General features: G+C 43.7%; 1 long non-coding RNA gene across 2 annotated transcripts; it reads right to left on the bottom strand.

The window, feature by feature from the left end:
- Window positions 1–12,100: 12,100 nt before the first annotated feature.
- Window positions 12,101–60,505, bottom strand: LOC146856990 (uncharacterized). Of its 2 annotated transcripts, none has more exons than XR_014979523.1 (3): window positions 60,384–60,505; window positions 13,343–13,433; window positions 12,101–12,944 (listed from the first exon to the last, which is right to left on the bottom strand). It is a non-coding gene; the product is annotated as an uncharacterized LOC146856990 (long non-coding RNA). The 2 variants fall into 2 exon arrangements; XR_014979522.1 differs by having other exon boundaries at window positions 12,110–12,944; window positions 13,343–13,430; window positions 60,384–60,502.
- Window positions 60,506–144,179: the final 83,674 nt, after the last annotated feature.

The raw sequence follows: 144,179 nt of genomic DNA on the forward strand, positions 1-144,179 counted from the left end.
CAAATAACTCTCGGGCCTTATAACTGGCTCTGCTGTATATAATGTTTCGTAGTATTTTTTAAAGGATTCTTGTACCAGAAACGGAGTTTCTACCAATATCCCCTCCATATTTTTGATCTTGCTTATCCTAGAGTGAACCTCCTTTTGACGTAGTCTATTGGCCAGTACTCTCCCAACCCTCTCTCCATATTCATAACATTCATTCCTAAATACTTGGTATTTGGCGGCTGCCTCATCTGCGTACCCCTGATATATTTTTGCTCGACAGACAGCGACTTCCGCCTGTACCTCCTTAACCCTACCGCCTATGTTTATTAGTTAAAGTAGTCTAGACCAGCTTCAAATGTAAATGTATCACCCAAAACAGCATCCCCTTTCTCTAAAACATCAAACTATGGAGCAAGACGACTGACTCATTGTCAGTGAAATTGCTCTCCCTCCCTCGCAGCTCCACCATTAAGTGAGGCCTTCCCCCGAGCCCCTGCACTCTCGAGTGTTGGCATTCGAGGCCCTCCTCTACCTGCAGGTTCTACCTGCGCCTCATTCAGTGTACCTCTATCTCCTTTCTCTTGCTCCACTTTTCTCTCCGTTTTCACTAGTTTTTCCCTCATTTCAATCTCTCCCTTTCACTCTCCTTCTGTGTCTTTCCTCCACTTTTCTTGCACTTTTTCTGCCCTATTCCACTCTTTCCTCTTTTTTCTGCCCTTTTCCGGCTGTTTTTCCCTGCCGCCCCCGCTGACCCTCCCCCTTGGCCGACTGGCCCATTCCAATTCACCTCCCCGCCTCCCAGCTGTCCAGCCCTCCCTGACCCCTACTTAATGGCGGCTGCTGTGTGGCCGCGCCACTGGCGCGCAAAAGGTAAGCCCATCTGCGCCCGTCCACTACCCGACCGCGACCAGCGCCAGAAACCCTGGACCTCCGCACCGCCATCACAATAACCCAGCGGCACTCAACCCAGGCCGCAACAACAGCTGCAAGCTAGCGTCACCGGTCGACACCCGCGGACCCTTCAGCTGTCACCGCTGCTGGCACATCTACAGCACCGCCAGAAACATGGATACAGTACAACCCACCCATAAGAACACAACCAAACCGAAGACCCTGCAATGTGTCCTCCTCAATGCCCGATCCCTCCACAAACACGCCACCGAAATCTGGGACCTCCTGAACAGCACCAGCCTGGACGTCGCATACTTCACTGAAACCTGGACCAACACCACCTCGGGATCGGACATCGTCATCGCCATTCCCCAAGGATACAAGATCTCCAGGAAGGACCGCCCCACCCGCCCCGGAGGAGGAATCGCCATCGTCCACAAATCCACCTTCCGCCTGAGCACACTCCCCGACGAGCCCACAGACCTGATGGAACACCTTCACTTCAAGATACTGGCCAGCCCTACCACCACCCTCCGAGGAACCCTCATCTACTGACCCCCTGGACCCTGCGGACCTTTCGCCACCTCCATCATGGACATTATCCTGACCAAACAAATGAAAGGTACCTCCATGATAGTCAGTCTTACACTCAACCAGGCTCCTTTCTGCGGAACCGTGAGTACTGAATGCAACATTTGCTGCCCCCGATCTGGTGGGCGACGATGCCTGATGCGTGGCACGCTTGGTGGTTTACACGATCGCTCTAGGCAGCAGCGCTTCCGTTTGGTCCACTCTGGATATCGGATGGGGTATGCCTTAACCTGAAACCATGGGCGATCCACTGAGGTTGTTTCAGGGTTTGGGACGCCCCGTTTGGCACGCTCCATTCGATGTTCCACTAAGTGAGATTGCGGATGCAAGCCTCATTTAAGTGTATTTAGAGAACGACCTGGCTAGTTTGGACAGGTGATTTGGTTATGGGGGACGGATTCTCGCTACACTTGCTGACATGGACAGCATCACTATATTCAGTGGGCGGCTGGCTGCAAGAACGGTGGTGCGGAGGAAATTCCCCCCGCTGGCTTCACACAGTGTACCTAGCTATCTGCCCGCACACCCATCCTCTGCCCGCCACAGTTGAGGATAGTCAGCCACTGACCCTTTGGGCGTAATACGGCCTTGTGATCCAGCGACTGTTGGATCTTGTTCTACAATGTTTCATTTTCTCCTAAATCTTCTAGGACACTAAAATTTAGTGCTCTCCCACACTCGTATCCAATGCTACCCACCACAAGCCTAATAAGGGTGAGTTACCTCGTGTTGCCTCTTACTTGTGATCTTTCCCTACATTGGGTTCATCTATGTTTTTCTCACTGCTGGTTGTTAAGCGTGCTTCCTTGATACCACACACAGTTGGCGCATGTCACGGCTTACTTATGCCCAAGCACATTATCAATATGCTATGACTGTGTAAGGAACTCCTGGTACTTCGCATTGTCCTAGTTATTTTGTTTTTAATATTCTCACTTCTTTTTATTTCGCAGGTTGTGATGAAATTACTGGTACCACACATTTTTTTAGGGTGCTGTACGTGTGGTCAACACTGACACGTCCATGAGGTCGTGAACACCACCAAAAAAAGTGTAGGCAGTAACGATACTGGTCCTGAAGAATTGCCATTTAATAGAAAAACAGGCAAGAAACATGTTGACCTTTTTAGCACATACCCTCACACACCTAAGAGTGAGAATGTGCATTTCACTTTGGTTTTAATCAGGGTAGTGACCACAATTCATAAAAATAGTCCTGAGTGGATCACTATCTCCTGTTTTAATTTCACCCACCCTACACATCACCATCACGTACACTATTTATTATAAGGGCCCTCACAAGCACTACACCCATTGGCATTGGAAAAAAAGATCTCCGCAAAGAAGGACCTGTCCGAGTGCCTGATCGGGTATTGCACCGCCGACCCTATAAGGAGCTAGACCCGATGATGAAGCAAGATACCCGCTTGTTGAGTGTGTGAGGGTCTCCTTTCCATAAGGAGTGATTTCTTTTCCTGCCTGCCCCTTGACTTTTACCTTGGCACCTCCTGTTTACTGACCACAACATGCTACATTGTAGGAACTGCATACCAATCCTGTTTCACTAAAGTAGTCAAGACCAGCTTCAAATTTAAATATATCACCCAAAACAGCATCCCCTTTCTCTAAAACATCAAACGATGGAGCAAGACCACTGACTCATTGTCAGTGAAATTTCTCTCCCTCCCTCGCAGCTCCACCATTAAGTAAGGCCTTCCCCCAGCCCCTGCACTCTCGAGTGTTGGCGTTCGAGGCCCTACTCCACCCACAGGTTCTACCTGCGCCTCATTCCTGGTGGTCCAGTGGACCTCTGTCTCCTTTCTCTCGCTCCACTTTTTCTCTCTGTTTTCACTTGTTTTTCCCTCATTTCAATCTCCCCCTTTCACTCTCCATTGTGTCTTTCCACCACTTTTCTTGCACTTTTTCGGCCCTATTCCACTCTTTACTCTTTTTTCTGCCCTTTTCCACCTGCTTTTCCCCGCCGCTGTTGCCCCCGTGGCCTCTCCCCCCCTGCACGACCAGCCCATTCCAGTTCCCCTCCCCGCTCCTGCCTCCCAGCTTTCCAGCCCTCCCCGACCCCTACTTAATGCCAGCCGCTGCATGGCCGCGCCGCTGGTGCGCCAAAGGCAAGCCCATCTGCACCCATCCGTGACCTGACCGTGACCAGCGCCAGGAACCCTGGACCTCCGCTCTGCCAACACTATGACCCAGCGGCAATCCATGCGCTCAACCCAGGTCGCAACAACAACTGTAAGCTAGTGTCACCGGCCGACACCCACGGACCCTTCAGCTGTCACTGCTGCTGGCACACCTACAGCACCACCAGGAACATGGACCCAGCACAACCCGCCCACAAGAACACAACCGAACCGAAGACCCTACAATGCATCCTCCTCAACGTCCGATCCCTCCACAAACACGCCACCAAAATCTGGGACCTCCTTGACAGCACCACCCCGGACGTCGCATTCTTCACTGAAACCTGGACCAACACCACCTCGGGACCAGACATCGCCATCGCCATTCCCCAAGGATACAAGATCTCCAGGAAGCACCGCCCCACCTGCCCCGGAGGAGAAATCGCCATTGTCCACAAATCCACTCTCCGCTTGAGCACACTCCCTGACGAGCCCACAGACCTGATTGAACACCTTCACTTCAAGAGACTGGCCAGCCATACCACCACCCTCTGTGGAACCCTCATCTACCAACACCCTGAAACCTGTGGACCTTTCGCCAACTCCATCACAGACATCATCTCCCTGCATGCCATCACATTCACCTACTACACCCTGCTGGGAGACCTCAACTTCCACCTCCACAACCAACTGGACCCCAACACCACATCCCTCCTGGACAACCTCCACAACATTGAACTCTGATAGATCATGACAGAACCCACACCCTCAGCTGGACACACCCTTGACCCACTCTTCACAACAGGAAACTCCATCACCTTCAGCCACACCACCGAACTCCCATGAACTGACCATCGATGCGTCCACTTCACCTTCAGAACACCCACCATCCATAGACACCAGCACCTGCTCCCACAAATAAACTGGACCAGAATCAACGATGACCGGCTCACCTCCTTATTCAGCAACTCCATCCCAATCATCGTGGAAAACGACGACCTCAACACCGCAGCCCGAACCCTGCACACATGGATTTCCGACAGCGCCAACACCTTAGCCCCCTCAAGAAAAACAACAACACCCAGCCAAGAAAGCCCGATGGTGTACCACCGAACTACGACAGTCCAGATGCACTTGCCACCGCCTCGTAAAGACCTTGAGGAACACCAAATACACAGAAGCCCACACCAACTTCAGAGCCGCCACCAATGCTCACCACCAACTCATCAGAAAAACAAGGAAAAAAGCCATTAAAGACAGAATCTCCACACACGTGCACAACAGCAAAGAACTCTTCAACATCATCAAGGAGTTTGCCCAATCCACCAGCGAGTCTACTGACATCCCGCCCTCACAAGACCTCTGCGACAAACTCAGCACCTTTTTCCACCACAAAATCAAGAGCATCTACGTCAACTTCGACGAAGACAACCAACACGCTGAATCCTCACCAACCACCCCGTCACCCTGAAGCCAGCGATTGACAACTGGATAGCCATCACCACCGAAGACACACTCAAGACAATGAAGTCAATCCACTCTAGGGCCCCCACGAACCCCTGCCCCCACCACATCTTCAACAGAGCTGCTGACACCATCGCACCCATGCTCTGCCACACCATCAACTGCTCACTGGCGACCGCCTCATTCCCCGATGACTGGAAACACACCGAGGTCAACCCCCTGCTGAAGAAACCCAGGGCAGACCCCACCTGCCTCAAAAACTACAGACCCATCACCCTGCACCTGTTCCCAGCGAAAGTCATCGAGAAAGCCATCAACAGCCAACTCGCCACATTCATTGAAGAGCACTACATCCTCGACTCCTCTCAGAAAAAAGCACAGTACAGAAACCGTCCTCCTCGCCGCAACAGATGACATTCATACCCTACTGGACAAAGGAGAAACAGTAGCTCTCATCCTCCTCGACCTCTCAGTGGCATTCGACACAGTCTCTCACCGCACCCTAATACGCAGACTCCATGATGCAGGGATCAAGGACAAGGCTCTAGACTGAATCCATTCCTTCCTCTCCGTCAAAACGCAGCAGGTCAGACTCCCCCCTTTCCTCTTGGACCCTACACCAACCAGCTGCGGAGTCCTCCCCCCGCCCTATGCTCTTCAACATCTATATGGCCCCGTTCGCCCCCATCATCAGAACCTACGGACTCAACATTGTGTCATACGCAGACGATACCCAACTCAGCCTCTCCCTATCCAACGAACCCAACACCGCCAGACACAACTTTTGAGAAGGCATGGAAGCCATCGCCAAACGGATGAAAAACAGCTGCCTACAACTAAACACCAACAAAACAGAAGTACTCATCATGGGCCCAAACCCTGACCCCTGGGACGACACCTGGTGGCACCCCACCCTCGGAAGCCCACCCACCCCCACGGACGCAACCTGGGAATCATCCTGGACTCCATGCTCAAAATGGACCGCCAGATCAACTCCATCTCGTCCTCCTGCTTCCACACCCTCCGCCTCCTATGTAAGACTTTCAAATGGATCCCCCTCGAACACAGAAAGACCGTCACTCATGCCCTTGTCACCAGCAGACTCGACTATGGCAACGCACTCTCCGCCGGAATAAACAAAATCCTCACCCGCAAGCTACAGAACATCCGCCGCAAGACTGGCCCTTAACCTGCCATGACACTGCCACATCTCCAATCACCTGCCCACACTCCACTGGCTCCCCATCGAGACTAGAGTCACCTTCAAGATGCTCACCCACGCACACAAGGCCCTCCACCACACCGGACCAGCATACCTGAACAGCTGACTCAAATTCCACGCACCCCAAAGATCACTACGATCAGCCCAGCTCTCCTACACCGTGGTCTCCCGCACCAGAAAGACCAGATCGGGAGGCTGCTCCTTCTCCTGCCTCGCGGCCACAGCCTGGCGCACCCTTCCGCCCCACCTCAGACAGACACCATCGATCCCCATCTTCGCAAGAAACCTCAAAACCTGGCTCTTCGACAGACCTCTCCTTCATTTGTCTGAGTCCCTCAATTTTTCCGAACTCGTTTTCGCTGGTTTTAGGACTCTGCACACTTTACCAATGCTAACCAGTGCTAAAGTGCTTGTGCTCCCTCCCCTAAACATGGTAATGTTAGCTTAACCCCAGTTGCCGTATTTAATTTACTTATGTTGGACTTGGCCCTTTTTTGCAGGGTCATCCCTAAACTTTTTGCCTTCCTCCTGCATTTTTTCTGACCTGTTGTTGGCTGTTTTATGACTCTGGGCACTTTACCACTGCTGATCAGTGCTAAAGTGCATATGCTCTCCCCATTGTAAATTGCTATGTTGGTTGGATTCCATAATTGGCTTATTTGGTTTACTGTCAGACCCCAGAAAAGTGCACCAGGAGTGCCAGGGCGTGTAAATACAAATGCCGCTGGTGGGCTCGCTGCACTGGTTGTGCCACCCACAGAAGCGGCCTGGTAAAATGTGTCTAGGGTCTGCCATCGCAGAACCTGCGTGCAGTCTGGTACTGTCATGCTGACTGGGCAAGTGCACCCACTTGCCAGTCCCTAAACCTTCCCTTTACTTCATATGAGTCACCCCAACGGTAGGCCCAAGGGCAGGGTGCATTGTAAGCATAAGGTAGAACAAGCCCTGATGTGTGTGGCATGTCCTAATAGTGAATTACAGCCATTTTCGTGTTTCACTATTGCAAGGCTACCTGTTCTCATAGGCCAGAATGGGCTGTTAAGATTGTTACATCCTATGATCCTAACAGACCCAGGGAACATGGTAGAAAATCGAGTTTAGTATGCCTGAACTCAGAATAATAAGGTACATCTTTTAGTAAGGTTTATTTTAATATTCTGCATTTGCAAATGCCACTTTTAGAAAGTTGGCCTTTGCTTGCCTAACCATTTCAGCCCGCCTCTGTGTGATGTGTATCTGCTGTCTGGCTTGTGTGAGTGACAGGGCTGGGGAAACCCAGATGGGCAGGGCTAGGTAGCCTGGGGGTGAATAGGAAGATTGGCAGGTAGATGGGTGGGAGGAGTACCCCTGGACTCTGAATAGGGCTGTGCTCTGCCACCACAATGCTGGCTCCATTACCTGTGGAGCGGCTGATGTCTCTGCCCTGCACCCTGAACGGAGAAGCCAGAGTCCGGTCAACAAAGTGCTCCAAACCCGGACTGAACCAGGCGCAGGCCCCCTGGCCTGGCAGAACAATAGAAATGGTGTATAAAAGAAGGAGCCCTGCTCCTAAGAAATCAGATCTGCTTTGAACCAAGAAGAATCTCTGCCTGAGGAGGGGGCACCAGGAAAGCTGTACGGAGGAAGACTGTCCCTATCCTGGGGGACTGGCCTGCAGTGGTGACCTTGCTGCCAAAGGAGAGAAGAAGAACCCTTTACTAAGACTTGCTCCATTTTTTACTTCAAAAACCTTGTGCTTTCAAAACACTCTCCAAGGTCCTGGATGCGAGCTTACCCCCTGAACTGAGCCCCAGGACCATTGGGCTCATCCTGACCTTCGCCCGCCTACGGCTGGACTGTGGTGTTCCTTCCCTCGCCGGAGCCGTGACTCTGGTGCTCTTCAGCCCCTCCTTGGGCCGTGACTGGGCTGCTTGGCCGCCCCTGCCTTGAAAAGAGCCTCGCTCGACCCGAGCCGCTCTCTCTACGCCGTGCTGGGCTGCCCCCGTCACCTCGCCTGCTGGAGGCCCGCTGTGCACCTTCACCCCTCCCGCCGGAATCTGCGCTGTGAGCACTCCAAAAGCCTCGGACGGCCCAGACGTGGAAAACGTACCCGTCTGCCCCGCTCTGCTCACCTGCCCATCTGGACACACCACTCTCCCTGTAAGCCTGAAGCACCAGATCTCCCCATAAAGCTTGGGAGTCCCGGATGCCGCCTCGCCCTTCTGAAGAGCCGCTGGACGCCCGCACCCGCCTTTACAAAGAAACAAGGTACTGTGACACACGAACTCAACCGCGAGCTCGCATCGGATCCAGGGTCCGCAATGTTTGATTTCCCTGTCGTCCTACACGTTCCACCAGGTCGCCTCACCAGCGCGAAGCGTGCCAAGACCCACAGTTCACCTTGTTGCCCCGCACTAAAGAACTTTCCGCAGTATTAGATATCGTGGCCCAACCTTTCAAACGTTACTGGGTCGTGTAATAAGTCTGCATAAAAGATATATATATATAAAAGCCTTATTTTTATATAAAACCTGCCTGGTGTCCGTTTGTGGTGCATGCAATGTATTTGCTGTGTGTATGATTGCAAATGCTTAACTGTGTACGCCCTGAAGTTTAGCCTTGATTGCTCGAGCCACGCACCTAGAGGGTGAGCAGGGGTTCTTCTAAAGAGTCATCCTTCGCCTTGACTAGAAGTAAAGGGTCCCTGCATGTTGCTGGTACTTACCTGCGCACACCAGAGCCCCCTCATTTCTAACAACTTATAAATCCCTAGTAAAGTGCACTACATTTGCCTAGGGCCTGTAAATTAACTACTACTAGTGGGCTTGAAGCACTCGTTGTGCCACCCACTTAAGGAGCCTTCAAACCATAGCTCAGGCCTGCCATTGTAGAGCCTGTATGTGCAGTTTTAAATTGCCACTTTGACCTGAAAAGATAACCCTCATGCCAGGCCTAAACCTTTCCTTTTCATACATATGTCACCCTTAAAGCAGGATGCCATGTATTTGGAAGGAAGGGCATGTACTTTTAAGTTTACATGTCTTGGTAGTGAAAAACTCCCAATTTCGTTTTTCACTACTGCACGGCCTACCTCTCCTATAGGATAACATTAGGGATTATCTTATTACATCTTTTAAGTGTAATTCACAATTGTGAAGAGATGGACTTTTCAAATTTAGTGTCACTAAACTCGCAAATTAATTTTTAGAAAGTTGTCATTTACTTACTTTAGACATTTGGTGCCTTCTGCCTGTCTCTGGAATATAATAAGTCTGAGGTGGGTGACAGCTGGCTTCTTGCATTCCCTCTAGAAAGTCACACACTTAGGAAGGGTAGGTGTGCCTGAGTGGTCATCTGCATTCAGATAGGCTATCCTGAGCAGGATGGGAGGTACGATCTGACACTTACACCTGAAAGGGCAGTGCCCTGTCCCCACACAAAGGATTGATTACCCCCCTGTAGTGTGTCTGTTGCTCGAATATGGATGTACCTTGTAAAAACAAAAGGCAAGGGGCGTTTGGCAATAAAGGAACAGTTGGTTTAATTAAGCACTTCGGCCGGGAGCACAGTTACAGAAGCGGGTCTGAGGAATGTCTCAAAATACAATCAACCTGAGCTAGTGTTTATACAGGTTTAGAGTATCATAAAAATACTTCTGGCGATCCTTGTTTAATTAAAGAATGCAGTCCTTGTCTGTGGAGTCGTAAAAAAGGCCCCTGATAACAAATGCAGATGGGCCTTGACCTTGCGTGGACACAATGTGGGCCAGTGGGTAATGTGTCCAGATGTCTGGCATGAGGGGCGCTTGTACTGCGTGTGCTGTGTTCATATTGGCCATGTGTTCCCAAGTTCGTGTGGCATCTGACTTTATGACATTTTGGGAATACGAGCACTCCTCCGGCCATGTGTGCTTTATTGGGGCCAATCTCCCTGCACAATTGTGATGTTGCTGCGCTTATCTGTGGGATGGAACTGAGTTTCCTGTTCGTACATTTGTCTGCCAGCTACGTGCCACCCCACCTATGACCTGTCTATCAGTTACTTCGGGTCTAGGTTGCAGAGCCTGCCTGGACCTCTATTTCCGACTCAGGGTTAATGGAGAGTTCATGACATGCACATTTGTTAATAGTGATGCGATTTTACTTGTATATATGAGTGAAATATTTTAAACATTGGCATAGACATTTATCAATATTAACTGGTCTGGAGCTAGGACAGGAAGAGAGAACCTCTGTTCACTTCAAAGCTTTTCTTTAAAGTATTCCCCCTTCAAAGGCACCACTGGGTATAAGTACTGGACCTCTGACACCATTACTTCAGTACACTTCAGGACCTGAAACTACTCTGTCAGGAAGAAGAGCTGCAGTGCTGCTGGAAGGATTGCTACTCCACTGGACTGCTGCTTTGCTGAACTTTGCCTTGTTGTGCTCCTACCTTGCTGAGCTGCCCTGCTGCCTGCTGTTCTCTTGCCTGGGGAGAAGAACTGGACCTGCATCACTTGAACTAGAGTGACTCCAAGGAATTGCTGGATTGCCTCCTGTTCCCAAGTCTCATGGATACCAAAGACTTGATCCACCTGCATCTGCACCTTGACTCTGCAAGATGTGCGTCTGCCCAGCCAAGGGGCTCCACACCAGTCCTGGTCCTTTGGAAGTGAGGCCTAAGGTGCTCTACATTCAGACCCCTCGCATCCTCATCAGAACCGGCGCATCTTCAACTTTGCATGGGTCAGAGCCAGTGCATTCTTGTCTTTCTGTGGAGCGGACCCAGTCCATCGCCCCCGGTGCTAGCACTTCGTCTTTGGAATCTTAATTTTACTTCACAAAGAATTGTTTTTAAAGTTTACACAAGAAAATGCTGGTTGTTTCCACTTAGAGAGAAAAGTCCACAATTACAGTTCCTTGTGTTAAAAAAACACAAAGTTCATGATATTCCTGAATCAAAATCTGAAACAGTTCTTTTCAAGGTTCATTGCGATTTCCCAAAACAAGCCTATATAACCAAAGACAAATCTCTACTGAGGGGAAACTAGGTGATAGTACCAATTGTTGGTTAAGCTCCTTTCACCAACCACTAAGGCAGACCCAATTTGCCACATTACTAAAGTGCTGCTTTTTCCCAATTAGTCGGGAGAGTTTCAGAATGTGGTACCTCATCCGAACGTCTGAAGAAGGTGAACAGGGATTAAAAGAATGCAGTTAGAGAATGTGGTGTCAGAAAACACATGCAGCTTTGATCTGTAGGAAGACCGGAACAGCACTCTAAAATTGCGAAAACCTCTTGGGTGTTTGGCTCTTCGATGTGGCAGCTCCTTTCAAAACCAAACATGGATAGCAAGCACTGCTGTAAGGACACAACCTCTTTATATAGAGATGTCATCTCAAAATGGGGTGCCCTAAAGCATGTTCCAGAACTTGCATCTGTTGCTAAAGGAAAACAATGATGTTGATCCAGCGCGAGGCCAGAGGAAATAGGAAAGGGACAAATATATATATATATATATATATATACAGCTATCCTCCCTGCGTCGCAGACCCAACGTCATACTAGCTCATGCACACACGTAGTCATTGGTGGGGCCCATAACACCAACACTCACACGTCTCTTACTCACGAGTCTGAACACAGGAGGGATGATGAATTTGTGCTGGACATGTGGGGGGTACCTTATTACCTATAGGAAAGAAAAGTTATTTTACAGAATATACATTAGCATTCACCACCTATAGATTCCTAATCCCAAACATCAAGGCACTCCACCCACTTGGTCGACGGACCAATTAGTTGGATTAGTTGATGGTGATCTAGAACCAGCTAAAACACATTTTAAGATTCAGAATTCTTTATTCTCTTTATCGAAAAACCACAAACTCATAATTTATGTTAATCAAATCATTGTTGATCTCATATTGTTTGCAAATTATTTCGACATTTATGATTAATCAAAGTTTAGAAGTTTAGAAAATGTTGTCAAGTAGTACAGATCGCAGGACATTTATATTGACCTATTCTTGCTATCTGGATTTTTTCTAATTCATTTGGCTCTGCATAACCGAATTATAGCCGTAAATTGTCCAAATAAAGCAGGCCAAAGCTCAAAGTCCAAAGTTCTTTGCTCAGCACGGTATAGTCCCAAAGATCTCCAAGGGACCAGAAATCGTGCCAGCATCTGTCATCGCCTGTGGGGTCAAAGAGGGTTTGCAGTAATCGAAAACCGCCGAATGCATACATAGATGTCAGGAAAATGGGAAATGGGAGAAGAAGAAGAATGCCCCTCCTATTCTACTGCTCTTTTTATAATAAATTTTGGGATAACATGAAACATTTTTTTAGGCCACATAAGTCTGTGATTGGCTGATTGGAAAACGTCCGATTTTTATTCTATGAGATTCCCATGGATTTTGCAGGTTCATTTCCGTAGCTGTAGTTGCCCTCATGCAACAATGTTTAAGGTTTGCTTGCATGTCCCAATTGTTCATTTAGACCAGTTTTTACTGACTGAAGTTTGGCAGTCCACCAAGATCCTATCCTTGACTGGGGACATGGTGCACAGGGGTTGTCAGGAAGTTCACAGAGCCATCCGTGTCTGCGCAGTAGGCATCGCGCTCACGAGATGGTGGCCACTTCTGAACTCTATTTCAAACGCCATTTTAGGGTAGGCCCAAATGTCAACTTAAGCGAAACAAACACAAAAGGATCATTAATACAAAGAAATGATGATTCTAATGTTAAACCCTCACTAATCCCTTTATATATTAGTATTTTCCTAGCATATAGCGACATTTAAAGCGATAATACTCACCATTAGGATCCAAACAGGAACGCAAACATCACATAAGCAACATAAATCATGCGATATCTATGAACACATGTACTACTATTAATATGCGTGCATATTTTAGTTATTAGAGTTATTTTGCCATGCAAATAGCAATTTCCCACGTGTAATTGGTGTATGTAATTGTTCGATTTAGTTTCACACAGCAATCCGTTAGTAAAATTATAATCAGTAGGTTATATAGCTAGTCTTTTCATGCAAAATAGAGGAGGTATACAAAATGTTGTTCTACCTGCTCCATCACTGTCATCAGAGTCAGAACAAGCAGATGAGTCATCAGGGTCAACTGGTCATTTGAGCATGCTCCAGAGGTACACCTGCTGCTAAAGAGAAACAACAATTGAGTCATCAGAGTCAGCATAAACAAATGAGGCACATAGTGAAGCTCCTTACTGGCGTGAGTATTAACCCCTTCTGTGCCCATGACGAGCTGGACTCGTCATGGGCCGCGGTTGCGCTGTGCCCATGACGAGTCCAGCTCGTCATGAACCCCGCCCGCTAATGTAACTGCCGGCACAGGGCGGGGAAAGGGCGTGGCACTGAAGGGGTTAAAGCACACAAAACAACAACAAAAAAGGCATTACAATAATACAACATATTTTGTTGTAGAAGCATTTGAAAATTATTGGTACAAACATGCTGATGAGATGGACTTTTAATACTTGTTTTAATACTTGTGGCAAGGAGTTTGTGACAACAGGAGAAAATGGAAATGGAAACAAGGTCAAACCACATCTAACCATTAACATGTGCCCTACCTGCTTTATGACTGATGATTGTACTCAAAGATAGATCAATGTAAAAAAATTCTGGAAAAACTGCTGAGGGCCAAAATGTTGATATTACACACTTGAAAAATAAAGTACAAGACCATCAACCAAAAAATATCATAGACCAAAATAACTACATTGCATAGGTAAATATAAATATTCCTACTTTGAAAGGGTCAGATTTACTATTCACATTTTAGTCCAACAAACAGAGAAAGTGCATACATTATTGGGATAATCAGATTAACTATTCTAACTTCAGTATAACATGCATTGGAGAAATTCCATTCATTGGCGAGTCAGATTTACTATTCTAATGCCAATCTAACAAACACTGGGGGAAAGGATTGATGTGGGAAGTCACATTCATTAGACCATAATAATGTAATTTACTCCTAAAATAATACAAAAATAATAGAATTGTGTAAAGTAATCTTTCTTTAATAAATGTTTAGATTATATACATTATTAAAAATATTTAACTATAGGGAGCAGCAGGGCAGGTTGTATGACGCCGGAGACAAGGCGGGTAGGCTGATTGCCTGGTTGGATAAGAAGGAGAGAGTGAATCGTGTGGTCCCGGAGCTTCGGGTGTCGGATGGAGTGTGTGTGACTGAGCCTGGTGAGATTGTTGAGTGTTTTGCTGACCACCTCCGTGCAGTGTACTCCCCGGTGTCCGAGAGAGATGAGGACGACTCTCGTCTTCTGCTTCGGGATATTGCCCTGCCCGGCTTATCCGTCGATGACCGCGAGCTGATGGATGCCCCTTTGTCTGTCGAAGAGATTGCTACTGCGATTCGCTCCCTCCGCTCGGGCAAGGCTATGGGCCCCAACGGCCTGCCGATTGAACTATATAAGTTGCGCCCGGATAAAATCGCGCCTTTCCTCCGTCATATGTTTCAGGAATCGCTCGAGAGGGGTTCCCTTCCTGACGACCAGCGTCTGGCTACTATAGTAGTGATTCCCAAGGAGGGTAAGCCACGTGACCGCTGTGCCTCCTATAGGCCTATTTCCCTGCTGAATGCCGAACCCAAAATCCTTGCTAAGGTCCTCGCTAATCGCTTGCTGAGCGTTATATGTGATTTGATACATCCGGATCAATGTGGCTTCATCCCACATCGTAATACCGCTCTTAACTTACGGCGTCTGCACGGTGTCCTTGCTAGGGCTGAGTACTTGGCTGAACCGGCCATATTGGTTTCCCTAGACGCCACGATGGCCTTTGATACCATTGAATGGCCATTTCTTTGGGCCGTCTTGGCGAAGTTTGGGTTTGGGGAGGGGTTCCTTGGCTGGGTGAAGCTCCTTTATGCTGGACCAATGGCTCAGGTGGTTGTCAATGGGCGGGTTTCTCGGCCTTTCGCTCTCGGGAGGGGAACTAGGCAGGGGTGCCCGTTGTCCCCGCTGCTCTTTGCTCTCGCCCTGGAGCCGCTCGCTGCCTGGCTCCGTTGGGAGCCCTCGATTAGAGGGCTCCGGTGGGCCCCGGGCTTCGAGGATCGGGTTTCGTTGTATGCGGATGATATTCTCTTGCATCTCACCTCACCGCGGAAGTCGCTCAATGTTCTCTTTGATGTCCTTACTTCCTTCGGGAACAACTCGGGTCTGATAATCAACTGGTCCAAATCTTGTGTGTATCCTATCTCTGGTGGTTCTCCTCTCTTGCCGCCTCGGCTTCCGCTCCAAATATCTCAGTCCGGCTTTAAATACCTGGGGGTGTACGTTTCGTTGGATCCGGCGGTCCGCTATGAGCAGAATCTCCTGTCTCCACTTCGGCGTTTGAGGGCAGATACGGCTCGGTGGTGTAAGCTGCCCTTGTCTCCGCTTGGTCGCGCGGCGCTGTTTAAAATGATGTCCCTTCCCAGATTCCTTTATGCACTCCAGAACTTCTTCGATGTCATTCCTGCGGCCTACTTTAGGGAGGTGGAGAGTTTGCAGAGGAGACTGGTTTGGGACGGGCGATCGCGTATCGCGTTGGCCAAGCTGACTCTTTCCTGGTATGACGGGGGCATCGCGCTTCCTGATATTAGACAGTACTATTGGGCCTCCCAGCTGTCTGCCATTAACCATGCTACGTACGCTCCTGGTTCGAACCCGGCATATGAGATGGATAAATTCCTGCTCCCCGGCGGTAACTATAACAGAGCGCTTTACTCGCGGTCTGCTGGTAGGGCCCTTACGGGCCCTACCAGGATTGCGGTCCGTGTATGGAAGGTGGCTAACGTGGCGATGGGCTAGAGTGAGCGTTTAACGTGCGCCACTCCTCTATTCGACTCAGACCGCTTGGGAAACCTCTGGACAACGAAAGGCTTCGAGCGCTGGGATACAATCGGCATCAGCAGAGTGGGGGGCCTGTGGGTTAAAGGTGCGGTTAAATCCTTCGCGGCGCTTCAGCGCGAGTATGAGCTTAGTGACAGAGAGTTCTTCCGTTATGCACAGGTTCGGCACGCCCTGCTTTCGGTCTTTGGGGAGGGGACCACGGTCCCTTCTTCTTCGCCTCTCGAGGACCGCATACTCGACGGTCACGTCCCCGACAGTACTATTTCCCTGATTTACAAAAAACTGATAAACAATCGGGCTGACCTCTTGGTGCGTCTTCGGGAGGCATGGACGGGAGATGGGGTGGAGCTGGACGATGAGGACTGGCAGACTGCACTGTCATCCCCTAAGGAGGTGGCCATCCCGGCCCGTCTCCGCCTGGTCCAGCTTAAGATTCTCCATCGTGTATATGTGACGGGCCCCCGCCTGGTCTCGATGGGGTTCTCAGACGACGGACTCTGTAAGCGTGGCTGCGGGCTCAGTGCTACTTTTCTCCATATCCTATGGGAATGCCGCGAGGTGGCGGAATACTGGCGCCGGGTGCATGATATTATGAGACGAGTCACCGGGGTCGCTCTGCTGCCTGAGGTGCGTCATTGTGTGCTGAATGTATGGGAGCCCAATGACTGCAATGCGGCTCAGGCTCGATGGGCGGCCTTGGGGAACATGATTGCAAAGAGAGATATTGCGCAGCTTTGGGGTTCCCAGCGGCCTCCCACCGTGTCCGTCTGGAAGGAAAACATGGACTGGTGCATGTTCAGGGAAAAAACGGTGTATGTGGCCCGTGGTAAACCGGGGGCTTGGGGTAAAATCTGGGGGCAGTGGAACGCGTATCGTGGGTCTATCTGTGCTCCCCCTTTGGTAGATACGTCCGGGGTCGCCTCGTCCCCCTGATCCTTGAGGGTTCCTTGTGCATCTCGTACTTCGGAGTACAGATTTGGTTCTCTCGTTGCCCCCCCCCCCTCTCAGGTCTTCTTTTCTTGACCGCCCTCGGGTGGTTGGGTGTTGACTCCCCCGGCTGGTGTTCGCCACCCTTCATAAGTCGTTTCGCCTTGTTTGTTGTATTTTTCTTTTTTGTTGTTATTTATACTAAAAGTGTGTATTCTGATTTCCTTTATGTGCAGTCTGATTTACTGTGATAGTGCGGAGCCCCTGTGGGCTAGCCATTGTTTTCTGATATGCTGGAACACTTTGACTACTAGCGGCCGGCCCTGGTGGTTGTAGGCCCGTGTTTGTAACCCTTTTATGCACAATAAAATCTTTAAAAAAAAAAAAAAAAAAAAAAAAAACATTTAACTGAAGAATAAAATATCTTATATGAAACATTATACCCATCACCCATCCATAAAACACAAACACATAAAACATTTCTTCATTCTGAGATAATTATTTACAAAACAATCCTTTTAAAACGTAACACGTGTGAATATTAAGTTAATTACAAAATAAATTGAAACAAAAACACAATCAAAACCACAGACTACCACAAAGTCAATTAAAAATAATTACATTTGTTTTTAAAATTAAATAAAATAATATTTTTTAAGAATCTTTCAAATTCATTACTTCCCAATTTAAAAATTAACCTGATTAATAGATTAATCAATTTAGTTCAGTTTTTATACATTTGATTTTACAAAGTTCCCAACTAACATTAGTTAATATATAATTATTTTTAAAAACTCTATCCACCCAATTCTCAATAAAATACAAATGTAATACATAATTAGAAATGTGTTAAACCTTTACATATAAAAGTAACCATTAAAAGGTGAAACATAATTAACAAACTAATTAGCACATATTATTGCATAAATCATAAGACACTATTCACCCAATAAAAAACAAACAACCAAAAATATATATATATATTTTTTGTCCTCATCGTGTAGCTGATTGGAGTTTCCTAGGAGAGGGGTCGTAGAAGCTGTTTACCCTGTACTTAAATACACCTCATCCTGAGCAAAATCTTTCCAGCATCAGGTTTCATAACCGTTGCGGGCACTGGTGAATCCCAAGATTGGAACATTGGTCTTAAATCATTGAACTCCTTCTGAGTAATTAAACCTCCCCTTCTAGTTTCCTCTTAAGAAGATGTCTTCCAACAGCGTAACTAGTATCAGGATTATCTCCTCCACCAGGGCAATGTGCACATTGCTTAATTTGTAAATAAAGAGGTAACGGTGCCGAAAATTTTGCCAAGGAGGCCACAGCCCACTTCACTGTTATCCATGTTCTGCTCTCTCTACCCTCGATCTTTTCTTCTGTCCTGTCCTCTACATCCTTTCATTCTATCTTTTCTCTTCTTATTGCTCTCTTCTTCACAGCATGTCTGCTTTCTCTTTGTCTCTGATTTGCTCTCCTCCTTTTCTTCTACTTTTTGTTTCTTTCTCCTCTTTACACTTGCTCTCTCTCATCTACAACACTGCTGCTGGCACCCCTGTCTCCAGCCTGTACATTCCCCTGCTATTGTTAACTCCACGTTTTCTTGTTGTCATTCCTAAAGAGCAGGAAGATGACATGGATTTGACTTTCCTACCTATACCCAGTGCAAGAACAAAATGTGCATCAAATGAAAATACTTTTTTCGCGTATGTGTGCGGTAGGACTGGGTTTATTGCGGAACAGGTGGCTGCCAAGCACAGCAACTCATGTCACTGCTAGTGCTGCCTCTAATTTGTAGGTCCAGGGTTGACAAGGACATCGGTATCCACTGCTCAGCTTGCTGTGACCCTGCCTGCTACTGTGCTACAGCACAAGCATTGCCCCCAGCCCTAATGCTGCCAATGCCAGTGAGTATGGCTGTGGCTCCTAGGACTCTCGCACGCTCAGCAATTAGCATGCTGGGAGGCAGCAGCACCGATACTACAGGTGACTCTGTGGTGCAAAAAAGTTGTGGTGGGCCGCATCGAGCACGGTGAAGATTTAGCAGCAATGCAGGGCTGCAGCCAGTTTTACAGTCCTTTAGGGGCTGGCATCAGGAAGCTCTGCTCTAACCCCTTCTGGCACTACAGCTTGCTACGCTCTTGTCTTTGTAGTCCCTATGGGTGGTAGTGGCCTGTCCATTCATGTAATCTAAAGCATCGGTAGCCCCTGTGCCCAGCCCAAGTCTGTGTGAAGTGCCACAGATCCAGAGTCACACCCCAGTACAGGAGCAGCGCGATCCTGCCTGGATTTGCATCGCCACGGGTCGAGCCTGGATGTTTCAATAAATTAGTGTTTCTTTTAATGGCCCGCAGTCATCATACTTCGACCTGTAGTTCTAGCCCATTAGTCCCTTTGGGTCCCAAAAAATGTTCTTTCTATGTCAGTGAGTGAGCTTTTGAATCACGTTTTAAGCCCGGTGCGTTTCAATTCACTTCCTAATCCGTTAAACAGCGCTGCTTTCAATCTGGAATGAAAAGAAACGCGAGGCGCGCGCCTCTTCCGGGCCCCAGGTTATGCTACTCTGCCTGCAGTGCGCAGCAAGAGGAAAGTCCACACTTACTTTTATTTATTCTTCCTCACGATGAGCCCTCACTCTCAAGTTCCAAATGCGCTCTCGCAGATTCCTTGCCTCAACTCCGTCATGAGTCAGCCCCCAGCTGCAATTATCCAATGGGAGGCTTAGGCTCAGGCAGTGGCGTGGTGCAGCAGACTCGGGGAATAAAAAGAAAGCTATTGTTTGAAGATGATACGTGACTGCCAGGCGTGAGGACATCGTCACTAACGTAGGGATACACGATCATGCCTGCCTGGAGAGGCATATGCCGGCCTGCCTATGAATACATACCAGCCTGCCACCATGCAAGGAATGTTATTTTTTTTATTTTATAATTGACCAATTTATATTAAAACCACCATCTGCAGGGTCAGAAATTGTAGCCCCGGCCCTGTGAAATAAGTGCCGGTGCTGAGCACCGGAAAACTCCAGCTCAAATTAAGCACTGAATGTGCAGCTCATTAGGGAGACCATTGGTGCCTGTGGCCTTCCTTTTTTCAGGTCTGGGATTGCCACCCCCAACTCTTCTTGTGTGGTTGCCTGATTTATAGCTCTTTTTGCGGTTGGTTCAAGCTTACGATCGGCATCTCCATAAGCCAATTTTCTAGTTGTTCACTCCACACCTCTAACTCCTCAGTGTATAAACTCTGATAAAAATTTACGGAAGCCTGTCCTATATCAGTTTCTTCATTGCACCATTTCCCTTTGTCTCCATCCTTAAACCCCCTGATGACATTCCTTGAGTTATCCACCTTCATTTTCCAAGCTAGCAGTTTAACATACCCTTCACCATACTCATAGTGGGCTGGCTTGCTGGCCACCCATTTTCTGCACCAAATGCTGTCCAAATAGCCGGCGAGCTCTACTCTTGCCTCCCTAATCTTGATGTTAAGTGTAACTGGATCTTGCGTTACAACCTGGATATTCCATGCCTTCTGTGCTTCAGCAGTTTTCTCCTCCAGATCAGCAATTTTATGTTTGGGCTCTCTGCGCTTCCTAGCCACTAAACTTATAATCTTCCCTCTAATAAATGCTTGAAGGAGTACCAAATTACGTGCAGAGGGGCCGAACCCTTGTTCATTTCAAAGTAGGTCTTAGTATTCTGTACCAACTGGCTGTTTATCCTTGGGTGAAGCAATAATGGCCTATCCAAGGTCCATCTCTGAGGCTCACACCTCTTGTCCAGCTTCAAGTCTAGCCTAACTGCTGAGTTATCGGACAAGTGTGCAGGGAGGTGATTTACCGTCTTCACTCTATTGTCTATTCTAGTGTCTAAAAGGGAGAAGTCAATTTCAGAGAAATGTCCATATTTTTGTTATGGAAAGTGATGCTCTTGTTACTGTCCGCCCTCTGCCTCCACATATCACATATCACATAATCCTATATCCTTTATCAGTAGCCATAGGATCGATTATTACATTGAAGTTCCCCCTAACACTATTGGCATTGAGAGCGTCAAAAATTGGCGATATAAAGCCTGAAGAGGTTCAGCATGTTCGGGCCACAAAAGGTCACTACTGCATACCAGATGTTATAAATCTGGATTTTTGCAATCAGCCACTACCCAGAGTTGCCTCCTATATACTCTCTCAGGGTAGCCTGGACTGTTTTTTAATCAAGACAGCCACTCCCTTAACCTTTGCTGAGGAGAAGAACCAGGAAGCTGAACGAGGAGACTACCCCTGTGCTGTGTGTTTTGGGGTTGGCCTGCAGTGATTGCTTCGTTGTCAAAGAAAGGAGAAGAGGACTGATTGTGCTTTTCATCAACTTGAAGAAGAATCTCCAAGGGCTTGAACTTGAGTTGCCTCCTGCCTGAAGTCTCACGGATACAAGACTTCACCAACCACCTTCCCCATGAATTCCCTTGCTGGGAATTGAAGTGCCTGCTGTTGTGCTGGGCCTGCTGAGAGACTGCGTGTCGCTGGGAGCTGGAAGCGCAACTCAACGACAAGAAGCGTGTTGCTGCCGCAGCAGTTGCCGTCGCATCACCAAGGAAGCGTGCCACTGCTGCCGCTGCATCACCTGCATCACCTCCCCACACAGTGAGGAAGCGAGCATCTACTCCCCTGCACAGCAGTAAGGAACAGACGCATCCACTCCTCTGAGTGTAAGGAACCGACGCATCACCTTCCCTGTGACCCTTTTGTTTGCTTTGCATTACGCATCCAAGGCACTTTGAGAGTGAAGTGTCGCATTTACAATCTTAAGAGAACTGAGCTATTTCCTACCATTTTACAGTCTATTTTTGAGTACAATATTGTGGACTTTTGTGATAAGTCTATATAAAAATACTTATTTTTATAATACAACCTGTGTGGTGTCCATCTGTAGTGTTGTCACTGTATTACTGTATGTGCTCACAAATGCTTTACACACTGCCTCTGAGATAAGCCTCCCTTGGCCCAGGCTTTGCCCAGGTGCGGCCTGGGCACGTCCCCTTGCGCGTCCCGCACCTCGGGACTCCTGTCGCACTTTTAAGCGCATTGGCGGCTGGCAAAGGCTGCTGGGACTCAGAGTCCCAGAGACAAAGCGTCACTCTGGGAGTGTATCAGGTGAGAACAGGCTGTGGCTACGTTAATCCTTTTCTAAACAAAACACTCATGCACAGCTGGCTGTTGGCCATGGATGGAAAAAAGTGGTGACCCTTATACAGAATAAATCTGCTGTGCCTGAGGACATGTTTATGTATGTCAGGTACAGGGATTAAAATAGGATGCTGTTATTGAAAAGTCAGAAGGAAGCTACTAGGTAAAAGGTAACCTATGTAGAACCGTTATGTCATATGGAAGGGACAAAATGTATGTAATTGGTATGTACATGATGAGACTATCCTAAAGGACATGACACTATTATAAAAATAAACAATGTAGCACCAAATATACTCGTCAAGAGGCAGAATAATAGAACAAATTGTAAAACTATGATGGTATCATGAAGTTTCTTTAAATCATTACTCCGAGCCCCTCCTTTTTCCTGGCTAACTAAACTAAACGTGGCAGCACCAAACTAAGCCTGCTTCAAGGCTTGTATGAAGTTCTTTTCTATCTCATAACACTCTGTTATAGTTTATATGTTCTGTCTGACAATTGTTGAACAATATCAAAATATAAAATTAGTAGTAAAGTCCTTTTTGAAATCTTGTTCATTATTTAAATCAGTCCCTGGAAACGTAATTCAAAACCACACGGAAAAAACATGAAAATATATTTAAGCAAGTTGCATCATCACATTACAATGAATAACAACATTAATAAATGTGCATTTACATTTGAAATATACACTTAAACAAAGTGAGGTTCAGAATTTGAAAGGTGGATACCTAGAAGAGAAATGATATGATGATTATAACAACATGCACTAACCATTACAGTGAAGAGTATTACTAAATGTTACTTGAATTTCTAAGCTAGAGAGGTCCAAAAATTCTTAAGTTAGTAGCCCGATTAATTTAATTATGTTTTTATGACAGTTTTCCACCTAAATATTTGTCCAAAAATGTCATCTGACCACAATATTCTAATGTAGTATAGTTCATATTTCTATTGCTATATCGCATGAAAGTTCTTTTTAGCTACCCATTAAAGAAATAATTAGAAAAGATGTCCGCAAAACCCAAAAGGTCCAATCCCGCTGTACCTGGTTCAATTCCAGTCACAGGAACTCTGGAGGTAACCCTATACAAAGTCTGAAAAATGGAAATAGGCAAAAAATAATTTTATTCTAGGAACGAATATAAAGCGTACTCAACCAGGTCAAAATTATTTGGGATCAAGAGAAGGACCTAGTAGCTGCAGTTAAGAAAGGGGATGTTAAAGCTTTCTGAGGAATGGTGGCTCACGGCAGGTGGAATGCCACTACCAGTGTTGATTACAATTTACAGCCTCAGACCTGAGTGGACCATTTCCCAAAAATGTACGTAGCCAAGCCATGTATTAAGACCACATTGTATGAGACAGGCTTGCCTCTGCTTTGGGATACCCCAGACATGGCAAAACAAGTCCCTTGCTCCCTGGTCAAAGAACAACTGAAAGAGTTTCTGTGGTTGAGGGATCTGAAAGGTGTAAAACAGGTAGCCTCACTGACTCTTTTTTAGACATCAAGCTCTCTCCCACATATGAATATTTTTGGGATATTATCCCAGGTTGCATTACCCGGCAACTCTACTTAAAATGGAGGTACGGGGTTCTGTTGTTAAACAGCTTCTGCATAAACTGGGGTGCACAGTGCTGTAGCTCTAATGTGTGCTCCGTATGCAAGTCAGCGGAAGAAACTCTGCATCACTTTTGCCTTTTTTTGCCCAGCCTATGATAGACTGCGGAAACAATGGCTGAGGCCATTGTATAAGCTTTAGGGCTTTCGCCATTATTCCCACACACTTTACGCATTGTTGTTGGGGGGACAAAATATCTACACGCTTCCTGGATTACCTGCATACGTATTGTCAAGTCCCCAAGCAATGATGCCTAATAGCGAACCCTCTGACATTACTTATACTCTAGATGCAGCTCCCTCTCCTTTGAAATCACCCCTTTACACACTATTGCACTTCCTATTTATTTTTTCTCTTCCCTGATCTTATTGTGGGATGAGGTTTTACAAGATCGGTGTTATATGAAATGTTGAATATACTGATGTTATTGATTTGTTTATCTAGTTACTTGCTGTACTGTGTTTTATGGATCATTGCATCCGAAATAAACATTTTAAACATTTAATCACAATATTATAATCAAAATATTATGACTACAAAATATTGGTGACAAAAATATTAAAGGTAAATATGTTAATTTCTAACTGTTTACTCTTCTATCAGAGTTTAGAATATTATTTACATTTGCATTCTTATTATTACAGTGTTCTATTGAATTGTTTTATGTTTTTATTTTATTATCTTTGTTATTGTAAAATTTGTCTTTTCTAAAAATATTATTGTTATAAAAATCTTTTGGGTTAGAGACACACATTCTCCGTACCGCCAATCCTGTAGCCTGACCGGCCATCGGGGGAACATGCTGGCTATCTGAGCATGCTGGCCAGGAGCTTTCGCTCGGCTCTAATGCATGTGGTGGAGTGGCGTAGATGTAGGGAAAAATGCACCTGGGTTCAGTGGGGATGAACGCACAATTGCAGACATGCATATGGTAGTTGGGGGCATTGCGGAGGTTCAGCGGAGTCCCTCTGGGGAATTTAGCAGTGGCAATGTCGTGCTCTGGAGGGAAGTGGCACAAGGGCTCTGCAAGGATTGGAGGGCCTCAGTATGAAGTCCCTTCTGGGGAGGGAGTGCCACCATCAGCACAAGCATGTGTCAGCAACAGAGAGGCTGGAGGCAACACCACTGAAGCAAGTGTGGACGAGCAACGGAAAATCTGGGGAACTATACATGAGTGGGGCATGGGAGCCGCAGTAGTCAGGTGCAGTGGTGCTTAGGGAGTGGGGGAAGTGCCTCTAAAACCATTGGAGAAAAACAATTCGAAAGGCTAAAGGCCAGTGAATACTGAGGCAGGCAAGGATGACCAAGGGTCAAATATTTGCTACGAAATCCCAAAACAAGTCTGAGTCTTTAGCAAACTTGGAAAGAAGGCTATTGGTTACTCTCCCTGACTCTTTAGCAACCGAAGCAGTGGCTGATCCTGAATCTGGTATCACTAGTATCCCCAATAAATAAATCCAGAGATCACCTTGCTGACTTTCCCCCCAACCAGAGGCAGAAATAGAGCAGGTAAAACAATTGGAGGGTGCACTGATTAAAATGCTGCATAGAGCAAAGATCATCACTTTCCAAAGGTCTTTATTTAAAGTCCAGTCCACAAAGGAGCCAAGCTACCTAGCTTAAAATCCGCAAAATCTCTCTGACGAGAAGCATAAGAGTATACCCACTATGGAGATAGAAGGCTGGCGAGTGCAAGAGTCTGTTTATAGAGAGGAGGCTTTAGTCAGGTTACTCACAGAAAACAGATTTCAGAGTTTAGCAGAGATGGGCCTCAACTTGGACGGGACAGTGTAACGCGACCCCAGAGGGAGACCTCACCAAACCCTACAGGACAGGCAGGAATTGAGAGGTTGCTATCAGGTCTAATGAAGAGCTAAAATCTAAATTCCCTATCTCTGACAAGAATCAAGCATGTATACAAGGCACATGTGAGACACTGGAGGGGGAAATTGATAAGTTAATACACAGGATTGACACGTTAGAGCTTTGTCTAGAGGCCCTTAAGGGAGAAGTGAAGGTAAGCTGAGAAGAAATCAGAATACTGAAAAAGGCAAAAAAGAACTTTGTAATAAACGGGAAACTTCAGAGAACAATGCAAGGTTCAATAACGTGAGATTGCTGATCATTCCAGAGGGAGCAGAAGGGGACAAACCTAATCTTAAAGTTTACTGCACCATTCGACTCCTTTGAATTACCTGCGAACATTCAAAGAGTACATAGAGACTCTTTCAGGAAGAATCCAAATAGGGAAAATGCTAGGAAGATTCTGGTCAATTGTAGGATCTACTACCTAAAAGAACAGATTCTTGCAGCAGCTCTAAAAGGAGGTAGCTTTAAGTCAGAAAATTGATCCTTCCATATCAGGTCTGACATTTCAAGAGCCACACAGGATCGATAATGAGAGTTGAGGAAACATATACAAGAACTTAGGGAGCTGGGAGCTAAAGCCGAGATTAGGATCCTGTAACTCTTAAAATCATGTGAGAAAATCGCATGCTGACCGCAGAGAACCAGGGGAGGTGGAAAATCAAAAAAAAACAAATTAAAATGCAAAAGCAGGAAGAATGGCATTAGAGGGAGAACTCAAATGGGTATAAGAGTTCCCAAGAAATTAGAAGAGAGCGTTCCCCAGGAGCTGTGGGTGGAGGGAGGGGTCATAATCAAGTGGTGTGAGGGAGGTGCAATACTGGGTGATGAGCATTGAGAGGACAAATACAAACAAAAGATTCTCATATGCAGCTAATGATGACAAAAAGTATAAGAGAAGATGGCAGTGGGCAGACACTCAAGAAAGGCACCTCAGTCACCAAGACTTACGGGAGAAAAGGCACTTTGAAGCACCTCTCATGGAATGTGAATGGGCTGAACGTAAAAAGTGGAAGAAGAAAAATCTTTGAGTATTTCAGGCTTTCTGAAGCCAATATAATATTCCTACCAGAGACTTACTTACTGGGAAAAGAGTGTGAAGTAACACTAAAGAGGCAAAAATGGATCAGAGAGTTTGCATGGATGGATCAGTTGTGTTGCATTAAGGGAGTTGCTGTCTTGATTAAAAAAATAGTCCAGGCTACCCTGAGAGAGTATGTAGGAGGCAACGCTGGGAAGTGGCTGATTGCAAAAATCCAGATTTATAACATCTGGTATGCAGTAGGGCCTTTTGTGGCCCGAACACTGATGATGCTGAACCTCTTCAGGCTTTATATTGCCAATTGTTGGGGTCCTCCTTTTTATACACCAACATCCTTTGTCTCTGAAGGCAGAGAGGGTCTGTACCTATCCCAAACCAGTTCTGGGTGCATTCTGCCAGTGTACACCTTCTTCCTTTGTCAGTGTGGGCCAGGGTCCTCAGACACACCACAGGAGGTGGAGCCAGCATTGTGGATGGCAGGCACAGCCCTATTCAGGCCCAGGTGCTACTCCTCCCACCACTCTTCATGCAGATAGGTATATTCAGCCTTGTGCAGACTCACCATGTCTCCTGGTGCCCCCATCCCCTGTCACTCAGAAACCAGTCATGGAATACACAATCTAGCAGAGGCAGGCTTGGATAGTTAGGCAAGAAAATACCTACTTTCTAAAAGTAGTATTCTCAAACACAGAATGATAAAACCAACTTCACTAAAAGATGTATTTTAACAATCTGAGTTCAGGGTTACTAAATTCGTTTTCCTACCAGGTTCCCTGGGTCAGTTATGGTTGTAAGGTGTCATAATCAAATTGTCCAAACTGGCCTATGGGAGCAGGTAGCCTTGCAATAGTGAAAAACAAAAATGGCTGTAATTCACTATTAGGACATGCCACACACATCAGGGGCATGTCCTATCTTTTACCTTCGATGCACCCTGCCCTTGGGCCTACCTTAGGGGTGTCTGATATGTAGAAAAGGGAAGGTTTGGGGACTGGCAAGTGGGTGCACTTGCCAAGTCAACAGGGCCAGACTGCCCGCAGGCTCTGCAATGGCAGGCCTGAGACACACTTTACAAGCTGCTCCGGTGGGTGGCACAATCAGTGCTGCAAGCCCACCAGCAGCATATGATTTACAAGCCCTGGGCACACGCAGTGCACTGTACTGGGGTCTGATAAGTAAACCACACAAGCCAAAAATTGAGTCACTAATCCATACATCAATTTAACATAGGGAGCACTTGCACTGTGGCACTGAAAAGCAGCGGCACAGTGCCCAAAGCATCTAAAACCAGCAAAAACATAAGAGGCATCAGTAAAAAATGGAATGGAGACCCACGCCAATGGTGCCCGGTCTTACAGCGATTATCTCTAGACCCCCTCCCTCTTCCATCGAGGCCACTTACAGAGAGCCCCCAGGGGGAGGACGCTGCCCATATGCAGTCTTTACATTTAATGACTTCTCCCAACGCACTGGGGCGGAAATTGGGATATCTCCACTGGCAACTAACAGGGGGCCTGCACATTCCCCCCATACCGACCTCCCCAATGATCCACCAGCTAAACGTCGAAGGGGCGGTGGAACCCGGAAGCCTAGGTCCAAGCCACTAAATGTAAACCGAGTCCAGAAACCCAAGCGAGGAGATCCTAAGATGCCCACAGAGATCCCGACATCACTATCCTGCGCAAATACCGCACCTCAATCCGTAATTTTGGACAAATCGTTTTGGGCTGGAGTAAGTGACCTATTGTCTGCCTTGCTGGAGCCCATCTTATCCAAAATGTCAGCTATCAGAGAGCGCTTATCCGGTTTGGAGGTTAAAAATGCTTTGCTTTATCGTCCCCCTAACCCCCAACCGCCGGAGCGGGCACCTGTTATTGTGGATATGTCCTCATGTCAGGCCCGCAGCAATTTGGGAGCGCTAAGTCCGAATCTGCCGTGCCCTTTACCAATTACAGCTAGAGCTACACTGACAGGTGGGACACCTGCTACGGGCACAGTTCGTCATAATACTCTAAGGGAAAGCCACATTTTACCATCACCGGATAGAACGAGCCTCGCACACCAGGCCTCCAGATTTTCGGGGACCACAGGGAGTGATCCACAGACAATCCAACCACTACTTAGACCATGGGCGAGTACTAACAACCAAGTACACCAAGCTCTACATCTTCCGCCCGCAGCTTCAACTTTAGTCCTAGTTTTGGAAAATGTACCACCACTCCACGAAAATCAGCACAAATCGACTCTACAGCTAAGGCATAAATGCTTGCATTGGCTCGCAAACCATCTAATGGACACCGGAATGAGAAATTACTCCCTGTCCCGTGAGATTATTATGGCCCAGAGAGTGCCAGGGGGGAAGCTACAGCAGCACAGTGGGGGTGGGGCTTCATAAATGATTTGCTGCCCTGTCAGATTTGGAGACCAGTGGCAGACTAACCTCACCTACTTGTTCTCTTGCTGAAAGAACCGACCCCTCAGGTAATCAAGCCTTCATGACCTAGGGAAGCCTACCAAGCCTTCACATACCTAGTTTTGTTAACATTAGTAAGACCCAACTAGCCTCTTGGAACGTGGCAGGAATTATCTCTAAACTGGGAGATGAGCAATGGCATAGAATCTGGCAACCCTTGGAGGTTATCTGCTTCCAAGAAACATGGGCCACGGAACTCGTCTTTGTCTCGGGATACCTGTCCCTTTACACAGCTGCCATCGACTCAGTGTCAGGCAGAGCGAAGGGTGGACTATTAACTTTAATATCTAACACTTTCCCCCACCAAATAAGGATGGTTGGATCGCAGAATAAACATTTCCATCTGCTCCTAATAGAAGGTACAGGTGATAGTCCATGGCTTTTAATGAACTTCTACAACAATGAAATGGTGGGTTGCAGAAAGCCAATGGTAGAGGAACCTAATAAGGAATTGGACAAAGTCAACTCCTATATGAAAAAGGCCCCCCTAAATACTATCTGGGTGGGGGATTTTAACGCTCACCTTTGTAAGTATAAAGAAGTTACGATGTGCGGGCTTACAGACCACTTGGGAAATTCCCTTTTTCACTCCTCCCACAATAACTATGGGGATAGTCTTAACAAACTCCTTTATATAAGAAACAACTTGGGGATAATAAACAACACAAATGATGGATATATAGGGAAAACATTCAGGAGGAACGATTATGAGTCCTCCATTGACTTTATTTTGGTAAGCTCTGTAATTAACGGGAAAGTCACCCACACACACACTATCTTTACCAGACAGCCCCCATAGGTCGACCAAACAGCACGAGGTAACAGGAAATACTTTTTTACCTCAGAAAAATGGATATCAACTGAAGTGGACGCAGGTGGTTAAACAAAACTTGGCCCATGTACCTATAGCACCATCAAGGGATGACATTTTACTATGCTTGTCTGTGGGGTTCCCTCCAGCATTCCTGGTTTCCCAGTTTAGAGCCCTGATAGAGAAGCTTAAGGATGCACTGATGGGCCGATGGCTAGAGGCTGGTTTGATCCAGCATGCTCATCAGCAAAAAGAGCTCTTGTTGTTGCCCTAAAGACCCAGCGGAGAGTTGCAGAGCAGATAAGAATGTTACGCCGAGACTATAAGACCTCTAGAAAGGATAGTGAGAAGGACATCAGGGAGAAAGCTTGGGATGACCTCCAGCAGACTGCTAACATGGGTAGCTGCAGCGAGTTCTGGAAAGTAAGAAATTCACCCTATTTTAGAGAGCCTAAAGAACCGTCATTAGATGTTCATGTAAGCGAGGACGCATAATGAGATACTTTGAAGGTATAGTTGGCTCCGATACCCCTCCCTCCCTCTGGCTGCCTAATGCAAGTCATCTACCGCAAGGTATTTTAAAATTTACACTTAGCGAAGTCATAAAAGGGCTAGATGGGGTCCCAATCGATCTTTTTCAAGACAACTATGACCTATAGGCCCCGTTATTAACTAATGATTTAAAAGCATAGCGATAGAGGCCCCCCCATCCTAGAAGCATAGCATAATAGTCCCAATCTACAAGAAAGGGGATAGAAGCAGCCCTAAGAATTACAGGCCCATCTCCCTACTGGATACCACGGCCAAGCTCATAGGCCAGATCCTATTAGCTAGATTGGAGGATTGGGCCCAGAAACATAACATCTTGATGCATGCCCAATATGGTTTCCAGAGGGGGAAGGGGACTGTGGATCAATGTTTTAACCTCTCACTCTGCATCGGCAAACACACCAAAGTCAAAGGCGGAAAGATCTACATGGCCTTTATGGACCTGTCAACGGCCTTTGACTGTGTATCCCATCATAGGCTGTGGCCGATGATGGTGGGGATGGGGATTGATGCAACAATAATTCACTTCATCCGACAGCTTTATGCCAATGCAACTGCCTGTGTCTGGTATGGCATCAATGGGGAATGCACACATTCATCTAAGATCGAGAGAGGAGTCAAACAGGGCTGTGTCCTTGCCCCGTTCCTTTTTTTCCATCTATACAAACGGGTTGGGGTCCGCCCTGACTGACTCTCCTCCGGACGTGCTGATTTTTTAAAGAACTCCCCTTCCAGTTTTGACATATGCCGATGACGCTGTCTTAATTGCTAGGACGGAGGTAGCTCTGCAAGGCTTCATAAAAACGTACACCTCATGCATGGCAGCATTAGACCTTAGGGTGAATGAATCAAAATCCTTCCAGCAGGAGCAGGCACAAGCTCAAAATCCCCTTATTTCCATCTGGGACCAAAGAAAATAGAGGTGGTAGAATCCTTTCCATACCTGGGAGTACTATTTGATAAAAAACATTTCTGGGTAGACCTGATCTTTGGGAATGGAAAGAAGCCTCCAAGCCATTAAAGGCTTTGCTAAGAAGTTGGGCGCCAGTCCTTTGGACCCTATTAAAAAGATATACCTTGCAAAAACAAAGTCAGCAGTAACATCTGAGGCGGGAGTATGGGGCAAGCTCAGATTGGAAAACTCCAAACAATAGAAGATATATTTTTTAAAAATAGGGTGTCGCTTCCTCAGTTCTTCTCCAATTATATCTTACATTGCGTACTGGATCTGCCCTACATGGTTGACACAATTAGACTGGCTCCAATTCTGTTATGGATCTCAATCTGACGCAGGACGACTGTTGACCTAACGCAGCATATAATTATTGATTGCATGAAACTGGAGCATTAAAACAGAAGCAGCTGGCTCAGATATGTAGGGGCCGGCCTGAGCGCAATTGGGATGGGTGATTTATTCAGGGAACCTGCATCCTGCAGAAGGGTCTCTAGACAGAAAATAATCGAGTTGTTCATGCAAAGGGCGAATTTCGCCCGTGGAGAAAAAAATATGCACCAGAAAGCGTCACTTGCATATGACCTAATTCCACAAAGAGTAGAGAAAGGATTTTCATATCTATCCTGTATCACGTCCAGACAGCATAGATTTATTTTGCTTCGTTTTCGCATGAACCTCATTCCCTTGATGCTAGGTTTCCCAGAGAATCAATACAAGCATGCAGATCTGATACCATGTCCATGTGATAATCAGTCGCCCCAGTCAGATCTCCACCTTATACTGTTTGGTACATTTTATCAAATAGAAAGAGAGGCTTTTATTCTTCCAATTTTAAGGCACTATAATTTTGCTTGTCTGCTTTTCTGTAGCCACATTCCTGTGGGCCTTCTTGAGAAATAGAAAGATCCATGGTAGATTGAGAAGGTCATTAATTAACTAATGTACTCATGATTTTATTATGTGTAAATGAGGCATCCTGGGTACATCAAATATTACAGTTATATTATGACCTGAATGTCTTATCGGATGTATAATAGAGTTTGTATTTTATTTTATATATAATGTGTGGATAATGAATTTGTGCTTGTATGATCTCTAATAAGTGATCGAATAAAGATTTAAAAGATTAATGAGGGATTAGTGAATGTTTTCAAAACATATCGATTCTGAAAGAAAATCTGGGGGCAGATTAACAAGCCCTTTGCTCCACTTTTGTGTCACATTTAACATGGGAAAAGTGACGCAAAAGTGGCACAAGGGGCGTGTAAATCTGCCCCCTGGAGTGTACACTTTAGTATAAAAGATCCTCACTCCCCCATACAAAAGCAGAGAATTCCTTCCAGGCTGGACCGAGACTGCAGGCTGATCCTTCGATAAGCAGAGACCTGTCATCCCTTGCGGGGTGCCTTCCCTGACGCAGAGACGGGGTCCTTCATTCTAAACCATCAAGTGAGGGGTTAGTACTTCCCTGGCAGATTCTTGGCTCCATTAGGATCAATCCTGACATTTACATACACAGACTTCACCTACATATCTAGGCTAGGTAGGCTACACATTGTAGGAATACGCCAATGCTATTGTTTTATATAATCTGCTTTTATTCATCTTATTAGCAATATGATAGAAATGTAACTGCTATTTACGATATTGGTACTAGCAATCACTTTTGTCTGCTTCTGTCTTTTGATTATCGCAGCTAATATGTTTCACACTAGGCTGACGCTTGACCAATAAATACTTATTAAAACCTTTCCAATCGTTATTCTATGTGTATTCTGAGCAAAGCAAGCACAAGCAACTGAGCGAAAGATACCGTATTGTTTCCATGATACCTGAGGAATCAGGGTTACCATGTTCGGTGGTTGCCAGTAACTACACACACCACTGTAGAATACAGGGGGGTGGTAGTGGCACGGTAGAGCTAGCTGACTCATCCTGTGGGGGTATCCAGAGTGTGTCTGCACACCAAGCCCTCAGTTTAGGTCATCCAAAACGTGCAGGTCCTGGAGGGTCCTAGGAACTACACGACATGGTGCCCAACGTTGGTTTGGTTCTTATATGAACAGTAAAATTTGAGTAGTTCAGGCATGCTTTCTCAGACAGCCCTACTCACACTTTTCAGAGACGTCTGAAGTGGGAAGGATAATCTGCCTCAGCTGAGCAGGAACACCCTGTGTATTGGCTGAAGGTTTTAGACAAGCTTGTAAGGATTAAAAGTTCCGATACTGTGCAAAACCCTACCTCTTAAAACCTATACTTACTTCTCCTTTTAAAATGACTGATTCTGCAAATTGCGGTGAAACCGAGGAAGGAGACGAATTTGCTAATGCTCTTAAAATTACAGAAAACTGCAGACAGGCAGTAACTCTGAAATTATTAGAACATAGATTACCTGCAACAGGTGGCCATGTTACTTTCGTGATTGAGACACACGAGGTGTTCGGATCAGGGGTATTCTGTTCCTGGGTACAATTCCCACCTGCAGATCCACAGACACATTTAATCCATTAATACATTGAAGTGGATCCACTGGAAGAATACATCCCATACGAGGACAATGAAGTTTTGTTAACATACAAACAACATAAAAACTGGTTTAACTTCAGACATAAGACTTGGTCCACCCGGCATAGGAGGAGCGACATGGCCAGTCTTAGCGGCTTACACTCCATATCCTGACATAAACACACTACCAGTAGGGGAAGTGCGTACACTTTACAAAGAAGTAGTCAGGCTATACAGACACATTGTCCAGTTCGGTATGCGAACATTCACATTACAACCTGTGAGATCCGCTCCACCTGGTACATTCCAGTTGCATCACACATCAATAATTAGTCTACAGACACTAAAAGCAATAAAGGGTGCGTTCCCTTCAAAAAGGGATCAAGTACAATACTTGATTGCCCAAAAAATAGCAGAGTTGGAAGCAGTATTTCCCCATACGGGTCCGCAGGAGAAACACAGAATGTTAGCAATTTGGGGAACAATCTTTGCTGCAGTCTACATTAAAATACACGGTACCCCAACCATATCAGTTATTCCTGTAGAATTAAAACAAATACAGAACGAGTACGAGGCAGGACCTGCCCTGGACTTGAGGATGAAAATGATTGGGTAATTTTGACCAAGTCTTGGTTATTATGCTCAGCAACATCAAGGGGTAAGCAGCAGCGGTGGTCATATGCCAACACTTAAGAGAAGCAACTCCTGCAAATCAGGAGCGTGCATTACCAAAATGTATCAAAGAAACCTATGCTTCACTAGGTACAGATAGTTTGGGAGCCAAACCAGTCAAACCACAAATGGTGATTAATTCTGACAAGGATAACTCGAAGCAAGCACCCATGTCTTCAAAAAAGAAATGGGATAGTAATAAATCTAAAAATAATAATAACAGAAACACTTCACGATCAAGGGGTGGGTCTCCCCAACAGGAGTCCTCTGAAAAGTGGTACAATCTTAGGAATTGTGATACATTAGGAAACCTGACAGGTATCAGGATACTGATAAACGTTCCTCTCATTCCTTTCAGGGTTCATCAAAAAGCTTGGAGCGGCAAGGACGGTCAGAACAAAAAAATGAAGATCGACCAAAGGGAAAAAGGGAAACACATCGCACTTCAGATTTCATTATCAAACAGTAAGAGCAACCTAAAGCAAAGACTCAATTCAAAAAGAAGAAAGTAGTTGGCTTAAAAATTAGAAATGCCCAGGTTACTGAGGACTTCTGAACGGGGAATGGGCTATGACTATGCTAGACAGCGCAGCAGAAGTAACAATAGCTTGCCAGAAACTGAAAGAATTCCTGGTGACAGCAGTATTGAATGAATACATCACGATGGAAACACAGGATACAAGAGTGAGTGTCCCACACCATCTACACAAAATTAATCTCCAAATAGAGGGGGACATCTCAAGGAATATTAAAGGTCTCTTTTGGGAAAATTTGACATATTGATATGACATATTGTTAGCAGAAAATGATTGACCACCTAAATTTATAATGGATTGCCCAAAAGGTGAAAGCGTCATTTTGCCTGCTTTTTCCGACCTTGTTCCAGTTTCCTTAAAACACTCATACGCGCAGGAGTGGGCACAAGCGCTAGCTCCGGCATTATACCGCAACCATGTAGGGTGGGACGTGAAGTCCAAACACCCCAAGATCCCATTAAAAACTACTCCAACTCCACAAAGACAGTAACCTATGAAAAATGAGGCGAAGAAACAGGTCAAAGAAATCTTAGACCAACTTGAATACCAAGGTGTGATTGAAACTTGCACCTCGCCAATGAACAACCCTTTGTTTCCCGTAATGAAACCTGACAACACATATCTTTTGGTTTTAGATTACAGACACTTGAACACATGCACAAAAACCTTTGCAGTTCAGAATGCACACAGTTCCGCATTAATGAATAGCATTGCGCGGAAGAAATAGAAAACAACACTAGATATCTCGAATGGATTCTTCTGCCAAAACATAGCTCTTGAGAGCAGATATTTGACCAGATTTTCTGCCCTCTGCACTCAGCGTCAATTTTGTCGTCTGCCCCAAGGCTATAAGAACAGCCCTAGGTTATTCTCTGCAAGAGTGTCAGAGCTACTTCAAACTTGCGATGAAGAGGCAGTGTCCTACATAGATGATATTTATCTGACGGACAATGAATAACTTGAACACTTGAGCAGGGTGAACAACATAATAGTTGGTTTCGCCAACTTGGGCTACAAATTTAACTTAAAAAAATCAAAAATTGCCCATCTCTGCATCCTATTTTTGGGATATGAGCTGTCAAGTGAAGGCAAAAGCCTTGCCGCAAACTTTTTAGAAATGTGCATGCTAATCCAGCATCCAAAGGCTCTGAAGGGTTTACTATCCATTTGAGGACTTCTAAATTTTGGCATAACATACATTCAAGACTACGTAGAAAGAGTAAAACCTTTCTACGACCTAATCAGACCAGATTTCATACCAAATAAGTGGACTCAAAAACATACAGACACTCTACGTTCAGTTCAGGCTGACATGATAGCTTCAAAACACTTGCAGACATGGGTACAAGTCCGCAACCTGGTAATACGGGTTGTCCCTGGGTTATCAGGCCATACTTACCTCACGTTCAATGAAGGTGAGACAGTTCCAATTGCGTACAAATCTCTTTTATGCACAAATGCTGAAAATCGATTTTCAGCAACAGAAAAAATACTGACGGCAGTACAGACTGCTGAAGGGAGAGAAAGAGCACTAGCACAGGGGAAATGCATATTTGTTGTAACCACTATGGCGACCTTAGAAGCGGTAACAAAAGCCATCATTCCAAATGCAATGGCATTGCATCCACGATGGATACATTGGGCTAATTCTCTCACTGCAACAGATGTAGAGTATAGATATAATCCTACACTGAGAACACAAGCATTTCTGCAGTACAACCAATAATATCCTCTCCCGAATTAAATCTTGCCTCTAGATCAGTATGAACACATTATTTACACTGACGGATCTGCTCAGCCTGCCATAGGTAGTAAACAGCAATATAGTGCTGCATGTTCTATAGTGAAAGGTCACATGCGGGATGGTAAGTTCCATCCCAGCAATACGACTACACAATCTCTAGGAGATTGTACAAAGCAGCTGGCAGAACTAAAAGTCCTGATACTAGCACTACAGCATACGGATCGGGAATTCCCCACACTGATTGTGTGCGATTCATTTTACTGTGTACAATCTTATAATGAATATCTTCACTACTGGAGGCAGAATGGGTTCAGAGACACCAAGGGTTGCACTATAAAACATAAATTGTTATGGGTACAAGTGGCGAAGGTGAAATAATGCCTGCCACGGGCTCAAGTTATTCACACCTTAAGTCATCAGCATGTTGGCATACAAGTTGAAGGGAATTCACTGGCTGATGAAGCTACCAAGGCAACAGTGTGAACTGCTGTCGTTGCTGCACTCACTCATTCATTACCATGTTGGCATACACGTTGAAGGGAATTCACTGGCTGATAAAGCCACCAAGGCGACAGTGGGAACTACTGCCGTTGCCACAATCACTCGTTCACACATGAGAATAGACGGAGATATAAAAATAGCTATCAATGCCAACAAAGAATGGCTCTGCCGTCCTGCCAAAAGGCTTTCCACTCAAGTGATCCTACAAGTCAGATGCGCACAACACACTGTATGCTCAAATTCCAGGTGTGGGGATAGAGTAATACCAAACAAAAATCTCAGACTCAGGTTTAATACTTGCTGCAAACTAGGGTCTGGGCTCAGCACACGCAGGAGTCGCTTCAACAATTTCATTATTGAAGCAGCGTTACTGTTGGTCGTGCTGACAAAACAAATGAAGGACTATGTCCTGACGTGCGATATTTGCCAGCAGATGAAGGGTTCCACCATTCACAGGCCACCACAAACACCAGTACTGATTTCAGACAGACCCCTCGCATGTGTTTATTTGGACCACTGCGGCCCCGTAAATTCAGATGGGGCTTACAGGTATATCTTGGTGGCAGTGGATTCATGCTCTAGAGTCCTATGGGTTTGGCCCCAGCGCTCGGCTGATGCTCAAACTGTTAGAAAGGATTTACAAGTCTTCATTGCAACATACGCAATTGCCATGTTACATTCCGACTGTGGTCCTGAGTTTAGCTCTAGGGCTTACAAGGAAGCCATGGAAAGTATGGGCGTGGCCTTGTAGGACTCCTCACCCTACCATCCCGAGGGAAATGCGGTGGTGGAGAGGAAAAACCAGGACCTAAAGCAATCCTTAACAGCTAGAATATTAGGCGCGGGTGGAAGTTGGGTCAATCACCTATATGGGGTTCAGAGGGCACTAAATAATATGCCAAGAAACTCCTTGGGCTGTCGTACACCTTATGAAATACTGTTTGGGACAAGGATGTTGGTACCTGATCTCGATTGTGCCAGGACAGTGGCAGATGCAAAACCATTTGGCTGTTTTTCAGGGACTCAGTGAATTCTGAGCGTTACAGACCAACATGCAAGTCAAACTCACCGACACTGGGGAAATTAAACCAGTTCTGGCAAGACCTGCCTGGGTCCCAAAGATTGGGGACCTAGTCAGGGATCAGATTGTGGACAGAAGAGAGTTTCAGCCATCATACAGAACATGTGTACCTGTCCTAGTGGTAGTGGAAACAAGAACAGTACTACTTCCACCACTAGCAGGCAATAAAGAAAAAAAGATTGTCTCCATTGATCTGATCAAACTGCATCATGTGGCCGATTCTCAACAGTAGGCTGCGTGGGGTCCTGATTAGCCACAGAACTCCTCTAGCTACTATACAGGATGTTCAGATGAAAAGACTAATAACCTTTCAAGACTCCACTACACAAAGGGAAGGAGTACCAAATAATGGAGCACAAATCATGCCAGTTGAAATTGAAAAGCATCAAGATGAAACAACAATGCAAGTTGCAATTCGGCCCAACAATGATGTATATATTAATATGCCTTCAAATGACACATCTGCCAGTTCTACAAAACCTGCGGAGCTACCAAAGATAGATCGAAGGGCATCTGGCTACTTCATCAACTTTGATGATTTCTCTTCAGATCCAAGTGATCTTGATCAAACGCCACCCTTTTCAAAGAGAGAGAAATTTCTACAATTCTATCTTTTGCTCAAAAAGACTTACTTAGTGCCACTTTGGGTGAACATTTGGTTTGCAATAGGGGTAGTATATCCGTTAATATGGATTGGCACAGTGACTGTCTTTTTTCTGCTCTGAACAGACATTATCTCCCAGAACGCTCTGCAGTACAATCAGTGAACCTGGTCCTGAAACCACATACATCATCACACCGTGAACAAAGAGACTTGTCCCTGGTAAACATTACAGCAATTCCAATACTGGATGGTATAGTTTGGGATAAAGTTTCTTATGATGTATATGGCCCCACTGAACATTTGAAAATTCCATATTAGTTTAAAATGTCTTTAAATGACTTCATTACCCCCAGTACACTCTTTGATGATTGGGACATTGAGACTGTGAATACTATGCTCACAGATTTAGAACAGTCTGCTGCATTTTCTTACAGGGAATTGTATGAGGATACAACTGATTATGTTACAATGTTTTGTTATCAGCATAATGGTCATCATTTTTTGCATAGGGCAAGTGTATAACGCACTGCTAACATTTACCATCAATGGGAACATTGCCCAACACCACCAAAAGGTAGTTCTGTCATATTCACACAGAAATTTGCATATTTTTCCGGGTTCAATACATCAGATCCAAAATTATTATATTACAAACTTGCAGATACTAATGCAGCAGCGAAGAAAATTATGCTGCCCAATACTAAGCTGGTATTTTCAGCACCTTTTATCTCCCAACTGTCTATACAGGGTTTCGACTACTGGAGAGACACCATAGACACAAAATCTATCTGGGGGACAAGAGTGTCAGGGTCAGGGAACTGAGGCTTTATTCAGAGCTTGCCTCATACCATTACAGATGATTTTCCTGAACAGAACAGTGCAACAGACTACCTGTTATGGGTTTGTAAAAATCAAAGACCTGAAAACACCAGGCATCCCTTCACCAACACCTATTCAGGTTTTTACGAATAACACACTAGCAAGTGAAGGGACACATGGTATATACAATTCATCATCTCCCGATTGGAAGGGTTGGTTGGTTTGGCCTGTAGACGCAAAAATGTGTAATGCAATATAAAAGGGTACCACCAAAGGGTTTAGTATCCATAGGCCCGACCCACGCTATGTACACACAGACGACCCAGGGGTAGTGACTTCCTATAGTGTCGGGAAGTTGTGCCTAGATTGGCTTAAGACCTCAACACTATCACAGGTGAAACAACACTTGTCTCTTCTGTCAAACAACATGGATCTTAGGGATTTCTTGTTAGGTCCCAAGAAACCACGTAGGAAAAGCTTCTTGTATGCCATCAATAATGAGGTTTGGAAAGTCTCCCAACAGGAAGCTGCTGAAAGACTTCGTGAAATCGATAGAATTAACCTAGAAAAGGCTTTAGCTGTGGTTGACAACGGCATGACCTCGCCCTCGTCTCGTATGTTTTTTACTGGGCAACATTGCTTCCTCAGCTATCGGCATAATGGAACAAGATTTGCCTATTCTACAACATGGGCAATCACAGCTACATGATATTCTGCTTTTAAGCTGGACGCTTCAATCATTGCGTTCTGGCCATGTTCCATGCGATATATTAAGGACACAAATCTGTTTTCGGCTTACAATCTGCCCGACAGACAAATGATCATGGCACACAGAGATGCGAAGTACACCATGCTCCTCACTGAAAAACTTGAGAAATTACCTTTTACTGTAGCAGACTCACTGTATATAGAATGGTTAATCCATAGCTATATCACATTGCCAATCACAACATTCTAATTCCAGTACTGCCTGAAATATTACCCAGTAGGCAGGTATGAAGCGTTGGGCGAAGGGTACATACGAGAAAGCTGGGCATTGCCATACACATATAAGTGCAGGAATAAGGACAGGGGAAGTTTTTTTGAGTGATTCAAACAGTGAAAATGCCTTGAGTGGGTCTTTAGTGCATAAAGAAGTATTTTTGCATGGAGCATGTAATGCCTCACTCGCGAACTTGTCCTGCTTCCTGAAGGCGTCCCCAGCTGCGGTAATTCATCCAGTTTTTCAGTTACTTTCGAATGGGATTTACTTGATGCTGAATGACCAAAGTTGCTGTGGTATGACGCCCAGCATTGCTTATCTAGTGGCCGTCAACTCCAGGGATGTTTGGTTGTTGTAAGCAAGTATTGTTTCCCCCGGCTCGCAATGTTAGGGAGGCACCACTGTGGCCTTCACTGAATGTATCCAACATAGGGTTTGATTCTCTGAGCAGACTGAAAGCCATGCTATTTCAGCAAAATGTGGCCTTACCGTCAGCCCTAGAGATCTTTGATGTCCAGGCTGCAAGGTCCTGCAAGGTCCTTGGGAGAGATACAGGCGCTGGTCCGTACAAACCTCCCGCTCCAGTTCGGAGAAATGGTCCATCATATCTTTAACATGTCCGATACACGGAGGATAGTACACTTATTTAAGAGCATTGGATCAGGCCTATTTACCACCTTTCAAACCTTTTTTGGAGTACTTCCATCATTTATACCCTCCGTACTTGGAAGCATTTTTGGAGGGCTTCCTTTGGTCCTGCTTTTAAATAGCGGGCATCCTGATTTTAATCCTATTGCTTCCCAATGGATGATAACATCACTCAAGACATGGAGAGAGCACTGCTGGAGCGACGTTGTTGTGAGCGTTGAGTGTTCTCCGTAGGTATACCTCAGCTTTGAGAGTTAAGTGAACATTGGTTCCTGGCTTGACTGCATTCTACCAGTCTTCTACTGCCTCTTTTGTGGATTTGAACGCTTGTTGGACCTCTGTCTGACACTTCCATCAGTTATGCCGCCGGACTTAGACATGCTCCTTTGCGGGCCCACGTGCACAGTTGTCCACAGCAAATTACCATGTTGATGATGGCGTTTCTAGAGCCTCCACTGGAATCAGGGTCAGGCACGCAGGCATCTAATTCTTCCCCGACGGCTGCCGTGGGAACCAGAGATGACCACCTCTGTTCACTTGATATCATACTGGAGGTGCTGGAAGGACTGCCTCTTGTGGATGACATGTTGATTGATGTTGAGTCTCCAGCGCAGGATTCTTAAACAATCTGACCTCTCCTGTGCTGGAAACCTTTGGGGGGGGGGGGGGTTTAAAAACATCCACCAAATTGAAGGTCGAATTGACTTTGTTTTTATCATTCCTTTTTCCTTTGCTCTGTCTGAGCGTAGTGACTTTCAAGATGCTCAGAGAAACTAGGCAATAACATATATAAAGGACTTTTTTAGAACTCTTTTAGGGAAAGATTGCTTATGCTTTTGTGAACAATATATTTAAGACTTTTTTTAAGTGCTTCTAGTATGTTTTATATATACATAATTTTTAGTGTCTTTTTATAGCATTTATTTTAGCATTACCTAGCTGACCTTGTTGACCTTTTCATGAGGAGTGGGTGTCATGTCCTTAGGTTAGTCCCATCATGTACATGCCAATTACATACATTTTGTCCCATCCCTATGACATAACAGTTTTATACGTGACCTTTTACCTAGTAGCTTCTTTCTGTCTTTTTGACAATGGGCTCTCTGCATCCTATCCTTATCCCTGTACCTGACGTACATACACATGTCCTTAGGCACAGAAGATTTATTCTGTATAAGGGTCACCACTTTTCTCCATCCATGGCAAACAGCCAGCTGTGCATGAGGGTTTTGTTTAGAAAAGGTTTAACTAGGGATTAGTGAATGTTTACAAAACATATTGATTCGGGAATAAAACCTAGAGTGTCCACTTTAGTATAAATACCCTCACTCTCCCATACAACAGCAGAGGAGAATTCCTTCCAGGCTGGACCGAGACTCTGCAGACTCTAAAGTCTAGTCAATTGAATTGTGTTATATTCATCTTATTGAATAACATTGAGGGTTCATTGTTAAACTATGAGGGTTGTTATCAATTAAGAAATATTAAAGTTAAACTTAGTGATGTGGCTTTTTTACCACAAAAAGTGTGAGATAGGAATAGAAAATTAATGATTCTGTTAAAGATGGAAAGTTAAAATGTTCCATATTAATACTTGCAAACAGCCAACAGCCTATATAATGTTTGTTAGAGGCCTACCCTAGTAGTTTAGAGACTCACGGCAAGTGCCTCAACCGGAATTTGGCAGGCTTTCAAACTAAAATGGTAGTGAATATAGCAAGACCTTTGTAGGAAATTAAGTCTTTTAAGAATGAGCATTGTGTTGAAAGTGAATCAATCTAAATATTTAAGTTAAATTGACATTCTCAAAGCCTTATAAAATGGCCACGAGTATTGTTTCCGCGATACCTGAGGAATCAGGATTGTCATGTTCGGTGGTTGCCAGAAACTGCACACACCACTGTAGAATACAGGGGGGGTGGTAGTGGTACCGTAGAGCTAGCTGGTCTAATAGCTGACTCATCATGTGGGGTTGTGCAGTGTCAGTCTGCACACCAAGCCCTCAGTTTAGGTCATCCAAAATGTGCAGGTCCTGCGGGGTCCTAGGAACCACACGAGAATAGTTACTATTGATATCTTATGATTTAAATAGGTCAATGAAAGAGGTGAACTGGCCTTCCCAAATTTAACAACGAGACGGTACTCCTAATTCCCAAATATGAAACTGAATCCTGGGTTCAGAGTAAGATGGTAAAATGTTGACAGGGAGAGTTTATACAAACACGTCCCTTCCAAATCAACTGTATATTTTGTTTTCAATGTGAGACATGATATCAAAGGACATCTTCATGTTCTGGTCGCACTTTGTTTAGTTTAAAATACTTGCAGTTTTGTGAGGCTGTGGTCTACAGCATGCCAACTGTTGAATGCTAAGTGCAAAGAGAAGTGAAGTCACAAACGTCCATGGTTTCAGTTGAAGAATGATATTGCTTACTGATAGAGCAGATATGATCGTTCTAAAATGAAATCAAATTCTATAATACTACAGGAAAGAAACTATGTACTATATGATGGTCCTTGAAATGTTCTTTTCTCTACTCCATTTTTCTTAAAAGAGCTTTTTTTCTAATTCTAACAACAGGTCCGTCCCTTTTTGGTAGGGCTACAGTGTTTTCGATAGAAAGCATGGTGAATTTTCAGCCGAGCCTGTCAGTGCTGGCACTTCATAGCGACAGTAGAGTCCATTACATGGGAGATGTTGTACTTTTTTGCTCAGCTATTGTAGTTTTGTGTGTGTCAGTGACACCCCCCCCCCCCTGGAACACCTATGATAAGTTTGGTGGGATGAGATTTTTACGTTTAGGCAAGATTTCTGTGCTTCGGAAAGAAGATATTCGTACTCCCCCTTCTTAGCAAATTTTCAGTACTTGTTTTGAAATAGTTTTTGTCTCCCATGCCAATGCAGTGCCCAGAACTAACCGAATCTGCTCCCTGGGTTTATTCACATGCTCACACCTCTTTCATCCATGACTTCTATTTTACTTGCCACAGTATCTGTGGTCCTGGAGATCCTTAGGGGGTTCTGTAAGTCCCATAAATTAATCTTTTCAGCACCTAAAGTTGTCTTCATGCCTATGGACTCTTATAAATCACCTTTGTCTCTCTTTTCTTATGACCTCTATTGTAGACATTGAGGTCTCTCATTATGTATGGCCTATGATTGAAGTTTTAGTGGACCAGTTTCTACTGAACTCGACCATCCAGAATTCTCTTGGTCACAAATTCCTGCAGTCATCTGGGATTATTGCTAGAAATTATGTTTATTTCTGTTATTCATCAAAATCATGACAATTTCCTAAAGGTTTATGGTTTCTGCGCAATGGTGGTATACATCACAAGTTAAGGCATTCCTGGAAGCGTTTCCCCCAGCCAGGGTGGAATGTCTGGCACTGCCAACCTACTGCTATTTTTGGCACATACAAAAGTGCCTCTACTTCTGTCTCAGGTTGAAAGAATGGTGTAATCTTGCTTTAGTTTATAAACTCACTCACTCACTCATGCATGCAGTCACCATCCATGCATTCACGCATACAATCATTCATCAATGCACTGAAACATTCCTCTCTCCAGGCGTACAACCATTTAGTGATCAATCCATGCACTCATTTACTGATCCATGCACTCATTTACTGATCCATCCAACCATTTAGACATTCACTCTCCAACCCACAAAGAATCACTTTCACTAATTAAATAGCCAGCCTATTGGCTTCGGAGAACTTGTGTTTTCTTTGACTCTAGTGTCTCTCCCAACTGTTCCTCTCCCCCTCATCTTCCCCTCATTGTGCCCTCTATTTTCTCCACATCCCTCACTCCCTGATGCTCCTTGTCCACTTCTAGTTCCTTTTTTCCTTTTAATTTACCCTTCTAAAATAGGCATACGTTATGTTAGAACAATAAATTAAAAATGCCAAAATGTCTGTTGGTTCATCAGGATGCATGCGTCATGACATCCATACAAGTATTTGTAACGATGCATGCATACACATCTTCAGCCAACTGAGAATGGCTTTTCTTTGATAAAAAAACCATTCCATAATGGCCAGCTATGCATGCACATCTGTGCACATGTGTAATGGCTTATGCGTTGTGGTACACTAGCAATCAATTTGGCATGGCACTGCCAAGGAGAGAAGCATTTGCAAGGACAATAGTTGGGCCTTTTCAAGCCGAGAATTGTTCGCTTTGCCAATGCATGATATTTTTATTTTTCCGACAAGTATATCATATAGAGAGACACAAGACTTTGGGCCTTCTTTAGAGTGTGGTGATGGTATACTCTATCACAAATATGGTGAAAGTCCAATCCACAGGATTACAAGTGCTTTGCAGCCTATGAAATTGTAATCTGGCAGATGGGATATCTGCCATGTTCTGAAAGAGTATTCCATCTGGCAATCTCTATCTAATGCCCTTTATGTCTATTTGATAGCGATGATTATAGAAATATATTTGTAAGCCCTCTAAATTGTGGTTTTCATATGAAAGGCTTTGGAATAGAACTTCTAGAAGAAGGTTTGATATCAAGTTCGATACAATCATACTTTGCATGGCTTCTGTAAAGAAAAATGGGGGAATTAGTGCGTTTATCAGGGAAAGCGCCTACATTATGGTGGAGGAGCTTCAACCCACTGCTGATAACCAGCAGAGGCCATCCTGAACACTAAAATGATAATAAAACCATTTTATTATCATTCTATCTTTCCCTGAGTAGGAGCCAGCTGAGTCATAGGGCCAGGCCATCCTCAGATTCAGGGACGAGCGGTGCGCACTGTAAATGCACATGTCGGTTTGGACGGCAGTCTTAGGATGACCTAACCAATATGCATACTTAGAATTTCTCCAACCTGAGCTGTGTAGCACAGCTGGGTGGAGAACAAACACAGGCTTCCAGGCCCTTTCTGAGCACCAAACCAGGCAGCGCAGACCATTCCCAGTACTTCTCTCATGCTGGGCAATAGTACTCCCAGCATGAGATCAATGTCTGGATTGGCATCTGAGAACCTGCGCAGTGTGCACCACTTTGTAAACTGCTGGGATTCGAGGCTCAGGAGAGGAGCAAGGTGGTGGCTGCAGCGGCAGGTGATTACTATTTTATATTGTTTATTTATTTATTTTGGCTGTGCTTTTTTTATATTTCCATCGCGCTGCCCCACCACTAGGCATTGCGAGCAGCAGCCACTGGCATTTATTAATATCCTGTGGAAATTGTTTAATATTATCTTTTTGCAGGGATAATATTGCTCAACACGGACAGTATGCTGCAGATAAAATGAATGAATGAAGTGTGTTTGTGGTATGGATCATATATGAAAACGTCTAAATGAACATTTAAACTTCTAAAGTCTAGTCAATTGAATTGTGTTATATTCATCTTATTGAATAACATTGAGGGTTCATTGTTAAACTATGAGGGTTGTTATCAATTAAGAAATATTAAAGTTAAACTTAGTGATGTGGCTTTTTTACCACAAAAAGTGTGACTCTTTGTAAAAAACAATAAACGCTGAATAAATAAAAGCTCAAGAAAAGAGATAGGAATAGAAAATTAATGATTCTGTTAAAGATGGAAAGTTAAAATGTTCCATATTAATACTTGCAAACAGCCAACAGCCTATATAATGTTTGTTAGAGGCCTACCCTAGTAGTTTAGAGACTCACGGCAAGTGCCTCAACCGGAATTTGGCAGGCTTTCAAACTAAAATGGTAGTGAATATAGCAAGACCTTTGTAGGAAATTAAGTCTTTTAAGAATGAGCATTGTGTTGAAAGTGAATCAATCTAAATATTTAAGTTAAATTGACATTCTCAAAGCCTTATAAAATGGCCACGAGAAATGTCTAAGTCTGCAAGGGTTAAAAAAGCATGTAAAATTAGAGAGAGATATATTAAACCTGAAAGAAACAGTATGTTATCTAACTGTGTGGCATTTTTATTTAGTGAGAGGTAACATGTTAACTTAACATTGCTGCACCATCAATGAGAATACATAATCTTCAAAGCACCAAACGGAAGATCATTCAGTTGTGGTCATGGAACTAGACAAGAGATCCAGTTCAGGTGCAGGGCACTTAGGCAGAGGCACTCAACGTAGGACAGTTTGACCCATACAACATTTAACCCCTAACTGTGCAAATGATGTCTATGCTGAGTAATTGTATGCATAAGTGGGTATGTTAATCAGATCTGGCCTTCTTAGACCTTTGTAATCTTGTTTTGATATAATACGATATTCAATCTTTTTGTCCTTTTTCTACCACTGAAGCCAGTAAGGCATAGGCTTAATTGTAGAACTGTTGTCAATGGGGAAAAAAAATCTTTCAATACAATCTTTACTTGCAAGTATTCATGGGGAGAATACTGACCCATGCATTTCCTATTGCCTGTAGATAGAGTTCTAGACATACAATGGATTTATGGTATAAGTACCTAAGCATAGAAGATTTAAATGTGAATCTTCTAGAAGTTTCAGATTAGTTGATCTAAAGTATTTTGATTGTTGATATTCTGGTCACGATGTTGTAACCACTCAATCTTCCTTTTGCAATATTCTGGACCCACACCCCACTGAAGCTAGTTTTCCATAGAGAATCATGTATTACAACTCATGCCCATATCTGAGTGGTTTTGTCATACGGATTGTAAAAAGTGTGGTAAAACTGTACGTTTGTCGGACAACATAAACATTGGGATATGCGAGTCTGATTCCCCGCACCCCCTCAGAACATGTTGACCTACAGTCCTGCTAGGGCACAGTGCACCATCTGAATCCTCTATCCTTATAGGGTAACAAATGTGTGTGCAACCTCAGAACATGACAACCCTGATCCCCAAGGAAATCATGATAACAGATCTAGAACCTTTTCATTTGGATTCTCGTGCATACCCAAAGAAGTACAAAGGAAATTCTCAGGAAGGCTTAACAATATTTGTTGTAGCATTGTGATTCTTGCATAAAATACGTGTGCTGCGATTATGAGTAGAATGAAACAGATGAGCGCAATTAGTATTACAAGAACAGTGAAAAGAATAAACATGTCCACCATTGTGTTTATATGCAGGCATATAAGTATTGTGTATATGTGTACTCCTAAGAAGCACACCCTAACCTAGTCTTGCCTAGGGTGGGTCATCTGCCACCTCCCTGCTAGGTGGACTAACTACCCGTTACCTGTCATAAGGCTGTCCGTCTTGGTGTAGAGCTGGACTTCCCTCGTGTTGGTACGCATTGATCAGCGGAGCTGGAATTCCGACATGTGGTAACCCTCACAGTATCAGATGAGTGCTCCTGTATGTATAGCAATAGAAGCCATTTGGCCATGTTTCAGCCCCTGTTTAGGCCGCAGTTGTTTATTCTAGTTGGATAGTGGTGTCTCCAACTGAAAAAATAACAAATGTGACATTTGTATCCCTCACACTAAATGTTCAAGGTGTTTTATAATGTCCCCTTTACGTAGAAATGGAAGCAACGCAGATTCAGAGAATGTTGTCCTGCATTGACACGCATGCAAATGTATGTCAAAAGTCAAACAGTGTGAAAGAGAAGGCAACTTAAGAAACGTGAGCATGTAAATGGCGGTGTTTCTGCTGGGCCTATCCTGACCATTTCATCTCTAAAAAGTCACATAGTTTCAAGCATCTGCAGAGAATCAGAAATTGCTCGTCATTAACTGTATCATATATCATATTAGAAATAATGAGCTGGAATCAAGACAGAGAAACACTAAAGCGTAATTTCTCATTTTAGATATCAATACTTTAAAGTGCAGGGGTAGTACAGCTGTAAGAAAAGCTAGAGTGGTGATATCAAGTGTCTCTGTTCTCGCTCTCTTGTCCCATTCCTCTTTTACCCAGTCTACTGTAGACCAGCCTAAAATACTTTGCAGGGTTTGCAGTGGATTCAGGGCAGCATTAAGATAAGCATTGCTCCGGTTGGATATAGATTGCCAATTTACAGCAAACTTGTCATAAGCACTTGTGGCCCTATGCACGAAGAGTTTACAAATTGGTAATCAGTTGCAAAATGGTTACCGATTGCAAAAACGCTATTTTCGCCAATTCTTTTATGATTCTATATTTTTGTGACTCATGATAGTGAGTGACTTTTAACTATTCTATGTTGGAGATTTGCTATCCTTATGTTCAAGCAATTGGCATATTTTGAACAGTCACACAATTTCCATTCTGCACATGCAATTTACCACGAACTTTGAACAGATGGTAACCACGTGCAAACTATAAAAACAGCACCAGAATGCATTTGTGGCTTCAATAATGGCAGCTGTATATATGATGACAAGAAAAATGCATACTGGCTCATTTGCAGAGGGGAAGGAGGAAACAGGAGAGGAGTTTTAGACCCAGAATAACAATTTTTTAACACCTAGAGTAAGAAATCTATACAAAGTACAGGCAGGTAGGTCTGTCATTTTGGAGCTCATAGCTAATTTAAACCCACAGATTGAGAGAAATACTCTGCAAAGTAATTCAATCCCTCCACCCCCATGTTTAGGTTTTATGTTTTTTGCACGTCGTCACCTCTAGTAGTCACCAAGGTGTAATAGCTGCAGCTGGTGGGCTTTCATAAAGAGTCCTATCTAGATTTTTTCATGCATTCCTGGATGCAATGTAAATGTGAATAAATACTCATATTTAATTTCCTTATAATGCACAGGAATCACAAAATACACAATTAGAATTTTATAGGATTGTCAATTTTCCACACTTGACTGACTGTATAGATAGTACATGTGCCTATCTGCCAACCATCTGAAATTGAGAATTTATTTTACAACCTTAAAAATACTAATTCGCTAAACATACAAGAAGTATGTGATGCAAAAAATGTGATTACCAATATTGTATCACAATTTTCAGGGAGCACCCACAATGCTTTCATTTTTACACATAGTGGCTTATACAAAAGGCCACAAAGAGGCAATTTTGAGGCTGGAAATTTACGGGGTAATTTTTGTTTAAGTAATTGTAACCATTTCAAACAAAGTATTTTAGTATTGTTTCTTAATATGCTATTTGATGCAGATGACAGTGATTATGCCCTATGTTTCTTAATAATGACTTCATATGTGTCTCCTTCGACACAAAGGGGCTCAGAACGATGTTGGTCGGAAAGCCTCCGCCCGACAGTCGGAATCTTCGCAACCGCATCGGAGCCCTTCCGACCAACTCGGTCAGTTTATAGTCCAACCACCCAATTACGATGTTCACGGTCCGAACGTTAACCGGCCGGTCATTCTGACTCAGTTCCAACCGACTCGCGGAGTATTACTGTCGGTCGAAACCGCACCGTAACCCCCTATGGATGGCGTTTCCACTGTTGTGATTGCGATGTTGCTTTCCAACAGCCTTGTCGTGTTGGCATGTCTGACACGGAAAGGCTGTTAGGAAGTGACTTTTGGGGCCCCTGGCAGGGTTTCCCTGGCCCCACGGCCTACAGTTGGTGGCCGAGGGGGTTCCTAAGGTACCCCCGGTAAAACTCTGTACTGTGTGGCACACACACCTCATTTCCCCATAGAAGCCAGTTCTCTGGCGTAACACAGTGAAAAATGTGAATCCGACCGAACAGTGTTCAGTCGTATCATAATCTGACGGTCGGAACCACCAACCACAAGTCGGTCGTTCCCGAATCTGAGAAGGTGTCGGGCAGAGGCTCTCCGCCCGACAACCTAATGAGCCCCAAAGTGATTATGATTACAATTTTGCCCAAACAAGAACAAGAGGCGTAATTGAACGTACCTTTGTACTTCTAAAAATTAGATTCAGATCACCAACATAAGGGTGGTGGTGCCCAGCAATTTTCCACAGAAATTGTTGCAAAATTATATCAACATATGCAGTTCTGCACAATATAGCGACTATAAGAGGATTAGAATTAAGGATGTCAGAGTCAGAGTGTAATTAGGAGGATGAAGAGCTGCCAGCACCTCAAATACAAGATGAGTCAAGAGCAGCATAAGGGCAAGTCAGAAGTGGCAACATAACAAATCAATTTTCAGGGTAAGTTGTAAAGTTCCATATTTAATATGAACAAAATAGGACAATGCTGTGCAGTTTGTGAATGAAGTATTTCTTTATTTTCAGCTATAGTAATGTGTGAAAAGAAAGTAATAGTTCACATTTATTAATGCTTCAAAGGTAAAACATAAGTGATATCAACTGTGTTGCAAAAAAAATATTTTTCAACTCTAACAAAACTGTTTAAGGTTTGCGTTTGCCACAGCCAGATATTGTAGGTCCTACTTTCCCCTCAACTCCACTGCAACTCCTGCTTCTATGCAGACTCATACTTTCTGTTGCAGAAATACTGCTGACACTGGACTGACCCTCCCTTTTGCCTGCTTCTATTTGTGTGCCACTTGCAATTTGTGATGTTATTAATGTTTCTGCATCATTAATAACTTAAATGAGGCCTTGAGCTACATGTCCGCTGTTGTGCCCCATTTAAACTTGTATGCTCCCAATACAGCGTGACAATGCGAATATGGCATTTGCAAGGGAATTTATTGACCTACTTAAGTCATTATTATGTGCTTAGTAATGAGGTTTCCTAAATCTTTGACGTATGTTATCCTGATGTAACTCTAAGAATAAACTCTTCATTTCATCAGTCAAATTATCAAATTTTGCATCCATGGAATTCTGGTTTTCAGCAAGAGTATTGGCTACGTTTTGTAAACCAGATGTAATGCTTTTCTCCATGGTTATCGATTTCTGAATTACACGTTTTTGGGGTTTTTTTTTGCAGGGACTAAACATTCAGCATTGATACCTCCAATCCACCCAAAATTTGCACATTTTCTTTTTGTCATTTTCAACAAGAAAATTTGTTGACTCACACATGCCAGAGGTCCACACCTTGGAAACAAATCTTGCAGCTTCAGATGAAAGGCTGGAAAATCTTTGGCTCTAAGAACCAGACAGGCCAGTGCTGCAGGTCGCCCTGAAGGACTAGAGGATCAAGATTCCACATGGAATACGGAAGAATATTGGCATGGTAGAGAAGATCATACAGGAAGTCTATTGCACATTTTTCGATGGCTGGGAGGGCCAAAGGCCATGACAAGGGCTGGGCAACACAAGTATCAGTGAAGGTCAGCCAAGTATCAGGGAATCATGATGAATGGGAGAAGTATATAAGCACATAAGAAGCTCCAATCCCAGAGAAACCCATTTGCAGGTGTGGCTTCCAGGTCTGAATGCCCGCTCGTGGAGCTGGGAATCTGGTGATTCAGATGAGAGGTGAAGTGGTCTCTCTCCAAGAGACCCAAAGATGAAAGGATAAACCAATACCTAAAATGCAGAAAGTAGAAACAACCTGAAAAACTAAAAAATCTGACTCCTTGTAACTCCCGGGTACTATTGTCTCTCATCTGGAAAGTGTCCCAAATTCTGACCCAGGAAAATCCTTCATCTTACACTTTACTAAAACTTTTCTCCCCTTGAAATCTTTGTTTTTGTCTCTTACTTTGTTATGTTTGGCTAAAGGATACATGCAACATTCTACTGCAAAAAAATGGCTCAGAAGCAGCTGAGGACCACCACTGACACTCAGTACAATGTCGCAGTATGAGAATGGTGAAGCTACAACTGGAGTGCTGACCAGGAAAGAAGTAAATTGAAACTACTTCTTCAATAGAGGCTACAGGCAAGTATCATGGAGCGTCAAAGGGATTCAATCAATGCTCGAATTGGCCAGAAGTATAGAGGAGTATGGCTCATTACTGCTCCATTGTATGACGGACTAGTAGCACATCTGCAACAGTCTCATACATTGTGTTTGAGTTGGGACAGTGGACCAAATGAAGCAGATGTTGTTTCCGCTAAACGATTGCAGCAGGGGTTCAGCCCTGGATAGGGATACCATAGGAGATGAGAAAGTGGTGCAAGGTGCCAAAGAGGAGAGAATGGAGGCGGTGTTAATATGTGGATGCGAGTTGCCAAAGCAGGTCAGGAAAAGGGTGTAAATTAACAGTGGAAAATGCTAGCAATAAGACAAAATGTGATCACAGAGCATAAAGGGAGGGGGCTGCACGGGTGGCTTCTCCGCAATGGCGGGGAGCATCGGCCCACTGGCTCAGAGCCAGCTGCTAAAAAATAAAATGATATTACATTATTGTTTTCTTTTTCAGTTGCTGGCTGAGCCAGTGTGCAATAGGGAGGGGCGGGGCTGGGCCAGGGAAAGAGGGAGGAGGAGTGCTATGTGTACTCCCTTAGTATGCATGTGTGTTTGGCCAGCTGTCTCACACGCACGCGCACTTAGCTTTTTCCAACCCAGCCATATTATACAGCCTGGTTAGAGAAACAGCACAGACTCCCTGTGTCTGAGCCTGAGGGAGTCTGATGCAGCCCTGGTGCCTGCTGGGACAAGGAAGAAGAACGGGACCATGAGTGACGCGGAAGACTGCCAGCATCTTAAGGTAGGATTTCCTTTTATTTTTTTATTATTAAATTACCACCATGCTTTCCCTCCAGTGTGCTCCCCAACCTTACCCCCCACACCCACCACTTTTTGTTTGTGGCATCTGCCACTGGAGGGGCTATGTATTTTAAAGGTCCCCCCAGGGTTGGCCAGGACCCCTGGGAGGTGCATACCTTTTTAATGGTAGTGAGGGTGTGCAGCACCCTCCCTTGGCCATTTCTAGGCTCTGGGGTCCCCATCTCCTGGGTAGTGGTCTCCCATGCCAGTTACAGGGCGAAGGGTACCCCATCACCCATGGCTGCATTGGTTTTTATGGAGAAGGTGCACCTTTTACAGGCCCCGTAAACCCCATCCCCAAGGGCCACTGTACATTCAAATGTTGCTGTGGGGAGTCCTGGTGCCCACCTGGGACACCCACAGCAATTCTGGGCCATGGGACTGCGGCAGGAGCCCCGAGACCCCAGCAGGCCCTGCTGATTCCAGAGTCTGCATCGTTTGTAGTTGGAGCAGGCGGTAGTGGTTTGCTCCCTCCCAGATGGAGCAGCTTTTTTCTGCTCCCACCAGGCAAGAACAAACTTGTATTCCATGACTGCAAGAGCACGGGCAGGGAGTTTAAGTTCTTCCTGCCCACTCTCTGGCAGGCAGGAAAATGCAGTGTACCTGGGTTGGGGTCCCTGTGACACTACTACCAATCAGCCCCAGGGACGGGGTCCCTGTGGCCAGCGACTGGCAACGGGAGGTGGTTCTCTCACCCCTCCCCCAAAAATGATTTAAATGCTTGGCCCCAGGGAGTTGGTGTCCTCAGGGGTCCATAGGAAGGTGAGGTAGCGGGTCACTATGCTCCTCTCCCAAAAACAAAAATCTTTCCCAGGGGATAGGGTCCCTGGGCTCTAGAGAGGCTGGGGAAGGGGGACACAAAACATTGAAAATTGGGGCCCAGAGGGATACGGTCCCTCTGCCCTTAAGAGGCTTGAGTAGGTGGGCCCTACCGCACCCTCCCCTTTTTGTTTATAAAAATAAGAAACAGGCCCCAGAAGCTGGGGTCCTCAGGGCCCTTGAGAGGCTCAGGGAGGGGGCCTGCACACATGCTACCCCCAACCATAAACATCAGTCCCAGGGGATGTGGTCCCCAATGCCCATAGAAGACACTGGGAGGGGAGCCACATGCCTACCTCCCCTTATAAAAAAAAAGAAATCAAAGTGAACGTGAAATGAGTGGAGTAGCCTCTCATTTCACATGCACTGTTCTAGCTAAGGAGCCCCCCATAATGTCCTAGAGCTTTTTAAATAATTTTTGTGATTACTAGCAGTGCACCTAGAAGGGGCAGGAGCACCACAAACATTTTATGTAATGTTATGAGGGTCTGGGGAGTGCAGTCAGCTCCTCAGCAACATTAAAAAACACAGTAAATTCTTTCAATCCATTACCCCAGAAGCGATTACCATATTTTTAAGCATGCTGAGCTAGAGCTCTATGCCCTTCAGCTGGAGTGCATGGCCCCCGTTGTGGTTGTTTTAATAGCTGCACTTTGCAGCCTGAAAACTGTTAAAAAAGAGTCAAAGACATGTTCATGATTTTTTAAATGTTGTATTGCATTTTGTGTATTAGAACTACTTTTATTAAACATTATAAACTGTGATTTAATAAAATATATATTTTATTATAATTATCGGGGATTTTATGGCAAAGACAATTGGTCTGTTTTATTTATGTTGATATGCTGACCCCTTGATAAAGCCAATAGGCCTACTTTTTATATTTTGCTGATCTGACAAAGTCAGTAAGTCTGGCTTACTTAAAATAGCAGCCTTTATATTGTGACATCAAATAGTCAGCCTGTGGAGGTTGGGGCAACCCCACACTGCACATGGTGATCGGCATCTTATTTAACGTTACAAAAACATAGCAAGTCACTGAAAAAAACAAAGATTAAAGTGATGCTATAGTAAGGAGTTGTAATAAAATGTTACTTCACATTTTTACAAAAACCTTCGAAATTCACTGAAAAAACAATGATCAAATGGACGTTATCATTAGCTGAAACTGTCAGTTAAGTCAAATATTTTAAATTAACAAAACCACTGAAATCCACCACATACATTTTTTTCAAGTAACTATATTGCATGCCCCAAAGTAACTATAACTCAAGCCCTTGCCATGCACTGTTAATTGTCTGGCATATTACATCAGTCATGACCTGTTCTATGAAATCATTGATAACATTACTGCAACATCTGAAAATACATCATTGAGGACAAGACTGTGCATGGCAGGGGTGCGACTTATACTGGGAAGATGTAAGTTTGATGGCGAGGTGTCTATGATTCCTAGGACAATCATTAGAGTCATCCATAGGACTGCTCTCCCCGCTGTGAAGGAGGCACTGTCGATTTTGACTTATGTTAATTTCTCTATGAAATTTCTTAAGAACCTTTTCACTTTCAGTGTTCCTGGAACACTCCTGCGGGGAAAGAAGGGTCTTCCTTTACACTAACCGCTCTTACCAGACAGTGGATAAGTTGAGCAATGCTTTTGACAGCAGGGTTATTGCATCATCCCAACCTTCTATTTTCATTTGCTTTTAAAAATGACACATCAGACAAAACAATTGGAGCTGTCATTTTACAGAAGCAAACGAAGGACAATCTTGGGTATCTTGTTTCTTTCACTATCTCAAACAGTGAAATGATCAGGGATTACTCCATCTGGAAAAATAATCACCTTTGAACACATTTCCCAAAGTGCAACAAAAAACAACTTGATTGAAGGAATGCTTGAACTAATCTCAGCGACCGGTTATTGTTTTAGGCTGCATCCCAGTCCATTTTTCCACCCACTATGCCATTCTGCACAGAGATCAGCTGCATGCAAATCAGCCTTGGCCCTGCTCCAATAGGAACAGTCAAGTTCAAACTACCAGGCTAAAATGATCAACTGGAATCTGGCCCGGAGTAATTACCAATGCATAAGAGTACTAGGTCAAGCACTCCACCCATTACCTTTTTGCTGACCTCAATGTGACACCCTAATTGCGATGGGTATGCCCAGACATGGGTCTCTTGCTCATTATGCCGAAGAAATCAAGCTAAACCTCAATCATGAGGACAAAGTAGACCAAATTCAGTCTCAAATTGCTTGATTTCCAGTATGGCAATTCAGGTGGGAATGTACCTATTGGACCAGGACCAGGGCTGATTTTCATATGGTTGTTCTCTGTCAAGAGTGGCATAGTGAGCATATACATGATGGACAGGAATGTGTCCTTGAGTAATTACTAGTGGCTGATATTAATTCAAGCATTCTACCCATCACCTTTTTTGTTTCCAAGTTTCCCAATGCGGCTTGTAGTTCTCATTCATTAATTGTCTTCTGCTTCTTAGAGATATTTACAAGAAATTTACATTTAATATAAGTAATAAAGCTTACTTAAAAATACTGGGGCATATTTATCAAGGGTTTGCGTCATGTTTGCACCACGCAACATGGAGCATGTGTAAGGCAAACCCAAAAATGCGATTTATCAAGCCACGCAAGACAACTTTAAGTGTCCTGAATGGCTTGATAAAACAGGAGTAAAGCAATGCAGCGCAAATAGCTGTGTTGCGTTCATCTGCCCTGGAAAGGCATGCCATGGGTTTTGTGTGGGTGTTCCCCCATGGAGAAGTGTGGCTCAATGGTTAGAGCGGCAGATCCTGATGCAGAGGTCTGGCCCGGGATCAGGGTTCAATTCCCCGCCTTGGCAGGGCTTGGGCTCAAAATTCCATGGACCTGACAATTCTTGCCTCGGTGCCTATTCCAATCATGGAGTCCCACTCTGCAACTCTGGGCAATAGCTTGCTTAATCTCCACAACGGCTGCCCCAACGCTAAGGATGCCTGGCCTCCACCTTGGGGGTGCCCAGGAGTGGACACCTCACAGGGAAAGCCATGATGGGTTCCACAGTGGTATTCGTACAAGTGCCTTGAGACCCTTGTGGGTGAGTAGTGCGCTATACAAGTATCAATTTACATTTTACAACTCCCATGGATTTTTAAGTTCTCAGATTTACCATTCTTGGTAGACCTTGGAATGCGCCGAAATTCTATGTCTTCCCAGGTGAGGCTTAACGAGGAGAAATATCTTTATTTCTCCTCGTTGCTGCCTCTTTCCATGTGTGCTGCATTCTGCAGCACACATAGATGGAGGAATATGCCTCAGAGGATTGTTTTTGTGAAGGGAGGTGCCCCTTCTTGCACAAAAACAATCCTTGCTGCAACGCAGGCGCCCTTGCACCATGGTGCACGGGTGCCTTCATTGGCGCTAGGCAGCACATTGCGCGCGAGCACTGGGGAAAGGACAGGAATGCGCCATGTTGAAATAAATATGGCGCATTCCTGCCGTTTCCTTTATGCAGTGCAGTGCAGCGCAGCAAGTTAACTTGCTGTGCTTCATTGTGTTACTTTCTCATAAATCTGGCCCGCAGTCTCTGACAAAGTACCATAAAACACATCTTTGTTCTGGAAGACTCTTTGAAAAGATCTGGGAATCGAAGTGTTCCCTAACTTAGAATTCATCCACAGACCAAAGTGCAGAACGCGAGGGCAATCAAGTTCTTCAGTAGGATTTGAAAAATTCGCTAACCTGCTCAAAACAACTGGACAGCTTCCTTTTCTGCCAAATGTGGTTCTTTCTTCCTGAGTTTTCACTTTTTTGTTCTTTTTGTATTTGATCCACATGCCCTCTGGATTCCTTAGCGTAGCTACTTTCAGCTTTGAGCCTTCAAAGCAATTTGACATAGTTTTCTTTATCATGCTGTGGAACACTTTCTATGGTTTAGAGTTTTATGTATCACGAACTAGACCCGAAGATGTCAGGTATCAGAGCGCTTTACATGAGCACCAATTGCGTTACACAAGGACACATTAATTGTTTTTTATTCTTTTGTTAGGCATCGGGAGTTTAAGTGATTTGCTCAAAATCATAGGATTTTTGATCGTTTTTGCCGAGACTCAACGAGGTTCCCCAGCTTTGAGGTCGACGCTCTAGCATTAAAGCTACATCCTCTCCTTTGTGCTAGCGGCTTTCGAAAGGCCTTTTCAAGTTGTGCCCTTTTACTCTGTTATCTGCGTTTTCTTCTTTTCGAGGTCTTCATTTCTCTTACAGAATCAGGCTGTGGTTTTTTTCTCCATATTTTTCTATCCTGCTGTATCTTTTTTGGAGTGAGGGATAGGAAGGGAGGCACCGGTGATGGACGCTCTTATCAGGCGGGCAACTAGACCCAAATTACGGAGGGGGGGGGGGGGGGGCATGGCTGAAAAAGATTTCGGTGGGGCTAACTCTTCCAGCCATAGGCAGAGTGGCTGTAAGAAGGGGTGAAAACACAACAAAAGCCTCATTAACGAGTAAAGGGTCTTAGACCTGTGAAGTACTCGGGTCCGGCTGCAATTAGATGGACGTCAGCCCGCGAGGCTGTCTCAGCCGGGCTGACACACATGACGGAGGGGGGGGAGGGGCTGAAGCCCGGTGAGCCCAATGGGTGTTGCACACCTGGCTCTTATCATCATACCTGCATATCCCTGTTAAGGAGCATCATTTAAAAATAGCCCTGTCGCTGAAGGTGAAATGGTTTTATTGCATTTGCCTAGCTCCGGTATCAATGTATCCGTTTTTCACAAATTGTAGGATATTTACTGCGCAGCAGCAACTTTGTTCTCATAATTAATGCAAAATTAATTCAGACCAACGTTTGCAAAGCAAGGCTTTGGATTCTGGAAAAGACTAAAACAACATAAAACATGAAAAGAAGACCTAATAAGAGGAGATTTCCTTAAGAAAACTTATAGAAAAAAAAATATGTTTAATATTTAGTGTGTGTGCCTGTGCAATGAATGCAGTGTGTGAGATTACTGGCCCCGAAGGTGGCTGCCTGTCTGGGAGAGGCAATGAGCTGTGCAGAGCTTTGCCCAATGCATTCTCCAGCCCTAAATCCATACAACGAACTGGAATGAATAACAAACACCGTGTTCAGATACCGGGAGATTTAGTGAAAACAGACCTTACTTTGTGACGTAATAATCAAAACCTGTTTACACGTTTTAGATGTCAATAGTCAGCGTTCGAAGTGTTTTGTTTAATATTTAATATTTAAGACAGTAATGCTACATTTTAATTGTCAAAACTTGATATTTTTAGCGATTTATATTTTATAACTCATGGGTAATTTTCATAAATAAGAAGCAATTTTACCTTGAAGGCCACGAGTAACTTAGGTGGCTTCAAAATGTCATTACCTGTGCAGGGGCAGCGGGGCTCAAACAGCGGGACTTCGATCTTTTGGTGTGAGGAGGCCCCTTAACAAACTGACCTGCTCCAGCGGGATTCATCTGCTAGCGCTGTAAAATGCACCACCGTCTCGCGCATTGTGAGACATGCCCAGGCCGTGCCCGGGCAAAGCCCGGGCCAAGGTTGGGTGTTTCATGCACCCATCATTGCCAGGAAGAGGTAGGGCAGGGCCACCTCGCTTGTCTATGCATTTTCACCGTGCAGCTACAACATCTGCTCCCTCATAAGAACTTTATTTCACCTGGTAGCTTGAGGCAGGTATGAGAATTGCCCTCAAACAAGCATGTAACCATTCCTAACCGTGCTGGCCTGTTGATAGGACCGGAAATATCGCTCCAATCTTTTTGAACTCTGAATATCGATTGGTGGAGGTCTCTACATCTCAATCTTCAGATATCTCCCAGCCTGTAGTTGTTAAGAAGTGCGATGTGAGGAGGATTATCACTTGTGTCATTTGTGTCTCTCTAAAGTGCACACCAGCAGTGCTTAATTTGCACCGGTTTTTGCCGGTGCTCAGTACCGACACCTTTTTCTAAACATAGCACATATTTATCGACCACATGGTGGTGCTGTGGGCCTTTTTTTAGCAGAATTCTCAATGGTGATGTAATATATTTTTTAAAAACTAGCACAGAGGTATGACTGTTACTAGCATTTGGCAGCAATTGTTGGAGCTGAGATAGCTCCAGGTGCATTAAACTCACGAAAAAATACTCTGGGCTTGCACTTCATTTTTTACAATATTAAGCACTGCACACCAGGGGCTGGTTTTGGGGGATCATAACTTCTATCTTTTCTTGAGCCTGCACAATACATAACCCATACGTACGGCAGATGGAGAAACAAAAGGTTGAAGGGGACTCTTCCCTACTGAAGGAGCTTATTCCTCCTAAGTGTCGACAGGACAAAACTAGCATTTTATCCCTATTATCCTCTGCTGTGGGGGTTTTAGAAGAGGAAATTATGAATATGGAGGATGAATTGGCTCAACATGGGAGGGTTGCTGAAGTCCCCCCACCACAATAGGTGAACCAATGGACAGTGCATGTTTACCCAACACAGGTTCTTCAGCTCTTGTAATGAGTCCTGGTATCCTCACCATTACTCATGTGCAGATTCACCATCTAGATCCATTGACATGCGAGGGAACCTCAACTGTGATCAACAGTGGGGCTGAGGAAGTGGCTGATCCCCTCCCGCCATCACATAAATGGAAAAAAGGGGATGGGCCGCTCCAAAAGGGAGCAAAGGCCCGCTGGTCCAAACAAAGTCAACCAAGCCTATTGAGGAATTCATCAGTAACGAAATTGAAGCTTGCATGGATTACATTTTTTACAAAGCTAGTACTATTAATCAAGGGGCTACTTCACCCACTTGAGCTGCTTAGTGGGAACATTGAGCAAGCTATTGCGGGAATCTAGGGTGTTTTGTCCCCGTCTGCTATATCTCCCTCTTGTTAAATGGTTTGGAACAGGCGCTAATAACCACCAATGTAGACTGCCCCACATTGGTTCATGTCTCTTTCTGGTACTTTTATATGCACATGATGCTGTATTTATAGCCAGGATAACCAAAGGTCTGTAAAGTCTTTTGAATTCCTTTGATATGTTTTAGAGTGAGTTGGATCTGTCCGTTAATTTGATCAAATCTTTAATCACGGTGATGGGTCCTCACGAAACAAGATCTAAAACATTTTGTATGACTAATTACATCTTGCCAAAGGTTAGAGCATTCTCCTCCAATATGAGCTGGAAACCTCTAGTTACTGCAGCGAGACTGGGGAGTAGACTTTAGTCAAGGTTTATCAGGTCAAGTGCATTTCAAAGGCATTGTATGGGAGCGAGATCTGAGGTTATGCAGCCTCAAATGAACTTCAGATCTGGGAAGAAAATTCCTTAGGTGTATGTTGTGTGACTCCCAAAGTGCATCGACTTTTTGTGTGCATGAGCAGCTGGGAGTCAAGTATCTTAACAACCAGATAGCCCTTTATTAATTGTTTAGTTGGATCATGATATAGACCGAAGAGAAGCTTAGCCTGAACTACTTAATATTCAGGGACTCTTTGATGCTTAATAGTTCCCGGGCTCAAGTTCATAAGGGACTCACTCGTCAAGTTGGGAAGGGGGGAGCTATTTTCTAATTCTGAAGGTATTTATAGATAGATTATAAATGGTTGAAGGAACACTTCCTTGAAAGGAAGACACTGTTAAGAGAGGAGGCTGAATTGCTGAAACCCTCTGTTCAAAAGTATGTAACGCTAATACCACCCAGGATATGGAGCCCTACTTAGCTATGATGAAAAACAGTAGGGACAGATTTTCACCTGTAAGGTTTAGATTTAACCTATTGCACCTGCCTTTAGCTCACCCTAGAGGTTGTTATGATTTTAAATCCCTGGGCCCCTGCAGCGGTGGCAATAGTTCTCCGCAGGATACAATGCATTTTATCATATTTGGTAATTTTGAAACTGTGCCCAGGAGAACCTTTATTGTCCTCTAACTTAAAGATAGAGGCTTCAAACAAGTTCGCAATGCCCTTTTGTTTTCTACAGATGCTACCGGATGAGTCCACTCTTTTAAATGTTGCATGCTTTTTAAGAGCCATAATTACCCTCAGGAGTTCACAAGAAAATTAATTGTGATGTAAATCTTTTAAGCATTTTCCTCGCCGAATGTATTGCTTTCATGTATCGTATTTATGATCTTATGTGTGCTTTTATGGGACCACCAGTACCTGAGTGACTGCAAAATGCCATTTTTTGTACTGTTCCCATATGCCCTGATTTGTTAAAATGTATACACATGCGTATGTGTGTGGTTCTAAAAAAGGATTGAGCTCTGTGTGGAGGCTTCCTCGTATCCGTGGTGAAACACACAGCCAGAGAACAAATTACCTAAAGAGTACTGAATGCTAATGAACTACCGGCCAAGGTACTGTGAGCTTGAATAGCGTACAAGAATACAGTTAAGACTAATGTGGACAGTGGTGAGCACATCCGCAGCCTCTCAGTGGTTTATACATAAAGGGTAATGCAAAGTGCACACTGTCGGAGTGAGAGTGTGGCATATGTTACCTTACTGCTTAGTCCTTCGAGGCGTAGTGCCTTGCAAGTTAGCAATGACGGAGCCCTTTTGGCTCCTGATGGTCTCCTTTAAAGGCGCGTGTTGTTCTTATCCAAGGCGTGCTTTACAGAGTCACCTTTTAGGTTAAGACCTTGAGAAGTCTTATCTCCGTCATCTTGTAGTAACCGGTTCCTATGAGCGCCACCAGCTGTGCCTTTAAAGCGGTTCAAACTCATGAACAATCGAAGTGATAAATCAACCTGTACATTTGTACAGACAACCTGATTACGGAAGTGATGCAACTACAATTTGAAGCCTAGGAATAATCGGCATCCATTCGTTCAAAGCCTTGAGAAAGCCCAGAGGGGGCGAAACGTACGTCGGCTGCTGCTGTTCACTATTGATTGTGAAATGGAATAAAGCTATTAAGAAGAATCTGATTCAAGAGCCTTACACCAAAAAAAGGGGAAACACTGAAGGAATAATTATTAATTATATTTAAAGATTGTTCTCTTATGCTCTGGATAACAGTTACGATAAGGTGTGCTTTGGTGTATTTGTTGAATACATTGTTCTAGGCTGTTGGTCAGCTCTAGTGTAAACACACCCTGGTGGGTGGGTAGTGTAACACCATGGGAGCACCCACAAAAAAAATATATATATATATGTCTTTATCAATTTTGAAAATATGACTATGAATGGATGTGCTGATCATAGAGCAGACCCACAAAATGTTTGTAATTGTGTAACAGGATGTATATGTGTATGAGTACATATGATGAGTGAGTACATGTATGAGTGACTGTATAGGACTGTTGGTGAATGAGTGGATGTGTATGTGGATCTTAGAATTACTGAATAGGTTGTTGTAACTGGTATTGGTATGTGCATTGTTTTGAAAATTTTAGTGTCTATTTTTGAATGTGTGTATCAAAGGTTATATTAGGGTGAGAGGAGGTCTGCCACTCTATCACAAGGATGATGTCATCAGTAATGTCATAAGTGATGTCGCTGACCATGTCATGAGTGATGTAATATGTGACATCATCAGCAGTGCACTGCGGGCGCGCGAGTTATAGTTAGCTGAACTAACTATAACGGGGGAATTTCAATGGTTTTGTACGCGTGAAAAGTCCAGCTAACTATAACGCCCCTGAAACCTATGGTTTTTTCAGTGAATTTCTAAGGTTTTTTAAATGCTAATTCCTAACTATAACGTGCCTGAAACCTATGGTTTTGTTTCAGTGAATTTTAAAGGTTGTTTAAATGCTAATTTCTAACTATGCCTACAGAGATAGGACGTGAGGAAAGAAGAAAAAATGCACAGAAAGAAAAAAAAAAGAAATACAGAAAGAAGCAACAGAAGTCCTCAAAGACGAAGAAAAGTGCAGGAAGAAGGATAACGTGCAGAAAGAACCAACAGAAGAGCAGAAAGAAGCCTTGTTGCAAAATCATCCTGTACCCTCAACTTTTTCAGGCAGATACTGGTGGTAACTGAGTCTGACTAACCAGTTCTAGAGCCAGTGCCATGTTAAAAGACTACAGTGAAAACACCTACATACACTAGGGAACACTATGCGTTGGGGTCCCCCTGTGATTAGCATGAACTCCTCTGTAAGCCCCTAGTATATAATAGGGCAGGGGGATTAAAACTACCTCTTAAAACGCGCCACAGGGCGTGTTTGCAAACGTTAACTCAGGCCCTGTCCCCTCCCTTCACCACTGTGTAAACACGCCCTGTGGCCGTTTTTAGTTGGGAGATTAAGTTCATTTGAATCCTGAGGGTCCCTAGGGTCCAACTAGCCCACTAGGTACCTCCAGTAACCTCCACAGAGCTACGTTGCAAGGAGGTGTAAAAAGTGGCATGGCCTGGACCACTATGCGTTGGGGTCCCCCTGTGATTAGCATGAACTCCTCTGTAAGCCCCTAGTATATAATAGGGCAGGGGGATTAAAACTACCTCTTAAAACGCGCCACAGGGCGTGTTTGCACACGTTAACTCAGGCCCTGTCCCCTCCCTTCCCCTTGTGTAAACACACCCTGTGGCCGTTTTAAGTTGGGAGATTAAGTCCCCTTGAATCCTGAGTGTCCCTAGGGGCAAAATAGCCCACTAGGTACGTCCAGTAAGCGCCACTGCAGAGAGGTGTAAAAAGGGGCACGGTCTGCACCACCTCTCTGCAACGCAGAGCAGTGGCGCTTACTGGAAGCACCTGGTGGGCTAGTTGGCCCCCAGGGTCCCTCAGGATTGAAAGGGAATTATTTCCCCAACTTAAAATGCACCACAGTTTGTGTTTGCACACGTCACCTCAGGCCCCGTCCCCTCCCTTCACCACTGTGTAAACGCGCCCTGTGGCCGTTCTAAGTTGAGAGATTTTTCCCCTAGAATCCTAAGGGTCCCTAGGGTCAAACTAGCCCACTAGGTACCTCCATTAAGCACCACAGAGCTGCGTTGCAGAGAGGTGTAAAAAGGAGTGTGGCCTTAGAACACCTGTCTACAACACAGCTCCCTGGCGCATACTGGAGATACCTGTTGGGCTAGTTGCCCTCAGGGACCCTCAGTATTGAAGAGGAATTAATTCCCCAACTTACAATTCGCCAGGGGGCGTGTTTGCAGAGTGCTGCAAGAAGGGGGCGTGGTCTCTGGTGCGATGCCGGTCTTTTATTTATTCCATTTTTTTAAGAAGGAGGGCTGTGTGGCCCCCTTTCTTTTTCTAATTTATTGGCCCTAGGAACCCCATCCCCCAGTGCCTGCCCCCTAATTTTTTTGGGGTAAAAAAAAATATTTGGCCTTTATCGGCCCGGGGGACCCCAACCCCCAGGGCATAGCCTTTTTTTGTTTTTAAATTCTTTAGGAGAGGGGCTGCGTTGCCCCCCTCCTCAGGCCACTTATGGCCCCAGGCATCCCATCCCCCCGGGCCGGCCTTTGTTTTTTAATATTTTCAAAAAATATATATTTATAGAAACACCTAGGACATGCTGGACAAACCGTATGTACCTATCACCAAGATGATTTGCGTGATATTCATTAAAAGGCGACTATGCATACATTGAATCCACGTGGAATGTATTTACACTGCTAGTGAAGCTCTGACGTGTCTGACACCCTACCGTGCCTAATCCCGGCGCCCCCGCCGGTGGGTACTCTCCAAGTAGACACCCTTGTCGTTTATTTATACAAACATGGGTATCTATTGACGGGCACATTTAATACAAACGCACACCAAGCCATTCAAAGGGGATTCGACAAAAATTCGACAAAACTATGCAAGAAACCCCCCTCACGTTTAATAAAACACACATCCACCGCCGGATGTGTAATACTTTTTATTTTAGTCTCTGGAAAGGAGACGAACACCTCTTGAGAGTCACAGCACGCTCCTGGCTGAGCCCAATGCTGTGTTACACCCACCAGTGCCCACCGAGTGCCACACACCTCTGTGTTGTATTCCACCAGCTAGTGCGTATGCTATGACACTCTCTAGCCCATGTGCACTGTAACACTACCCCGTGAATATGTCATGACACGCTTGCCTTCACACGGGTCATATTGCCCCATCTAACTACCTTCCTCGATGCCTATGTTATAACGCACAGCACTATGCCATACATATTACAATCTGGGATCCATATCTTTGTCACAGTGCATATGCAACATTACACTCCCCAGCACATATTTTATATTACAACTTTAGAGACTAGTTAGGTTACACAACACTGCCCTGTGCATATTACACACCAAGGCGCATATCGCATAGCATGTGCTAGTGCCTGTGCTATCTCGCGCTCTCCAGTGAATCTGTCATGGCGCACAATGTATTGTATATTATATTTCATGCCCCAGTTCATCTTATATCACACTTTTTGGTGCATAGTTTATACCATACACAATATCTAGTTTTCATTTTCAATCGTGCTCTCAGGACTATGTTCTATATAACACTGCGTTCACCTACCCTTTTCACGGGCATTACATTTTGCGATGGGGGTGGAGGGTCAGGGGGTGTTTCTGCCAAGACAGCCCGGAGTCACAGTCACAAACGTCCTCTTCTTCCAGTATAAAAGTGAGAATATGCTGCATACTTGTTCATATTTTAAGTAGTTCGCACAGACGCACATTTTAAAAACAATAACGTTCCTAATACCCACCTTCTCTGAAACAGTTAGCTTGCTGCTCCATCCACCTCCTCCCTATCCTCTGTTGTCTGAATCCATGGACTAGCTTCCCTTCTATCCTCCATGGTCCTTTGTGCAGGCCCCTGCACCCTCCTTCTTGCCCATCATAGCCATTGTGCTGCCGCTAACCCTCCCGCTTGCCATGCATGGTCTTCTGTACTGCCATGGCCTCTCCCACCTTCCCTGTGTGGTCAGCTAGCTGCCTCTGACCCCCTCCCACCTTCCCTCCATGGTATATATATATATATATATATATATATATATATATATATATATATATATATATATATATTCATTGAAAAAACCATAGGTTTCAGGGGTGTTATAGTTAGCTGGACTTTTCACTTGTACAAAACCATTGAAATTCCCCCGTTATAGTTAGTTCAGCTAACTATAACTCGCGCGCCCGCAATGCACTGCTGATGACGTCACATATTACATCACTCATGACATGGTCAGTGACATCACTCATGACATCACTGATGACATCTCAAATGACATCACTGATGACATCACTGATGACATCATCCAGTGAATGTGTGTTTTTCTGAAAATTAAATATGTTTTATATATGTATATCTCAAGGTCGATGGAAGAATAAATGGGTATATAAGTGTCTAAATGGATGATTTGTTTTTGAAAAATGGATTGTGTAACTGACTGATTAAGTGTATCATAGTGAATACATGGCTTAGTGAGTAATGTTTAAATATGTAAATATCTGTATCAGTCTCTCACTTTGTGTATAAGTGGCTGCATGGGTTGGTGAGTAGCTACATGGGTGTCTATATAGGTTATTAGTTGGTTTTTTGAGTATCAGTCTGAGTGTCTGCATGGTTCGGTGGGGGGTATTACGTAGTGCATAGGTGCATGAATGAGTGACTCACTGTTTGTATGTGTTGAACACAGCATGTGTGCAGGACTGTATGGGTGGATGAGTGTGTGTATGGGTGTGTTAGTGAGTGAATGACTGTCTCAATAGTGTCTTTATGAGTAACTACATATGTTTTAAACTAGTATATGTGACTATTGGTGTATATATGTGAGTATATGTGAGAGTGAGAGATTGAAAGAGTTCCTGTATGAATAAGTATGTGTTTCTATAAGTGATTGTTTAAAAGACTAAGTATGTGTAGGTTTCCGTAGAAGTAAGTGTGGTGGTGTGTGTATAACTGTATATGCAAGTAAATGTATGTTTGATTCTTTATTAGCATGAGTGACTATGTGTGTGAGTAACTCTATGGATGAGTGGCATTGTGTAACAGGATGTATAGGTGTATGAGTACATATGATGAGTGAGTACATGTATGAGTGACTGTATAGGACTGTTGGTGAATGAGTGGATGTGTATGTGGATCTTAGAATTACTGAAGAGGTTGTTGTAACTGGTACTGGTATGTCCATTGTTTTGAAAATTTTAGTCTCTATTTTTGAATGTGTGTATCAAAGGTTATATTAGGGTGAGAGGAGGTCTGCCACTCTATCACAAGGATGATGTCATCAGTGATGTCATCAGTGATGTCATTTGAGATGTCATCAGTGATGTCATGAGTGATGTCACTGACCATGTCATGAGTGATGTAATATGTGACGTCGTCAGCAGTGCATTGCGGGCGCGCGAGTTATAGTTAGCTGAACTAACTATAACGGGGGAATTTCAATGGTTTTGTACAAGTGAAAAGTCCAGCTAACTATAACACCCCTGAAACCTATGGTTTTTTCAATGAATTTCTGAGGTTTTTTAAATGCTAATTCCTAACTATAACGAGCCTGAAACCTATGGTTTTTTCTGTGAATTTCAAAGGTTTTTTAAATGCTAATTTCTAACTATGCCTACAGAGATAGGACATGTGAAGAAAGAAGAAAAAATGCACAGAAAGAAACAAAAGAAGTGCAGAAAGAAGCAACAGAAGTCCTCAAATACGAAGATAAGTGCAGGAAGAAGGATAACGTGCAGAAAGAACAAAAAGAAGAGCAGAAAGAAGCCTTGTTGCAAAATCATCCTGTACCCTCAACTTTTTCAGACGGATACTGGTGGTAACTGAGTCTGACTAACCAGTCCTAGAGCCAGTACTATGTTAAAAGACACTTAGAATACAGTGAAAACACCTACATACACTAGGGAACATTATGCGTTGGGGTCCCCCTGTGATTAGCATGACCTCCTCTGTAAGCCCCTAGTATATAATAGGGCATGGGGATTAAAACTACCTCTTAAAACAGGCCACAGGGCGTTTTTGTACACGTTAACTCAGGCCCCGTCCCCTCCCTTCACCACTCTGTAAACACGCCCTGTGTCCAATTTTAGTTGGGAGATTAAGTTCATTTGAATCCTGAGGGTCCCTAGGGTCCAACTAGCCCACTAGGTACCTCCAGTAAGTGCCACAGAGCTGCGTTGCAGAGAGGTGTAAAAAGTGGCACGGCCTGGACCACCTCTCTGCAATGCAGCTCAGTGGCGCTTACTGGAAGCACTTGGTGGGCTAGTTAGCCCCCAGGGGCCCTCAGTATTGAAGGGAAATTATATCCCCAATTTAAAACGTGCCATAGTGCGTGTTTGCACACGTCACCTCAGGCCCCGTCCCCTCCCTTCACCACTGTGTAAACGCGCCCTGTGGCTGTTCTAAGTTGAAAGATTAAGTCCCCTTGAATCCTAAGGGTCCCTAGGGTCAAACTAGACCACTAGGTACCTCCAGTAAGCGCCACAGAGCTGCGTTGCAGAGAGGTGTAAATAGGGGCTTGGCCTCAGAACACCTGTCTGCAGCGCAGCTCCCTGGCGCATACTGGAGATGCCTATTGGGGGCGCGTTTGCAGAGTGCTGCACGGAGGGGGTATGGCCTCCGGCACAACGCCAGTCTTTTATTTATTTTAATTTTTTAAGAAGGGGGCTGTGTGGTTCCCCTTCTTATTCTAATTTATAGGCCCTGATGACCCCATCCCCCAGGGCCTGTCTCCTAATTATATTTTTTTGACCCCAATCCCCAGGGCCGGCCACTGTTTTTTATTATTTTTAAAAAATATATATTGATAGACACACCTAGGACATGCTGGACAAACCGTACGTACCTATCACCATGACGATTTGCGTGATATTCATTAAAAGGCGACTATGCATGCAATGAATCCACGTGGAATGTATTTACACCACTAGTAAAGCTCTGACATGTCTGATGCCCTACCGTGCCTAATGCCGGTAGACACCCTTGTCGTTTATTTATACAAACATGGGTAGCTATTGACGGGCACATTTAATACACATGCACACCAAGCCATTCAAAGAGGATTCGACAAACATTCGACCAAAACTATGTAAGAAACCCCCCTCACGGTTAATAAAACACACATCCACTGCCGGATGTGTAATACTTTTTATTTTACTCTCTGGAAAGGGGATGAACATCACTTGAGAGTCACAGCGCGCTCCTGACAGAGCCCAATGCTGTGTTACACCCACCATTGCCTGCCGAGTGCCACACACCTCTGTGTTGTATTCCACTAGCTAGTGCATATGCTATGACACTCTCTAGCCCATGTGCACTGTAACACCACCCCGTGAATATGTCATGCCACACTTGTCTTCGCACGGGTTATATTGCCCCATCTAACGTGCCTTCCTCGATGCCTATGTTATAACGCACAGTGCTATGTCATACATATTACAATCTGGGATCCATATCTTTGTCACAGTGCATATGCAACGTTACACTCCCCAGCACATATTTTATATTACAACTTTAGAGACTAGTTAGGTTACACAACACTGCCCTGTGCATATTACACTCCAAGGCGCATATCGCATAGCACGCGCTAGTGCCTGTGCTATCTCGCGCTCTCCAATGAATCTGTCATTGCGCACAATGTATTGCATATTATATTTCACGCCCGGTTCATCTTATATCACACTTTTTGGTGCATAGTTTATACCATACACTATATCTAGTTTTAATTTTCAATCGTGCTCTCAGGACTATGTTCTATATAACACTGTGTTCACCTACCCTTTTCACGGGCATTACATTTTGCGATAGGGGGTGGAGGGTCAGGGGGTGTTTCTGCCAAGTGAGCCCGGAGTCACAGTCACAAACGTCCTCTTCTTCCTGAATAAAAGTGAGATTATGCTGCATACTTGTTCATATTTTAAGTAGTTCGCACAGACACAATGTTTTAAAACCAATAAAGTTCCTAATACCCGCCTTCTCTGAACAGTTAGCTTGCTGCCCCATCCCCCTCCTCCCTATCCTCTATTGTGTGAATCCATGAACTAGCCTCCTCCCTCCTGCCATGCATGGTCTAATGTGCTGCCACTGCCCTCAATTTAGTATGATGTACCAGTCCACTCCTCCTGCCCTCCATTGCCCAATTCTATGCCCCATCATTGACCTCCTGCTTAAACTCTGTGCTTAGCTTGCTGCCCCTATTCTCCTTCCCCCTGCCCTCCGATTTCTTTGTGCATGCCCCTGCTCCATCCTTTTTGCCCACCATGTTCCATGGACCTGCCACTCCTATCTACTCTGAGTGTTCTGTTGAGCTGCCACTCCCCTCCCACCTGCCTAGCATTGTCAGATGACTGTAACCTGTCCCTGCCACCTCCACCCTGCCTGTCCACATGCCATGCCCCTATCCTCTTCCTCCTGTCCTACATGGTCCATTGCACTGCCACACCCTTCTGCCCTCCCTGGTCTGTTGTGCTGCAACTGCTCCTCCTGCCTGCCCCGTGTGGTCTGTTGTGAGGTCCCTTCCCCTGAACTTTCTTGTCTGTGCACAGGTCCTGACCCTCCCTTCTATCCTCCATCGTCCTTTGTGCATGCCCCTGCACCCTCCTTCTTGCCCATCATAGCCATGGTGCTGCCACTAACCCTCCCACTTGCCATGCATGGTCTTCTGTGCTGCCATGGCCCCTCCCACCTTCCCTGTGTGGTCAGTTAGCTGCCCCTGACCCCCTCCCACCTTCCCTCCATGGTCTGTGTGAATGCCATCACAGTCTCACTGTTGCTCTTCATGGTGTGTCTTGCTTCTAGTGCCCATCCTGCCTGACCTCCATGGCTATCTTGCTGCTCCTGCCCTGCCCCCTTGCCCCCAGCCCTCTGTTTACATGTGCAGACCCCTACTCCCTCCCTCCTGGCTTGTCTGTTCCATTGTAATGCCCCTGATCCGTCCTTCCTGCCCTTTATGTTCTGTTATGCTGCAGCTTTCTCTCCTGTCTGTCCATTATGGTCAGCTAGCTACCATTGCCTCTTGCCCCTCTGTTCTCTGTTGTCCATGTGCATGGTCCTGTCCCCTCCCTCTTGCTTTCTATGGATTGTTGTGCTGCACTCCCGTCCTGCATGCCCTGTGTGGTGTATTGTGCTGCTGCAAACCCTGATGCCTGCCCTGCAGGATCAGTTTGGTGCACCTCTCCATGTCCCTCCTGTCCTCTGTTATCCAAGTCCATGTCCCTATCCCATTTCCTTCCATGATCCAATGTACCATACTTGCAAACATTTTGAACCTGGTAAGAGGGAGATTTTGAAAAAAAACTGGGGTATTGATTTTCCCCTTTGAGTTACATTGAAAAAGAGGATATTGTAGACAGGAGACAGTCAAATAAAGCCCATTTGAGCTTAAAAACATTGGACGTTTCCTGGCTGAATCGGGTCTGTTGGCATGTATGGTTGTACTACCATTGCCTCTTCCTTCTGCCCACAATGGTCTATTACATTGCCACAGCCTTGAAGGAGGGTAGATTTTGTATCACAGGGGGCCCCTGGCCCGTTCTGTCCACACCTGAAGTATGAGACCCTTGTCCTTGCCCTGCCAGCCGCATTTGTAGGCCGTATTAAATTGACCAGCGGGTCCTGTGTTGCTATATAATTATCCTGAGACATCCTTACCACTCAGCCAGCATAAAACCCCTGTGTAGGCCCTTTTGTTCAATATGTAGGCCTCTTTGTTAAATTGACCATAGCTCTGCAATTTTAGTGTATAGCAGTCTGAAGGCAGGTCTGCGAGGCCTCCTGCTCCAAACTAGTAGCCCCCACCCTACCCGAGTGCTCCGTGCTCGGTATCAAAGTTCAACATCCCCCTGAAGCTGTCGATATACAGTAGGCTGCATCCTGGACTGGTACTTGCTTCCTGGGCAGGTTTCCCGCTTTTAAGGAAGTGGCAACCGCAGAGCGTCAAGTTAGGAGAACTGAGAAGATTTTATACATGAATATATTGAATTCCCGTACAATACCCATTATTTTCTGCTTGCTCTATGGAACTTACGATAAGCGATTGGCCTGAGAGACTGACCTTTTCACCCAGTCCATTGTCAGCATTAAGTGGGTAAATGACGAAATGTCTGGTAAAATCTGCAGACGAAGCTTTTGGGTAGCATACGTAGGTAGATGTAGCGTGCAAAGGAGCCCACAAAATGATATAAAAAGGGAGCACCCACAGATATCGAGGGACTACCTCGCCGTCTGTATGTAGGTTAACAGGCTGTGCAGGTTTTCCCCAAGAGCTGGGAGCTCTTGTCTTCCTCTGCTTAAAATGTCTTGCTCTGCTTTGCTTGAAGTATCTTATTCTATTTTACCTATATGAAATGTCATGTTATGTTTAACCATTGTTCTCTTTACTTTTGCATTTAAAAGATTTTGTATTGTAATTGCAGGAATGCTTGCTCTAAGAGTAAACGTGAGTGTTCCAAGGTAACATTTTCCTTGGTGTAACTTGTTTCTCATGATGCATTTATAGATGTGTTTTCTCTCTCTCTCTGTCAGTACATTAATTGAGATACAGAGAATATCATGACAGCTGTATGATTATCTGGATTCTGTATTTTGTACTTTATGTCTCTATTCTGCGGTTTCTTTGAAGTTGCATCTTCTCATTAAACTGCCATTGTATTCTGCCTCCAATTCCATGTCTCATATGTCTGTTTTCTTCATTTTTGGAGCAAGCGTTCCTAGGCACCCCGGCTCAAATTAAGGTGCCCCTTTTGTCCCTGACTCACTCTCCTGCTCAGTTCTGTGGTGGCTCCCGGGGCTCTGGGGACCGCCCCTAGCTTCCTTGACCCGTAATAGATCTTCCCTCCAACAGCCTCTCTTGCAAGTCCTGTATTGTTGGTTTGTTGCCCCTGCCCCCCTTTCCACTGCCCTCCATAGTCTGTTGTGCTTCCACGGCCCTTCCTGCCTGCTCAGTGTGGTTAAATTGTTGCCTTTGCACCCTCCTACCTGCCTTCAATTTTCAGAGTCCGTGCCCCTGGCCTCTGCCTCTCAACAGTATCCTAATGCACAACTGGATTGCTAACATTCTATATTTATTACAAAAGTGTGGAACGCCTGACATCATCTTGATGTAATCAAAACTGTAATACCTAGAGCATTTCCTTTAGAAATTACATATATGAGAAGGTCTTATTGGCATCAAAATTATGGTTAGTGCTCTAAAAGACTAAAATAAGGACATATTTTCTGAGTTTTCAAATAGCGACAAAGCACTTTTAAATTATTTGTTATCTTTATGTTTTTTTATCCAGTTGACCACTTGATTAAATGTTGCACTTAGGGGAGAGGATGTGGTGTTACTTCCAGAACTGCAGACTTTGCAACTGGGGAACCAGGTTGATGTTTCTGCTTCAGCTCGACATTCTGTGATTCTGGTCAAATCACTTAGTTTCCCCATGTCTACAACCAAAATGAATTTGTTCTTGTGTGATGTAACCAATGCTCATGTAAAGCACTCCAATACCTGACAAGTCTGCACTATATAACACTGCAAAAACACAAAATAATAAGTGTTTTGCACACTTCTGTCATTGGGCTATATTTGGGCTACATCTGGGTGATTTTGAGCTACATTTGGGCTCTTTTGTCTCCGGTGGCCATCTTGGGAGATTTATTTGTTATGAAGTTTCCTAATTTCCTCATGTACTGCAGTCTCCTCAGTAGGAAATGCTTTCAGTTTTTTACTTTGATTCCATCATGAAGGTATTCAGATATGTCACACATTTGCCATACATTCTGAATGTTAGCACTCTAGTTGCTCATTATATCACTGTAGTAAAACTACTGTTCACCATGGAAGACTGCTCCTGGTATTAAATGTGCATGTTTCAGTCTGCATGTCAGAATTTTTTAATGAAATAGAAGAGGATTTGAGAAGTCACTCAAAATGTGCCCTCATTTTCTTTCTTCAGCATTAATCATAATTTCTATGGCAAAATGAACCCCCTCATTGTGTTCCTTTTTAAATTAAATGTTTTAAGTGTTACCAGTTTATTCCAATCAAGATGGCTTCAGGTGTGCCATACTTTTGTCATAATGAAGACAGTAAGCGCTCTAGTTGTTTTTAAGAACATTCTGGGACATTCTGTCATTGGGCTATACTTGGGCTACATCTGGGTGATATTTGGGCTACATTTGGGCTCTTTTGTCTCTGGTGGCCATCTTGGGAGACTTCTTTGTTATGAAGTTTCCTAATTTCCTCATTTACTGCAGTCTCCTCAGTAGGAAATACTTTCAGTTTTTTACTTTGATTCCATCAAGAAGGCATTCAGATGTGTCACACATTTGCCATAAATTCAGAATGTTAGCACTCTTTTTGCTCATTAGATCACTGTAGTAAAGCTACTGCTCACCAGGGAAAACTGCTGCTGGTATTGAAAATGCATGTTTTAGTCTGCATGTCAGAATTTTTTAATGAAATAGAAGAGGATTTGAGAAGTCACTCAAAATGTGCCCTAATTTTTCTTTCTGCAGCACTAATCATACTTTTTATGGAAAAATGAACCCCCTCATTTTGTTCCTTTTTAAATTAAATGTTTTAAGAGTTACCACTTTAATCCAAGCAAGATGGCTTCAGGTGTGCCATACGTTTATCATAAGTAGGGCTGTTAGCGCTCTAGTAGTTCTTTGGAACACTCTGGGAAGCTGCAGTAGAACACAAAGGAATCAACTGACAGTCTCTGCCCTTGTTGGATGTACATGTTTTACTGAGAATGTCAGACTTCATTCTCACATGACTGAGAAAGATAATGTGAATTTACAGAAAATAAGCTCTCAGTTTAGCTTATAGATCACCTTCCAAACCTCTGTGGTAAAAGCATGAGTAAATATTTTTCTCTCAATCATGATATCCCAGCAGAAGGCTTTTTCACATGGTGAAATCACCTTAGAACATACCACAATTCCTAAAATGAGTATGGTACCATCAACAAATGATTTATAATGTAACTAAAGTCTTAAAACCTTCTATTAACTGCAATGCTTTTTAATGAGGTGCTATCATGTATATTGGTCCCAAGATGGCTGCCAACACTTCTTGGATGAAGTGCTGACAGCCAATCAGATCTCAGGACGAGATGTGTGGTTAGGCTCCGCCCACATATATATATGCTTTTAAATGCTATTTTCTCAGGAAATACTGAACAGATTTACACCAGACCTGCAAAAGGCACTTCCTTGACCTTATGGCTACCTCTCTGCCAAATTTCAAGGAATTCTGTTCAGCCGTTCGGGCTGTAGCTGTGTCTAAAGGTCCTATGGAAAAATGCATGGGAAAAACGCGTTTTGGGACCCCCCTATTATCTCAGCCCCCGCTTGACGAATCACCCCGAGACTTTCAGGGTAGGAGCGGAGCGCAGCGCCCCACCTATTTTGAAAATTTCGCGAGGATTCGTCGACCGGCGCCAAAGTTATTCAAAATAGAATGTTGCGGTTTTCCTATGGAAACAGGGTCCTAACTATAACTACCTACTGGCGACCGCCAGTAGGTAATATATATATATATATATATCACCGAGTCTTTCTCACACACAGAGAAGTTGAGCCGCACACATTACAGTGGAATTTAGCATTTAATTAAAAAAATACAGCGCTCCCTTTCCTGATGCATTTCGACCACCTTGGCTTTTCTCAAAGGAAGGAACAACGGCATCTGAAGATTTTAAAAATGGCACACATCCCAGCTGTTTGCTCCTTTATCCGTTTTTGTCCCCTAGTGGGTTCCACGGTAGGCCAAATTTCACCGAGCATGCTAGTATTTGTAGTGTGCTGTATAGTCACTTGATTATTCCCTTCTGGTGGACGATGCTTTTTAAGTTTTAGAAACTCGCTGAGTTTCACCGTAATCCCTTGCACGCCAATTTTGAGGTCTGCTGGGGTCCAAACCAAGGTCCAATCCCTGGAGGCTGCCGCTGCCCTTAAGGGTTTTCACCGTCAGAGCAAAAGGTCCGTGTCGGGCTGTTATGGAGCTCTTTTCTTGGTGGTGCGTCGCTCACGGCAGGACCAAGCAGTGTATTATCTCACCGAGTCTTTCTCACACAGAGGAAAGTTGAGCCGCAAACATTAAAGTGAAATTTAGCGTTTAATTTAAAAAATACAGCGTTCCCTTTCCTGATGCATTTCGGCCACCTTGACCTTTCTCCAAGGAAGGAACAACGGCATCTGAAGATTTTAAAAACGGCACACAGACCAGCTGATTGCTCCTTTATCTGTTTTTGCCCCCTAGTGGGTGCCACGGTAGGCCAAATTTCACTGAGCATGCTGGTATTTGTAGTGTGCTGTATAGTCACTTGATTATTCCCCTCTGGTGGTCGCCAGTAGGTATTTATAGTTAGGACCTAGTTTCCATGGGAAAAATGTTTTTGTATTCTTAATATCTTTGGCGCCGGTTGACGAATCTTCGCGAAATTTTCAAAACTAGTGGCCTGCTCCGGTCAGCTCCTGTTTTGAAAGTTTCGGGGTGATTTGACAAGTGGGGGCCAAGAAAAAAGGGGGGTCCCAAAACGTGTTTTCCCCATGTAGTTTTCCATAGGAAACTTTAGACACAGCTACAGCCCAAACTGCTGAACGGAATAACACCAAATTTGGCAAAAAGGTAGGTCTTGTTTCAGAAAGAGCCCTTTTTAGGTCTCGCCTGAGCTAGTGCATGTGCCGGTCTGGCGAGACTTTTTGTGAGGGCTCAAAAAATGCTATCATGGCCAGCCTAGAGCTACAGTGCATGTGCGCGGGCGCGCGCTTAGGAGCAGAGGCACCATATGGCAAACCTCGTCATGCTCATTAAGCGCCCGCGATCACTTTCGCTGCGCCCCTTTGATGTTCTCGTTCAAAGAACATCAAACATCAAAGAACATGTTGTGTGGAGAAGTGTGGCTCAATGGTTAGAGCGGCAGACCCTGATGCAGAGGTCTGTCCTGGGACAAGGGTTCAATTCCCACCTCGGCGGGTCTTGGGCTCAATTTCCTCGGACCTGCTAATTCTCGCCTCAGTGCCTATTCTAATCATGGGTCCCACTCTGCAACTCTGGGCAATAGCTTGCTTAATCTCCACAATGGCCCCAACAGCGCTGGGATGCCTGGCTTCACCTTGGGGGTACCCAGGAGTGGACATTTCACAGGGAAAAGCCAGGAAGGGTTCCACAGCGGTATCAGTACAGCGCCAGGACAACCTAGGGTAACAGTGCGCTATACAAGTACAACACATTTACAATGCTTTGCTGCGCCCGTTTGACTTACAATGCCCTTTCTCTTTCTACAAACTCGATGTATATGTTCCTTTATTTTAAGATGCTTTTAGTATTACTGTTTTGTGACTTAAAGAACATTAAGCAAATGTTACTGTGAAACTGGACAACGTTCACAGTGTTTATTTCTGATAGCAGCGGCTGCTTCACGTCCGTTGCACCATTCAGGGAGTCCTTTCGTTGGTGCTTTCATGAGGACATGATGAGGAAGCTGGAAACTTTTGGCACATTCTCTTTAAAAGCACAGCATGTTGGCGACTGGTTAATCGATTAGACCTATGTAATGCTTTAGATCTCAAAGCGCTATGGTGGGTGCAGCAGTTACAACTCATGAAATATGGGGTGCAACTCACAAGGAGGGGGTAGGTTTGAGTGCACATTGGCTGCAATCGAACTCTTAAGATGATGGGCTGTGTGTATCCATTATCAGCACTTAGTCTTCGCTAAGTGATCTTGTTTGTTTTGTTGTGTTAATGCGTTGCAGCACCCGTTTGATTTACAACGTGCTTTCTCTTTCCACAAACTCGATGTTTGTGTTCCTTTATTTTGAGATGCTTTTAGTATTACTGTTTTGTGACTTGACTTAAGGAACATTAAGGAAATGTTACCGTGAAACTGGACAACAAGTTCACAGTGTTTATTTCTGATTGCAGCGGCTGCTTCATGACCGTTGCACCATTCAGGGAGTCCTTTTGTTGGTGCTTTCATGAGGACATGATGAGGAAGCTGGAAATTTTTGGCACATTCTCTTTAAAAGCACAACATGTTGGCACTTGGTTAGTCGATTATACCTATGTAGCGCTTTAGATCTCAAAGTGCTATGGTGGGTGCAGCAGTTATAACTCATGAAATATGGGGTGTAACTCACAAGGAGGGGGCAGGTTTGAGTGCACATTGGCTGCAATCGAACTCTTAAGATGATGGGCTGTGTGTATCCATTATCAGCACTCAGTTTTCGGTAAGTGATCTTGTTTTGTTGTTGTGTCAATGCTTTGCTGCCGTTTGACTTACAACGTGCTTTCTCTTTCCACAAACCCGATGTTTGTGTTCCTTTATTTTGAAATGCTTTTAGTATTACTGTCACACACAACCACAATCACACACACAACCACACACACAACCACAACCACACACACAACTACAACCACACACACACAACCACACACACAATCACACATACAACCAGACACACACATACAACCATACACACACACACAACCACACATACACAACCTCACACAACCACACACACACAACCACACCCACAACCACACACACAACAACCACACAACCACACACACACAACCACACACAAACAACCACACCCACGACCACATGCACAACCACACACACAACCACAACCACACACAAAACCACACACAAAACCACACACAACCACACACACAATCACACACACAACCACACACACCCACAACCACACACACCCACAACCACACACACACATAACCACACACACAACCACACACACAACCACACACATCCACAACCATACACACAACCACACACAACCGCACACACACAACCTCACACACACACAACCACACACACACAAACACAATCACACACACCCAACCACGCACACAACCACACACACACAATCACACACACACAACCACACACATCCACACACACAACCACACACACACACACAAACACACACACACATTTGAATCACCCTGGTGAGCCCTTTAACTTCAATGCCCATGTGTAGCACTGGTACCATTTACCAGGGCCTTATAAGGGTGTTAAAGTCCTTGCCAATTGGGGTTACTAATTCACATGTTTCACTTTTAGGAAAGAGCACTGGCACTGTGGCCTTGTTAGCAGGCTCCAGGACACTTCCAGAGTCGAAAGCCAGCATCTAGTAATCCAAATGGGGGCAAAAAGAGGGGGGGATACCTGCAAAAAGCCTGTTTTCTTACTGCAACTATTCTCTCTTCACAGACTTTAAAAGATTTTCAGGAAGGAACTTAGTACATTAAATGGAGTATGAAAAAATAATTTGTTTTCAGCTGAGCATGTTTAACTAATTTAGCCATCATATTCATACATACTTGTTTTTTATCTATGTGTTTCAATGTTGGCAAGCATCAACCCAACAGTTGCTTCACAGGAATGATAATTTCCATCAATGTCTTAGAAAGTAAGTTGTATAATTTTGTCACTACTTTCTGCATGTGGCACCCAGATCTAAATTGAGCCTCTAAGATTTCAGCCTTCTCTGTTATGGCCAAAATTATTCAAGAAGAGACCCAAAATCTGATTTGTGTATATTTAAGCTTTGAGATGGCACCACTGCTTTCTTATTGGAGTGCCCATAATTAAGCTGATCTTCTATCATCCAATCTCCCCAATATGTAAATCCTAATGTATGTAGTGGAAGAGCTAAAGAATATTTTTATACTCATGTGGTACACAATGAATCCCAGATTGACTGTCATGTCCTGTAATATTCAATTCTAATTGTTGTCATAGATACCTGTCAGATTATTGCTCACTTATAAACCTTCTATCCGATAGAGACGTCTAGCTGCAGATTCCTTACCTTAGAATTATCCCCAGGTTCCAGACTGAATCCGGAAATTTTTCTGCAGTAGCACCTCTGTGTGTCGGTAGAGGGCATTGAGTGACTCCTTATTGGCGTTGTTCACCAGATGTGACGTTGTTAGTGTCCATATTAGCCATCCCCTGATGCGCTGACATCAGTTTCTTCCTTTCTGCGCTTCCACGCGAATCTGGAGAGCGTTACCTCTGGCCATTTTGGCCTACCACTATGTAACAGTTTGCTTTTTCTAGAGATCTTTGTGGTCTATGATGTGGACCCCACACCCTTGTTCTATTTGCACTTGTTGTCTAGGCGTACACCCTAATTCCGAACAGTGCGGCTCGTGACTTCAGCTTCAGTCGTCAATATGGCAGGAGCACCACATGCCTTTGTTGGCAACGCAGTGGTTGACGATCTCATCTTCCGCCAACCGCTCGAGGGCCATCTACCAAAGCTCTCCATCCACTACGTCACCTGGTAAGTCACGCCATTGGCAGTCGGTGCCGCAGCCATCCCTAACTTTACCACATACACACAGTGTCCCTGACTCACCTTCTATTCCTCCAATTACTGAGTCAGAGTGAGAATCTGGGCTGCACCTTCCAATGTTTCCCGGTGCTCTGGTGACTCTGGCTCAGATGAGGAAATACTCTCCCACCTTCCATGCCACATATGACTCTCAATTGAATATAATGGGAAACCCAATCTACCCTTGAGGGCTTGGGCACATCAAATGAACGGGTAAAAGGTGCCTTCAAGGGATTTATTTGAAATACTCTGTTCTATTGCTTTTGATATATATTTTTAACTGCAAGAATTATTGATAAGCTCGCCAGAGAGATAATATTCAAATGTATTTTGACTAAGAAATATTTTTGTTCCTCGTGAGGACATAAGAACCAATGAACCAATCACAAAACAATAAATATTCAAAACACGAGTATATGTAGACAAGCATTTACAATGCAATGGTCTCGGCATTGTTAAAGTTAGAGCTATTGGCACTGCTCATGACATTATTTTTGTTTATGTTTTTATTTTTAAAACATTTAAAGAAACGCCATTGTTATTTACAATGGCAATAGCTTAATCTATCTCAAATGCGAGACCTATTGCATTTGCACCCACACACAGAGCCACACACACAAAGCCACCCACAAACACAGAGCCACCCACACAGAGCCACCTACACAGAGCTATTCACATAGAGCAACCCACACACAAATAGAGCCACACAAATAGAGCTACCCACACACAGACAGAGCCACCCACGCATAGAGCCACCTACAAAAAAAGCCACCCACACAGAGCAACACACACAGAGGCACACACATACACACACACACAGAGCCTCCCACACACACACAGAGCCACACATACATACACAGAGCCGCATACACATAAACACACAGCCACACGCACACACAAACAGAACCACACACACACACATAGATCTAGACACATACACATTGATCTTGGGAGCCAAAGCAGAAGTGGCACCGTTGTTTCTAGATCTTTGCATTTATCACTAAAAATGAAGCATTTAAAAAATAAATGACTAATAAAAATTGACAGATTATCAGAAAGGCTTCTGAGGTGGCCATAGTGGGGGCGATTGGTCAGCGAACACTCATGCCGTAGTCGTTACTCTCTGCCTCGCAAAAGAACGGAAAGTTAAGGAAGCTGTTGAGGTTTTCTCTAGGTTTGCCATGATGATTACTCATTGGTCTCAGGATTTTGTATGGTTAGGTCTGAAACATCAGGAAGCTGCTGAGACGTGTTGGGTTGCTGGTAGCTGTCACTTTTTTCTCCTAATGGTTGAGAAGTTATGGAGACTGTCTAAAATGTGGGGGCATATAACGGCATTCCTCGAGTCTACACGTTATCTGACTGCATTTGACACAATATTACATACATACTTAGCACAGCAGAGAAAGGGTCCAGAAGAGGTAATTTTCAGTCGGGGTCAGTTCAGTCCTGGAGTGCACATAATACCCATGAATCACTTCACAAAACTTGGAGCTGTGAGTGCCGACGCTTTCCTTTCAGTTGGGCCCCCATGAGCACAGCATGTGTACACAATCTGAAGTCAGACCTCCCAGTGAAGCATGTCTGCTGGAGGGCAGGGGGATGCAAGGGGGGCTTCTCCCTCCGTCACTGGGTACCGTTGCTCATCTAAATTCTACGTCCACCTCTGTGTCGCTCTCTTGAAGGGAGGATCTGCTCTATGGGACAGGGCAGCCTTGCCATGCAGGAACACGTGGGATACAAGTTTTGGAAATATCATGGCCGTAGGATCCTCTAAGATGGCTGCGAGTCCCGGGACACCCTCTTGGATGGGGTGTGTACCTTCCATTTTTAGAAGCTTCTACATCAAGGCAATGACAGCTTCACCGAGGAGGACAAAGCTTAAGGGTGAGAGAGCCCCCTGGGCTGAAGCGCTGGGGCTTCTACAAGGTCAAAGATTGACCTTCCACATTAGTTCCCGTGGTTTCATCACACATACAAACTGATGGGAACAGCGTGCCATGTTCAAGAGAAGAACCAAAGGGGCAAATGGAAACAATCCTAACAGAAAACCTGACCCCCACTGAACACCCGTCTGCTGAACCCTGGCATGTAGCCTGTCACCCAGCACCTTCCTGGGGTGCGTGATGGTGAGGGGCACAATAAAGTGATGGCTCCCGTTTCGCTGACTGCGGTGACGCCCCCTGCATGTTTCTCCCCGCACTGTGAGGGAAATGTGCAGTGATGCAGCAGCCCATATAAAGGACGCAGTGTATACAGTGCTTGCTTGTACTGCATGATGATTGAGCGAGTAGCGCACATTTGTAGCTGGTGAGTAAACATTGCTGTGGGTACAATATGGACCTTCCAGAAAGTTCCCTAAGAGCCATGCACACAATTCACCATGAAAATTGTACTTAGCATTGTACCAGCAGGCTCCAGCGTGCAATAATTCAGTTACTTTGTTGTGTTGACAATGTGAATACAAGTAAACAGTTTGAGCAGTGTTTTCGGCACAGTAAATGTACAATAACAATATACAGTGCACACATCGCGTGTACGTGTATCTTTCGATGTTATTATATTTACAGGGCAAGGAAATCGCTAAGTAGGCACCGGGCGTATACACCGATTATGGAAACAGGTTTAAAAAAAAAAGTAGTCAAACTTAATTCCTTAAGGAGACTTCTATCAGACTGACTAGTACTTAAAAATAGCGACCACAAGAAAACGAAATAAAAAAAAAAAATGGAACTACTTAGACAAGCAAATACTACAACTTCAGTTTCTAAGTACTGCTGTAGCGTTTCATGCAGTGGGACAACACATCAGAGCAAGAAAATTCAAAAAAGTTAATCTGAATGAGTGTACAGGATCCACAGGCCTTAGGATACAGTGTCAACTAGTGTAGGTTCCATACAGTAGGCGCACTGCTGGGCAAAATAAACAAGTGGTTTGATCGCGTAAAGTGCAGTCCGTAGTGTCGTGCAGAGAGTGCACTGTGCTTCAATGTACATATCCGTAGACAGTGCAGCGTCTGCAGATGTTGCCGTGAGTGTGCACATTGCATTCTTCCCTCCCTCGGGCTCCTTACCCTTAGGGCGGCCCTGCAGCCCTGCAGGAATCGCTCCATGCTCAGCCTCCGACAGCTCCCGCTCTGCCAAGTAGTCAGCACCCAGCACAGTGCACCCGGGAACAAATGGCATCGTAAGAAAAGACGGACAACCGAAGCCTGACACTACCTAGTGACGGCCATGGAAATAGACGAAAGGACAAGATCGCGTGAGGAAGCCTGGAGAAAACGAAGTATGAAATACTGCTACCAACGGACAAGGCCAAGGCGACGTAATAATGCGGCGGCCATTTTGGAGTAGTGTTACTAATATCAAGTATTACTAAGTGACGGTGACCACCTGACAACCAGAATCTTTGTTCCCTAGGTACATGTGTCAATGTTTATCTATCTCATTCCGACCAATAGCGCCTCCATCCCCTATGACAGAATCCTTCCCTTTTGCGTCGTACGTTTTAGAAATTGTAGGCCCCCACCGCCCCTTGCCGGATCATCGCCTCATCCATGGACCACATACGAAATTAGCTTCACAGAGAGAACCGATTAAGGAAACACGTTATCAAAACGGTGCCAACTGGGTGCCGACTAAATAACCAGTTATCCGGGCTGTATATCTGTACTCCTACTTTCCGATGAGTAGTTTTAATGACCAATAACCTGGTACATCCCGTTTCTATTTGCGCGCTCTAGCATGTAGTATAAAGGTTTTTTTTTGGCCGACATGTTTGGTTTGGTTAAAGCGTCACTCATCTAGGGTTGCCACCTGTGTTAGACAAGGCAGAGCAAAAGGCAAGCACACCACTGCCTTTCTCCGAGGCAAAGCAGAAATGCCTCGGAGAAAGGCAGCGGCGGTTTCGAATTCGGGGGCGTGTTTTTCTTTACTCTCCTCTTGCCATTGGCTGGAGGAGATAATTAGAAAAGTTGGAAAAAACATGCCCCCGAATCCGAAAAGGACGGGGCCTGTTCGGAGTGACGGACCTCTTCTCCAATGGCTGGCCAGCATTCAAGAGGCCAGCCAATGGAGAACAGGGGAGAAGAGGGGCGGGTTCAAGCCCCTCTTCTCCAAGTCATTATGTCTCGCGAGCGAGACTGCGAAAGCGCAGCCTTCGCTAGCCGAGACCTAAAAAAGGTTTTATCTTTTGAAATTTATCAAGGGTACTACACAGTTATACAAACAATGTAACAAGAGGAAAATAAATACAATTGTATAATCCTTCAATGTCACTATTGTAAACACTTCTTCTCATTGTACATTATTTTTCCTGAAGAGAGTGTAAATGTCGACGTTTCAGTCTCTATGCATTTGTCCATGAGACCATCTTCAGGACTATCATAAATTTAACAGTTTACCCCTGAATGGTGTTTCCAAAGATTCAAGAATTATAGAATACAATTGATACGTATATGTCAAATCGATCGTCGTTCTGTGGCTTTTGTTTAAGGTGAATAATCCTCAAAAGATACAGGTAAGTGAACTCTGGTGCTTATTTGGACGGTGTAATTAAATTTCCAGTCCCCAGCAACTTTTCAATTGAAGAAGTTTATTGTAACAATTGTATTTATTTTCCTCTTGTTACATTGTTTGTATAACTGTGTAGTACCCTTGATAAATTTCAAAAGATAAAACCTTTTTCTATATATACTCGTGTTTTGAATATTTATTGTTTCGTGATTGGTTCTTATGTCCTCACAAGGAACAAAAATATTTCTTAGTTAAAATACATTTGAATAATATCTCTCTGGTGAGTTTATCAATAATTCTTGCAGTTAAAAATATATATCAAAAGCAATAGAACAGAGTATTTCAAATAAATCCCTTGAAGGCGCCTTTTACCCGTTCATACATATGACTCTCAGCCTCCCACTGGTGCGCTTCTTGTTCCCAGGAAGGTCAGTGAGGCCTCGACTGACTCCAAACCAGCGAGACCTCCCTCAGTGTCAGCGGGGTCACCAACATCAATGATCGACGCCTTCTCAGCTGCAGTGCACAGCCCCTTAGAGTTCTCACCTGTGATGCCTGTGTTGGATCCACTGGCGCTAACCTCAGCATCGACAGCACCAATCGCCTCTTCCTTCTCTCCTCTCCCCTCCCGATGCCGAATTGTCACCTTCCGGGCACCAATTGATAGTCAAGAAAAGCATCAGATGATCAGCCCTCTCTAGGCTACCTTCCTCCACTTTCGGAGGAGCCCTCTGCTATTTTCACCTTGACAAACCGGTATTTTGGTGATGTGGGTGATCACTTCAAGTCAAGTCAAGTCAAAAAGCACTTTATTCGATTATTTAAAAATCATAAAAGTATACTATACAGATACATAATGTTAAAAATTTCCAGAGCTTATTATATAAATAAAATTTAAATATATAAAAGGTCTGTGAGATATACATATAAATCCACACAAATATACACTAAAAATTTATAGTAGCAAATGTTTCATGATTCATAACCCCAATATTTCATATATTACAAGAGAATTGATTTAAATTATGTTATTTGATCTCGGGTAAACATTTACAATACCAGCTCCTACATTCATCCGGAGTCTCTTCCCTCTAGCACGGATTGAAGCAATCAGAAAATTAGCTACACCAAACATCACTAATGGGGTCTCCAATAATTGAAGATAATACAGTGCGGGTTTAAACTGTACAAACCCCTTTTCCCTTAACAGTGGTCTAATGAACTTTTTCCTACTTTCTGCAAAGAAAGAACAGAAAAACACAAAATGTGTCTGATCCTGGTCGGAGAAATTATCACATTCACAAGGTATGTTTTCCTTTGGGTTACACCATTTATCGTAAGTACCCAGCAGAAAATGGGCTTGATTAAATCTAAATTTTGTTAGAAGCCACCGGCGATAGGGTCTGGTAACAGTAGTCAAGTAGGGTTGGATTGACAAGGACGAGATCAACAAATAGTGTGCCCTAACTGTTGGCTTAGTGATTTCCTTTGCTTCTCGTTCTAATTCACGTGATTTTATGAATTGAGTTTTTACCCAAGTAATATCTTCCTTGGTAAGATTTTCCGGATTCAAATATAATTCAGGGCGACCCAGATGTACTGCAGATGTTTTAATAAATGTCACCCACAAAATGTCCGCCACTTTGTCCCTCCCCATACAATCACTAATAATCTTGTGGTTTAGTGTAAGGTTGGGGTTCAGCCAGGTTCTGATCCATACTAAAAGCGGTGCCAAATTTAACATATCTGTAATGTACCCTATCCCAAGCTCCATATGAGCTGCAAAGGATGATGTAGATTGGGGGAGACCCAAGACAGATCGAAGAAATTTATTTTCTTCTCTCTGTATCGGGGCTAGATCTTTATAGTCCCAAATTGCTGCCCCATACCTTGCTATGGCTAGGGTTTTTGATCTATAGATCGTTAATATGGCCTCAGCTGGTTTGCCCCCCAATCTTTTTGCAAAGCCTAATATAGCCGCCGATGATCTTTTCACGGCTGCTACTTTATTAGCAACTTGGGGTGCCCAAGACCCTGTGTCATCAAACACGACGCCAAGATAGGTAAAAACTTTCACTCTCGTCATTACTAAGCCATTACAAGAAAGGGTTTTCATGTTCTTCCTACCTTTCCCTATGGCCATGACATGCGATTTCTCTACATTTGTCACGAGGTCCAGGTTTTGCATAAAGTCCCCAAAAGAATTTAGCAAATGTTGTAAACCTACAGGGGTCCTTGACAGCAGCACCGTGTCGTCAGCGTATAATAAGACCGGCACTGGGGTTCCCCCCATGCGTGGGACATCAACGGATGCAGCCGCCAAGGTAGATCCCAGTGAGTTTATATATAGAGAGAATAGCATTGGGGCCAGGATACACCCCTGGCGGACTCCCCTGCCGGACTTGAGACCAGCGGTACACTTCCCGTCTTGTGTCATACGAATGACCGCAGTTAGATCTCTGTGGAGCTCTGCCAGGAAGTTCACCAAGGCCCGATCTAAACCCAGCTCCAGGAGCATTGTCCACAGTTTCGACCTATTAACTAGGTCAAAAGCCGTGGACAAGTCCATAAAAGCCAGGTAGATTGCCCCTTTTGTCGCTACAGTATATTTGCTGACTATTAGATGTAAATTCAGGCACTGTTCTTCGGTGCCTTGTCCAGTTCTAAAGCCATACTGTGCATTACACATGATGTGATTATTAGAAACCCAAGAGGAGATCTTAGACAGGATAACCTTCCCTAGTATTTTAAATGACGAGTCCAATAATGATATGGGCCGATAGCATCTAGGGTCCCCCCTCTGGCCCTTCTTAAAAATCGGGACAATAATAGCCCGTGACCAGGAAGTGGGCAATCTGCTATTATCAGTGCAGGCTATATTAAAGACATTAGTGAGAACTACAGACCATATATTAGGATGTGCTTTAAACATATCAGCTGGTACCCCGTCTGGGCCAGGGGCCTTATGAGCAACCGTGTCCTCTATGGCCTTTTGTGTTTCTTTAATTGTAAATCTCAGTGGGGGCTCCAATTGGTCGCTCGCTATCGGAACAAAAACATCTGCTGGGAGGCCACTACCATAGATTTTCCCAAAATGGTCTAGCCATTCACGTTCAGATATATTTAGTTCAAGCGGGGTATTTTCCTTATCATTAAAAAGTGGAGAATTGACGATTTCCCAGAATTTGGAACTATTCCTAAGACTGGCCTTATCATACAGGGAGTCCCAAGCGTTTTTTTTTATATCATTCTTCCGGGACTCAACAGTCATTTTATAATATTTCCTTAACCTGGCCACTTCCTCGTTATCTCTGGGTGTCTTTTTTAGTTCCACCAGTAAGTCTCTATGGGCTTTGGAGCACTTTGAATCAAACCACCCATGTGGTTTTTGCTCCTTATGTGATGTCTTACATGTTAGGTCCACAGCCACTTGCTGGCAAATTAAGTCAAATGAGGAGATAATATGCCCACCCAGCCTTAGCGGATCTAAACAGATATTAATTTCCTTGCCCACCTTATCACTTAGTGTAGTATAAAAAGCCTCTGGGATTATTTTACTCCATTTTAGCCGTCTCCCCTGATCCTGAACGGTTAATTCCAAGGGAGGTACTATATTTATATTTTCAGTAAGTAAATATGGATTGTTATTACGTAATTCCAATAACACTGGGTTATGATCACTAAATGTAGCGTGTATTGCATTGTAAAAGATGACATTTTGCAGCAAGCCTGGGGAGACAAATATAAAATCTATAATAGTGTTACTGTTCCTAGCACTGTATGTTGCTACCCGGTCATTGGTGTCAGAAAACTCCGGTTCGGCTAGATCAACATCGGACAGTAATTCTTCTAGAGCAGCCCCCTTTGTTGAGTGTTCAAAATGTGAGTAGGGCAAGAAATCAATATCTGTTTTATCCCTATACTGGCAGATTAGCTGACACAAGTGTGTGTTAAAATCCCCGAGGAGGATTAAATGAACAAAAGTGATTTGACCTTTCATTACAATGCGTACCACATGGGGCATTATAAAAGTTAACATAAAAGATTTTATGCTTGTTTGGTAAAGTAAATTCCAGGGCTAGAAAATTAGGGGGTGTGGAGCTTAGAATTTTAGCGGTACCCATATGTTTCACAGAAATTAGGAACAAAAGCCCCCCTCTGTCTCTCCCTGAACTTGTTGCTAGGGCAGCTTCGGAATACGATAAATATCCATCTATCCAAAAGTTGCATTCCCTATCCCAGGTTTCCTGGAGTGCCAATACATCCTACTCCTTAATTTGTTCCAACCATATGCTGTCAGCCCTCTTAGAACGAAGCCCTGCAATATTCCAGCTTATGATTTTAACTGATTTCCCAGCTCCCCTGTCTACAGTAGGGATGCCATACATCTGTGTCTTAGGGTCAGCGTAGCAGGTCAGTCAATCATTTTCATCTAAATGAGATAAGGCTGTGTATCTATTTGTTAAATCCAAGGTGGCCCTATTAGTTGGTCTGTTGACATCAGTATGTCTTGGGATGAAACCTGATGTCTGCAGGGCCCAAGATGATAAATCAGTCGGGCGTCTCGGGGCTTCTAGTTGACCACCGTCACCCAAGAATGATTTGGGAGGGTTTGGCCGAGGGTAAAAATAACCTAAAGGAACCACACAAACCCCTCCTGCCTTGATAACAGTAGCATCCCAAAACAGGCGAGCAGCCTCATGGGGTCTATTAAAATTTACAATGATACAGTCTCCCGGTAACTTTTTTAACGTATGGCCCAACCAGTTGACTCGTCTCGCCGTCATGATGTGAGTAGATATATTTTTTGGGCCTGTACAGTTTTCATCAAACCATAACTTGACATTCTCTAATAGTGTACCCTGTGACTCTTCCTCCTCTGGGCTTAAAGGTGGAATATTTACTAGGACGGCGACGAACGGGGTTGCCTCAGGTGGTAGATTAACACGGGGCTTTATACGTAACCTTGTTACTCCCTGTGGGGCTCCGCCTTTATTCGCAACAGTATTTGCCGAGGAGGCATTGGGGCTGCCCTCTTCATGGCCCAGTTCCCTAGGATCCTTATTCTTAGTTAGTAAAGTAACTATTTTAGGTGGTTTTGGGCGTGTTTGAGTGTGTGGAGGTGAGGGCCGATTTAAGACTAGAGGCTTGTCGTTCCCTGTCACTTCCATAGGTGGATCATGGTCAACGGAAATACCTAATATTTTAGGTTGCGGGCAATCCGGTGTTATTAATGATACCAGCTTATTTATCTGATCACATTTCCCTAATATTTCCGACACACATTCTCTCAAGGTCTCAATGATATCGTTTGCAATGTGGACAAGGGTAGTTTCTAGCTTGTCCGTAAGTACTTTTTCCACCATATCCTTCAAGCGTATTTCAAAGTTACTTATAGCTGGGCGCGATTTTGAGAAATAGTGCACATTCTTCTTTGATGGTCTCCTTGGCAGCCTTTTAGCGCGCTTAATGGCTGTACCGGTAGCCTCTCGTATGGGGCTTGGGACAGTGTCTGTACACGATGGAATGAGCACCCCGTGAGTTGTTGTGGTACATTGGTCCTGAGGTGATATATCCCTAGCAGGAACGATTTGAATCACAGGTTCCAGAGGTATGACTTGTCTGCTGGGCAATGGGGACACAAGGAAGTCCAAACATGTTTTTTCCAACCCTAGTTCCCGTTCTTTCTCCGCAATCTCTTGATTGAGTTTCCCCACGGCAGAGGTAATGTACGACATGATGTTATTTGATGTAGTAGTTATACGAGGTACCTTCACTTTCCCCGCCCCCCCGAGAGTTGATGATGGCAGTTTGCGCTTACCCATGGTATGGCGTTGCGCTCAGGGGGTGAGCCCGTCCCGTCCCTTGTCGTCCACTGACGGCCACAGACGGTCCCGTCCTTGTCCCGGGCTTCGCCCGGCGCGTCCCGCACGCGTCCCGCGATGCGGGCCTCAGCTGTTCTTATGGGTGCCTCCTGGCGCAGGCGCTGCGTTCAATGTGTGCGCCGCCGCTAGTGCTACCGGGAAATGGAGTCCCGGGGCGGCGACGCTGACTCTGGCACCCTTTGACTCTTGGCGGTGGCGGGAGTGGCGTGTATCGATTCTGTGCAGGCTATGCTGGTAAGTTTCTCTGCTCCCCCCCGCTCTGCCGCCCTCAGCTGTTCTTATGGGCGCCTCCTGGCGCAGGCGCAGGCGCTGCGTTCAATGTGTGCGCCGCCGCTAGTGCTACCGGGAAATGGAGTCCCGGGGCGGCGACGCTGACTCCGGCACCCTTTGACTCTTGGCGGTGGCGGTAGTGGCGTGTATCGATTCTGTGCAGGCTATGCTGGTAAGTTTCTCTGATCACTTGACTGAGCCTCCTCCTGAGTTTCATTGGCTTTCTGCCCTTGGTGACACTAGTGGCCTCGATTCATCCCCATCCTCTTGCCTGTTTTTGCCTCCATGCTTTGGAGGCTAGCTTGGCTTTTGCTCAGCTTTTGCAGAGAGTTGAGGTAGTTCTGGGGCTGCAGCTTCCATCTATGGAAGTGGCCATTGATCCCCTACTTAGCGGGCTGAGTACTGAGCCTGCGCTTCCCTTCAGTGAAACCCTCTTTGATTTTCTGTTGGGCACTTGGGCTAAACCCATTTCAAGGGCCTCAGAATAATGGTCTGTAGATCATAGGCACCATTATGCCCCTGGAGACCCACTCTGCCTTTCCCGTCAGGCTACTCTGTACTGCTTTGTGGTTCAGGCTGTTACAGCCTCCCGCAAAATCGGCACTGTGCCTGACGTCCCTCCCGATAGAGAGTCTAAATGTCTGGATGCTTTTGGTTGATATATTTTTTCTGCTACCAGCTCTGCCTTACAGTACGTTTATACGCATTGTGTTTTGGGTCATTTTTCTCATGTGCTGTGGGTATTCGGTCTTGCGCCTTCTCCCCTCCATCCCTGATGACTCTTGGGACACTCTTTCTCAGCTGATCCAAGATGGTCTTTAGGTGGCTACATTTCTGATTCATTGTGACATGGAGAGCCACAGATTCTGTCAGATGGCTATGGCCCTTTTGGGGGCTCTTCGCTGGCGTACCAGGACACATACCTCTGGTTTGTCTGAGGCTGTTTAGTCCGCCTTGGTGGACATGCCTTTCAATGGTCAATATCTGTTTGGCTCTCAAACTGATTCCGCTTTATGCCGTTTTCGGAATAGGCAGAGTGGAGCCAAATCTTAATCCCTGTTTGCCATATCTTCTTCTTCTTCCTCCCCCAGTACTCGGTCAGGCTGGGAATGGTCTACTGCATATCCCTCTGTGTGGACTGTTATAGGGCTGTGCCAGTTGGCTTCTTCTTTTCACTTGTCCCTCCACGTGGCGTCTGTGTTGTGCCCTGTCTAAGCAGGTGTTTTCTTTCTGCATTCTACCCTGTCGATGATAGGTTGTAGTCCCTGGTTGTTTTCTAGGACTTGTCTTTAATTTCTGACCCACTTTGGATCTGCACCGGTGGCTGCACCATCTTCTTTGCTTTCTACTCAGGTTCTGCTTGGGGTGTTTTCATGGTATTGTGTGGATGCACTGTTGCCTTGTTGCCTGTCCGACAGGGTACTTCGTCTGTATGCCTTACAGGTGTTCCTCAATATTTTTCTTTATAGGGGACTCCTCATGCTATGCTTGGTGCATTGGGGCAAGTCAGCAGATGGTGCACAGGGATCCTTCTTGCCCCCCTATTCATTGAGTGTGTTTCCGCACTGGCCAGGGTGGTCCTTCTCTTCCACTCTGTTGATGCCTCTTCAGGGTCATCTTGTGTTAGTTCTCTCTATACACGGGAAGACGGACCCCTGGCTGCCCCTTTGTGTCTATTAGGTTCCTTGTGGCCATTCCTTGTCCGTATCTTGGCATGAGTGGCCCACTCGCCACCCTATCTCTTCTATGTCTCGGCATGGCCTGTTTTTCATCTGCTTCTGCCTTGCATGAAGCTGCAGCTGTTTTCACTTTTTGATTGGAGCTGTTTCCTTAACACCACCGAGGGCAACCCAATGCTTCTTTACTGGCCTGGCTGTTCTTCAGGTGTGCCTTCTGCCCTTTTTGGGGGCATATGGCAAATGTTCCTCTTCCGTTCTTCTTGGACATGGGTTCTTTGCCCGTCTACTCTAGGTTGGATCGTACGGAGGTTTGTGATCCCTTAGGATACTTTCAGGGGAATTTCTTCCACTTCTTGCAGGCGTGGTTGCAGTTCCCACCCCTTGTGTGTTTGTCCTCCTTGTACTAGTAAGCTACCGATTATAATTTTGGGCGGCATCAGGATCCTCACCCACATTTTGCCCTGGATTGTTGGCTGGGCATGGGTTGTCCTGTGCATACAAGGACTTTCCATTGCTTCTGGCTATCCTGCTACATTGGCTGTAGGCATTGCCTTGCTATCTCTTCCTTCTCTTCTTTGCAACAATACTTGATGAGGGTTACCTTATTTTGTTGGATCCTATTACTATCCACAAGACAGAATATTGTGTTGCCACTATTGCACTCGGGTGCAGGATTGTTCACTCAGGTAAATCGGTGATAATCACTGTTCCCTTATGGGATATATTTTAGGGTCCTCACCCACAGGTACCTTCTATGGCTTGCTTCATCACCGGACCCTCGTCCTGCTCACCTAAAGTGGGGGGATGGTCTGAACTCGTTTGTTAGTGGAGTTCTTTGGCTATGTGGTTTTAGGGATTGTGAGAAGAAATAAAAATTGCCTGCCGAATCGTACTACTTTTTTAATGGTTGGTCCATTGGCAACATTAAAAACAGTGCAATGTCATTGGGGAGAATTGACCCTATACATCTGCGGTCGACATGTTTCAGCCATTAGAATCGCCTGTGTGGGTTGTCGGTTGGCTTTCTTCAGGGCCTTATTTTTGCGCTAATACCTACAAATGAAACTGGCCTTTATCGCCGTGTATATCTGTCTTTTTCTAAAACGTTTTTAAGAAAGACATGCAAATCATACAGACTGGTATGTAGGACATTTACCTTCTTGCATTGGTCTCAGCTGAGGGAGAGAGAATCAACAGCATTATGCAGTACTGAAAAATCTATTTTTTATGCATTGTACATATTTTCTCCCATGCAGTTGGGTGTCTTGCCATGCACACTTGTGTTAAAAACCTCTTATAGTCTGTATTGCAGGTTAAAAAAAGTATCAGGCATTTATAATAAAATCAAGTGATATTGCACACCATGATTGTGATTTCAACAGTGTACATAATCTACATCTACTTGGCCTTTTAATCAATAAGACTTCATAGCATTAATCTGGGGGGGCTGCGCTCCTTATAGTCACACTCTGTTGGAACAAATTGAGAAAATAGACTCAAGCATAGCGTGTATATTATGCACTTTGAAAAATGATTTTTAAACAGAAGGTGCATCAGGGTCTCTCCTGCTTTTGTATTACTCACTTCATCAAAGGACAGCACCAGTGACTCTACCTATTCGACTCCCCGCACCCTGTGTCAAGGGGCGGAAGCCGACTGTCTCAGATTTTATCCTCTTTCTCGTCATGTGGCCATCACATGATTACGCAGTCTGTAAAAGAACTACAAATTTCTTCGGAATTATAGATCTAGGTTATTTTTCTTTTTCCTCAGTGGGATGTGAATAAGTGTCTTATTAGTCTTTGTCATGTAGATTAATAGCCCATATTTTAGGCTTGGATTCATAATAGTGATTACATCGTAAATTACAGGTTTTTGTCTCTTGAACAGAAAATTACTTCCTTTTCTTTGTCATGTGACAGTCATGTGATCTGCTTATGAACTACAGAACTACTAAGTTTGTGGGAATTGTAGTTCTTTCTCGGATGTGGTGGAATCCATCCTATTGATTTCTGTGCCCATGTTGGTTCCTGGGTAATGTAGTTCTACACTTAAAAACACCTGTGGTGTTGTCATGCATGATCTATTGTATATCTTATAGGATGTTCCCCGACGGTATTTCCTCATTCAGTCCTTTATGTTGTGTGGATAATTTATGAATCCACCACTGTTCTTTTTCAAAAAGAACTCTCTATGTCTCTTAATTCTACTTGGACTTGTTCGAGAACTATCCACCTCGGTTCTTCTGCTGTATGCCCTTTTGTAAAGTAATGTTCTGCCAATTTTTGTTGTTGCCCATCTGCAACGTATGTTGCATCAATGTTCTGCTATTCTTACGTTCACTTTTCTTTTCTTCATGCCTATTTAACGAAAATCACAGGGGCATATTATCATATAGATGACTTGTTTTGAGCTACAGTTAGTGCATTTGTGTAATTCCCACTTTGTACGTAGTCTCAGATCAATTTTCTTAATAGATGTGGTCAGGTGCAGACACTGCATTGTCCACAGGGGTAATTACCTTTTAATTTCAGAGAGCCCAAAAGTGTTAAGTATAGTGTTTTTTGTTCTCAACATAGGTCTCAGTCTTGTGTGTACTATTGTGTCTTTTATACTTGTTTCTCTTTTGTGTGAAAATAGAGGGTAGTCCCATTGTCTGGGGATCTGCTAGTCATGTCTTATAATATTCTTGACATAGTCTGAGTCAATTTTATATGTAGTCTCACATACTAAGGGAGGGTCTTCCTTTGCCTTGTAGGAGTTTCTAGCGTAGCTTCACGATTTTGGTGTCTAGCTCTCTTCTTAGCTTTTTTAACTATTCTCTCTGGGTAGTTGTGCTTTCTACATTTTTTAACCAGATCTTTAGTTGACTGCAGTTCCTATGTGGCCATAGGAACTGACCTTACAGCAGGTTTTTTCGTAGTGATCTGAGATGAAAGCTGTCAAACCTCAATAGGTTACTTTTGGCTGTCAGTTTCTGATATGTGTCAGTTTGTAGTTTTCCATGTTCATGGACAACCGTTAAATCTAAAAAGGTCAAAGATTTCTTGCTGAGAGTGTGGATACGTTTTAGATGCCTGTCTTGTGTGTTTAGCCAATTGATGAAAGTTATTATGTGTGGTCTGTATGGATCTGTATGGGTTGTTATCATGGAGAATCACTGTATTTTCCAAATTGTAGACATAAAGCCTGGCCACACTGGAGCAAACGTACTGCCCATCGAAGTTCTGTGAGTTTCCAAGAACAGGACTCCCTTGAATTAAAAAAAGCTTTTCATAAGTGCAAGTCTAGCACATTCCATTACAAAGTTAACGGGGGTTAAGTAAGTCCAATCCTCTGTATCTAAGATTTCCTTAATAATAACCTCTAAGGCTCTCTCTTGTGGGAGACTTGTGTAGAGACTTTCTACATCTAGACTGAGGATTAGATTTTCACTCTCCACAAAATCAAGATCTGTAATGTGGGCAAGGAAGTATTTTGTGTATTTAATGTATGTCTTGGTTTTCTGTACTCTTACAAACATAACCACAGAATTGTGATGATGGTTCTAGAAGGGACCCTATTCCCGAGACTATGGGTTTACCTGGGGGTGGGCATCAGTTCTCGTGGATTTTTTGGATGGATAGGATTGTTGTTCCTTAAAAAGTCACCTTCTTGTTTATTTATCCATCCCTTACATTCTGCTTCTTCAATCAGTATCTTGATTTCTGTTGTTAATGTGTTGGTTGGATCATTGTTCAGAATGGTATAGTTTCGTTTATCTGCTAATAACCTTCGGCATTCCATTCTGTAAGCTGTAGTGGTCTGTAGTGATCTGCTGGCTTGATAGCGATTTCTCTGTTCTTTTAAGTTCTTCTAGTGCTGTTCTTTCTGCATTACTCAGATTTTAAAATGTATGTATGGAATTGGTGTCCAGTTTTTCAATTTCAGTGTAGACTGCTTCTTCAAACGTTAATATTTCTACAGGGGTTGTGTGTGTCAGGGAGAGGGGCAGAATGTTGACTTTTTTTGTAAACCTTTCCAACTTCTGTCACTTGGCTGTTCGTGTTCTCCAAAGTGTGCTTTTAATAGTAATTTATGAAAAAATGCAGCTAGTTCACAATGTAAATGAAACTTGTCAAATCTGGGTGTTGGCACAAACCCTAGGCCTTTATTAAGGACCTAGTTGAATGGGTGGTAAACTCTTACTTGTCAAATTTGTAACTAGATCATCGTTCTGGGCCCCAGTTGTGGGTGTGTCTTGCTGCGTGTTTGTACCCATGAGTCCTCTGTTTCCCACTGTACCCTGGAATATTTTCTTCTCCTGTCTCTGCAGCCCTGACCAGGGCACTGGTTTGAGAAATGTGTAGGCATTAGTGGGTTAAATGGGGGACCCCAAGGCATGCATTGTTGGGTTTGGGGTTGAAAAGCTGGTTGGAGGAAGTGGGGAACTGGTGGGTAGCTGTACTGCTGCCATGATCTTCATCTATTTCTTTGTTTACTCCCACATGTTTGATCTCTGTCATTTCACCAAGAATCAGAATCTGAGGAACCATCTTCTGATGAATTTGACCCTGCGTAATCCGAGTTACCCTCTGTTGGTATGGTATATTCTGGTCTGGAGTATGGCTACACCTTGCTAATTAATTGCTAAAGTCCAAAATGCTGGTCTGTATGATTTGCGTGTATGCCTTTCTCAAAAACTTTTTAAAAAGATGGATATACATGGCGATAAAGGCCAGTTACACTTATAGGTATTAGCGCAAAAATAAGGTCCTGAAGAAAGTCAACTGACCCTCATGGGCGATTCTAACGGTTGAAATGTCAACCTCAGATATATAAGGTCACTACTCCCCTAGGACATTGCACTGTTTTTAACCTTGCCAATTGACCTACCATTAAAAAAGTAGTAGGATCCGGCAGGCAATTTTAATTTCTCTCACAATCCCTAAAACCACTGAGCCAAAGAACTCCACTAACAAACGTGTTGAGCCTGTCCCCCTCACTAGGGGCCTCATGTAGGTAGCGAAATACCGGTCGGTAACGGCCGATTTTCGGTAAATATGCCGTTACCGACCGGTATTCAGACAAGTGAGATGTAGGAGTCCAAAAACCACTTTTCGGTAAATATGAGGCAGTAAATACCGATTCATAGTTACCGAATTCCAAAATACCGATTCATGTTTACCGAATACATAATTAACGAATCGGTAAATATGAAGTGGTAAATATGAAGTGGTAAAAATATAAAATGACATGTAGGAGCAGGCGGTAATTAAGAAATCCAGGAAAATCGGTAAATAAGAGTCGGTAATTAACACGGATTGAAAGCAGGTGGTAACCATCAACAATGCACATAAGCAATCCCAAAATGCAACAGCGTGGACAACATGGCCGCCATGTACGTCATTGCAAGGCGCCTACGTCTACAGGCAGCAGGACTGAGGGTGTGGCGACGGGAGGAACAAATCTACAGACAGCGCATCACACTATTACAGCTGACTGATGCAGAGATACATGAGAGGTACAGGCTACACCCCGAAACCATCATGGACCTGATAAGGGACCTGCACCCACTCCTGGACCAGCCAACAAGAAGGGCGCACGCCATACCACCACATGTGCAGGTGCTCTGCAGCCTACATCTACTGGCATCCGGCAGTTATCAGGTGGTGATAGCTGCGGTGGGTGGTGTATCCCAGAGTTGCCTGTCCCGTTTCTTCAGGAAGTTCCTGGATGCCATGATGCAGAGAATGCACCACTACATAAGCTTCCCAAACACACAGGCTGCACTGCAGAAAACAAAAACAGACTTTTATCACATGGCACAGTTCCCCCATGTCATCGGCTGTATTGATGGTACACACATCCCAATCTGTCCACCAGCTGATACAGAGCACATCTACAGGAACAGGAAGTCCACCCACTCCATCAATGTGCAGGTGATCTGTGATGCAGGGAACATCATCACAGATATTGTTGCAAAGTTTCCTGGGAGCACCCACGACTCATACATCTTCCAGAATAGTGGGATCTACACACGACTGAGTGCCGGCGAATTCGGAGAGGGATACCTGCTGGGTAAGTAACAGTGACGCCCCTTGAAACCTGCAAATCAGAGTGTATAGAGGCATGTAACTGATGGTTCCCTCTTACTCATCCAGGCGACAGTGCATATGCATGCCGTTCATTCATCCTCACTCCCTACCTACACCCAGCAACCCAGAGTGAGAGACGATACAACGTGGCCCACAAAACAACACGCAATGTGGTGGAGCGCACGTTTGGACTACTGAAGAGCAGGTTCCGCTGCCTCCACAAGAGCGGAGGCGCACGCCAGTACAAACCCATCACCTGCTGCAAGATTATTGCCACTTGTGCAATGCTGCACAACCTTGCCACGAAAAAAGGTACAGATGTGGAACTAACATATGTTGAGGACAACGAGGATGAGTCAGGCCAGCCAGAGGGCAGCGCAGCTAGAGTGCCAACTGCAATCGATGGGAGAGAGAGACGGGCAGAGATCACATGCAACTATTTCTGAGTAAGTGAGGGGACACAGCGAGTTGTGAGAAGTCATGACGTAGTTTAATGTGGCACCACGCCATGAACACATGAACAGGCCAATCTGGCAATATACCATCTATACAAGGAGTATGTCCAGGGTTACGTCACCCAATGGGAAGTGGCTAAGCAGGGCCACATCAATGTTTGCGCATACGCGCTGCAGTGGTGGATTGCACGGCCTGTGCATCCTCACTAGAGCCAACCCCAAGCCGCCTGCTGCTCCTGCGTGCTTCTGGGACGGGGGGTGTGATGCTGCTGCTGGTGTCGATGCGCTCCGCAGCATCCCCTGCAGCAGTTGTCGACGCCTGACTAGTCAATAGCACCCCTAGTGCACTTGTCACCTGCACCATCCCCCGAGACAGGTCGCTGCAGCACTGTGTTAGGCCCTCCTGCATCGTCACAGAGCGCCGGCAAAGTAGGGAAGTCGCAGTTGCCAGACGGTTGAGTGCCCTGCTGGTAGTGTCCCTTCTCTGGCGTTCCCGGCGCCGTGCTTCGATGTCAGCATCTAATTTGCTGCACAACTGCTGGATTGACTGGGACATGTCCCGAATGCCCGCAGCCATGCCGCCAATGTTTGTGTCCATGTTGACTAAGCTTGTCTTCATCACCCGCATGTGCCTCTGGACTGACATAACTGCCTTTGATTGCAGGCGCTGTTGCTTCAACATTTGGCCCTCGAGCCCCAAGAAGACACCATGGCCGTCAGTGGGTGCTGGTGGACTCTGGACACGCGACCTGCGGCGCCCTCTTGCTCCCGTCTGTGCTGCCTGTGAGGTGTGGGGCACAGTGGGATGGCTCCCTTCCTGGTGCCCGGTGCGGTCTTCTGGGCCCATGCTGTCGTCTGACGAGATGTCGAAGGCCCGTAGCCTGGCTGCTGGACGCCTCCTCATTCTCACACCTGCAAGCGGAGATGTGGCCGGTGAATCGAACATGAGTGGCGATGCTGGCTGTGGTTGTGGTGATGCTGGCTCTCGGTGAGGTGATGCTGGCTCTGTGTGCGGCGAGGCTGGCTGTGTTGGTGGTGCGGCTGCCAGTGGGCCTGCTCCCTGGTCTGAACTCATGCTGGCTAGAGGTGATTTTTGTGGCAGGTGTGCCGTCTCCCCTGCAGCATGCCCTGTACTGCATGATGTCACATCTGTGGACAGAAAAACAACATTGGCTCAGTGTCCCGGAAGGGCTGCATTGCAAGCGTCACAATAAATCATTTCACATTCCAATCTGTCCTCTGTCTCCTTGTGCCTCGAGTGCGTGACATGCCCTGTTGCCCTGTGACATTTACGTCATGGTTAGTGTTGCCCTGACTACATCTCCCGGAATGCATTGCCTGTCTGCACTGACACGTGTGGACTGCAGTGTGATTCTCGTTTCACAATGGGGGATGTGGGATAGGGGTAGGGGGGGCTACATTGCTGTGCTTTCGTCTTACCTTGGTGTGTTGCGGCTCTGGCAGAGCTGTCGGCGTCCCCAAGACCCACGACGCTCTCTTGCTCGATTGTGGCCGCCACCAGCTCCTCCAGTTCGGTGAGGGCAGGTGCCCTGTTGGTTCCACCTCCGGTCTGGCTGGCCTCCTTCTGGATGTCGCCCATCTTCCTCTTGGTCACAATCCTCAGGTCATACCAGCGCTTTTTGAGGACCTCAATGTCCCTGTGGGTCACTCCCACAGCATTGACCTGCGCCTGGATGGCCAGCCATATGTTGCGCTTTTCGGCCTCAGGCACTTGCAGGGATTGCCTCCCAAACAGCTTCTGGTGCTGCTTCACCACCTCCTCCACCAGCACCTGGAGTTCCTTGGGGCTGAATTTGAGCTTCCTCCTCCTTTCCCCTCCGTCTTTCTGTGTTCTCTGGCTGGACATGCTGTTCGTTTCCCGCTCGCACATGCAACTGCTCCCTGCCTCTCCTCTGCACTCCAAGCCTCTCCAGGGTCGGCTAATTATGTACACCTGCCTGGGTGTGGCCACGTCGGCTAATTGTGTACACCTGCCTGGGTGTGGGCAGTTCCTGGTTGGGTGGGCTGTCGTTGCACAGGATTAGCTGTTTCGTCAAGTCATGTGATGTTATTTACCGAATCCGTACATACCGATTCGGTATTTTCCGATTCGGTGGATACCACCTCGGTATTTTCCGAATCGGTAGATACCACCTCGGTATTTTCCGAATCGGTAATTATCACCTCGGTATTTACCGATTCGGTGAATTCCGATTCGTATTTACCGAATGTTACCGAATCGGTAACTGTTACCGAATTTTTACCTACATATAACTTACCGATTCTAATTTACCGATTCGGTACGGCTCGGTATTTAAGAACCGGTAAAATTTATTTACCTACATGAGGCCCTAGGTGAGCAGGATGATGAAGCAAGCATACTGCTGGGCGAGGAACCTAAAATATATCCCAGAAGGGCACAGTGATTTTGACCAGCTTACCTGGGTGAACAATCCTACACCCAAGTGAGATAGTGGCAACACAACATTTTGTCTTGTGGATAGTAATAAGATCCAATAAAATAAGGTACCCCTCCTCTAGTATTGTTGTATATGAAAAGGGAAGCTGAGGGTAAAACCTTACACATGCTGCTCACTCCTTCTAAGTGTTGTCCTTCTCTTCTTTACACTGGCCCTTTGGTTGGGCTTTAATTTCTGGCATTGGTCTTCCAATAATAATTTATTTTACACTATGGCCTGGTTGTCTGTGTAGGTCTCCTATGTGTTGGCCTCGTCCACCTCGGCCCCTTTTTTCAGTCCTCCATTTTGGCCTTTATTTCTCTATTCTAGCGGGGTTGTTTCTGTCCTGCAGTTTTTTTTTCAATTGTCTCTCGACTGCCTAATAATACTGTTCAGTCTGTAGTGCTATTTCTGTCTGCTCCTTTGGTTTTCTGGGTTGTGTGCTTCATCCACACCCTCTCCCTTTAGGCGGGCCAAGTGGCTGGTTTTCAGTTTGACATTGTCTCGCCTTCAGCACATGGCCCCTGTTGTGGTCATACTCTTCTTGGGCACCTATTATTGTACAGTGTGAATTCTGGACATGTTCATGCATATCATATATATATATTTATACCTCTCTATTTATATGTGTTTTATACCTTCCTTTTCTTGGGATTGTATGCTGCACAGTCCCAGAGAGCCTTCTCTCCCTCTCTCAAAGTGTTTCCTCTGCCTAATGTGGTCTATGGCCATGATTGTTGCTATTGCTCACAATCCTTTATCAGCCATTGGTTGGAGCCCTTTGCTTTGCCTACTACTATGACTGGGAGCTTTGCCCAGTACTTTAATTTGTTGTCCTTAACCTTCTGCCTCAGTCTCTCGGAACAGTTGCCCTTCTGGGGGGCACTCTAGTGCTATGTTTATATGGAGTGTTCTTCCCACTTGTCTTGTTCTTCTGCCATGCATTTTCTCCCATGTCTTTGCATGGCTGTGGATTCAGTTCCATACGGAGTTCTCCCCGAGTTTCCTGGGGGGATGTTTTCTTCCACCCCTCCCTTCCTGGTAAGCGGTCTCTCTTTTTCTTATACAGACCGGATAGTCTAGTCGGCGATATTTCTTGGAATCATTTTTCAGACCTACCTCTGGCTTGGTATTGCTTGGGTATCTATTCTAAGGTAAGAAATCTGTGGCTCGGCGTCACTATCAGATGAATAAATTACTTATCTTCAGTAGGGCCTTATCTGGTAAAGACTAGATCTATCTGCAGATTCCTTACCGACCCACCCATTCTCCCTGCTCTGCGAACTGGTTCTCCTTTTTTTACAGATCTCTTCTATGCACCTTTGTGCTTTTCGATGGTACACAAAAAAATAAATAAATATAAGACACACCATACAACCAATAATACTTGATATAAGCATCTTTCAAAAAGAAGATTCTTTTTGGACACACTGTTTCCATAGGAATTTCTATACATGGCTCTGTGTTTTAGTGCGAAAAGTAGTCGCGATAGACCCTTACATCATTGCGTCAGAGGAGGGCTTATATTTACTCTAATGATGTCACATCCGGTGGACAACGCTGTTACAGAGTCGCTCAGTGCCTTCCACTGATGCGCAGAGGTGCTGCTGTAGAAGAATTTCAGGATCCAGTATGGCGCCTGGGGATAATTCTAAGGTAAGGAATCTGTGGCTAGGTCTAATCTCTACCAGATAAGGCATAACCAAAGGTAAGTTAACTTATTCAACAAGTATTTAAAAAATATTTGGAGGGGGAGAATTTATATAAATAATCCCCTCTCAAAAATAGCGGTGCAAGTCTGGAATGGCCAACACAACTCATTTAATAGACATTCTACATTTTCCCTGCATAGAGTGACCCCATTAAAAGCCCATACAAATCTATTAAATATCCCTTTGATTGTTTGAAATACTTTTGTCTTCCCTTTAAATGGAATGGAATCAAATACAAAACAGAGTTTTGACATGACAGATATTTTAAGGATTTCAAATAGACCTATCAATGGTAAAGGTAAATAGTTCAACTGTTTAAGAGATTTTCATGCAGACCTTATTCACTTGTTTTGTACATCAGGCTTCACTATTATTCCCAAATATATTTATTCAGTTCTTATCTGAGAGGAAATATTTACCAAATTCCATGCCATAATCTCTTACTTTGAGTCATTAATTGCTTAGCAAGCAAGTGTACTAAAGTCCTTCAAAATGCTATCCACATGAAGATGTGTTATTAGTGTAGTGGAAGTATAAATCATAGCATCATTTGCATACATCTCAAGATTGACACCAATATCCTTTTAGCAGACTAGTATTAAACCATTTTTGCAATGAATCTTCTGAGGCTAAGGATCAGTAAAAATATTTGATAGTCCAGGTGAAAGAAGACACTCTTGTCTTGTTCCTTTCTAAATTCTGAATCCCAAAGTAAAATTTACATTTGCCAATATGTTAGCCAAAGGACACTTGCACAGAGCCTGCATGCTTGTTATAAAAGTATGCCCAAAACCAAACTGCATTGGTGCATTAACTACATATACCAAATTACCTTGGTCAAACTCTTTAGGGACATCAAAACTGAAAAATTCCAAGAGCTATTCTATATGTAATTGCTAGAGCAAACATTGTAACCAGTGTGCGAGTAAGTTCATCATGCTGCCCTCCAGAGATAAATGTTTTTTGATCTTCTTGTAACACAAAAAATATGCTAGCAGCTAGGATGTCTGAATAGTCTAATAGTGGCTTCTTGCCAGGTATCTGTAGGTTTTTTCCAAGCCATTACGTCATCAAACATATCATGCAAAATAAAAAATCCTTTTATTATTATTTTTATATATCTGTCAGCAGACCAGATAAATCTTTAATCCTGCCTCTCGAAGATTGATATATTTTCTGATATGAAATTGGGATTTCTGAATATGCTTGCTACACTAACGTGAGGTAAGGTACGCCAAGCTGTTCTAACCACTGGTTAATCTGACCCTCGCTTGGAAAGAAGCTTTTCTTATATACCTTTTTAAAATCTCCCAAAATGACAGACTCCATTCCCAACCTTATTAATGCTTCTTTAGATGAGACTGGATTTTTCACGTCCCTTATAAAGTTGCAAGATCTTTCTTCCCAATGTTGCCAGGTAACAGTGCACTCCGGCTTAGCGATTTTAAAAATGCTAAATTTTACTGACCTCCCACTTCCTGCTGCATATCACATCTATCCTACTCTTAAATTCAGCTTACACCTGTTCCAACTTTGATGTGTCATATAGTCCAATGTCAGCTTCTAATGAATAGTCAGTCAACTAAACTACAAGTTTGTTATCCTTGATTCTAATTCTTATAAACAAATATTTTCTGTCCAAGCCTTGTGGATCACTACTTTGTTAAACACTCTCTCAGAAAAACTTCAAATGCCTCAGCTTCAAACTTAAGCCAAAGGCTTCCTTCTTTTGGTTAAAAATGTGTTTGCATATTTTGTCAACATAAACCATGCCAAGATGTAAGTATTATTTTTGAATATATTAACCTTAAATATTGTATTGATATCACAGATGTTTTATTTGTTATGACTGCATACCGGAAAAGACTCAATATTTGCAAATTCAATATGCAATTTGTTCAAAACCACTTTAAGTGCATTCAGTGGACATGGCTTAATTATTGATTCATCTACAGTAATGGATTTAGCTGAACTCCGCAAATTGCATTGCGGAGACAGAGATTTATAAATAAATATAATTGATGAAGTGAAGATTATATAGGAAATTACATAACAAAAAATTGTATTTTAATAAATTATATTTCTATTGAAAAAGGCTGTTTTTGTCAAATGTTTCTTGTGTGCCATAAAAATTCCTTTTGTTTAATGATATTTCTTCATTTATGGATAGTCCCTACACTTCGAACCATGAAGTGTATTTTTTTACTCTTTCACTCTTTAACCGGAAACCCTCTGCTACTTATCATCCCATTTATTCAACTCCTGTTTCTGTCATTGCCTGCTGTGGGCTTGTTTATTCTCCTGTTTCCCAGCAATAAAGGGCACAGATTCACAAGGGTATTGTAGGAGAGTAGGGTCTGCTATCCTATGGTCACCCCAAATTTTTGCTTTTTGCTTCACTGGTTTTTGACATATTGAGGCTGTGGGCCTGCCAATCAGACCCCCAGCCTGCTGTTCTCTCTACTAAATTAAAACTATGCACCCTAGGTGCATAACCAATTGGAAGTGGATCACCCTGTCAGCCCCTGTACCAGTGTACACTAGGTACCCAGGGCATTGGTGTACCCAAGGCCTACCAGGGGCTGAAGCATGTATTATGCCACCCCAGGCTTGGCCTAACAATTTGACACAACTGGCTGATCACTCAGCTGGGGTAAGTTGGTGTAATCACCTCTTACTAAGGTGTAGTATACCTATACCTAACCTTAAATGGGACACCTGGTAACCTATAAGTCACTCCTATGGCAGGCCTTAACAATCCTGAAGGCAGAGTGCTTGGTTCCATGTGAGATGGTGCTCTGGCATGAGCTGAGCCTGTCTGCAGTGGTCGGAACAACTTCCTTCTACTGTTTCCAGATATCGTCATACCATATACTCTTAAGGGCATTATGAACCTCGCGGTTAAATGCTATCTTTGGTTTGGCTTTATCAAAACATGTCGAGTAAGGTGTCATACGAATTGGAATACTAACCCCTCGCCAATTCTGGCGACGGGGTTAGCATTCCACCCTTCTAGAGGGACACGACATGTACAGTACCTGAAACCCGGGTAAAATCAGACATAGCCTCAGCTCCACAAAATGGATGCTGCCACCACAGACACAAGTCTGCCCTCCTGCTGCTGGGAGTCCTTCCAGCTTGGGAGGTGTGGACAAAGGGTTTCCTGCCAGGGGAGGTGCGTGCACCACCCCAGACAGGATTTTGTGTATTGGTCAGGTAGGGCTTGAAAGAAACCAGACATGCCTGTGGCTCACAAGGAGCCTCGGTGCATATGCCAGTTCAAACCGGTCCTGGGGCACACCAGTCCCGGGCCTGGGGCGAGCTGGACAAAGGATTGGGGGTGTAACCACCCCCCTTCCTGGTCCCACCCATAGGGAGGGACCTAGCAGGTAGTCCGGCCCCTAGAATCCGCTTAAAGGTAGGAGCTGTGTCCTAAGACTTCAGACATCCTGGAATCAACTTAACACTAAGAAGAAGATGGGAACTTCGACGCTCTGCTGCACAGAGGACTGAAGCCAATCTCCCCTGTGGTCAGGGAGTGACCACCTTGCTAACGCAAGCACCATCCAGCGAATCAACGTCTGCTTTGCCGCCGCCTCCCGCTGGAGCCCGAGCCCAGAGACTGACAAGACCTGGACCTCCAGACCTCTCACCGCCCGATCCACAGTCCCTGAAAAGAGGAGACCCGTGGAGGCACCGAGACACGTGGAGCCAGCCATCTTGAAACGACCACGACAAGCTGACAAGTGCAACAACCGAGGCTCCCTCCAAGTTGTGCTTTGGGATCTGAGAAGCCCAACACCCGAGCAGCATCTGCACCAAAGGTGAGCCCTCCAGCATCTCCACGATCTGCGTGGGGCCCTTCTGCATTTTGCCACTCGACACGCCTAACCGGTTGCTGGCCCGCTGGCTAGTAGCCATCTTGGCGATGAACTTTACAAAATACACCGCTGGTCTGGTTGCTCCAGACTGGCCCTTGCTCCCCTCCAAAGGAGCAGTTCTTCTGACCTTGCTGGTCAGAACCATCAGCTTATTTCATCTCCTACAACAATTGCTTTTGCCAAGGTTTGTTTGCTTCGATGAAGTCGCCGACACCGCCGACAGCGAGAGCCTGCGTGGGACAGCTCGTGAACCGACTCCTGGATGTCGTCGACCTCCAGGGACCACGTGGCTGCAGAGACAAGCTACACCTTTCTTCCTGTTTGCACCCGACATTGCCTGGTACCCACCTGGTGCCACGCCGGTCACTGGCTAATGACTGTGAACACTGTCCCCTCTGCTTACAGGTCTTCAACATCTCCGATCCACTCTTGGATCCACTGCATCTCTCCCGGACCTACCGCCTGCAGCATCTTTGTCTTCAGGCTCCACGGAACAGATAGAAGAAACCCGACACACTTCGAGGCCTATGCACCCGCTTCCTGTGGGTGAGGTAAAGCTGGCACACCTGTGCCCAAGTGTAGTATTACATCTCTAGTGCCTGTGTTCCAAATCTTGAGTTCCTAGTCCATCCGGAAAATCCTCTTTGCAGTAACTTTGTACTTTTTACGCACCCATTGAAACCTATGGGAGCACGCGTGTGACTATTTGCTCTGCACACGCCACCCGTGGACCTCCTGGTCACTAACTGAAGTTAGCTCCTTGTAGACCCAGCGATTCTAGAGGCCCTAGGCCTTTTCCCTTTTCTGTTCGTGGTACTTATACCACTATTTTAGTATATGGTTTGAGCGGCCACCAGGGCCTATCCATATAAAGTGCGACTTCTGTGTATTCTACTGTAATCTTGTTTGACGATTTGTGCTCCTGTGCTCATAAAGAGACTAGGGGTTACTTTGAGAAATAAATACATATATATTTTGAATATATATCTGTGTGGTGTCCTTTCATTGGTATAAAAGGGGGTTGCATTTGGTAAAACAGCTGGCTTAACACGCTTCACGAGTTTAGCCTCAAAGACTGCTTAGCCTACGCTACCACTAGGGCAGCTAGTCCGAAAAGGTTGACTTACAACCACACCATAAGGGTTGCTTGGCATGGTACAAGGTGATCACTTTAACTAGTGAGCATCATATACCAGGCCAACTTCTCACATTGGTGAGCAGCGGTTGGATTTGAGCTTGCTGTGTTTTACCATTGTAATCTCTTGGTTACCAATTGAAAGATCACATAGGTACCTGTAGGTACATATAAAACAAGATTAGATATACATAAGTTCTACTGAACTTAGTTGTTGTATAGCAAAGGGAGTAGCACACCCTGACTACAACTACTAGATAGGTTTTGTAGGTAAACCCAAGTGTAGGTAGATTGCAACACATCCACCCACACTTAAGAGCAATGGCCGGGGCAGAGGGGTCCACTGTACCCATCTCTGTTGAGAGTGACCCCCAGAGGGCACCATCCAGCTTTGCTACCCTTAACCAGAATGAGCTCAGGCATTTGGCAACTCTTAGAGGCATTAAACAGCCCAAGAACCCTACCTCTGCTGAGCTCAGAGAACTCTTACAAAATGATGAGAATCAGAGAGAACTCAGGAAAGCTTCCCAGTTAGCCCCCTTAGGGTCAGGAACAGGAGGCCCCCCTTCTGAAGATGCTACAGAGGTACCCAGTTCCAATAGCCATCCCTTAGATGAGAATCATACTACAGGGGAGGAAAGTGGTGAGGATACAGAAAGTAGTGATGATGAAGGGAGAACTAGCCCAGTGCCAAGTGTTATACTTGGCCCAGCTAAACTAAGGCTATTGGGGATTGACAGTGGGTTTACCCCATTGGATCTCCCCAGTGGACTTAACACAGGGCTTGGGAGGCAAAGGAATCGCTCAGGTGACTCCAATGCTTCCCATGGCTCTAGAGTCTCTCAAGGTCACTCCAGGAAAAGGATGACCACCCCTCAGAGGAGGGAACATGAGGCCAGAATGCAGGAAGCCCAGCTGAGGATCAGGAAGCAGGAGCTAGAGGTAGCCCTGATGGAAGAAAAACTGAACAAGGCTAGGCAACCTAGAGAGAGTGGGTCTATACCCACTGGTGGCAGCATCGTCCCTAAGGACAAAGATAGGGTCTTTGATAATAGGAACCTGTCTAAGGTTGTGCCCCCCTACAAAAGTGGGGATGACATCCACAAATAGATAACTGCTCTTGAGAGAGCCTGCAAAGTACAGCAGGTTCCTGAAGACCAGTGGGCAGCAATCCTCTGGCTCTCCTTTGAAGGAAGAGGCAGAGACAGACTCCTCACTGTTAGAGAAGAGGATGTCAGAAATTACAGAGTCCTGAAGAGTGTTCTGGTAGATGGGTTAGGCTTAACCACTGAACAGTACAGGTTAATGTTCAGAGACACCCAAAAGACACAGACTCAGGACTGGTCTGAATATGTTGAATGTGCCACTAAGGCTTTGGAGGGTTGGTTGCTGGGAAGTAAGGTATCTGATTTTACAGGATTGTATAATTTGATGATGAGAGAACAGATTTTAAATAACTGTCAAAACCAGCAACTGCATCATTACTTGGTTGACTCTGATCTGACCTCTCCCCAAGAATTGGGAAAGAAGGCAGACAAATGGGTCAGAACCAGGGTTAAGCAAAAGAACCAGAACCAGGGCCAAGGGGGTGATCAGAAGAAAACAGACCAAAAAGGTGGAGATCAGAAATCTAAAGACCAGAAGTCTTCAACAGGGCCCCAAACTACTGCTAAGGAGGGTGGGTCCCAACAACAGTCCAAAAAGAAGAAAGAAGGTCAAAAGAAACCCTGGTGCAATCATTGCAAAAATACAACTCACTGGACTAGTGATTGCAAAAAGGGTGGAGCCCCCAACACTGTTGCCCCTAAGGCACCTGCTCCCAGTACTACTGTTAGCAGTGTTGGTCCCCAGACAAAGGGTGTAGTGGGAATCACTATGGGAACTGAAGGAGATTCTGACTTAGACAGAACCCTGACACAGGCAGTCTTGATCTGTGATGGGGACATTGATTTGTCCCTGACCGTGAGCCCCAGTAACCTGGTCAAGTACAGACAGACTCCTTTAATTAATGACAAAGTGGCTCAAGCCTACAGGGACACATGTGCCAGTGTCACTATGGTGACACCAGGCTTTGTGGACCCTGGACAGTACATACCAGGTGAGAACTACCTGGTGACCAATGCCAGCAATGCCACTACTTCACATAGTGTGGCAGTTGTTAACTTCTCATGGGGAGGGGTAACTGGCCTCAAAAGGGTTGTGGTTAGTGCAGACCTCCCAGTAGAATGTTTGTTGGGCAATGACCTAGAGAGTTCTCTATGGTCAGAAGTGGAGTACAGGACTCATGCAGAGATGTTAGGTATATCATCACATGTCCTTGCTGTGACCAGGTCACAGGCCAAAAGGTGCCTCACTGAACCTCAGGTCTTGCATCCTGGAACAATGGACCAAGTACCTACCAAGAAGAAGAACAGGAGGGTCAAGGCTGTGCCTTCCCCCCTGCCTCAGAGTGATGATCAGCCTTCCCAGGAAGCTGATCTAGAGGACCCTGAAGGAACTGTCCCTGAAGAGCTTGAACCTGATCAGGTTGAGTTTCTGGGGACAGGGGGACCTTCAAGGGCTGACTTGAGGCAGGCTCAGTTATCCTGTCCCTCTCTTGAACCCCTCAGACAGCTGGCTGCTGCTGAGGCTGCTGGGAATGCTCAAGGTACCCATAAAGTGTATTGGGATGAAGGGCTCCTTTATTCAGAGGCTAGAGACCCCAATCCTGGTGCTACCAGGAGGTTGGTTATACCTCTGCAATTTAGGGGCTTCCTTCTTACCTTGGCCCATGATATTCCTTTAGCAGGACACTTAGGCCAGAATAAGACTTGGGACAGGCTTGTCCCTCACTTTCACTGGCCTCATATGAATGAAGATACAAAGGAGTTTTGTCGCTCCTGTGTGACCTGCCAAGCCAGTGGCAAATCAGGTGGCACAACAAAGGCCCCCCTAATACCACTACCTGTGGTGGGGGTCCCCTTTGAAAGAGTGGGAATAGATATAGTGGGTCCCATGGATCCTCCCACTGCATCTGGGCACAGATTTATACTGGTGGTAGTGGATCATGCCACCAGGTATCCAGAGGCAATTCCCCTTAGGACCACTACAGCACCTGTTGTGGCCAGGGCCCTGCTGGGAGTATTCTCCAGAGTGGGGTTTCCTAAGGAGGTAGTATCTGACAGAGGTACCAACTTTATGTCAGGATACTTGACAGCTATGTGGAAGGAATGTGGTGTCAACTACAAGTTCACCACCCCTTATCACCCACAATGCAATGGGCTTGTTGAGAGATTCAACAAGACCCTAAAGGGTATGATCAAAGGATTACCTGAAAAGCTCAGGCGAAGATGGGACATCCTTCTACCCTGCCTTCTGTTTGCTTACAGAGAGGTCCCACAAAAAGGAGTTGGCTACAGCCCCTTTGAATTGTTGTTTGGGCACCCTGTAAGAGGCCCACTGTGTTTGGTGAAGGAAGGATGGGAGTTACCTCTCAAAAAGCCTAAGCTAGACATAGTGGACTATGTACTTGGTCTCCACTCCAGGATGGCTGAGTATATGGAGAAGGCATCCAAAAACCTTGAGGCAAGCCAGGCCTTACAGAAAGCTTGGCATGACCAAAAGGCTGTCTTGGTTGAGTTTCAGCCAGGACAGAAGGTATGGGTGTTGGAGCCAGTGGCCCCAGCAGCACTCCAAGACAAATGGTCTGGACCCCATACAATCCTGGAAAAGAAGGGAGAGGTCACCTACTTGGTCGACCTAGGAACTCCCAGGAGTCCCCACAGGGTACTCCATGTTAACAGGCTTAAAGCATATGTTGACAGGGCAGACATGGGCTTGCTCATGGCTACAGATGAGGGACAGGAGGAAGAGAGTGACCCTCTCCCAGACCTGTTGTCTCAGAACCCTGAAGATGGCTCAGTTGAAGGAGTGACCCTTGGAGGCAACCTCACTGCCCATCAGCAGACTGAATGTGGACAGGTTCTACAATCATTTTCACATATGTTTTCCTTGATACCTAGTCAAACTGACTGGTGTACCCATGTGGTGGACACTGGTGACAGTCTGCCTGTAAAGAACAAGCTTTACAGACAACCTGACCACGTCAGGGACTGTATAAAGGCTGAGGTACATAAAATGCTGGAATTAGCCTTAGCATTAGTCATTGAACCCTCAGAGAGCCCCTGGGCTAGCCCAGTGGCTCTGGTCCCCAAACCTCACACCAAAGATGGCAAGAGAGAGATGAGGTTCTGTGTGGACTACAGGGGTCTCAATGCTGTCACCAGGACAGATGCACACCCTATTCCAAGGGCAGATGAGCTCATAGACAAACTAGCTTCTGCAAAGTTTTTGAGCACATTTGACTTAACAGCTGGCTATTGGCAAATCAGATTAGCTGAGGAGTCTAAGGCCAAAACAGCATTCTCAACCCCAGGTGGGCACTACCAGTTTGTGGTGATGCCCTTTGGTCTGAAAAATGCACCTGCCACCTTCCAAAGGCTGGTGAACCAAGTCCTTACTGGGTTGGATGACTTTTGCGCAGCATATCTGGATGACATTGCTGTCTTTAGCTCCACCTGGGAGGATCACCTGATCCACCTGAAGAAGGCTCTTGAGGCTCTGCAAAGGGCAGGCCTCACTATCAAGGCTACTAAGTGCCAGATAGGGCAGAGTAAGGTTGTATATTTGGGCCACCTTGTAGGTGGAGGCCAAGTTCAACCACTGGACAGTAAGATACAATCCATCAAGGACTGGTCCCCTCCAACCACCCAGACTCAAGTTCGAGCTTTCTTGGGCTTGACTGGGTACTATAGGAAGTTTGTTAAGAACTATGGGTCCATTGTGACTCCTCTTAATGATCTGACATCCAAGAAGATACCCAAAAAGGTTCAGTGGACAGTAAGCTGTCAAAAGGCATTTGATGACCTGAAGGAGGCCATGTGCTCTGCACCTATCCTGAAAAGTCCTGACTACTCCAAAGAGTTTATTGTCCAAACAGATGCTTCTGAGTTGGGTGTGGGAGCTGTGCTGTCACAACTTAATGTAGATGGTCAAGACCAACCCATTGCTTTTATTAGCAGAAGGTTGACCCCCAGAGAGAAGAATTGGTCAGCTATTGAGAGGGAGGCCTTTGCTGTGGTGTGGGCCCTGAAGAAGCTGAGGCCATACTTGTTTGGCACTCACTTCAAGATTCAGACCGACCATAAGCCCCTCTTGTGGCTAAATCAGATGAAGGGTGAAAACCCCAAACTGCTTAGGTGGTCCATTTCCCTACAGGGGATGGACTTTACAGTGGAGCACCGGCCAGGTACTGACCATGGGAATGCAGATGGTCTCTCCAGGTACTTCCACTTAGGACATGAAAACGAGCCTGGTCAAGGCTTGTTTAATGTCCCAGCGTTTGGGGGGGGGTTGTGTAGGAGAGTAGGGTCTGCTATCCTATGGTCACCCCAAATTTTTGCTTTTTGCTTCACTGGTTTTTGACATATTGAGGCTGTGGGCCTGCCAATCAGACCCCCAGCCTGCTGTTCTCTCTACTAAATTAAAACTATGCACCCTAGGTGCATAACCAATTGGAAGTGGATCACCCTGTCAGCCCCTGTACCAGTGTACACTAGGTACCCAGGGCATTGGTGTACCCAAGGCCTACCAGGGGCTGAAGCATGTATTATGCCACCCCAGGCTTGGCCTAACAATTTGACACAACTGGCTGATCACTCAGCTGGGGTAAGTTGGTGTAATCACCTCTTACTAAGGTGTAGTATACCTATACCTAACCTTAAATGGGACACCTGGTAACCTATAAGTCACTCCTATGGCAGGCCTTAACAATCCTGAAGGCAGAGTGCTTGGTTCCATGTGAGATGGTGCTCTGGCATGAGCTGAGCCTGTCTGCAGTGGTCGGAACAACTTCCTTCTACTGTTTCCAGATATCGTCATGCCATATACTCTTAAGGGCATTATGAACCTCGCGGTTAAATGCTATCTTTGGTTTGGCTTTATCAAAACATGTCGAGTAAGGTGTCATACGAATTGGAATACTAACCCCTCGCCAATTCTGGCGACGGGGTTAGCATTCCACCCTTCTAGAGGGACACGACATGTACAGTACCTGAAACCTGGGTAAAATCAGACATAGCCTCAGCTCCACAAAATGGATGCTGCCACCACAGACACAAGTCTGCCCTCCTGCTGCTGGGAGTCCTTCCAGCTTGGGAGGTGTGGACAAAGGGTTTCCTGCCAGGGGAGGTGCGTGCACCACCCCAGACAGGATTTTGTGTATTGGTCAGGTAGGGCTTGAAAGAAACCAGACATGCCTGTGGCTCACAAGGAGCCTCGGTGCATATGCCAGTTCAAACCGGTCCTGGGGCACACCAGTCCCGGGCCTGGGGCGAGCTGGACAAAGGATTGGGGGTGTAACCACCCCCCTTCCTGGTCCCACCCATAGGGAGGGACCTAGCAGGTAGTCCGGCCCCTAGAATCCGCTTAAAGGTAGGAGCTGTGTCCTAAGACTTCAGACATCCTGGAATCAACTTAACACTAAGAAGAAGACGGGAACTTCGACGCTCTGCTGCACAGAGGACTGAAGCCAATCTCCCCTGTGGTCAGGGAGTGACCACCTTGCTAACGCAAGCACCATCCAGCGAATCAACGTCTGCTTTGCCGCCGCCTCCCGCCGGAGCCCGAGCCCAGAGACTGACAAGACCTGGACCTCCAGACCTCTCACCGCCCGATCCACAGTCCCTGAAAAGAGGAGACCCGTGGAGGCACCGAGACACGTGGAGCCAGCTATCTTGAAACGACCACGACAAGCTGACAAGTGCAACAACCGAGGCTCCCTCCAAGTTGTGCTTTGGGATCTGAGAAGCCCAATACCCGAGCAGCATCTGCACCAAAGGTGAGCCCTCCAGCATCTCCACGATCTGCGTGGGGCCCTTCTGCATTTTGCCACTCGACGCGCCTAACCGGTTGCTGGCCCGCTGGCTAGTAGCCATCTTGGCGACGAACTTTACAAAATACACCGCTGGTCTGGTTGCTCCAGACTGGCCCTTGCTCCCCTCCAAAGGAGCAGTTCTTCTGACCTTGCTGGTCAGAACCATCAGCTTATTTCATCTCCTACAACAATTGCTTTTGCCAAGGCTTGTTTGCTTCAATCAAGTCGCCGACACCGCCGACAGCGAGAGCCTGCGTGGGACAGCTCGTGAACCGACTCCTGGACGTCGTCGACCTCCAGGGACCACGTGGCTGCAGAGACAAGCTACACCTTTCTTCCTGTTTGCACCCGACATTGCCTGGTACCCACCTGGTGCCACGCCGGTCACTGGCTAGTGACTGTGAACACTGTCCCCTCTGCTTACAGGTCTTTAACATCTCCGATCCACTCTTGGATCCACTGCATCTCTCCCGGACCGACCGCCTGCAGCATCTTTGTCTTCAGGCTCCACGGAACAGATAGAAGAAACCCGACGCACTTCGAGGCCTATGCACCCGCTTCCTGTGGGTGAGGTAAAGCTGGCACACCTGTGCCCAAGTGTAGTATTACATCTCTAGTGCCTGTGTTCCAAATCTTGAGTTCCTAGTCCATCCGGAAAATCCTCTTTGCAGTAACTTTGTACTTTTTACGCACCCATTGAAACCTATGGGAGCACGCGTGTGACTATTTGCTCTGCACACGCCACCCGTGGACCTCCTGGTCACTAACTGAAGTTAGCTCCTTGTAGGCCCAGCGATTCTAGAGGCCCTAGGCCTTTTCCCTTTTCTGTTCGTGGTACTTATACCACTATTTTAGTATATGGTTTGAGCGGCCACCAGGGCCTATCCATATAAAGTGCGACTTCTGTGTATTCTACTGTAATCTTGTTTGACGATTTGTGCTCCTGTGCTCATAAAGAGACTAGGGGTTACTTTGAGAAATAAATACATATATATTTTGAATATATATCTGTGTGGTGTCCTTTCATTGGTATAAAAGGGGGTTGCATTTGGTAAAACAGCTGGCTTAACACGCTTCACGAGTTTAGCCTCAAAGACTGCTTAGCCTACGCTACCACTAGGGCAGCTAGTCCGAAAAGGTTGACTTACAACCACACCATAAGGGTTGCTTGGCATGGTACAAGGTGATCACTTTAACTAGTGAGCATCATATACCAGGCCAACTTCTCACAGGTATTTTTGGCCGAAAATGTTTGTTGACAGCTGAAAATGGCTCCATTTATGCCCAACAGATATCCTGTAAAATGCTTTTGCAATTATATGCAACTATGCAATACTAAACCCTTGCAAAGGGTGTGGAGTGGGTGGATATACATATGGTGTGCATTGAGAGTTTTTGAATGCTCAGAACTTGTGAGTTTGCATCCATTTTTGAAAATCCTCTCCAACACTTCCCACCCTGGAAATTGTCAGAGATTCAGTTCATCAAAGAGCTAGAGTAAATCTCCTTCGATGAGGGGAATGGAACCCCCCAAAAATTGTATGCTGTTTTTAGTTTCTGTCTTCGGCGAAGCGCTATGAGACCTAAGGGTGATATATGCGCTCAATAAATACCAAATACAATACAATACAATACATTACAAGGGGAGTTTCTCTAGAAGAAAACAAAAATAAAATATATGTGCATTTACCCTGCATGCTGCTGTTCCCAATAAGAAATTGTATTGAACCTACAAGTTTGCATTACGGAAATAGCAACTTAGGAATATGTCACATCATTAATAGTGCTATTCTTGGAAAGATGCAACTGACACAGCTTTCCAAGCACACTAATAGAAATATATGTGAATACCCCAAAACCCTAAACATACAACTGTGTGTAGGAATATGTGAGCAAGTGTAGATTTATGAGTATTCATTATGAATCACAGCTCCTCCTAAATGTTTTTCTTAAAATAAATATGCCGCAAAACCTCGTAAAGCCTAAAATGTCCAGTGTAGAGTTAATGATCTTTCACTTTGTTTGATTTTCAAAGTTAATTTCAGCAGTGTTAAACTAATTTTAAGAATGATGTGAATTTTACAGATCATTCCAAAACATTTTTAAATAGGTTGGGATCTAAATTTGATATATTATGTTGAAGGTAAATGTAATGATTTTTAAACTTGGTTAGTTTAATTTTCAGCACAATTTCATCATTTATTTCATTTCCTTTGCTTTTTCATTCATTTTCTTTATGTTGATATGCTGCCAAACTAGGATCCATTACATCGTACATTAAATTTCCCATTTTACAATTAATTTGGACTACCTTAAATGGAATTTATATATGATAGTACTTGTACAGTGTGAAGTCTGGACTTTCTTGCAGAATGTTATTTTAAAGTGAATTACAATTTTCTTTATCTAATATGGGGTTAAGGTGTCTTACTCTTTCGCTGATTATTTTGGTTTTCAGTAACATTATTTTTCCTAATTTGTCTTAATTAAATAACTAAAACCAAAATTCTTGAGAGGTGGATAAGAACTTTAGGTAAAAGTTATAAAATGGAATGAACTAATTCAACAATAGATAAAAAAGTGTAATGGCTAAAAAACTTTTTAACTTCAATTGCAAAACTAGAGGAAATGATGTAAATCCTCACAGATGTTCAAACCTCGGGGGGGCCTTAGTGTCAAGTTCAATAATGTATTGAGTTTCCAACTACCTAAGCTTTTTCTCCCGGTTCCCTCCTCGTCTATTGATGGGCACACTGTCAATGACAAAATATTGGAGCACATTGAGATTGTTATTGTGCTCCAATTTGATATGTCTCGCAACGGGATATGTAGGTTCAGATTTGACAGTGGCACAGAGGTGTTGTAGTATGCGAGTAAAAACCTGTAGTTTAGTGCTACCGATGTAGCGCAACCCACAAACACATTTTAAAACATAAACAGCGAACTCCGTGTGACACGTATAGTGTCCCTTGAGTTTGATGGATGTATCTGAAAAAGCGGAAGAATAAGATGTGGTATTCACCCCAAACTTGCAAGCACAACAAGTGTTGCACTTAAAAAAGCCAGCTTTGGGCGTGAGCCAACCGCTTTTTCTGTCTAACTCTGGACTGATTTTGACTAAATTATTGCGCATGGAGTAAGCGTTGCGATATGTGAAACTGGGATTGCCGGGTAGTAACTGTTGGAGTGTGGCATCTGTAAGCACTATGGGCCATTGTGTGTTGATGATGCTCTTAATGACATTCAACTGCTTGCTGTAGGTAGAGATGAACCTGCAGGGAACATTACCTGTAATAGTCTCGTCCTCAGCTACCTCAATGGCCATGTGTGGAGAGATACCTGTGTTGATAGGCTTATTGGCAGGTTTTAATAGCAGCTGTCTATCTTTGCTATTGGCCTTTTTCATGGCTATGTCCAATTTATTGGAATCATAGCCTCTCTCCATCAACCTTTCTTTGGCGGCCTGCTGTGCTATGGCCAGTGTGCCATTGGTACAGCATGCCCTGCGAATGCGTAAGAATTCACCATAGGGGAGACTAGAAATGGTATGTTGGGGGTGAAAACTTGAGGCATGCAGTAATGTGTTGCCAGCTGTAGGTTTTCTAAACAGACATGTTTCAATGGCTCCTTGTTCAATGTACACTGTGATATCTAAAACATTGATGGTTGTTTGATCAGTGTGGGCTGTGAACTTGGGGCTGTAGTTGTTCTGATTAATAATGTCAACAAAATTGCAGGCCTGTGCATGTGTACCCTTCCAAATGATAAAAATATAATCAATGTATCTCCACAAATTAACCACATGATTGTCAACCAAAGCTCTGTGTTGGACCTTTAGGACGTATATATATATATGCACTGAAAAAACCACAGGTTTCAGGGACGTTATAGTTAGTTGGACATTTCACTCGTACAAAACCAGAGAAATTCGGCCGGTATGTATTTGAGACTGTCATCAGTGATGTCATCAGTGATGTCATGCCCATGTCATGAATGATGTAATATGTGACGTCATCAGCAGTGCATTGCGGGTGCGCGAGTTATAGTTAGCTGAACTATCTATAACGGCCGAATTTCTCTGGTTTTGTATGAGTGAAATGTCCAACTAACTATAACATCCCTGAAACCTGTGGTTTTTTTCAATGAATATCTAAGGTTTTTTAAATGCTAATTTCTAACTATAATGTCCCTGAAACCTGTGGTTTTTCAGTGAATTTCAAAGGTTTTTTAAATGCTAATTTCTAACTATGCCTACAACGGTAGGACATGTGGAGAAAGAGGAAGAAATGTGCAGAAAGAAGCAAGAGAAATGCAGAAAAAGGCAAGAGAAGTTCAGAAAGATGAAGAAAGGTACAGAAAGAAGCAAGAGATGTGCACAAAGAACCAAAATCATACTGTGCCCCCAACTTTTTGCTCACGGGTACTGGTGGTAACTGACTCTGACTAAGCAGGTCCGGAGCCAGTGCTATGCTGAAAGACACTTAGAATACAGTGAAAACACCTACATACACTAGGGTACACTATGGGTTGGGGTACCCCTGTGATTGGCATGACCCCCCTGTATGGTCCTAGTACATAATAGGGCAGGGGATTAAAACTACCTCTAACTAAAAGGCGCAGAAGGAGGCAAGAGAAGTGCAGAAAGAAGCAACAAAGGTGCTGAAAGAGGCAAGAGAGGTGCAGAAAAAAGCAAGTGAAGGGCAGAACGAGGCAAGTGAGGTACAGAAAGAAGCAAGAGCAGTGCAGAAATAACCAACAGAGGTGTAAAAAGAGGCAAAAGTGGTGCCGAAAGGGGTAGGAGAGGTGCACAAAGAGGCAAGAGAGGTACAGAAAGAGGCACGAGAAATGCTGAAAGAAGCAACAGAGGTATAGAAAGAAGCAAGAGAAGTGCAGAAAGAACCAACAGAGGTGCAGAAAGAGAAAAGAGGGGTGGAGAGAGAGGCAAGAGGGGTGCAGAAAAAGATAGGATGGGTGCACAAAGAGGCAAGAGAGGTGCAAAAAAAGGCAGGAGGGGTACAGAAAGAAGGAAGAGAAGTGCAGAAAAAGCCAAGAAAAGTGCAGAAAGAGGCATAAGAGGTACATAAAGAGACAACAGGGGTGCGAAAGAAGCAAGAAAGGTTCAGAAAGAAGCATGGAAAGTTCAGAATGAAGCAACGGGGTGCAGAAAGAGGCAAGAGAAGTGCAGAAACAGGCAATGGAAGTGCACAAAGAGGCAAGCGAATTGCTGAAAGAAGCAACAGAGGTGTAGAAAGAAGCTAGAAAAGTGCAGAAAAAGCAAAGTGAGGAGCAAAAACAGGCAGGAAAGGTACAGAAAGAAGGAAGACGAGTGCAGAAAGAGATAACAGGGGTGCAGAAAGATACAAATGGGGTGCAGAAAGAGGCAAAAGATGTGCAGAAAGAGGGAAGAGGGGTGCAGAAAAAGGCAAGAAAAGGGCAGAAAGAAGCAAAAGAGGTACATAAAGAGACAAAAGGGATACAGAAAGAAGCAAGACAGGTGCCGAAAGAAGCATGGAAAGTGCAGAATGAAGCAAAAGGGGTGCAGAAAGAGGCAAGAGAAGTGCAGAAACAGGCAAGAGAAGTGCACAAAGAGGCAAGAGAATTGCTGAAAGAAGCAGCAGAGGTGTAGAAGGAAGCAAGAAAAGTGCAGAAAGAAGCAAGTGAGATGCAAAAACAGGCAGGAAAGGTACAGAAAGAGGGAAGACAACCACATATTTCCACTACACACAACGTACATCCACTCCACTCCAAATAACATTAGTTAAAAACGTATGCATTTACAATGCCAATAGCTCTAATTCTCACAAATGCGAAACCTATCACATTGCAAACACTTCTTTAACTAGTAGTCGTGTTAGCAGAGTGGTGGAGAAAGGGTACTGGGCATCCGACCAGTGCTCAGGAATTCCGGTGCGTAGGGCTTACAGGAGATACAAGTAGGGCTTTGTGGCCCACAAACTCCCTCAGGACTAAATTGGACTTCATCCCCCATCATGTAGTCTGCCAGGAGGTGCGTTTGCAGAGTGGTGGAGAAAGGGGGGCATGGCCTCCAAAGACGACTTAGCAATCCCACTGTGTGGGACTTACTGGAGGTAACAAGAGGGGTAGCTGCCCCCCAAGGACATGCCCCCTTTCTCCACCACTCTGCAAGCATGGCCCCTGGTGTGTTGTTAGTTGGGGAATTAATTTCACTTCCTTGAATGCTAAGGGTCCATGGGGCCAACTAGCCCACCAGGTACCTCCAATATGCACCACAGAGCTGGATTGCAGAGAGGTGGTCAGAGGCCACGCCCCCTTTTTAAACTACTCTGCAAACGTGCCTCTTGGCGCACTGCTGCTCGGGGATGAAATCCACTTGTGTCCTAAGGTCCTCACATGATTTTAAATGTGTCAAGGTGCCAACTATTATAATGTGCAAAAATGCGAAAAAATGTAAACAATATTCAAGTTGTTATATTATATCTGGAGACCAGATATTATAAAGTGCCAAGTGCTATAGGAATTATAAACATTAATGCTGCTGTGTTGTGAGGGTACATCACACTCTTGTAAACATTCATGCGTTATAATTTTGGTAAAGTACCCAACAAATTACAATGACCATTTCTTGTTCAGTTAGTGTACACCAATTGCAATTGATGTAAAGTACATATATAAAAATGGATTTCATTTCATTAATTCTATATCATTTTCTAACTCTAAGATTTTTATATCTAATCTATAGACATTTCCTATGCTACAGTTACATCATTGCTAAACATTATTGATCTGCATGAGCAGGTCTGCCAATTATACTTTCTCCTCTATTGAACATGTGCTAATGCTAGAATTATAAGCTGGTTGAACCCAATTTTATACTGAAAATGTATATAAAAAAAATCATACAAAATTTCATAAACAATTTCATAAATAATTGTTATAATTCTCTTCAGCAAGACAGATCCTAAAAATTATAGTTCACTTCATCAAGACAGTTTATAGGAAGGTATGTAGTTCTGTATCGGCATTAAGTCCCCATGGTGTTTCTGTTCCCATCATCACTATCCACTTGAACTCTGCTTTTCTGAGAGTCAAATCTCGATCACCCCCTCTGATATTTAGGGGGATATGTTCAATGCCATAGAATGTCAGATTTTCAAAGTTGCCTTCATGGTCTTTCCACACATGTTTTGAAATAGCATAAGTAAAATTCTTGTTTTAAATTGCCCTCAGATGTTGAAGAATGCGTAATTTCAGTTTATTTACTGTACTTCCAATGTACTGTTTACCACATTCACATTGCAGGGCATAAACGACATGTGTAGTTTTGCAAGTAATTATTTCCTTAATTCTGAATTTCTCCCCTATCAAGTTATTTACTGTTTGTCGATTTTGACCATGTTTGCACGCCTTACATTTTGGGCATTTGTAAAAACCACTCACTTTCAACCATTGATAATGGCTGTGTGTCAGCAGGTCGCCAATAGAAGGAGCCTTTTTGTAGGTTATATTTCAAATCTTCATCTGTAGACATAATCTTCCAATGTTTTTGTAAAGCATCTCTTGTCATATTACTGGAGATGTTAAATTGTGTGATATACCTTATCATTTCCTCATCAGATTGATGTTTTTGTTTCTCCTTGATGCTCTTTGGATATAATAGGGATACCCTCTCTTTTTTCATGGCCCTTGGTTTGGCATTGTCTAGTACCACCACCAGATATCCTCTTCTCAGGAACCTACTATACATTTGATCAATCTGTTCCACAAATTCCTGATCTTCCGAATATATATAATACATAATATATAATTCCATCCCTCCGGCATAAGGCCACTCCGGTTGCAGTGAAAGGTATTGATTTAATGAGGCAGAAAAAAATATAACGCGGTTCGACCACACAAGGGGTCTTGGTCACATGACCACTTAAGTCAGTTGAGTCATTTTAAAGAAACTTCCGCATCACAGATGACGCGACAACAATACACATAAAAAAATATATGCATATAGGCATGCATCGTGGGTTGAATACATTGTGGTTTGATTTCATTTCACCAACTATGCTTGTTCTGTTACACAATATCACACAATTTCTGTATAATCATTACATTAAACATGTATCATTGCAAAATATCGATCAGTGGTAGAGTTTAAATTCATTCAAATGGCTAGTGGTTATTGTTACATAATCATCTGTAATCATACTACTCATGTACTTGTATTGCTACACCATGAATCTGATTCTGATTTTGGCAAATTTGGTGAGTTCATTCATCTTAATGACAGCGCGATGTCAGAATGTACATCATCTATCATCCCTATAGGTAAAGTACCCATATAACATTGTTTGACATGTTCTTCTTATAACTGTAATTGCGCACCAAATGCATTATGGTCAAAAGCCCTATTGCTCTAGTAGCTGTGGGGTAATATTTCATAAAGTATGAAATGTTGGTTATCATACCATTACTGCTCAAGGTGACTAGGGAGAGACGATTCTTGTCTGGAACATCTTCAACTCCAGTGCACATAAAATTATTCTGGTGACTATTTCTGTTTTCAGGTAACTCATTTCAAACTGCTCCTGTAATATAAACAGACAATTGTTCGGTTGGTACACAGTCCTCTTAAAAAATTACAATTGTATTCCCAGATAACCATACCTCCCGATCGCTAAGACTTGAGATATAATGCAATGTGCCAATGTCCTCAATAGGTAAATGGGATCTGTCTAAGGGTGATCTTTTAGGGGGCCGATGTGGTGTGTCTCCCTCGCGTGATGTGTGTACTCTTTTGTGCAATTTTGGTTTACGTGCAAATTTGTACAGATCAATTTGTGTCTGTGCATAGTCAAGTGATGTATCAGGACAAAAAGACAAACCTAACTTCAACACTTCCTCTTCATTCTCCATTATACATTCTTCGTTCCCTGGCCATGTGTTCCCATGCCAGTGTTGTTGTTGCTTTTTTCTTCGTTGTAGTCTTCTTTTAATTTGCCTTTTCCTTCTCGCCCCCTTCCTCTCGGTTTGACCCTGATGGACTGTTCGCTGGTTCTTTGGAGGAGGCGGAATCCCTCCGAAAAAGACATCTTCTCTCCCACATTTGAGGACCCGCTGTCAATGGATTCCTGATCTGATCTGAGATCTGTGCCTTATTTCCATCTTCCTCTGTCCATGGCTTCGAGGGGCCTATCTCTTGCTAGTTCAGTCCTTGCTTTGTCAAACTTCGGTGTGAAAGTAAAAATCTGACCTGTGGAATATATATATATTAATGGTTACACATTCAACTATCTATCTATCTTTCTATCTATCTATCTATCTATCTGTCTATCTATATATAGGAGGGGCTTGCCTCTAGCTGCCTCCTCATACAGCACAATGCGCCACAAAGCCCCCTGAAGATTTTTGACATAAATGTATAAAAAAATATTAATACTGAAAAGAATTTGAACAAAATTATAAATATTTAATGTATGTGCAACCAAAAAATATAAGCTATATATGAGAATATTTATCTACATATATATATATATGACTGAATTGCTGCCTTCCAACTTCCCCACGGGCGATGAAAAGAACCAGCACGAACTCCTCTTAGTTGGAATGACAGGATGTTTATTGCTCACTCAATATGTCATTACGCGTTTCGACTGACGCAGCAGCCTTGATCACATGGAGAAATGCGTATACCATAGCTTTTTTAAATACCACCTACTAGTGTCACGTGCTCCCAAAGGACATAGAAAACATACTATGAAAGTGTTTTTTTCTCTTCTTTCACATGTGCAAAATAACGCTAATATTATAATAAATAGGTAACAATAATAAATACATTATTTAAAACAATCTCACCAATATTAATTGGATAAATCCATAAATAATACATCTAGACCAATGGAAATCAAGATATGGAGTTTGGCGAAGTACATAATACTGTGGGCCGGATTTTGTATTCATATATGCAGAAATAAAACATATAAATATGTGAGTGGATACCATTAAATTGCTGTCGTAAACAATAATATTTTACAAAACAAAAGTTTGTCCGCTTGATCATATGCTTAAATACTTTGCTCAAATGCAAAAAAATTTACAACCAGCAATGGGGTACATCTTTTAGTACTAAAATCCTGTTGTTCAAACCCACAGTAAAATCTCGCAAGTACCTCTCTTGAAACTATATTACAAACACTTATTTGAATATGAACGATGTTGATAGTTTCCCATGGTCGTATTGTCAGATCTGAATTAAAATACCAGATGTTTCTTATCAAAAAAGTTTGTGCAAATTACGCCTAAAAACACCTAATTATTAATCCAAAAGTGCTTCTCTAGTGCTTAATAAATACCCTAAATAGTAAAACCCTTATCTAAAAACACATCTAAACACTCTAAAATATATGTTAACTAAGTTGATTTTTTTATGGGATAATTTTCTAATTGATTATTTTTAAAATCGTGTATGTGACCGTAAGATGGTAATATTACTGGGAAAGACTGGGGCTAGCGAGTGTAAAAAGAAACCTCCAGAGATACGGCCAAGTACATAGACAATAATAAATATGCCTATCCAAGGATATACTGTGTTTATAATAGTGGTATAATATATATATATATATATATATATATATATATATATATATATATATATATATATATATATATATATATATATATATATATATATATATATATATATATATATATATATATTCACTGAAAAAACCATAGGTTTCAGGGGCGTTATAGTTAGCTGGATTTTTCCCTCGTACAAAACCCTAGAAATTCCCTCGTTATAGCTAGTTCGGCTAACTATATCTCGCGCCCCCGCAATGCACTGCTGATGACGTCACATATTACATCACTCATGACATGGTCAGTGACATCACTCATGACATCTCAAATGACATCACTGATGACATCACTGATAATATTAATAATATTAAAGTATCCAATTTTCTTCCGTCAGCTGTACAACGTTGCATCATTAAAATTATGTATTTGCCGTATTTTGTTAAAAATAATGTGGATAACATTTCTGATTTACATTGGCTACACTCCATGTTTTGATATGCACCTTTAAATAATTTATTGAAAGACACTGATTTACAGTCTGGTAATGTTAAATACAGAAATCTCTCAGTGTCTACATTGGTGCTACATGTATACATGCAATTTTCACAATAATGTTCCCATTTGTAAGAAAGGCCAAAAATATTTTCTATTTCTACACCTTCATTTTAAAAAATGGTAAACATATACATAAAAAATTCCTGAGCATCTTGTTGGATATTTTGTGAAAATTGTGTAGAACCAGAACACACATCCAAATGATTACAAACATCTGAAACAGATTGTATTTTACTTGTATCTGTTGTCAACTTTTCATAAACAGAATGCAACAGCAAACAAAATCTTTGTTGCCGATTCTGCATAATTTGTTCTTGCAAACCTTCAAGATAAAAAACAACATTGACCACTACATTAGCATAGCAGTTGACACCTGAACTATTTTCAAACTGATAACCAACAATCTCTTCAACAGTGTTCAATTTCTTTTTACTTGCAATCACAATATTATCTTGTTCTTTTCCCTTCTCAACACCTTCAGAACAGATATTCTCAAACCTTCTTTTTCGACCAACCACACGCTTTTCAAATACAGGATATTGACCTAAATTTGGAGCATACACCCTTCTTAACCTATTATACTCTTTTACACAGTTTGCATCTGCAGTAACCTTTGTCTCATCAAAATCAATCAAAAACAAACCAGATAATGTTCTGACTCACGACAAAGCAACATATGCCATACCCTCTTTAAATAGGATAGATCCAATGTTCACCAAAGCACTGTCTACACTTAATCCTTGAGATTTATGAATAGTCACTGCATATGCCAGCGAAAATGGAAATTGTTTCCTACGGACATATAAATCTTTAACAAGCAAAAAACGAACTGAACAACGACCAATTTCTTTAACTTCTTCAATCTGATCAAATGTAATTTTTAAAAATTCAATTCCTTCTTTTTTCTGATAATTAACAAAATCCACCACTTTACCCATTGCGCCATTAACTAAACCTTTCTCTACATCCAAATTACGCCTTAAAATTACCCGACAGTTTACACATGCATATAGTGTCTTTTCTAAACCAGCTGTTTTAGATATTTTTTTTCTAAACAATCCAGTTTTTTTTTCAACTTTTCCGTCAAAATAATAGTGATTCCTTCATGCTTCCATTTTTACAATTTCTTCATTTTCCAGTTTCAATAGTTCTTCGTTGAATATGGTACACTTGCGCAGTGTTGGCATTAAGCAAATCACTGATTTATTTTGAGCAATTTTCATATACACTTTTGCAGGAACTGCATTTTCATTTGGAAACACATTGCAAAGTAATCGACTCTCCAATGCTTGTTTGCCTTGTTTTGAAAGAATTCCAATTCTTATATCTTGAAGAATACTTCCATATTCAGCATCATTTGCCTGTTGCATATTTGTTGTCAGTTCTTTGTATTCAAAATTACTCCAAATGTTCACATTACCAACACTGCCAAGAGACTTTCTGGTATCTTCATGGGCAAGTGTTTTAAATACCGGTTGTCCTTTTACCGGAGTCAGTTGCAGTCGATCTCCAAAAACTATGACGTGTTTTCCTCCAAATAACATAAATGCACAAAGGCAAGCATCAAGTTTGAAACCATGCTCACCTCATCAATAATGAGAAGTTTCATTTTCTTCAGGACTCTTGAAACTTCACAACAAGCTTCTCCAGATTTGTTCTCATGCTCTACTGGCAGCATTAGTAAATGATGTAAAGTAATTCCTTTAATGTTATGTGCTGCCAACCCAGTTGGAGCAGTGACAACACAAGACCAATGTGACTCAGTTGTTTTCTGCAGATAACTTGTAATTACTTTAATTAAGAAATGTTTTCCTGTTCCAGCTTGACCACTCACATACATTCGGATAGGTTGAAATTATGTACATGCGCACCCTCTCTTTTCATGAAGTAATCCATGGTCAATCTGCTCTTTCACTTGCTGATATACTTGTTTCTGTTCAACATTTAGTTGTTCTTCCAAGTTTCCTAACTGTATTAAATCTTCTTGAGCTTGATACTTTGCTGTTTCCACCTCCTTCATTGCAATTGCTGCTTCATTTTCAACAATTGGTTGTCCTAGTGGATCTTGACAGCAGAACTTTGACTGTCATGAAAATTGTCTCTAGCAATCTCAGCTGCAATTGTAGCTTCTTGATCAATTTCATCATTCAACATTTTCACATAATTTGCAAAAGCACTGCATTGTATGCTATCTTTAGAAGCATTAAATGAATCTTCATAGCTGTGAAAATCTCCAAGTAATTCTAGTTCTGAACGCCATGGTTTGAACATTTGCAAAAGGGCTAAATAGTAAAATTCCCTTTTGTCAGCAGTGTCGCAACTCAGTTTCCTGTGATTAATTACATTTCCTTTCCTTTGTTTCACCAGACATTCTTCGGAACCAATCACTGCATATTTTCCATCGTTGATGTTCTCTGTAGTATTCTGTTTAAAAGTGTAGTTTTGCAGCACTTCATAGAGACACATGTTCTCAAGATGATGACTTCTATTTGGGTAGTATGTGTCCAACATATTCGTTTTCAAAATATCTGTACTTTCTGGTTCTTTTTCTGCTAAATATTCAATTTCTTGAACAGATTTCAGTACCCGATTTCGCATTCCTGCAAGACCTAGACTCACCCAAATGATTCTTCTACTTTTGGAATATAGACTTGCAGATGATAACCGATCTGAACCTTCATATGCTCCAATTTCACGATGCGATAACATCTTCAAACTGAAACTGTATAATTTCTTACTTAGAGTCTTCTTGTGAGAAATCTCTTCCCACATTTCTTTCAATTCCGTCTTTTCTAATTTAGTAATGTAGGATGTTAAATATCAAGCAACAGCAATGGAATTGTCCGCAACATACTGAAAATCCATGTTAGCGTTCCGCATGGATAAAATAACTGGATTGTAGTCATTTATGTATTTCGATTCTTCGCTTCTTCTTAAGTTGTAGGTATTTTTCGGAGACTTTCTTGTGATGGTATATCTTCTCTGCTATTGGGTACAGCACATGTAGCATAATCTTCAATGAAAGACAATACAGTTTCATCTGAATCTGTTCCAAATTTGGGGGCGTCCTTGAGCCATAACAACATATGTATATGAGGAGCACCTTTTGCTTGATACTCCTTTCTCCAAAAGAAATCCACAACTTCGCCAAGAGGAGGATTCTTTTTATTGCAGATGAAAGACATAATAGCTTCAAATCTATGATTGAAATATCTGCATATATTGACAGGATCCAAAGATCACAATTCTCCAGGTGTCTTGTATTCAAAATCTTTTATATTGGAATTTGCCTCTCGAAGAAATTCAAGTAAATCATCCCAAGCATACTCAGCACTGCTTAGTGTAACAAACCATGTAGGAGTTCCCAAGTTCCGTAGCATACATTTTAGTTCTCCATGTCGACGGTACCAATATTCATTAGTCCCACGCAGACATGCCATCAGATTAATCAACTGAGATTCTAAATGATCATCTCTCTGATGCACTTTATCCATAAAATTCTTTGCAGTTACATTTTGAAGATGCAGTCCAGTTTTTAAAATGTGATTTACTGCATATGAAAGTCCAGACAAGTCGCTTTCGAACAGAAGATGAAGCATATAAGGAATACATTGTCGAAATCTTGGATCTTCTGCATATAATCTTGTTGTCCGATATTCAGATGCAGGAATCTGCACAAGACGTTCATCATATCGTCCACCTTTTCCTGTTGGAAACAACTGTGGGAAACAACGAGCTTCCAAGCTCTCTTCCCATACACTCATGGGACTTCCTGCTTCTTTATTCATTTGAAACAACTCATTCTTATTCCCCATCACCTCTTTGGAATGAAGTGGATGTACATTTTAATGTTCATAGATTTCTTCACATCCGGACATGTCCACTTTTTCTATTTGTCCACTCAATGTTTCAGTATCTTCTGCTAAATCTATTTCTTCTTCTCCAACAAACACATTTCTATAGTACTCATTATTTTTTAACAGATACAATAACGCCTTTTGCACTTTTCTAACATCCACTAACTCTTGCCAGATTTTCTTATTCTTAGTAGGAACACCATTAACTAGAATGACTAGTGGCTCATTTTCTGCATGGTCTACACCAATAGTTTCAATGTTTTTCTTTAAATCTAACAGTAAATGGACAACTCTTTCTTTCAATCCTCTTTGCAACTCTGATGGAGGTAATTTACCTGTTTTAGGCTCCATACGAACAATAGCCTGAAACGGATGAACACATTGAATGAGAATAGACTCATACAAATTTAAATCTATTAGCTCTGGAGGAATAGCTACCAACTCTAGATTATTATGAACAGCTCTAGCAGGCATTTGATTCTCATCTAATTTGTTATAACAATATTTGAAAATACGCTGCTCAGATCCCAAATCAAAACAAATCTCTACCAACAAATAAGTTGCACATTCCATCCACTTATCATTATCTTCTATTTCACTTTTTAAATACAGATTGACACCCCTAGTCTGATTTTTATAGTGACTTCGCCGACAACAAATACAAGAAACATTTGGTCTTTCACCTGAAATTACCTTGAACTTTGTGATTTCATCCTCAAATTTTTTTGTAATTATGGGTTATATATTGTCTTCAATATTTTGTTCTACTAATGTGTCAGTTTCTGCACTCTCTTGCTGAGGACCAAAGTAACAAAACTCAATATCATCACAAACCTTCTTCACATCTGATACTGACCCACGCAAAAGAGCACTGTTCAACTCATTTAACTTTAGTGCTGGACTTTTTGCATAATACAATCTTCTCACTAACTTCCGCATTTGAGTATAATGGACTGCCAGCATCCTGAAATGGTGAAAAACACTTTGACAAACTTTCCTAGAAAGACAAGCCAGAGTGTGACCTTGCAAACCAGTATTTTTTCTCAATCTGCAAGGGTCTAGTCCTTGCGACACCTTAATCTTTTGTTTAACACTTTTTTTAGTATATGCTCGTAAAAAACTACATAATGTTTCAATAGATTCCTGTCATACACTGCAAATACTACTGCAATCCCAAGTGTACACAGGGTGTTTAGGATGTCTCCCTAGAACTTCATCAGCTATCACTTCTTCTGCATTTCTTTCAACCATTTTCTCTTTCTCAATTGGACAACCATCTCTAACCTCATAACCTCTACCACTGGTGTCAACCGCATACAATAACTTTTCACTCTGTAAATAACTCTCTTCATTAAAAAAAGGCTCTGAACTGGAACTGTGTTTCCATACTCCCAAAAAAACATCACAACATTTTTTTTATTAATAACTCTTTTTGTCCTACTTTTGGCCTTCATTACATGGATTGGTTTATCTAGTGATCGAATTCTGTCTAATACTAAAATGAATAGTTTCCTTTTTACTTCAAAAGCCTTTTCAACAATGTTTTCAATATGCTTCTTCTTTTTATAAAATGGAGCTCTCTTTTTATATTTCTTCACATCTTTCAGCAAATTATGCACTACTCTCTTGTAAAATATTTTTTTGCGTAATTCCTTATACTGATTTTGCCTTATTTTACCATACTTTGTCTCCTTTGACTGACCATTTGCTTTTTTGCTTTTCCTCTTATTTTGAATTTTTTTCTTAGTTGAAGCATTCTCAGTAGTTCCAGCGTTCTGTACATTCTGTTTGGTCCTACAAACATTTTTAATAAATTGCTTTGTGATCTTACCAGAAGATTTTTTCCTTTTAGCCACATTATCGTGTACATTCAATTCTTGTGGTTGATGTTTCTTCAAGTAATCCTCCTGTCTCTGTTCTTTTCTTTTTCTTTTTTTTTCTGGCATGATTTCTCTATTTTAACAATGAAAAACAGTATCTGTAAAAAAGAATCACAAAAAAATGTATATTAATAACTTACAAATTTATACTACTCTATTACTGTAGAAACACATTTTATATAAAAAATGACTAAGAAACTATAGCCTTGAAGCACAATTGTAACAATGGTTAAGACACTACATGCAAAGTGCATACTACTTTGAAGCAGTTCATGCCCTAAAGCCTACCTCACTAAAAGACTACATGCTAACTGACTGAATGATTACAGTACTATAAGGAGACACACTGGGTGAGTGACAGGGTGTTTGCTAGAAGTGTATGAATACTGACATGGATATTGTTGATGTGAAACACAAGTGTGTAGGTGATTAGAGACCTACATGCATAGTGGACATGTGTTTGAATCCATCCATATGTTAAGGCCTGTCTCAGTTCAATAGTACTTGGATACTGACTGAATGTTTTGAGTATTGCAAGGAGAGTACCAGGATGAATTTATAAGTATTTTTATTTTTGTGCAGTAAATACATTAGTACATAGTGGTGAATAAGTCACTGGAGAAGTATAAGGGGAGTTACAGGGTGTTTGCGGGAACTGTATGAATACTATCTGGGTTTTTGAAGCTTTGAAAGACAAGTGTGTAGGTGGCTAGAGACCTACATGCATACTGGATAGACATTTGAAACAGTCTATAGAGTAACACTTGTATCACTCCAAAACTATGTGGAAGTGCATGAATACTGACTGGGGAATTGAAGGTGTGAAAAACAAGTGTGTAGGTGGTTAGAGGACTGCATGCATAGTGAATAGGCGTTTGAAGCACTCCATGTGCTAAGGCCTGACTCACTGCATGAGTACTTGGGTACTGACTGAATGATTAGATTACTGCAAGGAGAGTGCCTGGGTGAATTTATAAGTGGTTGGCTTTTGGTGCAGGAAATACATTAGTACATGGTGCTGAATGAGTCACTGGAGGAGTGCAAGGGGAGGGATAAGGTGTTTGCTGGAGTGTATGTATACTGACTGGGGAATTGAAGGTGTGAAAGACAAGTGTGTAGGTGGTTAGAGGACTGCATGCATAGTGAATAGGCATTTGAAGCAGTCTATGTGCTAAGGCCTGGCTCACCGCATGAGTACTTGGATACTGACTGAATGATTAGAGTACTACAAGGAGAGTGCCTGGGTGAATTTATAAGTGTTTGGGTTTTGGCACAGCAAATGGATTACTACATGGTGCTGAATGGGTCACTGGAGGAGTGCAAGGGGAGTGATAAGGTGTTTGCTAGAGTGTATCTATACTGACTGGGGAATTGAAGGTGTGAAAGACAACTGTGTAGGTGGTTAGAGGACTGCATGCATAGTGAATAGGCATTTGAAGCAGTCTATGTGCTAAGGCCTGGCTCACTGCATGAGTACTTGGATACTGACTGAATGATTAGAGTACTGCAAGGAGAGTGCCTGGGTGAATTTATAAGTGTTTGGGTTTTGGCACAGCAAATGGATTACTACATGGTGCTGAATGGGTCACTGGAGGAGTGCAAGGGGAGTGATAAGGTGTTTGCTAGAGTGTATCTATACTGACTGGGGAATTGAAGGTGTGAAAGACAACTGTGTAGGTGGTTAGAGAACTGCATGCATAGTGCATAGGCGTTTGAAACAGTCCATGTGCTAAGGCCTGCATCACTCCATTACTACATAGGAACTGACTGAATGATTAGACTATTGCAAGAAGTGTACCTGGGTAAATTTATAGGTGTTTCAGTTTTGGCACAGTGAATGCATTACTACATGGTGCTGAATAAGTCACTGGAACAGTGCAAGGGGAGTGACAGAATGTTTGCTGGAAGTACATGGATACTGACTGGGGAATTGAAGCTGTTAAAGAAAAGTGAATAGTATGTTAGAAGACTGCATGCATGCTGCACAGACATTTGAAGCAGTCTATGTGGTAATGCATGGTTCACAACATGAGTACCTGGAAACTGACTAAATCATTAGACTACTGCTAGGAGAGTGTCTGGGTAAAACCTTTACATTTTCAGTTTTGGTGCAGTGAAGAGAATAGTACATGGTACTGAATCAGTCACTGGATGAGTGAAAGATGAGTGACTGGATGTTTATTCAAATATATAGATACTGAAAGACAAGTGTGTAGGTGACTAGAAGCCTGTATGCATACTGTAAAGGGATTTAAAGCAGTCCATATTGTAAGGCCTGGCTCGCACCATGAGTACTTGGATACTGACTGAATGATTAAAGTACTGCAAAGAGAGTACCTGGGTGAATTTATAAGTGTTTGGGTTTTGGCGCAGTGAATGGATTAGTACACGGTGCTGAATGGGTCACTAGAAGAGTGCAAGGGGAGACACAGAGTGTTTGCTGGAAGTGTATGTATACTGACTGGGGCATTGAAGTTCTGAAAGACAAGTGTGTAGGTGGTTAGAGGACTGCATGCATAGTGAATAGGCGCTTGAAGCAGGCCATGTGCTAAGGCCTGGCACAGTGCATGAGTACTCGGGTACTGACTGAATGATTAGAGTACTTCAAGGAGAGTGCCTGGTTCAAATGCTTCTCTCTCAATTGTTACCCAAATGCACACAGACTCACAGTGTGCTTCTAGACAAGCAACACTATCCCTAGGAGTTGACCAAAACTCATTCACTACTGTGGAAGGGGTAAGGGGACTGCACACAATTTACATATTTCAGTACTGCACTTTAGTGTCAAAGCCTGACTCACTTTATCAATGCATAAGCAAAGACTGGCTTGTAATGCTACCAAAACTTGACAACATGACAGGTTTCAAAAGAGTTATCTGTCAGCAAATACATGATGTTACCAAATGCTTCTCTCACAATGGTTACCCAAATGCACACAGACTCACTGTGTGATTCTAGACAAGCAACACTATCCCTAGAAGTTTACCAAAACTCATTCACTACAATGGAAGGGGTAAGGGGACTGCTCACAATCTATATATTTCAGTACTGCACTATAGTGTCAAAGCCTAACTCATTTTATCAATGCATAACAAAAACTGGCTTCTAATGCTACTAAAACTTGAAAACATAACAGGTTTTAAAACAGTTATCAGTCAGCAAATACATGATGTTACCAAATGCTTCTCTCACAATGGTTACCCAAATGCACACAGACTCACAGTGTGATTCTAGACAAGCAACATTATCCCTTTACCAAAACTCATTCACTACTGTGGAAGGGATAAGGGGACTGCACACAATCTACATATTTCGGGACTGCACTTTAGTGTCAAAGCCTGACTCATGTAATCAAAGCATAAGCATAAACTGCCTTCTAATGCTACTAAAACTTGACAAGACAGGTTTTAAAACAGTTATCTGTCAGCAAATACACAATGTTACCGAATGCTTCTCTCACAATCCTTACCCGAATGCACACAGACTCATAGTGTGATTCTAGACAAGCAACACTATCCCTAGCAGCTTACCAAAACTCATTCCCTACTGTGGAAGGGGTAAGGGGACAGCACACAATGTACATATTAAAGCACTGCACATTAGTGTCAAAGCATGACTCATTTTATCAATGCATAAGCAAAGACTGGCTTCTAATGCTACTAAAACTTGACAACATGACAGGTTTCAAAATAGTTATCTGTCAGCAAATACATGCTGTTACCAAATGCTTCTCTCACAGTGGTTCCCAAATGCACACAGACTCACAGTGTGATTCTAGACAAGCAACACTATCCCTAGCAGTTTACCAAAACATATTTCTTCATCTGGAAGGAGTACTACATTTTAGTGTAGAAACATGACTCATTTTGCAAATTCATAAAGAATCACTGATTTATAATTGTACCAAAATATAAAAACAGCACATTTATCTCCCTGCAAACACATGAAAAACACAAATGCTTATCACAAAATGATTTCTACATGCACACAAAGACTGTCAATAAGATTGTAGACAAAAAAAATACTCTCTGCACTTTAGCAGCTGAAATACATTAGTATGATTAAAATCATAATAGACCACATACACCTCCTCTCAATTAAATAACTCACCTTTCAAGTTGTTTTGTAGATTAAGAAGTATATCAGTCACACACCAGATTTTCTTATACAGAATCTCTGCACTGTGCACCTGTCAGCAAAACCAAAGAATGGCAAAGTTTCCCTCTCATTTTCCACACATATACATGTAAACATCAAATCACATTCCTTCCCACATAAATTAAAAAGCAAACACACATTTCTATTGGTTAAACATTTCAACCCTTTCCAAATGACATAAATTTGAACCCTCCCCCCAATCTGCCTTCTGCCTGTTACCATATAAACAGGTCATGGAACACTGAACTGAGCACACAGGTCACAAGTTCAGCACACAATGTTGCTAATCAAAACATCAAGTGTGCTTGACTTTTCAACATATCAGCTTATCATATATAATGTTCCTTTCAATCAGTTTTTGTTAACCAATAAGAATCATGTGTTTAAAAAACAGAAACATGCACCCTACCTTTCAGTGTAGAAGGTTGTCAAACAACCAATGATTTCTTGTCTTTTTTCAAAACTGCATCTTAGCCACCATTTTAGAAAAATCTTACTTTCCAAACTGCCATTTCATTTACAGAGACCATCTGAGTGCATCCAGACCTCCCTTCAAGATGCTTACATTGTGGATTGTGGGACACAGCTATATTTTCTGGAGCCAAAGGTATGCAGAAAACAAAGGCATTCACAAAGACCTAGGTTTCCCAAATGTAGACATTAAATGGATTGGACAGAGAGGGTTAAAGTGGCACCAATTGATGCCATTGGTCAAATCCTTCATGCATATCCAACACCCTGACCTCATAATAGTGCACTGTGGTGGCAATGACCTAGACACTTTGACTGGGGAAGGTCTGGAAATGCTTATGAAGGACACCTTTGCAGAACTGATTTCACTTTTCACCAAAACTGCGTTTGTGCATTCTAACTTATGCCAAAGGCAGAAATGGAACTGGTCCAATCATTTTTGTCCACAAATTGAGAAAGCTAGGAAACATGTGAATAAATCTATGTCTACTTTTCTCCGAGACTATAGAATGGGGTCCATTTTCAATATCAATCTGCGCTTTCATATGCAAGAGATGTATAGGAGAGATGGAGTACACTTTACTGATGAAGGAAACAGAGTCTTCCTCAACAACTTTAGACTCTGCATAGGTACTTACTTATAAGTACCAAAAACTCTCAATGAACACAACGGCTCTTTTCAGAGCCACTCAACAACAAAACACTTAAGCTTGATGTTTAAAAATCAATGTAAATTTTTTTTCCTTGGATCCGCGCACCCAACGCGTTAGGAACCGTGCACCCAACGCGGTACAATGCAAGCACCCTGCGCGCATTTTGCCGTTTAAAAAATAAAAAAAAGGGGTCCCCAGGGGATCCATCTAGTAACCTCTTAGCAGCTTTAGAGGGTCAGAGTATTTCCACTCTGCCCCCTTTTTATGTTTTACACACTTATTCCCCTTACTTCTTCAGCCTCGCTTCTACCGAGGCACAAAATGGCTGCCAACAGTTTCTGGTTTCGAATGTAGAGAGACACTCGACAGCCAATTACCATTCAGGGTAGGGTGCGCGGATCCTCCGAGGCCATAGATATCGCTAACGTTTTAACCCTAATTTTCTCAGGAACTACTGAACGGATTTACACCATTTATACAAAAGGCACGAGTTTGAACTGAGGACTACCTCTTTGCCAAATTTGGTGCAATTCCGTTCAGCAGTTCGGGCTGTAGCTGCGTCAACAGGTCCTATGGGAAATTGCATGGGGAAAACGTGTTTTGGGCCCCCCCTTTTTTCTCGGCCCCCGCTTGACGAATCACCACGAAACTTTCAGGAAAAGAGCGGACTGGAGCTGGCCAAAAGTTTGGAAAATTTTGGGAAGATTCGTCAATCAGCGTCAACGTTATTCCAAATAGAATGCTGCGGATTTCCTATGGAAAATAGGTCCTAACTATATCTACCTACTGGCGACCACCAGTAGGTAATATATATAGAAGTTGGATTGGATATATATACATATATATATATATATATATATATAGGAGAGATAAGGAAGCGTTTTGGGACACTTTGACACCCAGGATTATTTTATTTCGGACACTCTGCGCTAGTCCTGCCCAGCATTTTACTTCATCTGGACAGAATCCATCATGTCCATCCCTGCGCAGCATCTATCCCGGTGAGGTGGTTTCTGGGAGTCGCAATGTATTCACACTGCTTCTGATGTGCGATCATGTGATAGGGGTTGGCTGGTACTCTCACCAATCAGAGAGCGCAGGACTATTCGAAAGTGCAGGTGTGGCAGCATCCTGATTACTACAGTGGCATCCGAAGAAGGCGTCATTAGCCGAAATGCATCATGCCTTTAAACTGTGTGGAATGAACGCTCCTGAATCTATTCCCCGTGTGGCCTCCTCCTTTTTCTGACTGAAGGGGTTTTGTGTGTATATATATATATATATATATATATATATATATATATATATATATATATATATATATATATATATATATATATATATATATTCACTGAAAAAACCATAGGTTTCAAGGGCGTTATAGTTAGCTGGACTTTTCACTCGTACAAAACCATTAAAATTCCCCCGTTATAGTTAGTTCAGCTAACTATAACTTGCTCATGACATGGTCAGTGACATCACTCATGACATCACTGATGACATCTCAAATGAAATCACTGATGACATCATCCTTATGATAGAGTGGCAGACCTCCTCTCCCCCTAGTATAACCTTTGATACACACATTCAAAGATAGAAACTAAAATTTTCAAAACAATGGACATACCAATACCAGTTACAACAACCTATTCAGTAGTTCTAAGATCCACATACACATCCACTCATTCACCAACAGTCCTATACAGTCACTAATACATGTACTCACTCATCATATGTACTAATACACCTATACATCCTGTTACACAACGCCACTCATCCATAGAGTTACTCACACACATAGTCACTCATGCTAATAAAGAATCAAACATCCATTTACTCGGATATACCGTTATACACACTCCACTACACTTACTACTACAGAAACTTACACATACTTAGTCTTTTAAACAATCACTTATAGAAACACATACTTGTTCATACAGGAACTCTTCCAATCTCTCACTCTCACATATACTCACTTATATACACGAATAGTCACATATACTAGTTTAAGACATATGTGGTTACTCATAAAGACACTATTGAGACAGTCATTCACTCACTAACACACCCATGCACACACTCATCCACCCATACAGTCCTGCACACATACTGTCTTCAACACATACAAACAGTGAGTCATTCATTCATGCACCTATGCACTACGTAATACCCCCCACCGAACCATGCAGACACTCAGACTGATACTCAAAAAAACAACTAATAACCTATATAGACACCCATGTAGCTACTCACCAACCCATGCAGCCACTTATACACAAAGTGAGAGACTGATACAGATATTTACATATTTAAACATTACTCACTAAGCCATGTATTCACTAAGATACACTTATTCAGTCAGTTAAACAATCAATTTTTCAAAAACAAATCATCAATTTAGACACTTATATACCCATTTATTCTTCCATCGACCTTGAGATATACATATATAAAACATGTAATTTTCAGAAAAACACACATTCACTGGATGATGTCATCAGTGATGTCATTTGAGAGGTCATCAGTGATGTCATGAGTGATGTCACTGACCATGTCATGAGTGATGTAATATGTGATGTCATCAGCAGTGCATTGTGGGCGTGCGACTTATAGTTAGCTGAACTAACTATAACGGGGGAATTTCAATGGTTTTGTACGAGTGAAAAGTCCAGCCAACTATAACTCCCCTGAAACCTATGGTTTTTTCAGTGAATTTATTTATATATATTTATATATATATATATATATATATTTTATTGTCCAAAGCACCCTCGAGTGAAAGCGCACTCAATACCAGCAAAATTTCGAGGCAAAACTGCATTTATTCATGTGCAAGGTCAGTGCGATAGCCTTACGCGTTTCGGGGCTCCAGTCCCCTTGGTCACAGGCAAGTGGACATGTAATGGGGCAGATTATTTAAGCAAGCATCTCCAGCACGTGACTTTTTAAAGTTCTTCAATTGGCCACATTAAATTACAACAAAATGCTGCATGCTGGTAACGGAGGTCCATGACGTTTAGTAACGTTTTAAAATGTCTTGCTCTCAGTAATACCTGTAGTAGGCTCGGTCCCATTGCATTATTTCGTCCATTTCACAACCCTCAGTGGGCCCTCGACAGAAATTGCAGTCTCTTTTCAGGCAGCTGGTATTCCATAGGCCGGAGACTTCGAACATTTCCTGTTTCTCCAGATGGCCCTCAGACATCAGAGGCGGTGCGCTTCCGCGGCTGGGATGCAGCCGCAAATCAATTTTATTGTCCAAAGCACCCTCGAGTGAAAGCGCACTCAATACCAGCAAAATTTCGAGGCAAAACTGCATTTATTCATGTGCAAGGTCAGTGCGATAGCCTTACGCGTTTCGGGGCTCCAGTCCCCTTGGTCACAGGCAGGTGGACATGTAATGGGGCAGATTATTTAAGCAAGCATCTCCAGCACGTGACTTTTTAAAGTTTTTCAATTGGCCACATTAAATTACAACAAAATGCTGCATGCTGGTAACGGAGGTCCATGACGTTTAGTAACGTCATGGTGTATATATACACTCATTTTTCAATGCAAATTGTTATATATATAATACATATTTAAATAACGAACCAAACCACATTCACTGGATGATGTCATCAGTGATGTCATCAGTGATGTCATTTGAGATGTCATCAGTGATGTCACTGACCATGTCATGAATGATGTAATATGTGACATCATCAGCAGTGGATTGTGGGCACGCCTGATGTAGTTAGTACAACTAACTATATCGGAGGAATTTCAATGGTTTTGTTCGGGTGAAATGTCCAGCTAACTATTACACCCCTAAAACCTATTGTTTTTTCAGTGAATATCTAAGGTTTTTTAAATGCTAATTCCTAACTATATCAGGCCTGAAACCTATGGTTTTTTCTGTGAATTTTTATATATATATATATATATATATATATATATTCACTGAAAAAACCATAGGTTTCAGGGGTGTTATAGTTAGCTAGACTTTTCACTTGTACAAAACCATTGAAATTCCCCCGTTATAGTTAGTTCAGCTAACTATAACTCGCGCGCCCGCAATGCACTGCTGATGACGTCACATATTACATCACTCATGACATGGTCAGTGACATCACTCATGACATCACTGATGACATCTCAAATGACATCACTGATGACATCACTGATGACATCATCCAGTGAATGTGTGTTTTTCTGAAAATTAAATATGTTTTATATATGTATATCTCAAGGTCGATGGAAGAATAAATGGGTATATAAGTGTCTAAATGGATGATTTGTTTTTGAAAAATTGATTGTGTAAATGACTGATTAAGTGTATCATAGTGAATACATGGCTTAGTGAGTAATGTTTAAATATGTAAATATCTGTATCAGTCTCTCACTTTGTGTATAAGTGGCTGCATGGGTTGGTGAGTAGCTACATGGGTGTCTATATAGGTTATTAGTTGTTTTTTTGAGTATCAGTCTGAGTGTCTGCATGGTTCGGTGGGGGGTATTACGTAGTGCATAGGTGCATGAATGAATGACTCACTGTTTGTATGTGTTGAAGACAGCATGTGTGCAGGACTGTATGGGTGGATGAGTGTGTGTATGGGTGTGTTAGTGAGTGAATGACTGTCTCAAAAGTGTCTTTATGAGGAACTACATATGTTTTAAACTAGTATATGTGACTATTGGTGTATATATGTGAGTATATGTGAGAGTGAGAGATTGAAAGAGTTCCTGTATGAATAAGTATGTGTTTCTATAAGTGATTGTTTAAAAGACTAAGTATGTGTAAGTTTCCGTAGAAGTAAGTATGGTGGTGTGTGTATAACTGTATA

The sequence above is a fragment of the Triturus cristatus genome, chromosome 3_2, assembly GCF_964204655.1.
Source record: "Triturus cristatus chromosome 3_2, aTriCri1.1, whole genome shotgun sequence".
Lineage (NCBI taxonomy): Eukaryota > Metazoa > Chordata > Amphibia > Caudata > Salamandridae > Triturus > Triturus cristatus.